Source organism: Melospiza melodia, chromosome 2, assembly GCF_035770615.1.
Source record: "Melospiza melodia melodia isolate bMelMel2 chromosome 2, bMelMel2.pri, whole genome shotgun sequence".
NCBI classification, from domain to species: Eukaryota; Metazoa; Chordata; class Aves; order Passeriformes; family Passerellidae; genus Melospiza; species Melospiza melodia.
This window is the reverse complement of record NC_086195.1, coordinates 7,778,839-7,923,017: the sequence shown is the minus strand read 5'-3', so window position 1 is coordinate 7,923,017 and position 144,179 is coordinate 7,778,839. Positions and strand designations below refer to the sequence as shown.

The window sequence follows — 144,179 nt, the reverse complement described above, 5'->3', positions numbered from 1 at the left end:
GAGAGGCAGTGAGCACCAGGCTGCACCCTGAGACCAGAGAGGCTGGTGAAACATGAGGCATAGTCATATTATTCCAGGCACAGTCATACTATTTAAGCAGGTGTTAGTGGAGCCTGAGATCCTGATTATAACATTCCAGTGATGAATTAATTCTTCATGACCAGAGGTGAAGATGAAAAGAGCCTCCAGGAGGCCAGACAAGCCCCGTGCAGCCTCTGTGGTGAGAGGCAGGAGCTGTTTCAGAGCGATAAACAGCTGCACGCTGTGCTGGCCTTAATGCAGCTGCCCAGAGAGCCTCTCCCAGGGTAACCTATGGATTTCACAGCCCAACACTCCATTACTTAGTCACTCATTTATAGTTCCCCCCCTTCCTTTCCCCCCAGGCATCTGGCTGCTGTATGTGAAGCTCATGGTGGCAATTAAAAAATATCTCCTGAGAAGCCATCCCCATCCCTGCGGCACTGCGGGGGAGCAGCAGCCAGGACCTAGCATGGTGTGTGCTGGATGGGCACCTGCTGGCTCAGGAGCACCTGCTGAGCACCCAGGCCCACCCCAAACTCTGGTTCGAGTTGTACCAGAGCTGGGACCAGTTTCTGCACCATGGTTGCATGATGTGACCCATGGGCAGGGACCATTTCCTCTGGCAGCAGTGACAGAGGTCTCTGTTACATCACGCAGCTGGCTTTGGTCCTCGCTAGTGCTCAGGTCAGAATAGAAATAGATCAGCTAATATATTTTGTGTCTGATGCTTCATTTTCTCCCCTGTGCAGTTTTTTGTTCCTCACTGGAGCAATGGTCCCACACGTGGCCAATTTGCTTCTCTCGGGGCCTGTGCCTCGGGCTGCCTCTGGGCTGGGGCGGGATGGCAGCCCCAGGCACAGGCCCTGTGTGCTGTGCAGGGCCGTCTCTGGCATGATTCTCTGCATGCATCCCAAGGTTTTAATCCTCGCTGTGAGGTACATCTTGAGCTGGATGTTTCACTGGCTGCAGGAGCTGGGATCCTCTCTGGAGCCCTGAGGGAGGAAAGACAGCTCCTGGAGCATGGCCCATGCTGGAGTCTCTGCGGCTACCGGCGTTTCCAGACGTGTCCAGAGGAGCCAAAGCTCTGCTGTGCTGGGAGAGATTCAATGAGAGAAACAATATTTGGTGGATAAATGTGTTCCACATGCAGAAGGGGGGCAGCTGGCACCTCTAATAGCAGCCAGAAGGGATCAGACGGCGAGGAGAGAGCCCAGCCATGCTCGTGTGCCCCACAGCAGGTCACGCACATTATGCTCTCTGCCAGGAGAGATTTCTCTGCACGTTTCAAAGGTAGCCTGGAGAAAAACCTGTTTTTCAGCAGGCAAGATGTGAAGCTAAAAATGCAGAGAACAAAAACTGCACAGTCACTGGCAGAGGTCAGCATTCACTACCTGTTATCACGTTGTGCTTTCTAATGTGCCTCTGTTATTTCCACAGCGTGTGCCGTGCTGGAGCACAGAGATCTCGGTTGTGGCAGCTCCTTTCCTTGCAGTGCTGATGGAGGGTTCAAGGGCCTGACATCCAGCTGATCCCTGGGCCCTCAGTGTGAGTGTGGAGCCTTTAAGTGCAGCTGCCTCACAGGATTTTATTTTACCTTGCAAGTGCTTCAGCTGGGACGTGTTATCCTGCAAAGCTCTTTGTTGTTTTAGCACTTCTGCCTTATCTGCTCTTGTGTTCTCGTTGAATATATTTGTGGTGTCTAGGTGTGACTGCTGGCACCTTTGTGTTTTTCTGAAGCTGAAGGATACCACTTGGACCTGTAGATAGATCCCATTTTCTCCCATATGTTTGTAATGGTTCATTTTAAAAGATATCACACTTAAAGATTATTGCATAACTGTTCTGATGCTGTGTACAAAATTGGTGTAGAATATTCTTCTATGGCTCTGTGAGTGCTTCATATTACTTGTAAAAAATCATGTTCTATTTAAGTGAATTTGATTTTTTGTTGTCCATTACCTTCCCAAGTATTTTTATATAATTGTTTCACTTTCAGAATAATTAAAAGAATATTAAAAAAAATTCTTTTTTCTAGCCCTGGCACATTTACAAGTCTTAGTAGGAAATTCAATGGCAAGAGCTGAGTAAAATCTAGAATCTTTGTTTAGCAGCTTTAATGCTACTCTGAAAAGAACTACAGAGATAAAGAGCTCTCTGCACCTGTCAAAACCTCTGTCGTAGTCATCACCTTATTTATTTTACAGCATTATTCAAGTCCTTTGAATTCAAGTCTTCTGCACAGGAGAGCTGTATCTCAGCTGCCATGAGCTGAGTAGGTGAGATACATTCATTTTACTCTAAGGAGGTGTTTCAGAAGGAGAAATAATCAGTGGAGGAAGAGAATAATTTCCTAAGTTTTGATGCTTTTGTTGCACAACTGGCATCTTTCAAATTCAAGAGTTCCATCTAGAGGAATCCCATTTCATGAGCTTGGTTTTGCGGGCCTCTTGAAATGTGTCATGTTCTGTGGCTGAAAATAGATTAATTTAGTCCCCTTTCCCAGTCTTCTGTGTTGAATACCTGTGATTTTTTTGTTTCTTCCTAGCAGTTTTTGAAACACTTTAACATGAGTATTATTTAAAATAAAATGTCCACGTTTCTGTTTATTGAGGTGATGAAGAGATACAGAAATTTTGTTTGTGTCTGACTGTCACTTATGAATTTGTAGCCCAGGAAGTCACAAGCCTCAGATCTTCCCATCAAGAGATATAAAATATATACTTGAGCAAAAGAAATTTAGAGTAAGCAAGCAGACTCTGGCAACACTGAAAATATGTAATAATATAGAAACTGCTGAATGCAGACAGACCCACTGAGAACTAATACTTCTGCAAATAGATATAAATCTTTGTTCAGTTTGTTTTAGGAGTGACTGTTTCCAAGTCTTTTTTTCTTAACCTGTAGAGAAATCTGAAAAAAATCCATCTGAAATGCCAACAGAAGCAATTTGCTATTATCCTTTTGGGTTAGGAGCTAAATTCCTGTTGTTTTTTATCTAATGAACCTTTTGAGACCCTCCTGTGGGTCAGTCACTCCAGTTTATCTTTTTTAATATTGTTTGTCAAACAGAAATTAAATACCTCAGTAATGTTTAATAATGAAGTCTCATATCTAATACTGGAATGATCTTTGTATTCAGATGTGTGGAATTTGTCTAAGACAGGAGGCAGTCAGAAAGGAAATTTTTGGCTTTTAAAATCACATTAGAAAGAGTGTGGCATGGTGCAATGGACGGGAATGAGCTGAAGAAATCCCCCCTTGTTTGTGCTGTGCAACTTCAACTTTGCTGTTGCAGCTTAACTTGATTAAAGCAAAGCAAAATAAATCAAAACAAAATCACTGGGAATTTCCCCGTGGCTCTACTTTCTGGAGCAAAATGAACCAGATCCTGCAGATCCTACCTGTGCTGAGAGTGCAGCAGCATCCCTGGGCTGCAGCATCTCTGCTGGGGTGGCTGAGTTAGCAGAGCTTTGCTCTGATCACTATTTGAAGAAAACCCTTTGGAGAAAACCCCTTGAAAAGCAGTGACAGAGCTTACCCTGACCATGCCTGGATGGCTCAGTGGAAGGAGACCAAGAGGACTCTGCAGCTGAGTTCTGTGGAAGGGCCTGAATTTATAAAATGCTAAGAGTGTGTTCCTCAGCAGCAATTCCAAGTGTTGGAAATGCCTGGCTGGGACAGCCCAAAACTGATCTTGTGAGGCAATGTCCCAGGAGTTAACTGGGCTGAATGATCAGGAGTGATCAGTGATTGCACTGGATCAGTGGGTTCCTTCTTCTAAAAGTACAGATTTCCCTTTGCTGACATGGTTCACGTAAAAAACATAAATACCTTTGAACAGAATGAGCAACATGAACTCAGCTGAGCACAGCAGATAAAATGCATTTCTTCACTTAGTTATGGTTTTTTTTCCTTTCAACTCAAAGTAGCATAAATTAACTTTTACCTAATTACATGATTTTACCCAATTAATTAGAAACCAGACCTTATTTCTGATTTTCAACCTAAAGGCTTATTTCAATTTTGACTATATACTGACAAAAAAAAAATAGATCTTCTTTACAGTTGTCTTTAGCTTTTTTCTGCCAACATTTTCTGAAAGTTTTAGGTGTTGTTATGAAGACAAATTAAAGTAAATTCCATAACCTCAGGCTTAAATTTGTTTGCGCCTTTAATGAAGTCACATTGTGGTATGCAATCACAAGTTGTTTTATCTAATCTGACACCTGCCACCTTTTTCTGTCAGTGTTGACTTCAGAGTTTATTGCAGTTTTCTATAACTTTCTCTCTCTTCATTTCATAACTAGCTTTGCAATTGGGTAAGTTTAGGAATTCAGCAGATGCAAAAATGGAAGTTTTTATGATTTTTATTACCTGTTAGACTTATGGGATGATAACCACATGGATGTTTCTGAACAATTGCAGTCTATGGTGAGACGTTTGCTTAGAAAGTATTTCAGGTTCTGATTAAAAATGTGGGTGATTTTAGAAGGTTGCCTAAGGACTGCTGAAGCCTTCTGCTCCTCAGTGTCCAGAACTGGGGTGGTGAAATTATTGTTCACTGCCTGCAGAAGGACAAATTCATCGACATGTCCAAAACTATTCAGAAATAAGTTGCTCACTGAAGAATGTCTATTTATTTGTGCATCTATTTGGTTTACTCACTAAGCTTAATTTCATCTCAAAAGTAATAGTATTTGCACAGTGTAATTTCCGGAAACACTGTGATCCATAAAAAAAGTTCCCAAACAAGACAACAGTAAAGAAGATTTAATAGGAACAATTTATTGTTCTTCAAAATAATGAGGTTGTTCAATGAAGATGAAAAAAGCATTAGAAATCCCAGAAGCAGGCAGTGCAAAGTCTGCAATGTCCTTAATTTTACCCCATGTCCATCATCTATCAGCTGAAGTTCCTAATTAGCTGTCACATGAAATGTCACTCCAGAGTGTGCCTTTGATTTTTGCACAATGGCATTTCTACCCAAACCTGCTGTCCATTGAATGTTGTGGTCCAAACTGAGAACTCCAACCTGGAGAAGCATTTAAATATACTTTAGCAATGAAATTAGGCACAGTAAAGTGTTCCCTTGGTTGGGACCAAGGAACTGATCTTTGGATTTCCAGGGCCTGGTGACTCATCCTATGGAAGCCCAATTTTTTAAAGAGCTGATTGGTGCAAAGTGCAAACTTCCCCTGTCTGAGCTGCAGAGAAACCTCAGGAAGGTGGACTGATGCTTCCATAAATAGAGAGTGGAAAATGGATTTTTTTTTTCCAGTGGGAAGTGTGTAATTTAATCAAGGTGGAAACATCGCATAGGAATGTGCTGTTTTCAGGATAATTTTTTTTTTTTAGAAAACAAAATCAGCAATTCAAGTATTTTCACTGCTGAGTCTTAGAGTCTCAATGTTTAAAGGGGAAGTTTTACATGAACATTCATACATCAGGCTATAGCTGGCATTTGAAAGAGAATGAATGAATGAATTAGTAGATGCTACCAAATATAATTTGTAAAGGATTCCCTTCCTGAGAAAGTAGCAGAATTTAAATGACTGCTTGAGTGTATTCATTGCCAGCATCTGCCAAGAATATTCATAAAAAAGAGATAGGCAAGAAGTGAATTTCAGGACGATCTTTGGAGGCTGAGGCCTTCACTTTCCATTAGAGAGATACAAGGGCAGAGCTAGGGGACTTTTATGGAAATTTGATTAATATAATCCCCCAGACATATATAAAATATAATGTATCTCCAGCAATCAAAGTAGGATAGAATTAGAAACAGGACAGGTGATTTACTTTTACCCTTTTACTAAACTTCTCATGGGGTTATACTGGGTGAGATCACTTTTATACCTATTTGTCCCCCAGGTTCTTGGCAGAAAATATTCCATATCTTCATTTTCAGCATGACCAGTGAGAAATCTTCTGTTCAGTTTTGCCTATTTTGAATTATGAACGCACCAAACTTTTAGTATGGAAAGTCACAAACTGCTGATTCTGTGTCCTGAAAGAGCAGCTCCTCCTAAAACCTGCAACTTGCAAACATTTTCCTGTGATTGGGATCCAACCACGGAGCAGTGCAGAGAGGAATGTGCTGAAGCATTCTAATGAAATGAACTTTAAGACCAAAATTGTTCTGAAACCTCAAATAAGAGGTAGCTCCTGTGACTGTATTATTATTTACTCACAGGTCAGATGACTCTTTATTTTTGCATTGGCATCGTGTGGCTAAACTTAACTGCAAAAGCAAAACGTTGATGAGTCAGGTAGCTCAAACAAGATGCAGCATATAGGATGCTTCTAGTATTGCCAAACATTTTCTGTAAGATCCATCTAATTAGAAGTTAGTTCCCTATTTAGCAGCAGACAACAGATGTCTCCAGAAGTGAAGTGGGCTTTCTTTCACCATTTTTGTCTGCACAGGCTGGATCAGGATTCTGACCATGTAAATGTAGTTTCTGTAGTTATACATAAATATGTTTTATATACTTGGGTGAGTTTCCCTTCTTTTAATCAAACTAATTATGAACTCCTACTTATTTCCTTACCATTTTCACTTCAAAATGAAAAATATAATAACAATAGTAGTAACAGTTAGAACAAAGAGCTTTGTGTTAATGGTCCATACAGACTTTATAATGTGGACAGAAACCCAATCATTTTCATTTTTTCTGCATTTGGCTTTGTTTCAGCTTCAGAAATTAGCTGTGGGATTACAGATAAACATACACCATGCAGAAAGTTGCATTCCACCAAGTGAACCTCACCCTGAATGACCCTGATGTTGTGTCTTTCAGAAGCAAACACTTCCAGAGCAGGAGGGTGATGCGGACCAGCTGGGAGCTCTGTGAAAATCCCCAGGGAACATCTCCATCTCCAGATCTGAAGGCAGAGAGTGGTGCTTGCCTGCTGTGAGTGGAGGGAGTGGGGATCCTGTGGGTGCTCTGATATATTCAATAGTGTAGCCAGCTGCAATGGTCTTTTGTTTGACATCCTTGGTTACTCATTGCCAATTTTCAAAGGTGGGCTTTAAAATGTAGAACAATTCCTCGAAAAATTACCCATTCCAAAGGATCTCAGGACATGTTGATACAAATCTTTAGCTCCTTGCCCTTGTGTTTGTACAAATATCTCATTGCAGGTCCCTCACTGCAACTGAAATAGTAGAAGGTGATCCTTCTCCTGTTCTCAGTGCAAGATTTAAAGGGCAACATGCAGCTTTATTTCTCTCCCAAAATATGTGGGAATTTTTCCTCCCTTCTGATAGTAATTTCTACTTCTTGAGTCATCTTCTCTGAAGTATTTAAAAAATTAATCCCAAGGATATTCAAAGCTAACAGCAGCGAAAAGGTGCAGAATACTGCTAAAGCTTTAAATGCTCTACACCAGGTCCTTGTGGCATTAACCAATGAATCCCCACAGCACCTCAAGAACTGCAGCTTGCAGTAAGCATTTTGTTGTCTGCACCCCATCATAATTAGTAAAAATCAACACACAGACATTCAAAGTAACTGCACCTGTGTCATGTTCAGGAGCAGCCAGCTGGTGACTGGGCACCAGGATGAAAGCTTAGGAAGCAGGGATCTGATTTCAGCCCCGTGTGGGAATTGTTAAGGCTTTTCTGCTTCCTAATGCCTGAAGTGCTTTCTGATTATGCATGCACATGTCAGAGCAGAACATGGACAGGCATCAGCCTCTCTAGCATTTCAGTTCTTTGTAAAAAAACCCCAGGGCTGGCAGGCTGGGCAGAGTGGTGGCGGGCTGTAGATCAGCAGAGAATGAGGATTACAGGGCTCATATCCTGGCTGTTAAATCAGTAGCACCTGTCTAGTAAGCCTTGACAAGGCTAATTACTGCAGGGCCAGTCCTTTTCCCTCTGTTTTACTTCCCCTTTTTAATCACCTAGTATTTTTTATTGTAGTCTCTGAAGGACAGGGAGAACAAATGTTGCTTAACAGTGTGACCAGGAGTTTAGCATGACTAGTTGTTGCAAAGCCTGGAGAGACTTGGTAGAACTTCCCAAGAGACAATCACTACCACTTAAGGCAAGGCAGCACTGCTCTGTATCCTCTATAAATCCTACTCTGCCACACTCCTTAGATATTTTAAATATACCTTAGAGATGCTCAAGCAGTGTATTAGCTCTGTGCTTTCCTTGTATACATCAATATGTAAGTGAGGAAGTTCCTGAGTTACCATGGAGCTGAACTGAACAGATCTTGGGAGACAGTGAAAACCAATAAAGCAGAATGAGAGAAAAACTCCCTGGGAACTGGATTTCCAAAGAGCAAATAACTGAATGCTGCATCAAATATACTTTTACCCCTTTCTTAAAAGACAGCAGATGTGGATGAACTTTGCCAGTCCGATTCCTTTGTCAGACACATCCGTGATGTAAAGCTTAGGTTTTTTTTTCCAGAGAAAATACAACCTAGGATTTCCCCGGAGGTGAATTTCTGATGCCTTTGTGTCTCTGTTGGACTCTGATAGAAACTCTTTACTTGGACACGTGCAATTTCTTTCTCCTTTAATCCTGGCAAGCACTTCCCCAGCGCTCCCCATCAGAGGCACTGCTCTTTCCAAACAAAGTTTGAGCACCCAGGCTCCTCTTGGGCAGCTGCAAGTGCAGCAGAAAGGGAAGTGTGTTCCATCCTGAGCAATTCAGGGAATGCAAGCAGCCTTAGGAGAGGGTGGGATTTGTACTAAGTGTGGATGCTTTCATGTGAGCAAGAGGTCCAAGTCATTGGAGAGAAACACCTGCATTTAAGCTTCTATTTTTGCCTGAGACCACCAGCACTGCATTGATCACCTTGCCATTGATTATCAGACCTTCAGATCCCACTTCTGCTCTCCCCCAGAAGCCCCTGGAGTGCCTGTCTGGCTGCACTGAGCATTTTATCCTGGATGTTCATGTGGCCATGGACTTGTTCCTTGATTGACAGTATCCCCTCTTGCCACCATCACCTCTTCTCATTAAAACATTTAATTCTGCTCCTTCAATTCTGAATCTGGGGAGGGAAGATAAAGCTTGAAGGATGGGAGCAGGGACTCGAAGATCCCTGGAGACAAGAATGTTTCATTCTCTCTTCACAGAAGGAAAATGTAGAAAAGCTGTTATTCTTCTGTTTCTTCTGGGCATTTCATATATGACTGGGTGGATTAATTTGTTTTCCAACCCATGCAGCTTTGTTATCCAATTTAGCATAAATTCCTACGTGTATTGGGAGAAAGCAGCTATACTCCAATGGATTTTGTCAAAATGCCTCAGAAAACCTACAAGTAAATTCAACAGAAATGTTGAAAATTTTTAACAAGGCTAGAATGACTTCATAATCATAAGTAAATATTATGAATGCTTGTCAGTCATGTATTGCAGGAGAATTAACTAGCAAATCAGATTTTAACTAGTTTTTTCTTATGAACAATAGAAAAAATCAGAAATACTGAAATATTCCTACCCCAGAAGAGCTGACACCAAGCTTCTGGTTAAATTACTGTCTGCATTGGACCTCTTGATCATATACAAGGAACAACCAAAACTCCACAAGAAAGCTGTTTGAAAACCCTGCAAATCAATCGATTCTACCTTGGTAGGGTTTGTTGTCCTGGCAATCACAGGGGATATTTGAGAATGGAACAGATATAATTTAATTTTTTTTTTTACAAGAACGGGACAAAAAGGAATCTATTTGGAAGAAAACAGCAAGAAAAACATGAAGTTTTTGCCCAGAGGTCTGCATGATAAACCTGCTCACAGGAAGTTGGATGTCTCAGAGCAAGAAAAGGGAAAAAAGCACCCAGGTAAAGTCTACTGGCACTGACTTCTCATGCACTGGCTCATCTTAAAAACCCATGGAGGCTCTCTTGCTTTCTTGGGAAGCATCTAACCCTCATTACTCTGAAAAAGGATCCTTCTAGTCTCCCTTAACCCAGTGAAGTGGAGGATTGTGTCAGTGCAGTGGGGAAGTTCTGCTCCATCTCTGCCAGGAGGAGGAGGAGGAGGAGGGAGGAAACACGAGGCCATTTCTGAACTTCAGAAATCTTCCCCATAATCCATCATGAAAATTGGTGGATCATGAGGGATATCAGTTAATTTAGCTAGAGTTCAGCTGAGTTTGTTTTTCCTAGAGAAGAATTTTTATATAGCATCCATTTGGGATTTTTAAATTATTTTCAGCGAAGGAGATCGCGGAGGTTCCCGTTCCCTTCTCGAGAGCCAGCAAAACAAACAAACAGCAAAATTCACTTTGCCTCAAACAATTTGCAAACTATAAACAAGTGCAGAAATCAGCAAACAGATTCAGCAAACAGGCTGGGGAAGCATAAAGTAACAGCCAGACAGTTATGGCCAGCATGAGATTATTATGATCAACAATCTAAATTATTATTGTACATCCCTAAGTAGCCTATTCTGGCAGCCCCATAATGTATGTAACACACAGTACCTTCTGCAGCTCCATATCTTCATAATTGGTTGCCAGTAATTTCTGTTTTCATCACAGTATTTGGTGCATTTTTGATTGTTTCTTCTGCTGAATGCAGGCAACAGATAAAATTTACATTCACAGCACTTGCAGTTGCCTGGCTTCTGCAGAATTTTTAAATTACAGCAGTTGAAAAATAATCTTGATTTAAGTTTAAAATAAGTAAGATACAATTAAAATAATTTAATTGACTGTCAAAAAGCTTAACTTCAAAGGAATTAAAACCCTCTCTAAGATATATTGGCACCTCACAGTCCATTTGCTATAATTTGAGCACTTTTATCAACAGGGAATCTTACCAAAGGCTTCGTGGACATGAGAGATGATTAAAAATAGAAGATCAAAGCCTGCAAACAAATCCTGTTAATATACTCTAACAAACAGGGATTGTTTTATAACTAAATATGAAGCCAACTCAAACAAATATTTGGAAACACTGAAGACAGATCCCATTGTAGCTTTTGGCAGGGTGTGCTTTATATATTATGAAGACATTTTTGTCCTGTTGCCACTGCTCTGACCAGAAGCCACATGTGTGGACCATCATTGCACCTCCCTTCTCTCCCACCAGCATTTTCCTTTCTCAATGCTCTGTTTCAAGACAATCAGGAGCTAAATTCAATAAAGAAGCAGTGAGCTTATTTGAAAATATTGCATTAAACCCCTCAGCTCAGCATCAATACATGGAGTGCCTGCTGGGAAGAAGGACAACTTGATCATCTCCATATTCCACAGTGGAGTACCAGTCATCTGGGGGGTTTAACTAAGTTTCTCATGCCTTCCAGAAAAGGTTCAAGAAGCAGAATTTGCACTATGGGGTTTTGCAAATCTTTTTTCCACTAATAGTACTACTATTAAACAAACATTTTGAGGTAATATGTGAAGGCTGTGACTAATTTGCCTTTGCCCATGGTTAAGCAATACAAACTGCTTTCCTGGACTCAAAATAATAGACTGAAATATTCCCATTTCCTGCAGATGAGTGAAAATAAACAGATCCAATCTGAGTTGAAAGAATGTAAGTAGAACAGGCCTTCGTTTGTAGGGGAAAATAAACTTTGCGGATCCCGTAGGCCTGGAACTATAAACAGCATCCTTTTTCTCCCAGGGCAGTGTATAATGTGAGTGCATGGTTTGAACATCCTCAAAATAAACAGCTAATCACCCTTTCTGGCCTAATTAGGTTATGCTCTGGCCGCTGGCTCTGGGTCTCATGCGAAGTGGCACTGAGGGAAGCCCTGCTCCTCTCCCAGGAACGAGAGCCTGTCCAACTCTCTCTTTGTTAGTTAACATTTGCTCCTTGAGGATATCCAGCTCCGGGATCTTCCTTGAAAGCTTGACAGATCCAAGGGCAAGAATATTCTTGTCACTTTCCACTGAGAACAAGGGTAGCCTTTTCTTCCTCTCTCTGCTTTTGCAAGCACAGTTGCAATGGCAGGATGAGCAAATAATATTTTTTGTTCTTTTAATTTTTTTTTTTTTATTTCTGGATTTGGATTGTCTGCCTGTTCAGTGTGTATCAGCAAGTTGTAACTGGTTAGATTTTTTTGCATGGACATTTAACTCACTCTTTGCAAAAAGGTGATTTGTCCTCAACACAGCTGTGACCATCCACTGCAAATGGTAGCTAAACAATCCATAAGGATTGCATAGGATCCACTGTTGTTATTACTGCAGCATTGCAGACAAGGGACTGCAGCACAGATGTGCTGTAAGGCCTGCCCAAGCTGACACTTTGCAAGGAAAGACCCAAGAGCTCAGAAGCTGCTGACTGAAGCTCCCAGGCTGGATCCTGCACTGCTGGGTCCTCAATGGGGCTCCTGAGAGTGCTGGTGCACTTCAGCTGCTGCCTGTGTGTCTTGAACAGACAGGCGTCTGCTGAGGAAGGAAGGAGCCTCCCCTGAAATGGAAAATGTAAACCCCCTCCCTCTGAATTATTATAATTTTGAAATTAAGGGGCTCTCAGGTAAAGATATGGGAATAGGAATAACAGTTATTTACTAGGAAAAATAAAAATGCAAATGTAATAGTACAAACAACAACAACAACAAAAAAGCCTACTGACAGAGTCAGAACATGCCCTGCCCTCTGTGTGTCAGGGCGGTGTCCCAGCCCCATCCCAGGGGGGCTCAGCCCTCCTGCAGTGCCAGCTGTGGTTCTGCTGCAGCAGGGATCCTGCACAAGGGGGGAGTTTTCCTCTGCAGCTCCAGGGCTGCTGGAGATGGGCCTGGGCTCCCTCTGGCCATGCAGGGCAGCAGAAAGCTGCTCCTCTGGGAATGCAGGGGGCAAAGGCTGCTGTGGTGTCCCAAACCTCAGATTGTACCCAGGTAGGAATGCTTGGCTCCTCCCCTGGGTGGAGCATCTCCCCATGGGATGATGGAATTTTATCAGCCATGCAGGGACACTCACTGGCCATGAACAGAAGAGATCTTCTGAAGGGAGGGTTGGGTGTGGAAGAGATAAAGGAAAAACTGCCCAATTAACAGAGATTACTGCCCCACCTCTGACAGATGGCAATAGAATACACACATCATCTTTCAATCCAGGATGCTGTGATTCATAGCAAACAAATAATACTGGGAGAAATCAGTAGCAAAGGCCAAGTGGACTTTTAGGCTCTGATTTATCAAGGCCTTCTGGGCTGCAGCATAGGGCCTGTAAGAGGAGAAAGATCTGACCAGATTCAGAACATTTCCATATTTGCACTTTTCTAGATTCCTCTGAATGTATGCTTAGATCCTGAAATATGTTCCCACTTTTCATTGCTCTTTTAAAATCATTGTTCTTCTGTATCAAAACCAGACCATCCTACCTTTAATCCCTTTTCAAAGTTTCTTTTCATCTTCAGAACAGCTAAAGGTGCTCTGAGGACTGTTTAAACTGTAATTCTTGAGGTGCTAATTTCCTTTTTTCTCCTTTCTGGTGAGACTTGCAGAGCTGCTGAGGATGCCAGCAGGGCCCATCTTCCCCAAGCTGTCCATGGGTGGGGACCAGCCTGGCCATGGCCATTTTCCTTCCCTGGCCCCACTTCAATGTCCAGTGAGTGCAGGAAGCAGCTCCTGCATCCCGTGGATGTTCTAAAGGCACAGACCCATTTTCAGTGCCCTTTCTCCAAACTGAGAAGTGCTTAGCACAAACTGCTCTTTTCAGCCTCTCTGATCTAAATCCTCACATTTTTTCTTGCTTATGACTTCCTTTTAGGAAGTGCAAACCGAGGAAAAGGAAAACAGCTGAGCAAAGGCATTTCTGAGCCACAGGCATTGAACTCTCCAGGACTGCCAGGTAAAACACTGATGCTGTCCTGCTCCTTGCTCCCAAAAAGCGTTTCCCCACTTTCACCACAGAGCTGTGTCTCCACCTGCAGCTGGGACTTGCTGCCGGACCCTGTTTGTGGCTGAGGCAGTGGTGGGAAGGGAGGTGAGGCTGTGACAAGCCCGTGGTGAGGGCTCTGGTGGGAGGGGATGTGTGTGCTCAGCACAGGAGAGACAAGGATGCAGCAGCAGCAGCGTTATGAGTGGGAAAAGCTGCTCATTTTTTATTAAAAAGTTGCAGAATTCACAGGTTGGGCCAGTTGCTGTCAGGGTGGAGTTCAAACTGTTTGTTATTGTAATCACATGTCATTTTTGTTGATGGTTAAGAATTCCCCCTTTTGTCGAGTGGCACCCTGCTGCTTCCTGGAGGATGGCACCCAGATGGTGAAGAGGAGGGGACATTGGAGTTGACATGGAAATGACATCGGAGTCAGCAGGCAATGGGAGAGACCCCTCACCAAAGCTAGCCAAAAACCCCTAAAAAACAATGAGCCAACGCAGAATTGATGAATCAAAGCAATGTGTAGACGTGAGGAACAGAATCTAGTAGCCACCAAGACCCTTTTTACCCCCGACCCTAACCTAAAAAGACCTTGAATGTTGAACTAAAAATCAAGGGAAGCTCCTGATGCTCTCCTGAGGATGGAAGCCCCAGCTCTGCCCACAGACCAGTGGAAAAAGCTGTACTCTTTCTCTGAGTCACTCTTGGGAGCAATGGTGGTGTGAGTGCAACCCATCGGTTCTCCCGACCCGAGCTGATCACTTTTAATAAAGGCATTAAAAAGGAGAAAGATCTCCTGCCTGTGTTTATTTCAGCAAGAGTGTTCACAGTTTAATATTTCACATATTTCACACTGCCACAGCATCCTCTCAGCTCCCAGTGTAGGTATCTGAGCAAGTGACAGACTGCACGGAGGGGCTGTGACAGGGAGGCCTCTCCCCTCGAGCCGCGCTCTCGAAAATCTTGATGACGGATGCAAATCACTTGGAGCCAAATTAAGAAAAGTATATTTAGGAACCTAGAGCAGTAAAGAGACACTTAATAGGATTTTCAAAAGTGTATAAGCAGATTAGGCATCCAGCTCCTGTTGAAACCAATGCGGATGGAACCTTTAAAAATAAAATAAAAAAAATCTTGAGGTATCTCAGCACTGCTACAGCCTGGGTGCATTGCAGGGGGTGGTGAGTGGGCTCAGAGATAAGCCTTACAAATAACAGGGCTCTCTGGTGGTACCAAGCCTCCAAAACCACGGGAGCAAGTTCTTAAGGTCCACAAAGGCTGAATGACACAGGCCCGTGGGAATAAAAGAGCAAGGCCTGGAGGGAGAGGTAATGCTCTTCCTGTGCCTGCCAAAGGAGCAGCAGGACTTCTGCAGGGACAGAGGCAGAAAGTAACGCAAACCTAAGGAGACAGAGCAATCACCGTATCTCTGCTCAAGAAAAGGCCTTGCAACAGCTTTTTTTTGGTTACAGAATTGGCCAAGAGGGGCTAGGGGAAGAACATGCTGGTTGTTTGATTTTGACAAGGAAGCAGCACTTTTGCAGTCCTCGTAAATAAATGTATTTGACCCAAAGAAACATCTTCTGCAGCCAGTTTCTCTCTTGGGTAGAAAGTGCTTGTCAGGACCTGGGTTTTGCCTCGTCCTGTGATTTATACATGGAGTATAATACTGTAAAGTCAGTTCCCTGCCTTCTCTGAAATGCAGCTCCAAGTCTGTCGAGCTGAAATCAGTCCTTTTTTGCTTTACTGAGCAGCAGTGATGATACATGCATTAAGGACTGCAGGCTCTGTGGTAACTGGGGCCAATTAGCTGCTACCCGAGGGCAGTAGCTCCCAGATGTGGGATATCAGACAACTGAAAACCTACAGAACTGCTAACAGATCACTCATTATTCTCCTCCAGAGGCTTTTAATTGGGGGGATTAACACACAGTATTTTTAGTGAGCGTCCTCAGAACATTTATCTTCTTCTATGGCATGTCAGTCCCTCAGGGAGCACTATTTGGGAAGCAACCATTGCTGGAGGTGACAGGGAGGAGTTATCTCCTCTGAAATCCCTGTTGACAGGAGTGGCTGGTGCAGACAGTAGGCAGAAGATAGGCTTGCCATAGCTGCATTCCCAAACACAGGAATTACACTGAATAAATGCAGCAATCTCAGGTTCCTTATGGGCTGCTGACTCCAGCCTTGTGCCAGTGGTTTCTAAACTGAAATTGGCAACAAACTACAAAGAAGAGTAAAGGAAATGAGAAGCTGGATAATTCAGAACGGTCATTAATGGGAAACATACTAGAAGAGTCAGGAGAGGGAAGGAATCCAAGTTGTGGCCAAGAAACCTGAAGGTAGGGGAAGAAAACTTCTCTGTGTTACATCTTACCTGATCAACACCATTAAAAACCAGTAGGGACAAGTTGCTAGGTGCTGCTGGGAAAAAGGAATTTTTAGGGCTACTCTTCTTTCAGCTTCCTAGCCCCTTTCCTGTAAAAGTTAGACCCTTCTGAGCTGACTGTAGTGGTGAAATATCTGCAGTTCTTTGCCCACATGGAAAGAAAGCAGGAAGGAACCTTAGTAGGCACTGAATGCTTAGATTTATTTATAATATTTTCTCTGGGTTTGAAGTGCTGAATTATTAGTGTTATGCTAATAAAATCCATTTAAGCTCATGGAACAGTCTTTCATTTAAGGAGAAGTGATCCTGGCAATTTGCCAGCAGGCTAGCAGGATATTAATCAGACAATACCTAGGGACCAACACAACTATATTGCTTTTAATCTTTTGACCAGCAAGGAAAACAGGAAGAAATCCATTTCCCTCCTTTCTTTGCTCAATGGGATAACCAGCTGGTATAGACAAGCTGCAATCAGCCCAATTTGGGAGTAAATATTTGGGTTTTAGCTGGGTAAATGGAAGAACAGTGCTACTTTCATGCGGCCAGGTGCCTTTCATGGTCACGGTGGGGCCCTGCAGGGTTTTGGCTCCCAGAGTCACATATTAATAACAGAATGTCACCTTGCAAAGGAAAAATCCAGAGCTCTGTTCAGATGTGCCTGGAAAGGAAAAGTTTGTTTGAGTGTGCCAGACAGTCATTTAAGGTGATTGTGGGGGGTGCTCAGGGCTGGATTTTCAGCCTCTGCACTGACTGTGAGAGTGCAGCACCAGGGAGGAGAGGAGGAGGCTTCCAAAGCAAGGACCACACCATGGCAGGGACTTGGCACTGCAATGTCAGGATTATATTTTGTTTTGTTTGTCTCCAGATACCAAGAAATAGAGTAGAGCAAGAAATGTGTTATATTTTAGAGTCCTCACAGAGCTGCCCTTTAAAGGTGGTGGAGATGTCCTCTCTGAAGCTGCAGCCAGTCCTCCACTGTGTGTGTCCTGTGCAAACCTTCAGGGTTTCCCCATTTCTTCAAAGTCCCATTTCTTTGGTGGGGTTTAGGCCTGAGCTGGTCCTGCCTTGTTTCTGTGCTCTCAGATGAAGAACAAAAATTAATCACCCAGATCCTTAGGGCACATGTTGGAATGAATGGAATAGAAGCCTCTCTGAGTCCTTCAGAGAGACAAAGAAATGCAGGGTTTGAATTAGAGCCTTTAGAGAAGCTGAAGTACATTAAGCCATAGAGACATGAAATAGAAGTGTAAGTTTTAAGTAAACAGAAATATATTTTAAGTGCCTTAAGAAACTGTGTTAGGCAGGGGTCCAGAGCAAACTACTCCTCCTGAAGCCCTGAAAAAAAGAGCAAACCATCTAAAAAGAAAAGGCTTAATTTAATTTCCTATCCACATGGTCAGTTGAGAGGCTTCTACTTGGGGAAGAAAGGAAAAGTGGTTTTTCTGTTAGCTTCATCCAGAGAGGAAAAAAAATCTTCGAGGAATTTTCTGGCATGTGGCTCCTGTTAGGTTTCAGCCAGCTGAGCTGTTTTCAGAAGCACTGGAATGTAATTTCAGCAATAATTGATCAACAGAAAGAAAGGGGGTGAGGATGTTCTGTTGCAGAGAAGTCCTGGGTGAAAATCCATACATTGTGTCTAGCAACAGAGATTTAACAAATGTGAATCTGGAGAGTTGAATTTCTGGAATCTGGCTGTGCCCTCAACCATGGAAAACAGGAGCCATTGCTGGATGGGGAATGGTGCTTTTCAAGTCCAATTTCAGTCAGTTGACTCAAACGTCTGGAAACGTTTGGCACTGAAAAAAATTTAATTTCCCATGATTTTTAAAAATTTATTGCTCAGAATGCTTAAGTCCTAAATTAGACATAGAGATTTTGGTGTAAGCCAACATAATCCTTTTACCACAGAATCATTCTGTTATATAGTATTTTGACTGCTCTGTGCAGTTGTACTGGGATGAGGGAGCCACGTTGCTCTCAGTGAGCTGAGCTCTCCAGTCTGCTGAGGAGATTCCTTTTGCCTTTCAGCCTTTGCACCAGTCCATCTATGAAAGAATTACTTATTCCTGCCTCTGGTGGGAAAAGCATTGAGAATTCTGTGTGAGGGAACTTGGAGCCATTCTGCTGGCACTCATGGCTATGCACTTCTGGGAAGGGAAGTTCCTGTTCTCTGTTGTCTCCTAAGAGGAAAAAAAAACCCTAAAAGATCTGGTCCTCCATGTGATTTGCTTATACAGTAATTTTCTTCTCCTGAATGAAGCCAGGAAAGAGTTTCCCGTTACATTTCAGGGAAGTTAAGTGATGTGCAGAGCAGATATGTCAAATAACAGAGCTCCAGTGTGTAGAAACCAAGTCAACATTAATAAAAGTTTGCTGTCTTTCTAAGATGATCTTATACATTAGAGTGTCAAATGCTCTAGGACTTATAATGCAAGAAGACTGGGTGAATCCAAGGCAATGAAATGGAACTAATTAAAATGTCAGATAACACAACTATGGTTGTTTCAAACAGACCTTTATGTAAGGTAGTGAGATCTTCATTAGAGGGCCACAAACTTAACTTTTTAATAAGAAATAATAATTTTTTACATCAAGTCTGGCCTCTGCTGCCTACAAATTTGGATTGATATATCAAAGCACATATTGCCTTTAATGTTCCTGTCAAACCTGAGCTGTGATGCATGGAGTTATTCCCTACTTGGAGGGATGATTCTGTGAAACTTAGCTAATAAAAACGTGACACAGCTGGTGACTGATGTCTGTTCTCTCAGGGTGTGTTAGCGTGGGACAAACTCTGCATGCACATTCTCTTCTTGACACTGAAAAATGAGACACATCCAGTAAAAAACCATAATGGATGCTCTAATGGCCTTGCATTGACCTTCTCCTTGTCTTTCTGCCTCCTCATGCACCTTTCTTGCCTCTTGACTCTTTTCCTCCCTTCCCTTGCAGGCTGTGAGCCCACAATTTATCTTCCTGCTCTCTGATGCCTCTGAGTGCCCTGGCAGGGTCTGGGCTTCCTCTGTGGGACATCCCAGGCTGCTTTTTGCCAGCTTGGACCACGAGCAGACAAAGAAAAAAAGCTTTTCCTGGTAAAATAAAGATACACTTCAAAAATCAAAACAAACCTCAGCAGCCAATCCAAATCCCAGTCCCAGCAACCTGGTAATTTGTCAGTGCCAGGCGTCAGCCCACTATTAGTCTTTTTCTGGAGAGAGATGACAGAGCTCTGTTGACAAGCTGCAGGGCTTATTTTGGGAGCTGGCACCTGGCTCCTGGCACGTCCCCCTGTGACTGTGTCACACTCCTCAGAGCTGCCTTTGGCTCTGTAGGGGCTGGAGCTGGGGTGGGCTGGCACTCCCTGGGTGGGAGCCTCGTTTTTTGCTCCCATAATTACACGTCCCTGTTTCCCTCAGGGCTGGCAGGAAAGGTGTCCCAGGGCACACACACACAGAGCACAAGGCTCCTCACCCTTCCCCAGAGAGGCTGGAAGGTGCTTTGGCCCCTCTCTCCCAGCCTCCCTCTGCTCCCGCATCCCCCTGAGCTGCTCCCCTTGTCCTCGCTCAGTGCCACAATCAGGGCCACTGGATGTGTGTGCTTCCCCTCCTTCCCTTCCCGCAAAAAAAGACCACAGCATCTGATCTGGGGCCTTCCTGCTCCCACTGCAAGAAAATATTTAGCATTTTAATATATTTTTCCTCATTTTTAGAAGTAATTTATGTATGAATATACACAGTGCTTAGTAATCATTTCTCAGATGAATGTGGAATTTTTCTAAAATTAAACTATCATTCTTTTCTCTTCACACTTGGCTGTCATATCTTTCTTAATGCAAATCAGTCATTGACTAGAGACACCTACTGTAAGAAGCTATTTTAGCTGTCTGATCGGTTATAAATTGATTTTGGAAGTGAAGACCATTATGGGAAGATAAGCTGGGATTGGTAGGGAATGGAAAAAATAATTCAAAGGGGAAGTTTTTATTTGAATGTAAGTGACTGTTTACCTCTATGTCAGAGCAAAGGCTGTAATCCAGGGGTCCCATCTCTCTTTCCTCCCGCTTTAACTCTCAGACCACAAATCCTTCACCTGCCTTGGCCCTATACAATGCAGAGACCTTGAAGACGAGAGACAGGTGCTCCAAGGAAAAAATATTTCCCCTTTCAGTCTCCATTTGATACAAGAAACATTATCTCTGAAGGAGCCAGGCTACTCTTGTGCTCTGAAGCAAGTCCCTTAGTGCAAGAATGAAAAGGAATCCATTATGGTTAGTTTCAGAGAAACCTCTCTTCCCCGCAGTATTTCCTCCTGCTATGCTTCAAGTGCTCTTCAGAGGGAATATTCACATTTTGCAGGCAAAGAAAATGCCTTCACTATCACAGTAGTGGTCTGCACAAAGTGAGAGCAAAGCAAAGAGTGTTCACTGGATGCAAGTTGGGAAGTTGGGGAAAATGAGAGCTGTTTTCTTTTTTCCGCTCATTATTCTTCAGGGCCAGCTCTGATGTTGTCTGCTGGGGCTTGAAGAAGGAGCTTAATTTTTGAGGCACGACTTTTCTCTCCGCATTTTTTTTTAATTTTCTGTTACTTGCACTGCCAGTTCTTTGTATGTAATTAAAAGTATGCAAACAGTGGCAGAGTTTTTAAATTAATTCAGTTTGAGGGAACATGCTTACCAACTTCAAGGTTTGCATGCTGTGTCTATAGGAACAATTGTTATCCTGGCAGGAGTTTTGGGAGTCAGTTTTGAAACCACAAAAAGCAAACATTGAAAGCAGCTTTTACTACCTACCAATACTTCTGTGGTTTCCAGGTTTGTTAAAACATTTCTTTTTTCTTCTAGCAAATTACTAGTGCAGCACCATTCAGCTTTTGATTACTTATGATCAATCTACCTTGTCAAAGATTCTGAACACTGTTAGTCAAATGTATTTGAATAAACAAATGCATGTAACAGTTGCAGCAGGTTTATGGATATTCATAAAGCAGAAAAACAATCTAATAAATCACATCAATTACAAATTGCCTTTTCCTTGCACAGCTCTATTGTCCCCTGAACACTTGTAATTGAGAGCTCAAAGGTGAACATTCTTACTTCTGTAAGTTTTAAGGAAGCATGTTTTCTTAATGTCTAGGCTTGTGGTTTCTCAGATGTGTACAGGATTTTATAACATGCACCATTTCATACAAAATTCAGGGCAGTTAAATCCTCCTCTACTCCTGAGCTAGAAACAGAGTCCTGGATCACATTGCAGCTCTGGAGTGAGGCCAACTGCTGAAGGAAGCAAATCTCCTGCCCCTCACCTTCCCTGCATTAAGAGATACCCCTTGCTGGCTCCCAAGGAAGCTCCCTGGGAGCCCAGAGCTGCAGATGCACCAGTGGGAAGCTGTGATGCCTCTGGCAAGGATGTGCAGCATCTCCTGGAGCCACCCAGTCCCACCACCCTGAAAATGGAAAGCACTTCCCAGCTCCTTCTGACAGCTCTTCACATCAGCTGAGCTCAAAGCCTTCTGCCATCTGCTTGCATCTCAGCTGGAACCTATCAGAGTCTGTTTTATTGGGAATTCAGCACCAGTGCCCCAGCTACAAGTGAATGCAAGCACAGGGCTTTGCTGTAAAGGCACAGGAGCAGCAGGGCAGCCTGAGGGCAGTGTCCCCACTGTCCTGTTTTGTACCAGCAAACTGTGGGGTGAGAAGGGCTGGCCCTGCTGGCCCCCCCTAAATCAGGAGACAGATGTGCCACCACAGCCAGAGATGGAAGGACAGCCTCAGTTCATATCTGAGCACTGTCCTGCAAGGCAAGGGCTGAAAAATCACTGCAACGCCAACACACCCTTGGGACACAGCATGGCCCACCTGGCTGTGCCACTGCCAGGCTTTCCACCAGGCTGTCCCTGCTGTCCCTGGGCCGTACAATACTGCAAAGTGTTGCCATTATAGTGCAAGAGTTCTGTTGTCATTAGATTGCAAGGGTTCCATATTGCCAGAGTTTTGTACCTACTTAATGTTTCTTGTAGGCAGCTCCTCAAAGCACTAACTTTTCCTCATTCTCACAGCAGCCAACTGACTCCAGTCCCCTCAACCAACCAATCCACTCTTTTATAACACTCTTCTTATTGGCTACAGGTGTGGCCTGTTAAAGTCAGGCCTGCTCCTAATCTGTAATAATTGGCTCAGCTGCAACTCTTTAGGGGGTAAGATTACTTTCTATACTACCTTTATTTGCTTGTATTGTATCCCCCTACAGCAAAGCACTTGAGCTCCCACCCATGTCTTCCACCCTAGGGCTGCTCTTGCATGGCCATCTCTGCTTTGGGACCTTCTGATTTGGGACAGCAAGAATTGCACAGGCAGTTCTGTGTTCCCTGTTCTCTGGAGCTGTGACTGCCCCACCAGTGGAGCTCTGCCTGCAGCCTCCTGTGCCTGGCTGAGTGGGGAGCTTTGAGCTGATGGCTGGGCAGGGTGGGTGCCAGTCCCAGGGTCACACATGGCACCGTCCTGTGCTCTGCCCGCCTCTGCCAGGGATTTATTCTTGGCTGATCTTTTGGAGGCCAGGACATTGATGTGATTGCAGGGATGGGTCTGCAGCTCCAGCTCACACACACACACATATCTATCCCACACGGGTCCCTCTGTAACTTGTGCAGACCTATTGCCATGCCAAGATCTGACTGCCAGACCTTTGGTGTCTCTCTGGTATCCAGCCTCCCCCAGAGCTGCCTCCCACACCCCTTATCCTGCATGGGCACTCCCAGCACTGATGTTCCCTAGAGAAAAGCACACAAACACACACTGGTTTCTCCAGATGCTGGTGCCCAGACACACAGGCCCTCTGCTGCATGGTTTGACTCCAGCTGCTGCACACAAACACTCACACACATGCACACAGGACATGGTCCCTGACTCAGGCAAGCAGTCAGAAATGCAATTTAACAAGAAAATCAGGGCATGACCAAACAAGCATAATGACCAGCAGCCTGTTCACATGCAACTGGCTCTTTTTATCCATTTATCTCTGTATTTATAATGCTTGTTCCTTTGCAAGCAGCCTTCACCTTCCTCTTCTTGCCTTTGGACTTTACCCTTAAAAACCCCTAAGCCTCACACATTCCCAATAACTCCTTTAAGACATCCTGGAGTACATTTCACATCATTTCCCAAATGCCCATCCCACAGTGAGCCCTGAGCACCTGGAGGCAATGACCCTGGTCAGTCTGCAAGGCTGTCTGGTGGCAGCAGCTCCTGCAGACTTGTCCAACACCCAGACCATAGTTGGGTTGTGTGTGCTGAGGTCCCGGGGAGTACCCAGGACCAGGTGCTGTGGGGCTTCCTCTGCTTGGTACTGTGCTTGTGCTGATTAACTCTTCATCACATAACTAACAGTTCCCACCACTGTAAATGGGGATTGCTCTCAGAAGAGTAATCCCTGAATTTACAGCATTGTCAGCAGATCTGAAGTTTGATCTTCAGAAATCGTATGACTCCTGAGTCTCCATTGATAGACACTGACTTCTTCAGCCACTACAGTTTTTACAGTACCACGTGGAAAAACTCATCTCCTAAAGCACATTTACTGCTGCTTTTTAGGAAGTCTCAATTTGAGGTTAATGAGGAAGGTGAACAGCATTTAAACACTAAACAGACTGGGCCATCCTGTGCCTCATTCAGGAACAGGAGAGGAAGGCAACTTCTGCCATCAACTCTCATCAAGGCATTTGTGCTGCTGCTTCCTTCTGTGCCAGAACTGTGTGTGTGAGAATTCTGTAGCCTTCAGGAGGTGACTGGGAGAATTCCTGATACTATGTAAGGGGAGTTCTTTTTCTGTTGCTCTTTTAAAGACTCTATCCAGAAAATTTCACACTCTATGCAGAAAACTTGCAATTTATTGCTGTAAGATGTAAAGAGGGGACACAACGTCAGAGACAACTAGCAGGGTTGGGGATGGGATGGGCCCTCTCAGATTACAGAGCTCATCAGGGATGTAGTGCATACAGGAGGGGACCTGGCAAAGACATTATTTTGTTGTCATATTAAAAGCAACCCAGCAATAAATCACAATAAATCAACATTTTGCTGACCACCTGCCCTGTGCCATCTCCTCTGGAAGAGGCAGGGATGTTAAGTACCAACATGTCTGGAAATACTGAATCTGCCAATATAAATGTTTTGGATTAAACTCTGTGCAGAGGCCACGTGCTTGGGATACAACCTCATATATAACCTCATGGGATACATGGAAGCATTACCAGGGTGGTGACTTCAAAATCACATTTGCAATCTTGTGTTTACTATTGGCAAACGTTTCCAGGAGATGTTTGTGAGGAGTATGTGTAGAATTTGGCACCATAGCTGGAGGCTTTATCCAGCAGCTGCTGAAGGGATGGCATAATACCTGTGTTGTCAGGCTTGACACAGTTAGAGTTGAAGTGCTTCTTTAGATTAGCATGGAATTAATTCCTTTCTTGGCTACAGAATAGTTATATTTGATGTTGCTTGGAAGTGATGCTTGAATGGATCAACAATGTTTTTGATATTATCTGCCAAGACCATTTTGACTGAGTCTTTTACTCACTTTTACTCATTTTTATAAATCATGCATCAGTTTAGAGTATAATGCAGATAATGAAAAGGTGTTGAAACTCAAAACCTAATAGTGTTTTGCATTTCTTACATTCATGTCATAGACTTTATTTTGGAATGAATGAAGTTGTCTGGAGAAGCAGGCCAGATGTGATTTTAAAACCCCATCACTACTTTGATTATCTGGACTCTTTTGTATAATAAACTATTTTGGAAGACAGATCTACTCATTAGCCAGTCAGTTAGCAAAACCATTTCAAAAATGACCGATAGCATGAGGAGCACAGAGGCTGCTGAGGAATACCTTGATGTGCAAACACAGTCTGTGGTTGCAGATATGGGCTGCGAGACTCAGTAGTGGAGAAAAATTGAATCAGTCACTTCTCATCCAATTCTTTTTCAAAGACAGAGGGAAAATTGGCATTTGGAAGATAAAAGAGATGACATCACTCTCTAGAGCTCAGGCACATGTCTCTGCTCCCAGCCAAGCAGCAATCACTGTGACAAACCCAACTTCTCCAACCTTGCAGTGAGGAGGCAGGTGAGAAAATTTCTGTGCTTGTCCTCCAGCTCTGGGATGGTGGATTTAAACAGTTATAGTCACTGCTGAAAACAGTGATCTATTTTGGGGCTCACCAAATCTATTTCTTGCCAGTGCACTGGAAAACCAGAAGGTAGACCTGGGAAAGATTCCCTTAGAATAATAAAGTATATTTTGGCTTGGTACTTGCACACAGACAAGCCACTGGTTGTCTGTGTGCCTTTTAGAGAGGTAACACTGTTGATATTTTTGAAGCCAGAGGAATTCTGGCAATTTAAAGCCCATGCAAAGGGATTATATTTAATAGAATTTTGCTGATCTCGAGCAAACACAGGAGCTTTTGGCACAGCTTTCAAGATCTACAGGGATTCTTGAGTCATCTGTGCACCCCTGAAGCTGCACCAGCAGACACCAACCACTGCTGATTGCAGCTGCTGTGACAAATGGGGTGGAAAAGGCCCTGATAATCTTCTGCCATATGAAGGAAATTTAATGCAGCTTACACTGATAATTCTCTCCCAAGCACGAGGTTGGAAACTCCAATTCCTTTGGTTGGAAATGGTGCTTGCAACAGGTGAGCTACTCTCACCTATCCTAGCCCTGAATGGCTGGATAAATGATGCCAGGGAGAATTCCCAGCCAGGGAATGCCTGGGCTACAGCATCCACAGCTACTGTGACTCCTAACAAATGCAGGTGCACCCCTGGCTGCCAAGACAAGGACTTTTTGTACCTTCTTTATGAAGAAAAGTGAAAAAAAAAATACAGAAGCTACAAACTGGAGGATGCAACTGAAATACGAATTATCAAGAGCGAGATGGAGCTCAGAATAACTTCACTGAAGATGCAGAAGGAAAAAAAGTAGAGCGGAAATTAAGTGAAATATGTGGAGTTTTTCTGAATATGTAAGCAGTGAATTTTATGGGGTACTCATGTCTTTTAAGAATTTCTTTTGAGCTACATATTTGAAAACTAAAAAAAAAAAAACATTATCAAATTAAGGGCTTGCTGCCATTAGGTATATTCTCATCATGAGTAAACCATCTCTTAGAAAAGGTTATATCTAGATGAAATCTGCTAAGAAACTTACCACCAAAGCACATCTTTCTTATTTTTCATGACAAACAGTGACAATGGCTAAAGTTTCTCACCTTACTTCACAACTAAATAGTGAACATCCTTTCTGTTATCAAAAGCTGAATTTGCTGACCTTTTAGGGAGGCCTGAATGCACACTCTTTAGCCATTAGTTTTGTTTTGTGGTGGGCCTGTTTGAAGGTTTTGATATGTTTTATGTATTTTGGAGTTATTTGCCTTATTTTTGTTAGGCTGTTACATGGCATTTTTGGTTATAATCCATTGCAAATATGCCCACATGATATGTAATTGGCATATGTGAAATAGATGCAGAGCTGCTGAAAGTAGCTACTGAAAATACTGAAAGTAACAGTAATGTCAACAGCAAATATGTAAAAGGACAGCTACTACTGATTTACACTTTTACAGAATAACTGCATTTCCCAAATAGTCACCCAAATAAAATTGTGGTTGTACTTAGAAATATTTTTAAATATAAATTTTGTCTGTAGACTTTTCTGTTTCCTGCTGAAATAGTGCAACATGGAAGTTGATTAGAATTCTCTAACAGTGAACCTACAGGTTGAATCCTGCTGTTACATTCTATTTTATTGAATAGTGAGATGATGAACAGTGCAGGTAATGCTGGACACAGCAATATTCCTTTATTTAATTTTCCAATTTAAAGTTAGGAACATTTTGGTTAATGGAAAGTGAAGATAGTGTTAAGGAGGTTATTATTTATTGGTGATTTATACGGCAATGGGATTGTATTGTAAAGCACTGAGTTATAAAAACTGACATGTTAAGTCTCCTTAACTCTCAGGCACTGGAGAATTACCCTGGGTTCTAGTTGAAAAATACATATTGGCTGATAGAAACAAGACACAAACTGTGTCTAGATTCATTTAGAACTCCCAGGTGGGAAAATCTGAGTAGGTTTTCAATGAAGAATCTATTATTCCTTGGTAACTCAGAACATCACCTATGAAAACCATGGCATCTAAAATGAGAAATCCTAAATCCAGCCAGTGCTGGCTGACAATGTCATATTCCACTTGTTGAGCTAATCATTGCCTTTAATTACCAGAAATATTTTTGTAATGGTAACATTTCTCAGATGCACTAGTGAGCTGTTGGCCTAGTAGAAATGAAAATTTAGCAAATTCCTCTTAGTGATATGGTGATATCTTATTGCTAAAAAACAGAAACAAGAAAAAAACCAACCAAACCCTGCCTACTGGTTGTGTTATTTTATCATGTCTAAGATAACACATCTAGTAAACTGCAAATTCCCTGGGACAAAGACTTAATGTTTATATTTGTGATCTGCCATTCAGACCAATGGGACAATGCAGTCCATAAACAGTAACAGCATGCCAGGTAATTTCAGATTATAGGCTGTAGAAAGAAATTCAGTAGTTTGCTTTTTAGGCACAGTTATATGAGATTTTATGTGATGATTGTCATTAGAGCAGCAAAAATTTTCATGTGATATCATGCCAGCAGAATATCCACAGTCAGTCTAACCCAAATGCCTGTGAGGACTTGCTGGATCTTTTAAGTGTTGCTGTTTTAATCTGACAAACTTAATCAACATACTAATGTAATGACTAAAAAAAATATTCTTTTTCCTAAAATCTTATATAAAAGAAAAAGTTCTTATGAGGATGTGTGAGCAACACATATTATCTAGCATGGAGGCAATGCTGTTTAACAGAAGCTAAAGGCATATTGGTCTGATAGGAATTTCATCTACTTCTAAAACATATAAATGTAAAGGGTAGTAGAAGTCTGAAGATGAAGATAACAAGAGCTGCTGAATCACAGAATGGCAGAAAGATAAGCAACAGCCTCTTACTCTTCAGGTGTGTCACATGAGGCTGCCTGTCAGAATGAAACAAGTGAAAAGTCACATTTTCAATGCTGTTTTCTAATTTTTATTACTATTTCAAATACTCCTCTCTTTAATTATGGCAACAGCTGTTGGCAGCACTGTACAATATGTGTCTGCACAGTATGTGTTCTCTCACATTTTGTTCTGCAGAGAGTGGGGCTTGGATTTATTTTTATTTAAAGCTAAAGAAAGGATTTTATAGGCTGTTCAATAACTGGAATCCTTGAAAATTCACCTTACAAGGCGTGAGGAAAGCCCGCTGCTCAAATGCACCACACAATGCCAAGGGAAGTGTGGATTCCTCCTTCTCCTCTTCCTCTCCTCTCGGTGATGTAGGCATGTTTTTCAACAAATAATAAGTGACAATCTCATGTATTTTATAGCTTGCTCAAACATTAGTCAAACATCTGCTATACAGTAATACTGTGATGTGAACTGCAATCAACTAAGGCTTGTCCCTACCAGAAAAGTTGATATATTTATTGAAGACACCCACAGAAGGTGCAAACTTCAGTCTGATCCTGTCTGTTTTCCACCTTTGTTGCTCATTTTTTACATGAATATATATATGTATATATATACATATACATACATACACACACACACACACACATATATACACATATATATACATATACATGTATATACACATATATATATATACATATACATATATACACACACACACGCACACACACACACACATATATATATATATATAGTCTATGTGCTTCCAGGCCAAAAGCTGAAATGAAATGACAGTGATGTAGGGATATGGACTCTGGGCAATATTAAAGAAAAATCCTGTGTGCCTGTGAAATTCAGATCCCCATTTCTAGTGATATCTGGAGAATGCCAAGTGACTTAAAGGTAACATTTAGGCTTTGCTGGCCTGTGTGCCCTTGTCTGAGCATGATGCCATTTAAGCATCATTTCCACTCCTCCCCACTGACCCTCCTTTGTCTCTTCTGTCTCCCTGTCACCCTGTGTCTGGCTGCCAACAGAAATGCCTAATGATCTGAAAAATGCTGGGAACTTGCTGTTTCCATCTGGATCTGTTCCGTGATGTGTCCCCAGTGTGAGCACACACAGCTGTGCTGCCCTGGGCATGGCACTGGCAATGATTTTAGCTGGGTGAAGTTGATCTGTCACCACCCATGAGACCACAGCCTCAGCCATTTTCCTCCTGAGTTTTTTGATATCCACAGGGGCTCTGCTGGGAATTGGGAAGCAGAGGAAAAAGCAGAACCAGGCTGCTTCTTTCGGGGAAGAGCTTGCCTCACACCACAGTGGCAGAAAGATGCTCTTTGTCCCTCTCCAGGCTTGGTTGCTGCACTGGAGCTGGCCACTGAGCCCAGGTCTCGGGGTCTTTCGGGTCACTGTGACCCTGAGAATGTTAAAAGTCTCTTTTCCCAGCCCAGTGCTCGAAGGAGGAGTCAGAGCTCTTAATTTCTCGGTCTCAAGGTGGTTCATTGTTTCTTATCTATAAAAATTTTCTCCTGCCCTGCCAAGGGCCAATTTTCTCCATCCAGCAGGACAGTTCCAGGCACTCTGCCTGCCCCCAGGGAGGTGTTATCTTTTTATACTAAAAACTACGTGTACAATGTTTACAATTACTTTCCAATACCTATCACCTATGTTAGACAGTGAGCTTCTACTCTAAACCAATCCAAAAGTGCCAACACCACAGCAGAAGATGGAGGCCAAGAAGAAGAAGGAGAAAGGCAGGACACACCCAGATCCCTCCATCTTGCCTCCTGAACCCCCATACCAAAACCCCCAAAATCTACTTTTTTAACTTCACTATTATTCTACCTAAACTGTTGTGGCTTGCTGATCTCTATATAAGGTTGGTAATTTGCTCCACGGGTCATAACCAAACCCACAGGTGTTCTGGGCTCTGTGCCAGGGCTTCTGAGCCCCCTGGCAGGGGTCTTGGCTGTCCTGGACAGCCAGAGGGATGTTCTGGGTTCCCACACCCAGGCTGCATTTCACCTCCCAGAAACCCAACTGCAGCAAGAGCCCGGGCTGATCTGTCAGTCTGGAGTGAGCCAAGTCTGAGGTGACCCCAGAAAACTTCAGAACATCTTTGGGGACTTGCTGAATGGCAGCCTTGAACATTCTGTTAGCATATAAATGATAGTCTTAGGTGAGCAAAATGATCAATTGGTGTCAAAATATCTTTCAGGATATGTCCTCACTTCTTCCTGGTGGAAGCCAAGACTTGAAGGTGAAACTTGAGTCATGGGAGAAAAGACAGGGCCAGAGAGTGCCCACAGGGACAGCTACTGGCTCACAGAGGGACATAAAATTTATTTTTCCCACCCTCTCAGTTTCCTCCAAGCAAATGAAATGATAATCTGACCCTTTTAGTCTGATAATCCTTGAAAAGGAGTTAGGCTTGCCAAAAACCTCTGTTAATGCACCAAAGGAAAAGGAACCAAGTCATAACACATGTTTTGGATCAAACAGTAACATTCTGTTGCACACATCTCAAACTCAGTGGAGGGAACACAGTGCAGCTTTGGAGTGTGCCTGGGGACATGAATCACATATTAGCTCAATATTTGCCCAAAGTGTATAAATCACTAGGATTCAGGCAGCTAAACTTCGTTTGTAAGAGCAGCACCAGTAAATGTGCACACTGCAGCCTTGTTTGTCTTAACTGGGCATTTTGAGGCTTTACCTATACACCAAGTAATATTCAGTGTTTTTTTCCCTTCTTTTTGAACAAGGAAATTGTGTAAATAACACAACAATGAAAGAAATGCTCCACCTCAGAGACAGCATAACCAAGTTTGACATTCTTATGGATTTGGGTTGACAACTTTGACAATAATAACCAACAGATATATTAAATCTAAATTTACTACTAGACATCCAGAAAACAAAAAGGTGATTGGTGCCATGTAAAACTGCCTCAAGAAGAAAAGCAGTCAGTCTAGTGAAGATCAAGTTGGGTGAGTCAGTTGATTATTGACTGAAAAGCAGAGTTTGGGGTGAGTCTGCAAGTTTTTGGCTCTGTGGTACTGTGAGAAGAGGGTGAGGGTTTTCTGTCACCTGTCTGGTGGCCCTCTGGGAACTTGTGACCCTCGTGGGAACTTCAAACCAAACCTGGGAAGGGGGAGCTTTTCCAGCCATCCTAATTCATCAATCCCACCTGGCAGGTGAGTGAAGGACAGAGGTTTTCTTCATCTCTTGTCTGAACAAATTAGTGCTCTGTGTTGGGTTTGGTGGCCCCGCAGCTGGCCAGGTGGCAGATCAAATCTCCAAGCTGTTTTTCCACCCTAGTCCCACTGTCTCCTGCCCAAGTGTCAAGATGGAAAAGAGCAGCAAGGGCAGGAAGGAGAAATGAGTGGATGTCCTAGGGTGATGTTATGATGCTTGTATTCCCATTCATGTGCTCTGTTAATGCTGGATATTATGTTCTGTACCTTTAAGACTGGCTCTGAAGATGAAAGTTTTGTTTTGTTTTCTTATCAGCCTGGTGGGACACAGAGACTGCGGCTTTTGCTTTCGCTGCTTTTGCTTTTCGCTTTGCTCTCTCGCTCTTGCTCCTGCTTTGCTCCTGCTTGCTCTTGCTTCTGCTCATTAGCTAGTTTAGCTAAACAGTCCAAATTTCTTCCTGGTCTGTTTCTCCTTTCCTTTTTTTGGACCTACTCAAACCTGTTCCGGGCTGGGCCCTGGGAACACCGAGAGTTTGCACCCTGTGGCCCAGCGGGGCCTACTCTGGGCAGCAGCTGCCCCAGCGCCAGAGGGACTGAGAACAGAGTGACCACCCCCAAGAGAGACTTTCTGAATTTGTCATCTTTTTCCAGAGTGGTGAAAGAGTGGTGTCATCCTGTATTGTTCATTTTGTGTGCTGAGGGTGCTGTGCCTGTTAAATAAACAGGTTCTTTCCACTTCTCTCCGAGGAATTCTTCCTGAACCGGTTGGAGGGAGGGGCCCTGTGGGTTTGCTTTCTGGAGGGGCCCCCTTTGGAAATTCTCTACCAAATTTGCCCTAAATCAGGACAATGGAGTCACTAGAAAGTCTGGGAAATATGAAAGTAACTGGAGAAAACTGCAAGGCAAAATATTCCAGGGGCAAGGTCCAAGGGGGCATTTGGTGAACTTACAATGCTGGAAGCAGAGAGATGTTTGGGGTTAAAAAGGAAAGCTCTGGGACATTGAACTGCAGGAAATCAGGGTTCAGTAGTTCTGCTCCTCAGGGAGCAACTTGTCTTCAGAGCCTGACAGTATTGCATTGTGGTTAAACGTGTCTGGAAGGATTGGTTTATTGCTATCATGATATATGAATCTCCTCCAGATACTTATCTCAGAGGTTGTGGAGGGGTTCAGTAAGCAATGGCAGGCTATAAATGGGGGAGGAGAAGGATGTCAAGCTTAACATCAGGGAGGAAGGAAAGCTAAAATAATAAATATTGATTTGGAGTATGTCTCTTATTATCTCTGAGCGAACAGGAAAATGTTATAATAATGTGATATTTATGTGAACCATAAATTATCCACGTGGAGCTCTTCTGCATTGGTGTTGACTAACCAAGGAACCAGGCTGGGGGTGGCTGGCCATGCTGCTCATCCAACAGCTCGAGTTCATTGTTGTATTTCACTGTATTCCTGCAGGCTCTACATTTTTATTACTTTATAGCCATTTGTGGGATGCATCCCCAGACCCAAGGAGATCACTTTTGCCAAGTGGTTTGAGTCAGTGAGAGGCTTGTCCTGACTTTGGTGATCCTTTGGTGATCCTTTGGTCTGTTTCCTGCTTTACAGCTGAAGGGAGCTGAGTAAATCCTAATGACAACAAACATTTGACTGAGTTGAAATCTTCCATGTGGATTTTGACCATACAATGAAAGGAAGTTGTAAAGCCAAGCCAGGCACTGGACATGCACATTTAATGCTGCTTTAACCCTTTGGCAAGAGGTCTGTCAGAATTGGAGACATAATCTGAAATTTATTTGGACTTTAGCAGGGAGTCTCCACACTCCTGGACTCCACACATCTTGGGACTGCATTTCTTCACCTTCAGATGGAGGTGCTAAAGTTTCAGGATTACATGTTCAGACCCTTCATTGCTTCAAATCAAGTTAAAAAATTCACACAATATTTGCTTAGAAAGTGTTCTTCATGTGGAGCAACATGAAAAGGAAAGATTTATTGTCCAAAAAAGAATTCCCGAGTAGAAGCACTAATAACATGGCAACTTGTGATTCCTTAATACATAGATGAGATGGAGGAAATGTTAATGAAAAGATAGTATGAATATCAAGTTTTCCCCATGCCAAAGTCAAGGTGGAAAAGTCATCCAAAAGGGCAGTGCAGATGTTCCCCGTGTGCTCACATGCCTTTATTCTGTAGTCTGAACAGGTCAATACATGCAACAAAGGCATTGACATCTCATTAAGTCTGAAAGCACTGATATGGTGTCAATGCCTGCCTTAGTTACATCTATTGAAGAGGATATATTAAGGTTATTTGTGTCTCTTAGAGTGTCATTTTGTACTACTTGCAGAAACCATGGTGGGTTTAGGGTGCACCTCCGCGGGTATTTACTTCTGTGTAAGCCTCCCAGTTACACTTTTGTCCAATTTCCATTTTTTAAAAAAGCTTTGCTTAGATTCAAAAATTATAGTGCCATTCTGAGATGGACTAGGCCTGCTTAAATCTGGGATATTTTCTGATTTTGGTAACCTCTCTGTCCTACAGGCTTTGAGCTGCAGGCTGGCTGAAGAATGCACCTTCACCTGTGCACATGTGACACAAAGGAGGATTTTCTTTTACATTTTCCACTCTAAAATTCCCCTCTTTTGCTTATTCAGCACAGCTTGTGAGGCTCAGGCCATCTCCTGGCTGTGTGCAAAGGATGTGGAAGCTGAGAAAGTACATTCAGTCCTACCTGAGTTCTCTGAGCTGTGCAGGTGCAGTCCTTGTGCAGGGGCTGTTGTGACTCCTGCAGACCCATCCCAGGCAGGGTCTGGCAGCAGATCCATGATCAGGCACCAGCCCCAGCCTGAGGAGCCACGAGCCCTTCCCTCCCCTGTCTGCCACAGCAGAAATCAGCTGCTGTTTTTGTCTGCATAGGAGGGTGACACAGATCAAAGATCAGAGCCAATTTACTGGTGCAAAATCAGATTGCATCATTAACAATAAAAAAAGAGGATGCTTTGGTTCTACACCTTTTTTTTTTCTTTCTTATTTTTTTTTGTATCTCTGATATTCCATTTGTACAATTTCTTCTCTCAGTTTATGAATTTTTTTTTTCAGTGTACTGTGGAATTTTGTGCAGATATGTCTATATCATGGTGTAATTTCCATGTACTGTGTTTCATGGGCCAAGAAATGTGCTGTGTTCAAGGCTTTGAACTTGGAACACATTTAAGGGTCTGATTTTGCATGGTGAGTGAAAATCAGATCCCTGTAAAGTTTCATCTTAGATATCTAAAGATGAGTTCATGCAGGATCAGTGACCACTTACAAATGTTTTTCTCCTTGCCAGATCTCCTCATTTAGAAGACACTGTAAGAGACGAATTATAGGGTTTTTAAAAGTTATTTTATTTTATTGGAGCATTGCTGCTCTGAGTATTTGGGAAGAGCTGTTTCTACTGATGTTCTTTGGTATTGGGACTCCAATTCAAATTAGCAGCATGTGCCACCATCAGGGTTTTCTGTCTGAACATTGTTCTGTCTGACACTACACAGTTCTTCAAAAGGAATTCTTGTAAACCTTTGAAACACCAATGTCTGATTGCTTTGAAGTTTTAACAGTGTCAAATATTTCTTTGAAACTGGGGACAGTAAAATGAAAGCTGAACAGGCAGCTCTGCCCACACAAACAAGTTTTTTTTTTTTTTTTGCATTTTCAAATGTTTCTGCTGCTGGTTGCTATCGGAACTTTGAAAAGTCTTTCTAGTGCTTGAAATGTGACACAAACAAGGGACTCTTCCATTTTTCTTTTTCAAAGATGAGGAAATTTCAAAATTATTGAAGGCAATAAAAAGGAAAATGAAAAGCAAAAGCAGAACAATTTTGATATTATCGATTTTACAGTGTCAGTGTGAAAGGGAAACAGGAAAAAAGGGAGAAAGTCTCTCTCTGTGTATGTATCTTGAATTTGTCAGGTTTCACATTGTTTGCTTTTTGTTTCACAAAAAATTTTCCTGTTTTACAATAATAACAATTTTTCTTTGAAATACAAATTTTAATTTTCAGAGAGTTCTGAGGATAAGTCTGCCTTATTTTCAGGAAAAAAGAATCCCTTCTAGCTATGCAGTGAAGTGCCTTTTGATGTCTAAAGAATTTTACATTTGGACAGTTAAGTTAGAAATAACTAATGATATGATCATTGATTATATGTCTTTGATTCCAACAATCCTCCTTCCCTGAATTATGAGAGAAAATTAATTAAACCTTCTTGATAGAAAGAACTATCTCATGCCTCTTCCTCTAAGCTGTCCTCTGCAAATATGAATAAAGACTAATAATGTTACACACACTGAATTTCAAGGAAATTTCTTGCAATATGTAAAAGTAATCATGTGCAAATGTGTTTGCAGACTGGGATTGTATTCTCACCCAAATATATAATGCAGTTTCCAGGTGGTAGCTATCTGATATTATGTCTATTTTTGTTTTAACACAATGAATACTCAGAAGCAGAGTAATACTGCTCACTGCCTTTTCCTTCTAATATTGTTCATGGCAGAAATCCAATTTATACAGTGCAAATAATCATTATTTCCAATAGGTTGAGGATCTTTCCTGGCAAGAGCATAACCAATGCCTTCTACTCCTACTTGTGTAATTCATGGCATTTCAGTGATGTGAGTTAGCATATAAAATCCATTACCCATAGAAGGATTGTGGAAAGGGGAGGAAAAGAAAAAGAGAAAAGAAAACAGGGAGCATTCCTAACGTTTCCAGGCACAGGGAGTTAAAGCAAACAGCAAAGTTGGTGGGAAAAAATACAACAAGGAAGTTTAATACCCTGAAGAAGTACAGGGATCTTGTGGCCCTGGGAGAGTTTGGCTGTTTCTGAGCAGTTTATTACCAGGGGCTTGCCACAGGCCCCAGCCCTTTCCTGGATTGCTTTGGATGCACACAGAAAGGACTTGAGCAGCAATCCCTCTGTCACCTGGAAGGCTGTGGGGGCTCAGTGCCAGGCACTGAACTCCTCAATTGTCTTTTGCAAGAAGCCTCCAGCAGGATGCTAAAGCAGGAGCATGTTTTCATCGCCGGCGTCGCGAATGGGAGTGACTCATGTGCCATCTGTTTTGTCCCTCCACCCCATCATATGGGCTCCCTGTTTGTGCTGGATAATGCATTTGCCATCTATTAAAGGGAGAGGAAACTTTGGAACAGCCAAAACAAATATGCCTGAGAAAGGCTGAAGTTTTTGAAAGGGTCTGGCTGGAAAGCCACTCTCACTTTGCACTGAAATGGGACTCTGGCGTAGGGACGTGCCAGGTGACACCAGGTGACAGGGGAGCAATGCATGGAAAAGGGACAATTGGCAGGTTCAGAAAGGCTGAGGAGATTTTCAGCACCTCTCTGAGTGGTGGGACTTGCTGCAGGACGCTGAAATCTTATCTGGTGCTTGAAAGGTGCTTGAATAAATGAATGGAACAAAATTTCCATCAAGAGCACTAAAACACAATGACAGCACCTCAGGCTCGTTCTGCAGTGTAAACTCTGCGTGCTGCTGGCACTAAAACTGGGACTCTGAAATCACCAAGCCTTGTAACAGACTCGAAATACTGATGCCAGAATAAACTGGAGAGCTGGATTAGTGGTGCCTTGGCTGTTCACAGACTGAAATGCCACCAGATTTTTTGCCTCTGAGGTTGCAGTGCTCAGTTAAAGGGTCCAGCAAGGTGGCAATAGCCCCGTCTGAGAAAGACTATGCTGAGGAGTAACCAGAACATGGCACACTCCACCCATTTCCTAAAACACTGTCTAATACAGCTATAATGTGCTGTATTAGACAGTATTTTAGGTGTCTAAAACACTTTCTTTTAGAGAGGGTTTTAGGTGTTTTTAGTGCTTGCTAACATTCATGATGGCATCATTGCAGGAAAATCAGTGAAACTGTGGACTCTTCTTAAGCCCACATTAATTACTTCAAAACAATATGCAAAAAGCATAAGCAAGGCCAAGGAATGACTTACAGCACAAGGATCAGCCTTTCCTCAACAAACACCATCTTTCCCTCGCTGCCTTTCTGTTACATGCTTGTACACCATCCCTCCCAGGGTTAAAGATGTTATATTGATACAGAAGTGCAAGACGTGCTGCATAAATGTGTTAAAAATATATCTTGATTTTCCTGTCATTTCAGGTCTGCCTCAGTGGGCAGCCTGACCCCATCACATCTGATACCCCAGAAAGAGCTCACAGGATGGGTGACACAGTTTCAGCCTCCCAGCTCAAGCCCAGACACGAGCCAGGATGTGTCTCAGCCTTGCCCCAACTGGTTTGTGTTTCTCCCCTAATGAGTGAAAATGTTACCTAGCTAAATGAGTATGAGGAACAAACTGTACCTAACACCAGAAAAGCTCTCTTGAAAACAGTTTCCAAACATATGCATGAGGTAATGAGCCTGTTTCCCTGCCTGTGTGTCACAGCACTCTGTGCTATTCTGGTTGTGTTTCCTCAAGCTGGCGTAGCTTTTTTAATGCGCTCGCTCCTGGTCTGCTCTGAGTCAGTCTCTGCACAGTCTCAGGCTGCCTTTGGGAGGATGAGGAGCTGCTGGGCAGCCTCTGCCATCCCCAGCCTGCTCTGCAGCTCTCCTACCCCTCAGTTTTTACCTCTCCCATCTCCAGCCATGTCTTTTTCAGTGTGATGTGAGACTGAAAGGTGCAGGAACCATCCAGGGTTCTCTCTCCTCCCCCTTGCCAGGAACAGCAGAAGCAAACCCACAATGGTGTAATTCAGCACAAGTGCATTCAGAAAACAGGTGTGAGGTGTTTAGAAAGCTCAGCCTTCTGCTGATGAAATCTCCAAGAGCTTCTTGTGCATTACATCAGTTTTCTCACAGTTTGTAAATGGGTTTTTCCCCCCTCTGGAAATATTTGTCACAGTAGATTATTTTACCTTGTGCTGCTGTATGTAAAATGCAGAATGCTAATACTTTATTTGGCTAAACATGTGTAATTTGGAAGACAGGTGAAGTGATGGATTAATCATCAGGCTTTTAACTCTAAGTCTTGTTAGCTGCTGTTTTAAATGTTGTTTATTTGAATTACAGTGTGAGTATGATGTCTAAGTGGAAGCTCTTTACATATGTAAAATAAAGCTGCTTTTTCTCTTGGTAATAAGTGAGAGGATTTATTTAAAATCTGTCATTTCCCATCATACTGGCTGTTCAGATAGACTTATCACAAATAACTCACTAGCAAAGCTACAGCTACTAAAGTACAATAACATTTTCCTTCTTCTTTCTATGAATATCTCTAAGCCTTGACCTGCAGGACCTTTCCTACTTATTCTGGGAAGGTAATTTTACGGACAAAAAAATTACAGACATCTGGATAAGTGGCTATGAGTTGAATCCAATTCTGCTGCTCTCATTGAGTAGAAAATTGCCCTTTATACAACTCACAGCTGTCCCAAGTTACCTTCCTCACCATCTATTTATAGGTTTTTTGCTTAAGACATCTCAATTTCAAAAGAAATCCTTTTTAGGAGAGCATGAAGTATTGTCTGGAAGATAGGGGTACTCCTGCTTTGAATTTGTGCAGTGCAAGAGAGAGGTGAATATTAGTTTTGTCAGAATGGCAATTGAAGCAAAAGAATGGAACAAATGTTCATTGATGCTGAGCCAAGAATGGTATTTTAAAGGATTCTTTATTGAAACTCAAATGCTTTATTTAAACTAAAAGGAGATTTTCATTTTGGGAGTATTTAATCCTTTTAACCTTTTTCTGCTTTAGATTTTATTTAGATAAATAGTGTTGCAGAGAAGTTGTTTGCTTTGTTGTCATACAGAACATAGTTGGTATTTCTGAGATGAAACATTGATTAAGCAGCATCCAAACACTGTGTTTTGGTGTAATATTCCCAGCTCTGTTACACAACAACTTTTTAGTTCCCAGGGATGTTTTGCTTGTTTGAGCATGGGCTGGTGGCAGTCAGTCAAAGAAATGACAGAAAATCCTTCCTAAAAGAGAGACAAAAGAGTATTTGAGAAGCAGATTCTTCTTCCTTGACCAGTGCTGGAGGCAAGCAGCTGATGAAGCAGTTGATCATCTTTAGTGATGCTGGATGATGCTCTTCTACATTCTGCTCTCAGGAACTGGTATTCCTTACCTTTCAGCTCTGAGGGAAGGCACAAAATACCTGTGTTGCTGACTGGTACAGCAGCTGGCATTGAGCAATTTGTTTTCACAGACACTACTTTGCATTAAAGTGTTCTAATATTTCAATTTCATTTGTGGCTGCCCTGTATAGAGGTGAAAGCTGTGATGGCTCTGCTCAAGCCCAGCCTGTTCCTGACACTGGAGAGACATCTTGGGCTGCCAGAGTAGATTTTCCCATCCCTGGGAAATACAATTTTTTATCCCTGGGAAATACAATTACCCCGAACAAGAAAGGGAAGTGTGAGGAAATCATACTGAGCCTCACAGTGTCCTGGGGGCATGGTCCTGGAGCAGCCTTGCCACCACTAGCAGGGCACAGCTTGGCTTTGTGCTTCCACCCTAGCTCATGTCCACCTTAGCATAGCTTTGACAGAAGAAACTCTGGAAATCAACATTTCCAGGAAAAACAGGAGATGAGGGCTTGCCAGCATTTATCATCTGACAATAAGTAAGTAAACAGGCTGGCAGCCACATCTAAGATTATCTCCTCTCTGCTTGGGACTGTGTTATGTTTCAGTTGAGCTTAGGATGGAAAAGAAGGGCTTGTTGCTTATTTTTATCTTCAGCTTTCACATTCATAGTTGTCTGTGTTCCAAGACTCTGTGGTGCTTGTGGCTGGTCCAGGCTGGAAGGTGTTGGGGTCCAACAAAGGAATTCAGGGGAGTCACAGTGCAGTGAGGCCACAAGACAACTGTGCCACAATGTGAGATCATCACCTCCAAGGCAGCTCAGGCACACCCTTTTTCACAATGTGGTTAAATCCTGGCATCAGTTGCCTTCCTGGCAGGAATTTCTTCTAAACTGTCTGTTACCTGTTTTCCTCCTTTTAAATCACTGCTCATAGCTGGCTGTGTACTTATACAGCTTTCTTGCAATGAATAGCCAGTTTTTTCTTTCAATTATTGGAACACATTAAGAAAAAGAGTTGGGAGAAAAGGAATCAGCTGTGAAATTACTTCTTTTCATAGCATTGGTTTCCTGTATTTACCAACCATTTTTTTTTAATCCTACTCATTCCTGTTTGTTTTCTTTGCATCAGAATCCTTCCTTCCTTCTTCCTTCCTTCCTTCCTTCCTTCCTTCCTTCCTTCCTTCCTTCCTTCCTTCCTTCCTTCCTTCCTTCCTTCCTTCCTTCCTTCCTTCTTCCTTCCTTCCTTCCTTCCTTCCTTCCTTCTTCCTTCCTTCCTTCCTTCCTTCCTTCCTTCCTTCCTTCCTTCCTTCCTTCCTTCCTTTCCTTCCTTCCTTCCTTCCTTCCTTCCTTCCTTCCTTCCTTCCGCCACTTCCTTCCTTCCGCCACTTCCTTCCTTCCGCCACTTCCTTCCTTTCCGCCACTTCCTTCCTTCCTTCCGCCACTTCCTTCCGCCACTTCCTTCCGCCACTTCCTTCCGCCACTTCCTTCGCACTTCCTTCCTCCTTCCGCCACTTCCTTCCTTCCTTCCGCCACTTCCTTCCTTCCGCCACTTCCTTCTTCTTCCTTCTCTTCCTTCCTCCTTCCTTCCGCCACTTCCTTCGCCACTTCTCTTCCGCCACTTCCTTCCTTCCTTCCTTCCTTCCTTCCTTCCTTCCCTTCCTTCCTTCCTTCCTTCCTTCCTTCCTTCCTTCCTTCTTCCTTCCTTCTTCCTTCCTCTTCCTTCCTTCCTTCCTTCCTTCCTTCCTTCCTTCCTTCCTTCCTTCCTTCCTTCCTTCCTTCCTTCCTTCCTTCCTTCCTTCCTTCCTTCCTTCCTTCCTTCCTTCCTTCCTTCCTTCCTTCCTTCCTTCCTTCCTTCCTTCCTTCCTTCCTTCCTTCCTTCCTTCCTTCCTTCCTTCCTTCCTTCCTTCCTTCCTTCCTTCCTTCCTTCCTCCCTCCCTCCCTCCCTCCCTTCCTCCCTCCCTCCCTCCCTCCCTCCCTCCCTCCCTTCCCTCCCTTCCCTCCCTTCCCTCCCTCCCTTTGTACTTTTTGGAGGATGGGATTTTTTTGGTAAGTGGATTAACATCTTTCTTTGTGCTGTCCAGGGCTGCATCAAATTGCTACTAAAATCATGAGATAGAATCTCTGGCACTTAAAACTACATATTTTCAGGGCTGTTGCCCTCTGAATAACACACATTTGAGACCTCTAGGTGTTATCTGGAGTCTGAGAATTTTATCGGGTTTATTTTCAGATTTTAAATAAAGGGACGGACTCCATTTGGGAAGCAAGTTTATTATCACCCTCCATGGCCTGGCTGTCACTGTGCACAGGAGGATGTTAAATCTGCACTTTAGAAGATAAGAATGAATAGAAATTCTGCTGATTGTGCTCCCCTTGGCTCCAGGGTTGTGCCCAGACATCTGAGCTGTAGGAAAAGGGAGACAGAGCAGATTGACCGCGTTGTTTTAACAGTGGCTCCAATGTGCAGCATTTTGAGTAGAAAGCTTTGCCTCCCCTCTGCAATGCTCCTGCTCCACATCTGCTGCCCAGCCTCCCTCTCAGGCTGCCCTTAGCTCCGCTACAGGAAATACATAGCAGCAATGTTGATCACAAACACCACCACAGACTCTTTTATTGAGCCAAGAGCAATTGCAGAGTGGGACTGTGTCTGCCAGGCAAACACATGCTCCAGGTCAGAAATAGGTTAATTAAAAGGAGATAAGCAGGGCAGGAAGTCCTAAAATAGATAATATTAGTTGGCATGAACTTGACTTTTAAACTTGCTTAATAGTTTTCCTTTTCAGAGAGTTTGTTTATTTTCTAAAGCTTTTGGTCAAGGAGGAGAGGAAATGTGATAAAGGAGATTAAATGACTTTTAATTCACATTTTTTCCCTTTCCAGCTGTATGCCAGCTACTCCTTGTGTTGAAGTCACTGCTCTTGCATTCAGTGGGGATGGAACCAGAGCCTGAATAAATAATTGAATGCAGCTCAGTGAAAAGTGCTCCATGTGGAATTTCAGAATTGTGATGACACTGGATGCAGGAAACTCATTCAACACGGGTAAAAGACAGTGTGTGCTAAAGCAGAGGTCTGCTCATTTGCTTAATTAAGGTTCCTAGAGTCAAGGCAATGGGGAGGGGGGGAAGGAAGGGGAAGGAAGGGGAGGAAGGAGAGGAGGAAAGGAAGAAGAGGAGGAAAGGAAGGAAGGAAGGAAGGAGAGGAGGAAAGGAAGGAAGGAAGTGGCAGAAGGAAGTGGCGGAAGGAAGTGGCAGAAGTGGCGGAAGTGGCGGAAGTGGCGGAAGTGGCGGAAGGAAGGAAGGAAGGAAGGAAGGAAGGAAGGAAGGAAGGAAGGAAGGAAGGAAGGAAGGAAGGAAGGAAGGAAGGAAGGAAGGAAGCGGCGGAAGGAAGTGGCGGAAGGAAGTGGCGGAAGGAAGTGGCGGAAGGAAGGAAGTGGCGGAAGTGGCGGAAGTGGCAGAAGTGGCGGAAGGAAGTGGCGGAAGGAAGGAAGTGGCGGAAGGAAGGAAGTGGCGGAAGGAAGGAAGGAAGTGGCGGAAGGAAGTGGCGGAAGGAAGTGGCGGAAGGAAGTGGCGGAAGGAAGTGGCGGAAGGAAGTGGCGGAAGGAAGTGGCGGAAGTGGCGGAAGTGGCGGAAGTGGCGGAAGTGGCGGAAGTGGCGGAAGGAAGGAAGGAGGGAAGTGGCGGAAGGAAGGAAGTGGCGGAAGGAAGTGGCGGAAGGAAGTGGCGGAAGGAAGTGGCGGAAGGAAGTGGCGGAAGGAAGGAAGTGGCGGAAGGAAGGAAGTGGCGGAAGGAAGGAAGTGGCGGAAGGAAGTGGCGGAAGGAAGTGGCGGAAGGAAGTGGCGGAAGGAAGTGGCGGAAGGAAGTGGCGGAAGGAAGTGGCGGAAGGAAGTGGCGGAAGGAAGGAAGGAAGGAAGGAAGGAAGGAAGGAAGGAAGGAAGGAAGGAAGGAAGGAAGGAAGGAAGGAAGGAAGGAAGGAAGGAAGGAAGGAAGGAAGGAAGGAAGGAAGGAAGGAAGGAAGGAAGGAAGGAAGGAAGGAAGGAAGGAAGGAAGGAAGGAAGGAAGGAAGGAAGTGGCGGAAGGAAGGAAGGAAGGAAGTGGCGGAAGGAAGTGGCGGAAGGAAGTGGCGGAAGGAAGTGGCGGAAGGAAGTGGCGGAAGGAAGTGGCGGAAGGAAGGAAGGAAGGAAGGAAGGAAGGAAGGAAGGAAGGAAGGAAGGAAGGAAGGAAGGAAGGAAGGAAGGAAGGAAGGAAGGAAGGAAGGAAGGAAGGAAGGAAGGAAGGAAGGAAGGAAGGAAGGAAGGAAGGAAGGAAGGAAGGAAGGAAGGAAGGAAGGAAGGAAGGAAGGAAGGAAGGAAGGAAGGAAGGAAATGTGTGGCAGCTGAAAACATTTTGCAGAGAAGGACAGGAGGCAGCATCAAATCTCTCCCAAGTCCTGTCACTTTTTCATGGGCAGGATTTATTTGTGTAAATCTACAGTCAGAGCTACCTCGCAATTTATGCAGGCACCCCCATACAAATGTAAGGTCTGGTTTACCTTGTGCACACTTAAACTCATTTCTTCCAGTGAAAACAAGTTCTTTTCATCTCTCTCATTGTGCAGAGAGAACATTTTTGCTCTTCTCCAAGGGGGAAGTGCCCTTTGGTGACACAAATAACTGCTTGGAGGTGCAGATGACCTATAGAGGTGGCTCGAAAATCATTAGAGAAAGCTATTAATGAAAATAATTTTCAAAATGTCCTTCCAGGGGGATGAAAACAGGAAAGCAAGAGGTGCATCTGCACCAGGGTATCAGACACCAACCCACAGCCTTGTCACACCTGACAGAGCCTTGTCAGGACGTGGCTATCCTGACTGGGATGTACTTTCTGAATTCCATAGGCTGAGTTAGTTGCTCCTGAGACATTCCCTGGCTGGCAAATTCCATGTTCCCTGCATTGTAGGTATCTCAGATCCAAAGTTTAGACTGGAAAGATGTAATTCCTTCAGTCACACACAAATGAGGAAAAGAATTTATGTTCTTTAAAAGTCAGATCCTCCATGAAATGAACTTCCCAGGCTTTTTGGCAGTAAGAGGTGTGTTTTTCTCTGAGTTGCATTCTTCACATATTGACTGTGCTTCCCGTGAAATTACAAATACATTTCACATGCAATTGGCCAAATTCCCATATCAATTTTCTGATTTTCACCTTCAGAGAAGGATCTCACAATGCTTAGTGATTGGGCAATAAAATGATGGAAGAAATTCAATGCCAATAGATGCAAAGTGATGCATATGGGGGGAAAAAGCCACTCCAGGATGACACAGAATGACAGCTTCTAAATTAGCTTCTGATGTTCAGGAAAGAGATTTGGGAGTCATTACTGACAAGTCCCTGTGAAAATCAGTTCATTGCTCAGCGGTGGTCAAAAAAGATTGTTAGGAATTGTTAGGGAAAGAATAGAGAACAAACAGAAAAAATTAGTTATTCTACCACATAAATTCATGATGTGTCTTTATCCTGAATATTGTGCAGTGAACTCATCACCACAGCTTGGAATGGAGAGCTGAAAGTGCCCCAGAGAAAGGAAGAAGCAGGCTCAGTGAATGGAGTTTTGTGCGAGGAAAAGAAAAATATACTGGGTATTTTCAGCGTGGGGAAGAGATGGAGCCTGATAACGTCATGAGTGGTAATGGGTAGTTGAGGAAAGAGACTAATTATCATTCCTGACAATATAAGGGCTGATGAAATCAGCTGGGCTTTTAAAAAGGGAACACTTCACCACCCAGCATGTGCTGAAGTTGTGCAAGTCATGGCCACAGGATATTATGGAGACCAAAATAACAAATGGGCTCAAAAAATGGTGGGGCAATTTGGCAGAGGATGGGACCATCGGTTTCTGCTCAAAATTGTGTCCAGGGTGAAACCCCAGAAGTTCCCATGTCACCAGAAGCTGTGAGAGAGGGGAGGTCACTCAGTGCCTGCTTCTTGTTTCTTGTGTGCTTCCCTTGAGTGTTCCTGTCTTACCACACTCAGGGCATGGAGCCAGGTGAGGCTTTGCTCTCTGGTGTGACAACTCTGTTCATCTGTTATGCTTTTAAAATGTATGACTGACATTTTTATTTTTATTTTTCCCACATCTTCCATCACTGTCCCAAGTGGGAGGCCTAGATGCATCCGTGTGTTTGTCGCTTGCAGCTCATCCCAATGGCAGAGAAGCACTCCCCATTCATAAAGGGATTTTTGACCCAGGAAGAGTCTGCTGGCTCTTCATGGGTCAACAATCCCTTTGTGAATGGGTCTGGAAAGGCCCTGAGGGACTGACAGCCACCTTCCTCCTCCTCCCCACACTCTGTGTGGTTCCCCACAGAAAGGGCCATGAAGACCCTGCCATGCCAGCACTTCCCAACCAGCCCTGGGCTGCATCCAGTTCTTATGAGTAAGGCACAGAGAGAGAGGAAAATAAAACCCCTCAGTGCAGCAAAGCCCTCAAGTCCTCAGTCAACACTGAAGTGAAGCCTACGTGGTTTGGTCAAAATCCAGCAGTACATCTGTGGAAGAGGTGGGAGCTGGATCCAGCCCTTTTCTGGCTTGGATAGTAACCTGTAATTAGACTTGTCAGACTGCAAGACACCTAATATATCCTTCTGCAGTATTTTTGCTCTTGGTGTAACTTTTTCTTATATCCAGTGTGCTGTAATTCTGGGTTTTTCTCTTTATAGCAGCCAGTTTCTCAGCATAGTCCCTGGCCACAAATACTTTTGAGTGGAACATCTGGTTCTAATGTGTGCTCTAGAAATGTTACTTTCTGCAATATTCCATTTGTCTCCCAAACAATATTTTTCCTCTTGTGTTTGCCCAGAGAATCTTGTAAGCTGATCAATATCTGAAGCAGCAAAGGATGCATTTGAGAACAAAGGCTCCGAAAGCCACATAAACAATTTCCCAGAACTCGAGGCAGTCGAGGAGGGGTGGTTTGCAGGGCAGCCATGCACTGGGAGCTCTGCAGGGCTGCCTTCCTCATCTTTCTCCACGCTGCCTTTCGCCACTGCTCCTACCAGTTACCACCACTGCAGGAGCAATCCAGCTTGATTTCATGCTGGTGATCCCATAAAACTTTTTGGTTTTTAGTTCTCCTTCACTTCTAGCCAAACCCTTTCAAATGTTCAAAGGAAGAAATGCTGCTATTGCCTGGTTCCTTCTGTTGTTTCTCACTGTCATTACAGTTGCTTTATGTGAGTAAACAAACTTTCACCTACACAGAGGGGGAGCACTGCCCCTGCATAAAACAGGCTGTGGACCCAGTAAAGCAGAGGTACAAGAGGAAGTAGGAATGTTTATTATACTTGGGGAACAAGAAAAGGCTGCTGAACTCCAGAGAAAACTTCAGTGCTCTTCTGGTATGTTTGCAATATAGATGATGTAAATAATATATAACTCCTGGAAAGAGTGGAGGAATATATAAAGTTTTATGTAGGGGAGCACTGCACACATGTGGGAGATTCAGATGCAAATCACAGGCTGGATGCCAAGCCCTGCATGCCCACTGTAAACGAGGCTTGGGGACTGAATTACTGAAGTAATTAAAGTGGATTGTGACTCACATGCTGAAAGGGTAAATTGTGTACTGCCACAATCCACCAAGTTATTTAATTCTGGAAAACTGAAGCTCCTCAGGGAGGAGGATTTATTGTTACATTATTTTACCTCTGCAAGCCAAACTGCAGGCAAACATGATCGTGGCTTTTAAGAGTTTGCCTGGGCAGGGTTTTGCTGCTGGCCAGCCACCTCATCATTAACATAAGGCATGGAGACATAGTGCATGATTCAAACATGTGAAAAAATGCAGCTTGACCATTTGAAATCCTTCAGGGCCTTTGCTGTAGGTGAACAGAGCTGAGCATGCTCTGAGGAGCCTGCTGCCCAGATGTGCTGCAGCTGTGCCAGGTGGAGCTTCCTCTGCTGAGATGTTCCCACCCAGCCCAGGGTGGGCACAGGAGCACCAAATGGAGCACCTGGGGGTTTCAGCCTTCAAGGAGCTGAGGCTGGAGCCCCACTCAGCTCCCAGGAGCCTGACTCACAGACTTCTGTGTCCTGAAAATAGATTAGTTTGCTTTCTGGAAATGCAGACTTGCTTTTCCAGCTCTTTGTTTCGGGGCACACATGGGATTCAGCTGCCCTGTCTCTGCACAGCTCCTTTCCCATATCCACCTCTTTCTCATTAAAAAACAGAAAGCAGAAGAGAAGGTCCCAGCTCAGCTCCTGCCTCCCATTCCAGTGGAAGGTGTCCCTGGCCATGGCAGGCAAGTTGGAAGTAGATGACCTTTGATGTCCCTTCCACCCCAGGCCATCCAATGATTTTATGAGTCCCAATTCACCATTCTCATCATGCTCCTCCCTCCTCTCAAACCAGAAAATATGCCCAATGTCCTTTTCAGTGTTAGAATCTGCAGCTCTTCTCTTTCCCTCTGCTCATCCAGCCATTTAATGCTTAGCATAACCATGAATGTTTGCCATATGGGCCTGTCTCTTGATATTTTAATCTGCCCTGAGTTTTGGGTCAGTAATAAGCAGTAGGAACAATTATAAAAAAATAAATTGTCACACTTGAAATAAAACAGAACCATTTATTTTATTCCTCTGAGGCTGTATTCCTAATATAGCTTTTTGGACACCTGAGCAAATGCTTACCTTGAGATTTTGTTCTGACTCTGTTGAAGTGATGCCAATAGGACAGAGATTCCTGCTGTGATTCAGTTATTAAAAGGTGCCTCTGTCCAAATCAAGGTGTAAATGAGACCACAGGCTGAAGTCAATGGTAGAGATTTTATTTAACAGTAAATGTGAGGTAGAAAGAGAGAAAGAAATAGGAAAGGGGTCAAAGAGAGGGAGAGACAGATTAAGCAGAAAGTTATCACCATCCCATGGATCCTGTGGTGTTCCACTGGTCCTTCTTCAGCCTGCTTTTTGGTGGTGGGGGTCCCAGAGTTGTTTTTCTGGGCTATCACCTTTATACAGTCCAAATTCTGGTTATCTACAGGGCATGGGTGTCATAACTTGGGATGACATGAGTGTAAGCAGTTGTTTTCTTTCCCACAGTTTGCCATAGGGTATTTTTGTCCAGGTGCAATATCTGGGAGGTTCCCCAGATTTGCTTCACCAGGCCTGGAATCAGTGCCCTCCTGCAAATTCCTTTCTTCTGTGCTTATCTCAAGTTCTTGCTGTGGTGGCTTTTCTTGTGGCAAGGCCCCTCTGTGGCCTTGACAGTGTTTTGAGCCAGGAAACTGCATTCCTTAAGTCCTTACAACTCCCTCTCTAATCATTTGCATGTTGTTCATGCCATCCAGCACAGGGTAAACATGATAAAACAGAGGAAAATTATTTGTGTTGCTGGAGGTCAATAGAAATAGTGATTTTACAAAACATGTCTGGGAAAACAGCTGGCTGAAATTATTGCACCAGAGACACCTTGGTCACTTTGCACAGCAGCCTCTGTGAAACCTCCCCAGAAATATCTCAGCTTGGAGCCTGGCTTTGGTGGTTGCAGCACAGGTATTGCAGCTGCTCTGGGGCAAAACTGCTGCTGGTGCTTCCCCCAGCAGCTCCAGGAGCTCTGAGACTGGGGGAGAGCCTCCTTTGTGATGGAGAAAAATGAGGGGAATTGTCTGAGAGAGCTCTGGAGGAGCAAGGATGCCACATTTTGGTGTTCTCTGAAGCTGCATGACCTTTGATATCAATAACTCAACAGAGAGGCACAAAGCAGGCACTGACTTCATCTGCTGCCTTTTCTGGTGATCACAGCCCTGGGTCAGCCCCTGAGTGCTGCTGGTGGTGCTGATGGGATCAGACCTGGAGGTGCTGCACAGCACAGAAACCCCACAAGGGATGGGCTGCTGCCAGCACCTGCCCAGGAAATGCTTCCCATAAGGCAGAGGTTAGAAACTGGATAAGTTTAATCACTGTCTTTAGTAAGAAACGCTCCCACCGATGTCCTCGTTTATTAAAACTATTCTTTGATCTGAAAAGGAAAAAAAACCTCGTTTTATAGGAATAGTGATTTCTGGAAAAGGTATTTTGAACTCGTTTAGGCATAGCTGGCAAATTTTAATTATAAATGAGCTCTTACTTTAGCACTTTTTCAGTTGTATTTTACTCCTCTGGAAACGTGGCAGGTCTGAGTCAGCAGGATGCACAGCTGACTCCAGCCTGGGGAGGAGGCAGGGCAGGGCAGCTCAGCAGCCTCCAGATGTTGTGCTCTATTTCCTTTCCAGTGGTCTCTTCCAGCCCTCTCAGAGAAGGAGGTGGCATGCAGATGAAGAGTGTTATTTTTCCAAGGCAGACTCTAGATAGCAGAAATGACTGGGAAGAGTACAATTTCTGCAGGTCTGACTCAACAGCATCTGCTTCACTGGAAGCACTGAGAGATTATTGAAATAAGGCAGGTGTCCAGGTTTCATTGAGGAAAATATTTTAAGCTGTTTTCATAAGGAGGACTGTCTGGAACAGCAAAGTTGGCTTATTTTGAGGGAAATGGAACAAATCAAAACAAACACAAAAAATGGAAGGAAGTGGGATTTTGACAAAAGCTTTTAACTCTGCTTTTTTGGAGCAGATTAGAAGGTTGGTGTTTTGGACACTCACCTAAAAGATTGACATTTTGTAAGGCAAGGAAGTGAAAAGAAGAAGGAAACCTGCATCCTGGGTACAGAAACGGGATTTTATCATGCTTTGGAGGGGTGGAAGTGAATTTGTCTCTCTCCAGACCCCTTCCAAAACAAAATGTATGTATATCTGCATGCTATATCAACATGCTCTTAAAAGACTGGAGGTGCATCTATTTTTGACAAAAGTTCAGTTATTTTACCTGTCATTCTGATTTCTGTTTCTTAGGAAACATAGAGCTGCAGTTGGAAGAAAAGAGAAAAGCCATATGGCAGACAATTCCCAAACAAACAAACACATACAGTAAAGGTGCCAAACAGCTTTTATACAAACAAAAAGAGCAGAAAAACAGCCTTGCCCCCCTTTGATGCATCTACATATTCTATGAAAGAATATCTACCTGGCTTTTAACCCATGTTCAGTCCTTCTGGAGAGACTGTCTCTTTTACCATGTGTGCTCAAAGTATTTCCTAAAGCAGTCAGGTTTTAATAAGATCTCAATTTACATAAATAAATATGCCTAACCCTGTGAATAACTCTGGAACTGGCATTAATTTTAAGTGTTATCACATATTTGGCATAGCTGAAATGCTGTGGGATGGAAAGCAGCTGGGCTGGGACTGTCATGGCTCAGAAATGGCCCCTTGTGAAGTTGATCAGGACTGAAACCCCAAATCTTGCTCATGCAGCACCTCCTGGTTCCTCAGGAAAACCTCCGGAGCAACCCTTGCTCAGGCCAGCAGGACCTCATTGTTTGGGGTCTGCTGGGTGGTGGATGTGAGGAGCTCCTCAGGAACTTGAAATCAGAGTAAATGTTACTTATTTAAGATGCTAACTGTGATATGATTATAAAAGCCCTAGAGCACCATCTCTGTGTCTTTTTGAAAGAGTAGGTGAGGAGAGAAATAAAATTCTCAATGTTTCATCAGAGGGGGAGGAACCAATTTTGCCTATTTTGGAATTATTTGACCTGGTGCAGGCTGCTGCACTGCACAGTGTGGGCAATGTGCACTCACACTCACACTCACACACTCACACTCACACTCACACTCACGCTGCTGGGCACTACAGGCAGCACAGGAGAAGCTGAGATGGGGCTGGCAGCTCCTCAGGGCAGCAGTGGCTGGATGAGAACAAAAGGACAGCCAGGACTGGGAAGAGAGGAGCAGAACTGGTGCTGAGAGCAGGGGTGACAGCACAGCCAGGGTTTGAGGGAATAGAATGGAAAAAAGGATGGGACGACGGGGAAGTGCAAAGGGCCAGGGACTGAGAGCAGTCAGTAAAGTGTCTGGGGCTGCTTCTTGTCATTCCCAAATTCCTCTGCTCCCCTGTTTCCCTGTGCCAGAGAAGGTCTGTGAATGGCTTATCCAAGTGTTTTTTTAGTTCTCTCTGGAATATGTGAAAGTTGAAGAAAACAATATTTACTGTCCCTGCAGCCCCTGGAGGCAGAGCTCCATCCAACTCTGGGTGCTCCACTCTCAATGCTTGTTGATGCTGGGGTTCATGTATATTTGAAATAGAAAATGGAATGTTTCTTGTTCCCCATCCTACCTTTTCCCCCCTCACAAACATGCAGGATGCTCAGTGTGCACAGACAGACTTCTCCAGGTCTGGGAATGTGAGTACCTGAGCTGCTGCTGGTCCTGTCACAGGGCAAATCAGCTCCCTTGCCTGCCAGAGCACTTGGCCAAGCTCAGGGGCACCAGGCCCAGCGTGGCTCTGCACATTTTCACTGGTGTCTCCTGAACATCTGCTACAAAAAGGGCCTGAGATGGGTTATCTCTATGTTCATCCACGATAAAATTAGTAACTTAATGAGAATTTACCATGGATGTGGTAGGTCTCATTCCACACAGGAGAACTTGGGTTAATTGATTGTGTTAATCACATCCTCCCCTACTCATCTTAATCCCTACATTTAATTTTATTTGGGTTGCACAGGTCCCTTGAGGAGCTGTGCTTGATCCAAGCACAGTCAGACTCAGTTAAGTTTCTTGTCAGGCCGAGAGGAGTGGAAGGATGCAGCTAAATGCAAAGCAGAAAGGACAGGAGGGAGAAAAATGAAAGGAACTTCAGAAACAAGATCCAAAATGAAAGGTGCTAACTGTCACCTAATGGGCCTATCATTCTTATAATCATTTTAAAATTACTAAATAGATATGACTGCTTTGAGAAAGAAAACAGACAGCAGCAAGCTCTTTCTCACTGCCTGCTCCCACACTGATGTGATTTCTTTTCCCAGGGAGGGGAATCCTCTCCCATTTAGCCTAACAAGGGCAGCCAGGGTTCAGTGCTGCTCCTGGACCATGCACAGATGCTCTGTGGCAGAATCAAGAATTTAATTTAAGGTGTAAACTCTGTGGATACTCACAGGTGGAGTTTCAGCCCAGCCCAGCCCAGTTTGGTTTCCCAGTATGGACAGATCCATGGGTCTCCAATCTACAGGCAGTACACTCCAACTGTGTAAAGTCTGTGGGCTTAAGGATGCAGTAAGGAGAGGCTGCTCAGTGGGAATTTCAGCTCCATCTTTGAAATTCATCGCTATTGCAACTTCATTTCAGATTCTTAGTGTTACTTTAATATAGGTTTTTGTGATCTAATTTCCCTTAGCCTCAATTAGGGGTTGAGGACATTAGCCCAGGAAAATCCTGGAGGAACAAAAAAAACCCCACCTAGATCTTTTTCTTCATCATTTTTTTTTTGTAAGTAAAGTAGTTAGCAGGGATTTAGAGTAGGTAATTTTAGCCTTGACAATAAATGGGCAATCATTTGTGATGAGGCAAATAGACATTCAAGCTGGGCAGAGAACAGCTGAAGTAGAACCTCAAGAGATTATAAAAGAAACCTGCTGATGTGCAGGTTTCTGACTTTCTGGTGTCAGCATTAAGTGACACTATTCAGGTTAAACAAACCTTTTTTCTGTGTGAATAAAGCTTTCTTGCTCTTGGTGAGCAAGGAACGAGTATTTGAGTAGATGAATACAAAGCCATGTGGCTCATCAGCATGCTTGAATATTAGCCATCCCCAGCCCCCCAGGTTTAGCTGGTTGTAGGAATCAATCAGTTTATAGTGCAGTTATAAAAGCACAAAATGCAGAGTATATAGACCAGGCTCACATTATTGTCACAGATAAACAGAGGGGAAGAAGGGCAGCCTGAGGAAATGCGGATTACAGCCATACCCTGGGATCTGGAATCCAAACAAGGGTGGTCACAAAAAGCCAAGCAGCATCTGGGGGGGTCAGACAACAGAGCAGGGAAGACTTAAGACAGTGTAAAGAACTTTTTAAGCCATGGAGATCTTTATATCCACACAACTCTGGTGGAAATCCCCTTGCAGGACCTCCACGGAGCAATCCTGTTTGATTTCTTGCCTCCAAACCCCAGAACAGCCCAGAGATCAACAGGACCCAGCCTGAGCTCTCTGCTGGGCCTGCCAGGCTCCCTCTCACACCCTCCCATGCAGGGGGATGCTCCAGCCCAGCTGAGCAGGTTCGCTGCAGGTGCCCTGTGCTCTCATCCCACAGAGAATTCCACTTGGGAAGCCACTGTAGAGATACATTTTCCCTCTTCAGAGGCACACGATGCTGAGAGCCAGTTGATATACTCTGCAACAGATTTTAGAAACTCAACAATTTTCAGCTTTAGCAAGGTTGCCTTTGTTGATGATGCATTTACCCTTGTTCTCTCCAGGCAAGTCTATTAATGCACTGATAACACTTAATCCTTGACCTGTTCGCAGACAGATAAGCAGGCTGGTACCAGGTCTAGTCTCTCTGGCATAAATTACAGCACAATACAGGAAATTCCTAAGGACCTGAGCAGTTCATATAATCCCAGTGGAATTAATAAATATGCTTCAAGATATTCCTGGTATTGTAGCAGATTAATTTGTTTTTATTAACGTATCACATCTTTGAATGTTGTAATCTCATCCTAGCTCCAGGAAATTGCTGTGATCCCTGCTCTAAAGCTCTTGAAATGTTATATTAGTCACATTGTCTATTGCTGAAATTAAAGAACTAAGAGAGTAAAGGGCACAACATGAGTGTGGTGAAGAGGAAGTTTACAGCTACAAGATTGACTGTTTTCCCAGGGGAATCACAATTGCATCATGAGATTTAAGATTTTTTTTTCTTTTTTCCTCCTGCTAACATTAGATTAGAAGACACTCCCGTGCTGGCAAGCAATGTGTGAACTTCAAAGGGAAAGTGTTCTGAGTGAGGAAAGAGTGACAAGAGTTTTCCAAGACAAGTGCCCATCCCATGAGCACCGCAGGCACTTTTTTTGAAGGAGACATTTACACATTTCATCTATTTTAGGCAACACTTGAGCACTTGCCAGCTTCTAACAGGCTGCCCAGGGAAGTGGCTGAGGCACCATCCCTGGAGGTATTTAAATAAAAGTGAAGATGTGGTGCTTAGGGACATGGTTTAGTGGTGGGCTTGGCAGTGCTGGGTCAATGGTTGGACTTGATGATCTTAGAGGGTTTTTCCAGCCTGAATGATTCTGTGATTCTCTAGGCTGTGGGTTGGAGTGAGAGACAACCAGCAGTGTTCCTCAGCATGGCACATCCCCATCCAGTGCTCCTGCAGGCTCCCTGGGACAGCAATCCCTGCTGCCCTCCCACCCTGAGCTCACCATCAGCCCAGGAACTGTCAGGAAACATCTTTTACCCAAAGCCATCCATCTCTGCCAGTGGTGCAGCTTCTTGCTCTGATGACTGTCCTGACAGCAGAACCTGTCCTGACTGCACATTCTTCCTACAAAAGACTGGATGAGGAATTATTCATAATTTTAAATGCTTTGGTTACAGGTTTCCTCAGAGCGTCCCTTTTGTGCAGTGAATTTTGGTCACTGCTCAGAGCTGACCGTTCATGCCTGTGTTGTGAAGAGGTCTAGGAAAGGTCAAGGCTCTCCATTCATGTATTTTACAAAAATTGAAATCATTGCTTTGCTGACATGGCTTTGGGAATAATGGGGTTAGTGTGAGGAAGAGCAAGAAAGGGAGGCTTTTGCTAGAAATCTGGTCAACTGTAAGGAGGATATTTTGGTCCAAAGAAAAGAGGTATTAAAACAGACACACTTTTCTGGATCTTCTCTTTGAGTTTTTGGCACCTGAAAAGCAGTCTGCTAGTTACAGGAAAAAATGCAAGAAGAGAAGGAAGTTCTGACTGATCCTAGTGTTGAATACAGATATGTTGGCTGTCTGTAACAAAACACCTTTTCTCCTTCCCAGCCTATCTCCTCTATTCTCCCCCTTTTCCTCTTTCCATCCATCCTGAGCACTGATGTACCCACAGTTTTTGTAACTGTGCAAATTCTCCAGCAACAGTTTCAAACAAACCCAACCAGATCACACATTAATGTTAAAACAGTGACCTCTAAATTTTAGCTGAGCGGATAAAAGAAACTTTTTACTTTTAAAACGTTAGGAGATTCAGCCTAGCCAACAACACAACAAACAGCATTTTTTATTTACTTAGTTCTTTTCTTTTTTAACAATTTTTCCATTGAAATGGTTGCTTATTTCAAGCAGGAAATTCACCAGCTATGCCAGTATAATTTGCATCAATTAGTAACCCAGAAGTGGGTGCAATTCTATTTTGAGGATACAAAAAAGCAGTAGCCTAAGGGTCTCTCTAAAGAGGGACTAACACACAGCCATAAAGCATTGCTGAGAAAACCTCACAGGTGATACATCTGCACAGGCCACAGAGTGCTCCTTCTCCCTGAGGAAAATGATAAACAGATATCTCAATGAGTAAATTTTTTGGGGGTGGGAGAGAGGAAATGCTTCATTGGTTATTTTAATAGAAACCAAAGAGGAATTTAAAATGGGGATATTCTTGTCTAAAATATAAAAGGGAGAAGGACAACAAGAACAAAAATAATAATCAAGTATAAGCAAACATTACAATTATCAATTTTTCTGCCTAACATTTCCCCAGTTACAAATGAAGATGTTGTTCTGATAAAGACACAGTAACATCTATTCAAGGCAAATTTCAGGACTGTAAGAGACACTGTTTGTAGCTCATGGGAGGAAAGAAAGCAGTGTGCATCTCCTTGTTCCTTGGGAACATTTTGCCCTTCTCTTGGTTATTTGCCATGTGGAGAAGGAACCAGCAGTTTTCTGCTACAGACATAATTGCAATTTCGGTTCTGATTTGTATTACCTGGAAATCAAACTGGAGCCTCCAAAGAGCAGGAGGGCCCCCATGGCAACTCTCCAGAGTCTCAGTGGCTACAGTGTGTCTGTCTATATGGAAAATATTTTTTAAAACATGCTTGCTATGAGGAGTAAATGGCAACATGGGCTGTCTGCCAATAACCTCAAATCTGTAGCGAGAAATAATTCAGTCTGCTTGCAAGCTGAGTTCTAGTCTTCCTCTCCTGTATAGACTGTTGATTTTGCCCTGATTTACTAAGAGTAGGTACAAAACATATTTTATTAAGGCAACATCTTCCACTCTAATCATGGCTCTTAAAGTAAAATGCCAACATTTTACTCACTGTCTCCCCAGCACCTTTCAGGCTCACTTCTAAACTTGATGCACTTTGCTGAGCACAGGTCTTCTCCACTGATGGCAGCTTTTGGCATCAGTCATTGCTGGATTTAGCTGCTGCTCTCCACATTTCATCAAGTAGCTTGAAACAAATTCATTACCAGAAGGCAGTGTGTGCCTTTGATGCATTTTTCCAGCTTATCTAAATTGTTGAAACAGTTGAGCAACAAGCACTTAAAAATGGAAGTCCTCAAGTATGAAGGTGAGTTCCAGCTGTCTGGTAGGTGAAGATTCAAGTGACATTTGCCAATACCCCCATAACAGAGATGACAGAAGAGCTCCTCAAGAAAGCCCTCACTGCTTTCACCAAAACCAAACGTGAAACTGCCAAAGCCAGGCATGGGAGTGGTTTCACAGCCTATTGTGACAGTGCCATGTGTGAGCTTACAAACCTGTAGACTGAAATATTTATGAGTATTGCTTCTGACTGTGTGTGGAGCAGAGCTGTGGAGGCTGCAGCTTTGGGATGTGTTGAGTGATGATGTGGCACCATGATGTGATGGAAAGATGAGACTCAAAGGAGCTGCAGAATTGCACAACTCAATATTCAGTGTGGGAAGTGAATAAATATTCAACCTAAGCACATGCTGAATGTGACGGCGTTCACAGAGGTCTCAGGTTGAGGGAAGAGATGAGGATCTGACTCCATGTTTCAGAAGGCTGATTTATTATTTTATGATATATATTATATTAAAACTATACTAAAAGAATAAAGAATTTCATCAGAAGGTTAGCTAAGAATAGAAAAAGAAGGGATGATAACAAAGGTTTGTGGCTCAGACACAGAGTCTGAGCCAGCTGACTGTGATTGGCCATTAATTAGAAACAACCACATGAGGTCAATCACAGATCCACCTGTTGCATTCCACAGCAGCAGATAATAATTTTTTTACATTTTGTTTCTGAGGCCTCTCACCTTCTCAGGAGAAAAATTCCTAAGGAAAGGATTTTTCAGAAAATACCATGGCTACAGCTAAAGGTTTGCATTGCTGAAGGTTTAGTGCTGGCATGCCACGTCCTTGGACTCAGCAATGAAGGTGTGGAGCCTGGCATCAGAACTGGTCAGTCAAATCAGGAATTTGCCCTCCCCTCTCCTCCTGTTAGTCCCCACTGTCACCTGTGTCTCTAACCCCATCCTTTGTACAGCACATGGCAGTGACTCCATGTGTTTGTTCAGCTGAAAGGACTGGGCATGAAGTGGGTAGTCAAGCTGACCTGACCACAGGCTGCTCCTGAAATCAGTGGCCCCACTCCCCTTCCCCTTGTCCACAGGGACCTCCAGCTGCCTCCTCAGCACAGGCACTGCTGTGTGTTCAACCCCTCAATGTGCTGGCCCAGGGACGCCAGCAAGCGAAGCCCAGAATGCAGAGCAGCTTGGCCTGAGCTGGCTGCCCACAGGGCAAGTTGCTGGGGAGAGTGAGGGTAAGCACACCCTGTTTTGGCAGGAGGGATGTTTCATCATTGTGGGTTTAGGATGAAATGTCACCTGCTGGGGTGCAGATAACATCTCATCCACAGAGAGAACATGCAGGGAGCCTTGCTAACCCAGTGGTTATTCCCTGTGTTTATGGTCAGGAAAGGTTTGAGTGCGCTGGGCACACAAATGGAGATACCAGGATGTGTCTGGCCTATGCCAAGGGAGACCCACATCCCTAAAGGCAACAATACCACAGTTTGTGTGGTAAAAATGCATCTCTTGATCAAAGGTTGAGTTTATCAGCTGCAGGTAACACTCTGCCTGATGTCTGCATGTGTACAGCCTGCAAAGAGAGAAGGGGTCTGTGGGAATGGAGCATCCCCAGGGCAGCACCCCTGTTCTGGGCCTTGCCTGAGGAGCTGGGAGGTAATGAAGGTGTTTGAGTTCAGCATGGACTGCTCAGGCTTTCCAGGCTCTGACTGTGGCTCTTGGAGCTGAGACAGGCCCCGACAGCACTTCAGCTGGATGAAATAAAGAGAGCAGCAACTGGAGCCCAGCCAGCATGCAGTTAGCTCAGAGAGAGAGTGCTTCCTTTTCATTTCTATAAATTTGTTCCAAGACTGTTTTATTAAGCTTATTCTTTCTTTGCAGAACACTGGTCTAGTTTTTAAAAGAGTTTCAGGCTGACTGGCAAACCCTTCCACTTGTGAGGAATGCTGATCCCAAATTCCTGCCTGTAGGGGGATACAGGATGGGTAAATGAAGGTGGTATAGAATGGAATCTTATCCCCCAGTGAGTTGCAGCTGGACCAATTACTAAAAATTAGGAGCAGGCCTGATGTTAACAGGCCACAGCTGTAGCCAGTAAGAACAGTGGTATAAAAGAGTGGATTGGTGGGATGTGGAGTTAAACAACTGCTGCAAGGACCAGGAACAGTCAGTGCTCAGAGGAGCTGCCTATGAGAAACATTGAGGCAGTATGAAACTCTGGAGATATGGAACCTTTGCATAGAGCTCTTGATATATAAAGACAACACCTGCCTGCTCCTGTGAAGTCCAGCAGCTAGATGTAAGGCTGGGGTGCTGAGGAGATGGGGGATATCCCCTTTTGGAGGCACAGAGACCAGCTCATCCCCTGGAAACAAGCACCCCCTGTGATTTGGTGAGGTATGGGGTGTACTTCACACAGGCTCATCCTCAAATATGTAACAGCAGGGAAGAACAAGGCAGGATGTAGCAAAGACCAAGCAGATTTAGACCTGGGGTACTGTAGCAGCAGCGTTGCTGCAGAGGTTGAGATCCCTGGAATTGAAAAAGGAAGGCTTCCTTGAAGCCCTTTTGTGGAAATAATCTTTCTTAGGTGTTCCTGTGGCTGATTTGGGCTGCAGAAACACTTCCCCAGGCACACCTGAATGCAGGAATACCCAGGAAGTTTTGGGTCATTCATCAGCACAGACAGAAACCGTGGGGCTGGAGAACACCTGCAGCCTCCCAAGAGCCAGACTGAGGGAGGAAGGAATATCCTGGTGGAACAGCAGCAGCTGTTCCTAGAGAGAGCTGCACAGAAAATAAAGTTGCTGTGATGAGAAAAGCAGAGGCTAGAGTGAGGGTGCAAAAGAGTATCGGTGTCAAGGTGCTACAGTCTGAAAAAATAAGAGTTTGATAAAAAATGTCAGAGATCCAACTGGAGGGGTATTCAAAGGAGGACTAACAAGACATTCCTGCGTGCTGGATCCCAGCAAGCAAGTGAAGCTTTGATTTTAGGCATACAGGAAGGGAAAAGTGTAACTTCAGGGAATGAGTTGTAGGCATACACTGAAGATATGAGGAATATTTTCTTAGAGGTCCACCTTCTGAGGCCAGGAGAAGCACTGGTCAGCATGGGACTGTGGTGCTGTTGATGGGAGTGGGTCTCTGTATCCACCATAATCAGGGCTTTGGAGGCTGATCCTTCAAGCTGCTCTTCTCCCAGTCACAGACATCACAGCCATGAGATCCAAGAGAATTGCATAGCAGGTCCAGGATCAGGCACAGCAAAAGCAGGAATAAGGACTTCTGGGGGCCTCACAGTGAAGCACAGAACACTTATGCTGGTGAACAAGAGGCTGTTTAAATCTGCATTGAGGTCATAGGCAAAATACCCAAGCTTCGGATATAGAGTAAGGTACAAGTGAGGAAACTTAAGTAAATTGTATTGATGTAACTGGAATCAATTTGTATTTGATCTGGTCAACAAGCCCAAAGGTTGTGTAGGTATTTGTATTTCAGAGGGATAATGGATTATTCAGGCTTAGGTCGAGTGAGGAAGGAATTGAATTCAGCCAAGATCAGACAGGTGCTCACATTTGGGCTGGATTGTTTGTGGAGCTGCTGCCCCTTTGGGCTCCAAGGACTGAGTGTGGGTGCTAATTCCTGCACCTCAGCTGCTGGGCTGTGACCTCAGGCTGAGGACAAACCTTGTAACAGGCGTGCAAGCTCTTTTCTCCTCTCAGGCTAAATCAGCATGAGCTACTCCTAACCCAGCTGAAATACCTTCTTGGAAAGAAGTTTCAAAACGTCTTATATTTTCCTGTTGCTTGATTGCATCAACTTAAAATTCACCTTTCAATCAAACTGGTGGGAATTTGCCTGCAGTCTGCTCTTAAAGCAATACGGTTCTTGAAAATTAAACTGGCCTCATACTGCAGAGAAAATGAACAGGAGAGGAAAAAAGCTTTATCCTAGACAGGAATCTTAAGAGTGACTCTGATCTTCAAGTTTAAGCTAATACAGTGCCACTGATATCAAAGCAGACATTCTTCCTTTACACAGAAATAAATTTGATCAGTGGCTGGGCTGTTAAGTCAGTATTATTCAACTAGATGTAAGATTTTTATAACATTACCAGTTTATTAATAGTCAGAACACGAAACTTTACATTAGTGTCAGGGATGTGGGGGAGAAGCAGAATGAAGAATGGAAAAAGATGATATTATTTGCCCAGGGCAGACAATTAAAGAGCAATCTACTTTAGCAGTGTCACCTTTATATAATTTCTCCTGTCTACCATTGCCACAGTTTTCCACACCTCAGGGGAAGAGCTGGCATTCTTAGCAGAGCTCCTAAATGGGTTCTTGTTTCTGTGAGATACTCTTATTAATATATTTTTTATTTTTATTTTTTCTTCTTCAGGAAAAACAGCAATGGAAATCACCCCCAGACTCTGCAGAACTGCACAATGAAGTTATTTCTGTTGCTGCCATGGGGGAGCTGAATTTTGGGACACAGCCACAGCCTTTGTGCTCTTGGGCAGCAGAGTGGGTACATTACTTTGCCAAATAAAAACTCTTACTTTGATTTTTCATATATCTTAATGTATTACATGGGTTTCCTTACAGATACCATCAGCTTCTCTTTCCTGCTTATTTATTCAGCAAATGTTTCTACATCTGGGAAAAAAACCTTTTAATTCTCAGGAATCTGTTCTCTCTAAGTTAATGTCTGTTACTATATAATTTTACATTTAAAAAGCCTAAGCCCCTCACAGTTGTTTATACAAACACTTCCCATAAAGACATGTCTGAAATTAAATATCTGCTCTTGGGAGTGCAATTTCTTCTGTCTTTCAGTGTTAGCCCTGATTTCTGGCATTCAACATGACTGTGCTCTCCTGCCAGCCTTGCTGAACTTTGGAGAGTGACAAGATTCCCTCACATTAACATCATGCCACCACTGCAGTGACAGTGAAGGGTTATTTCATGGACACTGAGGCCTTTACTGCTGTTATCACATAAATTTCCACATTATGGAAAATATTTAAAATAGGAACCCTTTTTTTCTGGGGATAAAAATTTAGGTGCAACAATTTACTTAAGGACTGAGCTTCTCTAAAGCTGTGCTCACTTTGTGTATTTAGGATTTTATGACCCCAGCCTGTGGCAGGTGCCTGTCTGTCAAAGGCACTGCAGATGTAGGGCTGGATGTAGGACAGAATTTCAGGTTTGTTGTACCCACAAAACAGAATAATTTAAGGTGATCTCTTGAAGTGTCTCACTTAAAACATACAGAACAAATAACTTCATGGGCATTTTAAAGGAAGGTAGCCTTAAACTGCTGTGTTTCATTCCTAAACTTTGTTTTGCATTTTGTAACAAGTGAACAGTAATGAACTTTTCACTCCTGCAGGTTGTTGTGACCAGGATAAATGATGTCCCAAAGATTCATGTTGACACATTTCTGTTTTTAGCTTCTGCTTCTCTTGTCTGCCCAACTGGACATTTTGCAAGAGTGCCCATTGCCTTTAAGCTGTTCTCTTTTGCCTCTGGTATTAACCTTTGAGTTAGAGACACATCTTTGATAAATATAAAGCTATTTTACTCAAGGCGTATGTATCAGTCCATGCCTCCTCTTTCTGAGGCTTAGACAGAGGTGTCATTCATATGGGATGAATCCATCTGGCAGTTGTTAATGTTGATTTGACCATTTCTTGCTTTTTAAAAAGTTTTTTGTTTATCGCACAAAAATTAATTGTGCAGAATTTGTCTTAAAGGAAATTATTTTTAAGAATATTTAGGATACCACTCCTAGATCTAAGCTGTCAAACTTAGACCCGAATTCTAAGACTAAACATTTATAATGTAAGCTCTGGATAGGAAATTCTGAGTTACTAATAAAAACTCAAAGATAAAATGCTGCTTTTTAGCCTGCCTTCTAATGTCAATGTTTTCCAACTAGCCTAATGGCTCTGGTAATGGAAAATGGTCTTTCTGTTCTCAAGCCTACCTTAAGGCCTTGAATTCAGACCAGGTTAATGTGACTAAAAGTCATCACCCTTTCACTGCTCTGTGATCAGCTACAAAATTTAGAGCTGCAGAGGTCGAGTGTTTGGCTGTCTCTCATAATTGGCATCTGTGCTGGCAGTCTGGACAGCCACCCAGAGCAGGAGCTGTGGGTGCTGGATGCAAACACTCCCTCAGCTCCAGAGCCATCACTCATGGCCATAGAGCTGCCTGTCAGTCTCTGGACATATATCAACATTTCACAGTGGTTGTGGGACACCTGGCTGCCTAATTTGGGGTTGGGCAGAGCCAGAAGATCACACAGGAGGTGCAGAAGAGCCACAAACAGCGCATGATAAACAGTTTGGGAAAGACAGACTTTTTACTGGTGACCTGAAATAGTGCAAAAATGGCCAAAATGTTCCATAAGGCTTTGAAAATTATTTCTTAGGAGGTATCATGGAAAAAAAATAGGCTTATTTTACGATTTTTTTAATGGAGTATGGGATAAAGTCAAATCCTTTAGTGTCTCATATTGCACTAGAAACAAAAGAAGGACCTGTCAAGAGTTACTCTCTATTTTCTCTATTCCCATTATTATTGGTCATAAGCAAATTTTGAAACCCACTATGTTGACAGAATGGACAGGAGCAGATTTTGAACATCATGATTTAGAACTTTTTCCTTGAATGCTCCTCTTACCAAAAAAAAAAAAACAAAAAAAAAAAAAAAAAAGAAAACGATCAAGTAGTATAAAAGTTTTCAAAATGTGAAAAATATGCAATTTAGTAGATGAAATGTAGAAGAATCTTTTCATGCTTTGAGGATCAGGAATTTCTCTTTGAAAAAGGAATAAATAATACTTTCATATTTTCTTCAACTTGATTCAGTATGAGATTTAGAAAATATGCCTTGAAAAGCTATAATGTTAGAAAACTGATGCTTGAGGTGTTTAATTGTATTTCACCCTGGAATGCTCCTTTTGTGTATAGGAGATCTGAACAGAAACTCTTTCATTAAAATACTCCTGGAATCCAAAATGCAGCCTGCTGAGTAAAAAGACCCTTCTGGCATGTGCAGAACTTCTGAAGATCCTTTTGCACGCACTTTGGGCACGTTTGGACCTTTCCTCTGAACACAGTGAACAAATAAGTAGCATTGTCAGTGAGGGGAAGTGAAAGACTTAAAATGAATTGTGTGGAGCTACCACAGTTACTTCTTAACGAGACCTGTGGGAAGTTTTCTCTCTGAAGCAGCATTCACCAAGGGAGAGAAAAGGGGCAAAGCTTGTAATGTTTGGCATCACTTTAAAAATGAAACTTGCTTTTTTTTTTTCATTGCCATTGAATCCCTTTCATACTCTGTCAATTAACAATATCTTTGTAGTAAAAAGGAAAAATCCATCCAAGAAACAAAGGAAGGTGATCCTTTTCCAAAATATTTCAGGTGATTTTGACACATATGGGGGTGGTGAAGAACCAAACTCTATTGCTGGATTGATGGGCCAGACTATGACAACCCCAGTTGGAAAAAACTGGCTTTCTTTTCAGATCTCCAAGAATATTTATCTTAGAAATACAACCTGTTGCATTTGCTTTGCCTAAACATTGATATAGAATGACCAGAAGAGCTTGAAAACAAAGCCACAAGGCAGGACAATCTTGTCTGTTTTCTCAGAGAAGATATCACAGCTCAGTCACAAAATCAAGGCTAATGTTGAAAAATAGCTCAACAAAGAATCCTCAGCTCTGAGTTTCTAATCCAAATACAGTGCCCAGGACATCGGAGGAATTAACCCCTTCCTTGACTCTTTCTCTACCTCTGAGCTCTCTGATATTGGTTCCTGTTAACCTCTGTGCAGCTGAATTGTGGCCAGTTGTGTTTTCTAAGGGAGATCACAGACTGCACCTTTCTGCTGTCCGAACTTGGTATTTTAAGAGTAGGATTGGGCTAACCTCTGCTTCTGTACAAGGCCAGGCTGGGCAAGATGCTCGAATTTCCTCCCATTTTCCCTGGAGAAGATAAAACTCTTGTTCTGACAGGGACAACAAAAGATCAAGCAATTTCAGTGCCTGCCTTCTGCTCTCTGGCCCGCAGTGAGTGCCCTTAATGGTTCATCTGGCAGTGATGGTTCATCCACTTCTTCACAATAGGTACCCCACCCAGTGGCAAAGGTGTTTGTGAGCTTTGTGTTCACTTCTTGAAATAAATAAAATTTTGTTTTCTTCAGCTTGCAGAGGATTTGCCAGCAAGCAAAGCCTGGTGAAGTTTCTGCCCATTGGAGTAGGAAGTCTGATTTCTCTTAGCAGAAATGGTTGGAAGTGTGCTGCTCTTTTTAACAGAGGGAAGAATAATATTTTTCTTTCAGAAATTGAACCGGACTTTTGATTTTTCCTAATGGAGAAACACATTGCTTCTCTTCTGGCAACTGAGGTATTCCCCACAACAATTTAGTAAAACAAAATGTGTTTGTGACAAGGACAGGGCAGCTGGGAGTGCTGGTTCTGCTCCTGAGAGCACGCTCCACGTAGGCTCTGCCATTCTCCTCCAAATGTGGGCACCCCATAGTGGAGAGGAGGGCGTGGGCTGAGCTGCAGCTCTCCTGCTGCCTCATTGTTCCTCCGAGGGGGCAAAGAAAAGGCTCAGCAGGCAGCTTGCTAAGCTCAGGAGCAATGGACCAAGTGCTTCTGCATCTAATAAAGAGCAGAAGTCAATTACAGCACCATGCAGGAGCGAGGTTAATTGGGGCAGGAGGTTCGGTGGCAGGGCTTTGCCAGCTCTCCCCTTTGTTCAGCACAGTTATACACCCAGCTGTATGTGCAGTTATATATTCAATATCCTGAATGTGGGCCATGCTGTGGCAGAAAACTACCTTGAGCTTGAGGCTTAAAAGCAAACTCCCATTTGAATAATTCAGATACAAAAGGCCTCCTAATTTTTTATTGGGGATGTATTTTTGTTTCTTTCCATGGTGGTGTAACACAGAGGAATGTGAGGGAGCTCTTTGTTCTCTCCCTCTCGGGTGCTGTACATCTGCACAATGCAGAGCTACCTTGGCTCGCTGTGCTGACATTAAGAAAACCAAGCTTTGTCTGCAGACTGAGTGTGAGGAGTGTTGTCTGCCAAGAGCCATCAGAGTCAGGTCATGAGGGCAGAAAAGTAAAGTTTTAACGTGGGCTATTGGTTTTCCTGACTGAATTAGTTATAACTCTAATTTGCCTTCTAAAGAAACCAAGGCAGCACAATAAATATCCCAGGCCTATAATGATCAATACTGCAAAGTGACAAAGCAACTCCTGAAGCTGGGAGATGGGAGCACTCAAATCTTTCAGCCTTGCTCCTTACAGGAAGACATTGATATCTCTATGAAATCTTTCCACCTTTGGAAAGATATGAATCCTTATTATTATCAACATTGCCTTGTCAGGTGCTGCAGAAACCCAGCAGAAAAACTTGCCTGCTTTCTCAGGTAATGTTGGGTATCAGAATCAGAGGCAGTCAGGAGTTGAAGAAACACAAAGGAAAAGACTATTTATTGACAGGAGAAATGGTGATCTCAGCATACCGGGAATTTTTGAACCATTGACTTTCATAGCTGGTGATGAAAAAGATGATTTTTCACTGCTGGGTTGCAAAATCCCATTGACTGCAGAAGGACATAACTTGTGCTGTTAATGACCAGGTGAGGAGCTACAGAGAGCTCCTAAAAGTGCACTGAAGGTGCTACTTGCTTTGTTTATTGCTTATTTATTTATGTAAGGACAACAGTCAGTTTCAGAGGTCTCAGACACAGTCACACATCACACATTAGGCCAATGAAGGAAAACTGCTGAGAGTGTGTGTACGCTTACTGGAAGGTTGTGTCAAACCAAAAGATGGTTGACCTTTGCAGTCAAAGGTGAATCTGAGGCTCCACCAGCCTGTGCTCCCACTGGTTGCTTGCAGAAGTCAACATTAACCAGACAGAAGCCCAGAGTATAATTTATTACTGCAGTAAATCCATTTGTACCCAAGCACATGCCCACACTTGGGAGAGGCAGCCAGGGCAGCTGGAAGGTGCCAGGCATGAACCTTAGGGTACAGTGAGCAGACATTTGTATGCCAGACAAGGAACATAGTTTGGTGTTGGGTTGGGTTTCGCATAATTTGTCTGTGTCACACTGTTGTCATTGGCCTCTGCCTCAGTGACCTTCACTATAAAGCAACCTGGAGGCACAGGCAGTTCTTGGTGACAAGACCTCTCAAGTTTTTAGAAGTCACCTCTGAACAAGGCAAAGCTGTTCCTGTCTCTGTAGACTGTGAAGGAATGTCACTAACAAGCTCCAGCGTGGGTATCAGCAATGTACATGCACATTTACATACTTGGTTTGATGATTTCCACATTAGATCTTGCCAGTGTGCTCACAAAAGCCTTGGTGAGCAGCCTGAGTGAGGAGAACTGGCCAAAGTCGTTCATCCACATGTCACAGGGAAAACTTGGCCTCATGACTGAGACATTGACTCTCCATTGTTATGAGGGTGGGGGTCAGGAAGGAAGAGCCATCTGGATGTCTTTTGATGGCTTTTGTCATGGTCAAAATGTATTTCTTGTTCCTTTTAGTTTTTCCTGTCATAGTCTTAAACTGTAATTGACTGAGGTTGAAAAAACATTGAACTTGCTGGGGGATGCTGACTTCTACAAAGGGGAGAAATTGTCACATCCAAAGGACACAGTCTGGATACTCCCCAGTGTGAAAAATGCCAGTCACTTGTTTTTAAAATTTTAAAAGTTTAATAGTAATAAGATGGTTATAAAAATAGTAATACAATTAGAGTAATAATAATTTGGACAATTTGAATTAGGACAATGTGAGACAATAGAGACAAAGTTATGGACGTCTGGGTACCTTTTTCTTGTTAGCATGAGCCTCAAAAAGGACACATGTTAACAGAGGATTAACCCTTAAAAACAATAACCTGTTGCATATTCATACACTTCATACATGATGCATAAATTCCATTCAAATACAGGATTCTGTCTAGTCATCAGCAACTTCTTCCTCTGAATCCTAACAATGCCTTCGAGGTGGGAAGAAGTTCGTTTCTTCTGATAAAGGGGCCATAAGTTCTTTTTCTCTGAAAGATTCTCAGAGTAGTCCTGTGGCTGCTATCTTGCTGCGAGTCCTGTCTTTAAAGAAAAGTATCATACACAGCATGGTTTCTATTTTAACATTTTCTATAACCTAAAACTATATTTAACACACTACTTAAGAGAATTAATACAGCATTACTTTCTAACACAACACATATAATATTCATTTTAATATTTACGGAAAGCCAATCATAAAATACACATTTTTTACACCACGATCCCAACCAGGTCTTAAACACTTCCAGGGATGGAGCACCCACAACTTCTGCGGGCAGCATGTCCCACTGCCTCACCACCCTCACAGTAAAGAATTTCTTCCTAATATGTGATCTGAATTTCCTCTTTCAGTTTCCAGACAACCCTTAGCAGGAATGATGAAGAGTGGCACGGGGAGCCTCTGCACATCCCGTGTGCCCCTGCAGCCTTGTCTCCTTGAAGCTGTCAAGCTGAGGCTTGGCTGGTTTGTGTGCTGCTCCACTGCTCTTTGCTGAAGAGTGGCCTCCTCCCATGAGCTATCACTCACTGCTAAATGATAAGGGAAGGCCGCTGAGGCTTCACTAACTGCGTTCATTACAAACGTTGTAATTGTAAAGATTTGCTATAATTCAGTTAGCTGCCCTAAAACCCTTGGCAAGCCACATTATTGAAATGATTATTGTTACAAGATTGTTGTAAATTGGAGTCAATCATCCAGACGTGAAATTGTCTTTTTTATATCTGTGTGGCTGGGAACAGTCTTCCTCCTTTCATTTCTTTAAATTAACATCTCCTTGTTTTGTACCTCTAGTACCTTATTGGACAATGGGATTCCTTCCCAAAAAATGCAATTAAATCTTCTCATCTCCTCCACAGAGGCGCCCTGAGCCGTCCTAGTCTGACAGCTCACAGTTACTCCCAGCAGGCTTTTTGGTGCAGCTGTCAAGGATCACACAGGTACAGCTGATTCCCTTTTCCAGTTCAGCTGCATTGGACCAGAGCTTCTCCACCTGTGCCCTGTGGGAATGGCTGCAAACTGGACAATGGAGGATATACGTGGGCATTTGCACACATATGCCAAATGAACACAACACAGAAGAGTAATTAGCAAGTATTCAAAATTTCAGTGGATCTATTCGTTATAAATGGATGAGTTGCTGTGAACACATCACAGAAGAGCAACTAACAAATATTCAAAGTTTCAGTGGATCTATTGGTTATAAATTGATCAGCCCTGTGCAAATGGCCTGCTAATTATTTTCAGAAGAGGATTCCCAGGTTTGAAGCAGTGAAGAAGCACTGGACTAGCCCACCTGTTGAACCTCTGAAAATCTTGATTCCTGCCTGGTGTTCAGGCCTGGTGTTTGTTGCAGTCTGAGGAAATATGTGATCCTTGCTGCTGCTGCTCCGTGTCCTTCTGTTGCTTGAAATGTCCTGACTGTCAAGAAGGGAATTTTCTGCATATTCAGGACATGTCACCTCTCATGGACAAAGGCAGTTGGATGGCTTTTGCCAATTGTACTGGCATTTGTAATGGCCAAGATTATCCTGGCTATTACAAATGCCAGTACAGGGATGGATGAGAGTTGCTGTGCCTCCTAAAGAGATAATAATTTTAACGCTACGTGATATAGCCAAGAGATGGAACTTTTTCTGAGGACTAGGTCAGTAGCTGTGATAGACTTGGTATGAGTACTCCATGGAAGAAGCCCTTCTTACTTGACCAGAGGTGTAGATGTGGCAGTTAAATATAGTCCTGCACAGTTGTTGGCAGTAGGTAATTTGGTATTTATGAGTCTTCCCTGAGGTAAATTTCCATCTCAGAGAAAAGCTTTGTCTATGCTTTGGTTGAGCTGTACCCTTCACAGGACCAGGGGCCTGGGAAGGAAATTGAACTTTATATCAGTGGCTACTTCTTTAGGTTGCATGACCAGTTTCTTGTCCAAGTAAGAACAAGTGTCTTTATGTCCTGGATTTGTAACAAAAACAAACAAACAAACAAAAAGACTAGAAAGAATCTGCCCTTATGTCTCTTGTGAACCCCTTGTCAAGTGATAGCACCTGGTGCTCCTGTGGAAACTGTGGGAACAGCACTTCAGTTATTCACAACTCTTAAAATGATTCATCTGATAAGTGAAAGGTCTTGTTGTGCTGAAAACACTGATCCCAGCAACTGTGAAGAAAACAGTGAGAAAAGGGGCCAAACAGGACTGTATTCTGCTTGCAGAAGCAGACGGATGTTCTTGCTGTTCCCTGGCCTCTTTGGAAGCAAAACTACTCAGAGTCTTCTTTTCTCTCAGCCTTGTGCAGAGAAACCATGAAGGATGGGGTGGGAGAAGGGAAAACTCCAGTGCTTCTGCTCTGCACAAAAGTGGTGTGCCATCCTTGGTGGCACTGCAGGATGTCTCCTCTGCTCTTTCCAAGAAGAATACCTCTAGGTGGAATGGCACAGGGGAAACAGGCTTTGCACATTTCTCTTCCCTGTGGAGCAAAGGGAAAATATTTTGGGGGACAGAAAGCACAGATTGCCCATGAAAGTTCTTTCCAGACACCACCAGTTAAAGCATAATTGGTTGTGACATACACCCCATGGACTGGTTTTGGCTTTTTTTTTTTTTTTCCCTTTACTGTTCTTGACTGTCACCATGTGGCATGCTATGCTGGGTTACACACAACATACCAACCTAAATTGTTTAAATTTGATGCTTCCCTGCTCTCAGAAAATTTTGATGGTTTGTGATTGTCATGGGTCCTTCATACCAGTACAGCTTTCATGAGCAGCCCTCCAGCCCTCTAGCACTGCCTGCCACACCTCTCCCATCTCACACAGAAGAAGCAGGTGGCTCAGTTGTGGGAGCAATGAAAGCTATTGGAAGGAAATTCACTGGAAAAGAAATTATTTTCTACCCAAATAGAAAAATTGTCATAACTTCAGGCGGAAAATACCAGATCAGGTTTATGGAAGGTACTCCTACCTAGAAGGCAGGAGCTATTCGTGGAATTTTAATCATATGAGCCCACACAATAACAACCGCATTTTTCATATTCTTTCTCCCCAATTTATGTATTCAGCTGAAACTAAACTTATTATTTTATCAGTGATCAAATACCTTATGTCCAACCCACTACCTCTCTCAGGGAGAAGGAAACATAAATGCCTTGCAAAAGAATCTGGGCTAAAGCTGAAAATGAAAAGTTGATGATTTCAGAGGGCAGTTAAAATGCTGGTCCAATTGAGAGCTTAATGCATTACTGAGGTGAATATAAAGTTCTTTTGCTGTGTTTTTTTTTTTACCCCTTCTGAATCAAAATGTTTCAAAGGCATTTAAATAAAATGGAATTGATATAATTAGTACAAGCCCACGAGAAGTGATTGAATTACTAAATATGGTCACTGCTATGGCTACATAATGGAAGCCTTCAGTTTTTATTAATTCCACGTTTGAAAATCTAGATTAAACACCGAAACTAATAAGTCAAAACACTGATGTAAGATCCAAAGGACAACAGCATTGTCACTCTGTATAGCAGGGCACCAATTCAGTGCTTAATTGGTACAAGAGCTGTAATAATATGGCTCATGTTTAATTATTAAGAGTTCTAACTAGTCATGAAACTTTTAAGAGCTCTTGGTGCTGTGAAATTGTTGTTGTTTACATCCAGTGTGCTGCAAAGCTTTTCCTCTCTGACATCTCACTCTGATAGGGCAGTTTCACTGGATACAAGCAGCACGTGTTTATCAACATATCACAAAAACAAAATTGTATTTGAAGGAGATTTACCATCCATCTCATTAAAAAGACTGGAATTCATTTTGGGTTTTGCTTTCCCCTAAGAGGAGCAGGGAAAAAATGTGGCAAACCTGGGCAGTTAAAATAAAGTGGTCAAAATAGTTGGTGATGTGTTGATTAGCTCTCACTGTCCTCCTTGCTGACTCCTATAAGCACTCCCAGACTGTCTTGAGAAAGGGCTCTCTTGGCATTTTATAGATTATCCAGGTAGAATTTTTTTCTATATTAAAGGAACAGTGTTCAGTTTAATGTTCCAGCCATATGTCAGAATTTATAATCCTTCCACTTAAAGCAGTTCATCTAAATTTGATCCCAGTCCCATGCAATAAAAAAATATAATTAAAGGTGAATGTAAAAATTATTGAACAAATATAATAAAAGGGCAATTAAAGTGTTCAGTTATAAAAATGCAAGAAACTAAGGCGAGCCCTAACCTCTTAAATTATTCTTAAAGCAAATATACTTAATCATGTAGAGTCCATTCTTTTTTTTAGCCTTTGCCCAGACCTGCATGAAATACTGTTAAAGCAGGAATACATTCTAATTATTTTTTTCCCTAATACCTACTAAGATTCATGGGAAGGATAACTTGCTATTAACATAGGCTTCTCTTCTTTTTTTCCTTAGAATCAGCATACTCATGGTACCAATGCAGTCTGTGAGAACATCTTGTTTGACATTTCTTTATGGATTTTTTCCCCCAGTGAATATATCTAATACCTTTTTGTAAAGCTTATGTAAGTTTTAGTCACTCTCAATGTCCCATTAAAAAAAACTTAATTCTGTGAGCTACCAGCTCTGGTTTCCTGTAAGAACCTGCTATCTGCAAGTTTCACTTGGTGCCCTCACCAGTGTTAATTGTGGCAATTGTTCTCTTCTTTCTTCTTCCTGCCTGTTCACAAAAAATGTTTGCAAAAGACACATCAAGTCAAATTGAGTACTCTGCAGGAGATAGCCCTTTGCCATAAGATTAGTGGGAATAAGGTTCTGATTATCTGTAGGGCTAATCCTACAGACAGATATTAAATGGTGATCAGGAGACTGCAGAGGAGTGGGAGTTAGGCACCTCATTCTTGGAAAAGAGTTAACTCAAACCGCAAAGACATTGAAAAGAGTAGTGAAGGCCTCTATAATGTTAGTGAAGTTGGAAGCTATACTGATCATAAAGTAGTTTAGCAATTAATTTGACAAATTAAAATATCTGTTTTCCATAGTTCATGAACTTTAAAATACCACTTGCATTATGTTGTGAGTCTTGAGAGCAACTTTAAATTTGGGGTATATTTTTCTTTACACCAGATTGCTAAGGTGAAATGCAGTTCATTGGCAGGTGTGTTGTTGTGAATCTTCTGAGTCTTGTGGCTGTGATCAAAGGTGGAGTGGGCTGTCAATGGTGATTAATGAAGATACTGACCCTATTTTTTCACTGAGCTAAAACAAGAATTTGTTTTTAATCCTTTATAAAAACAAAACCAAGCAGAATCTAAGCCAGGCAACGAATAAGCAGACACTTCTTTATGTGTATGAGATACAGGAAATCGGATAAAAGCTATTTGTGGATTTAGTGGGTTATTGTTTAACACGTACATGTTCTCTAATGGCACTTGCTGCTGCTCCTAAGTTAATGCACTTGCCTGGTTTGGTTCTCTGGCTCATGGCTTTGCTTTGTGGGAACATTCAAAAGCTTGCTGAGTAAAGCTGAAGATGGGCTAGAAGTTTTGAAGCCAAATCAAACATCTCCTAAAGTCTAAAGTCTCTGAGTTTTGAGAGTTTTTTTCCTGCCCCACTGTACAGGTGCTTAATAGTTTGAAGCCCTTTGGGAGGTTTGTGACGGTCAGTGGTTACATCCAGCATGAAAACCACTGCTCTGTCTTCATGGTGAGGAAGATTGTGATCAATCTTCCATGAGGAAGATTGTGCTCAGCTGCAGTGGTTCCTGGGACCTGCAGATATTCCTGCTGCTGTGATCCCTGAGAGCCAGAGTCATGGGGTCAGTTTTGCCTGGCAAGAAGAGAAGCAGGAGTGGTTCAAGGTGCTGGCTGGAGGCTGCCAGGGATGGGGAGGGCTGCAGAGCTGTCCATGTCCCAGGCCCTGAAACAGCTCCTGGTGGCCCCACCAGGCTTGAGCTGTGATTCAGTCAGCTCTGAGGTCAGGGGCCTTCCTGGATAACAACCTTGGAAAAGCAGGAATTTCCCTCCTGTCATTTGTTCAAGAAGGGACTACGGTTGAGGGAAGAGCAGGTCCCTCCTTTTGATTTTTCTCCATAATGCCCATGTTAAAGATGTGACACAAAAGTTGATTTTGGAGGAGAGCTCTGGCTAAAATGCTGGCCCCACTGAAGTCAGTGGCATCATTCTCACAGACTTTAGAGATGCCAGAGTCTTGTCCTTTATCCTTCTATTCAGAGCCTCTTCATCCTGGAGAGGATGTTTGCTCAACCAACAAATGAGATATATGTATGACCCTGATGGGGGAAAAAACTCCCCAAAGTTAAGAAAGATTGCAGTGGTTTGGGAGTGCCTGGAGATGTGAGGAATGGGTCTCCTCTCAGGAGCAGGGCCAGCTGGCTTCCAGACACAGACTATTGGGGCAACTCTGCTGATAGTGTGATGACAAATGCAGAGAAATAACAAAGATAAATGTCCCAAAGCTTGGAATATTAGAAAATGCAATAACAAGCTCGACTTTTGTCTGCCAGAAGTCAAACTGACACAATTTAATAGGAAATATGCTGGCATCCTGTCCCTCTGCTCCCTTTCCCTCTCCTGACTCCCAACCTCCTTTTTTTTATCTTCTTTGTTTTTTCCATCTGGCTCATCTAGTTGAAATTTGAACTGAGTCTGAATTCAAGTTCCTTTCAGGGTTTTGTGGGATAGTTTGCATGGTAATCTGTCAGTCTGACATTACTGCAAGATTGTGAAATCACTAAACTGTGGTTTCTCCTTGTTGCCACAATGAAAACATGTATTATAACAGTGCCCCATTACCCTTTTGGTGGTTGCAGCACAACTCCCACTTATGGTCTCCGTGACTTGGGAAAGAATTATGCTTGGCTGAATTTTTTAGCAGATATTAAACCATATTTGGGAGTATAAGGGGAGGGAAGCATCATACAAAACTAAACAGGACTAACAACTAAAAAATGCACTGTGCTTGCAAATTTTAATAAGCTCTTAATAGACATGGATGTGAACCAAAACCTTGACTTCAATACAGCATAAGTATGGTGGGAGTTGGAAGTCCAGGCCCATATCAGACATCATGTCAACATATCTCTCTGTAAAAGATTGAACCAAACCCAAAAATCTCAAGGTCCATCAATTAAGAGGCTAATCAGACATAGAGACCAAAACAGTGTAAACTGCATGAAAAACATTTCCTTTGTTTAGAAGCATGTACAGACAAAGACAGTCAAGAAAATGAATGTATAGCAGAGGTGTTTTATTGCCTTTTGAGATGATTTCTGTGGAGGTATTTTATGAGCTTTGGCCACATTTTCACATCACTGGTGAATAAAGCTCTCATTGTTCAAAGGGTGTCACCTGGTGACTCATGAATTTCTTTAAATGCTGCTTCAAAAACCTCTCATGTGAAATTGAGAGTGCTGCTCTGTATGTACCTATGGGTCTACAGAAAAATGAGCCACTTCTGAGCCTGATAAGTTCCTGGACTGGGGAGCCTCAGACAATTTGAGATTGATAGACACAGGGAAGAAGTGAAAATACAGCATCATCTCTACTCCTCATGGAAAATAAATCTCCTTGATTTTGTGTCACAAGTGCTGATTCTGTATTTCCAACTCAGGACTTCACTCTGGAAGTATGAGTTGAATTTAAAGTGAGTCTAAGTTATTTTTTAATGAATGTCTGCCTTCTCCCTCCTTGAGTCAATGCCAGCGCAGACATGCCTTGCACAGAGCTAACAGATAGTAGGGAGGTCAAAAGGATGCTTAGCTGAGCAAACAGCTGAGCTAATTTTCTAGGTCAATCTGAATGAAACAAGTCTTTCAAACCAATCTTCCCCAGCAGCTTCACAGGGGTATGCTCAGATTCTGGGTGTACTGTGTCCCTGCAGCCCAGCCAGAACTCTGCTGTTGAGAGAAACACCTTTCCCAGCCAGGTGAGTGTCTATATTCTCTAGAGTGAGTGTCTATAGTCTCTTCAGTTGGTTATTTTCAGAAAGTTGATCCTAATACAGAATCCCATCAAAGCACTTATAAACCAGCTGTGGCTTAACTGGCATTCTTTTGATATTTCCATTGTACCACTGAACCTATGTATTGGCAAAACCATTAAAACATCCCAAACAGTCCAAGCCCTCTCCAGAGTGTTTGGTCATCTTAGAGATCAGATTTTTCTGTATCTAATCAAAATTGCCTAGTTCACACCTGTGGCAGAATTATCTGTATGTAAGCTCTGAGATCTCTCTGTTTTTCTTCCTCTATCTTGATGTTTCATCATCAGTATTGTATGAGCATTTTAGAAATACAGTACATAATCCTCTGATTAAAACAGGTTGAAGCAAGAGGAGCAGAGATCCATGTCAATATCTACAAAAAGAGGTTGGTAAAGACATGTTCATAAAATGTTTTCAGCTCTTAAGGAATACCTTAACATAAACAGCTGAGAAATGCATCCTGCCTGGGGAAGGAAACAATGGGCTGCTTTGGGGAAATCTGGATGCATGTGTGTTATTGAGATCTTGAGAATGGGTTTATACCTATTTATACATGAGAATTCAAGGGGACAAATTACTTTGGCTATTTTGACAGACTCACTGGGGACAAGGCCTTTTACTCCCATCACTGGGAGGCTTTGCTGCATTTCCAGTTTGCATTGTACACGTTTGCTGCTGTAGGGCTGCATTCTGGCAGATGGTTACTGCATGCCTGGAAGCACAAGTGAGGAACTGGAAAGGAGAATTTATCCTATCTCAGATAAAAAAAAATGCATCCTCTCTGGCAGCAGGGCCTGCTGGAGAACTTGGCATTGAAGATCTTTTCCCTTTTCTGCAAAACACTGAAATATTAGGAGGAAAAAGTGAGGGCGGGCAATCTCATTGTAATCCTCTTTGTCTCAGAGATAGGGAGGCAGGAGACACCTCTAAGTGGTTCCCCTGGGAGAGGGATAAGGTTTGTGTACACTGACCACAAAGGCCTAAATAGCTGATTAAAATGTAGATGCAGACATTCAGGATGAACAGATTTTCAGAGGTGCAGAGAACTCATAAAAGCTTTTGTAGCCATTGTGACACTGCAGTACCTTTGGAAGTTCAGCATTATAAAAATGAGCCATGCCTTCATATAAAGGACAAAAAATATGCAAAATTCCCATTTCATAACCTCAAGCAATTTTGAGCAATTTTAAATGCAATGTACTAAAAAAAAGATAAAAATGAACACAATGCACAGTAACTTAGAATTTTTAGTGAACATGTTGATGTTTTTGTTCTAAACACTGCAACTCTAATTAGGACACCAAACTATGAGCAATTTACATCCAAATCAATGCATTGACCAGACAGCGAATCTCCAAATTACTTAACAACTCAAAGTTAGTGTATTTTTCCATGCAACCTTTCATATTATTAGCAGCAAACAGAGTTCTAGTTACTCATGTGAATGCAGCAACTAACCAGTCAATAGCTAAATATCCCTATAGGTCTGCCTATGCTCTATTACAATATGTCTGATTGATAATCCTGCAAAGCTTTTCTAGTTTAAAAGGCCAACATGTTATTAGTTCCCAGAATTTCCTTTTTAAGGTGTGAAAATTGAGTGTTCTCTTAAAATTTAACTTTCCCCCTGTTGTGCACACTAGAGGCAGCTGAAATGACACCTTAACCATTTTATTTCAAAGAAATCACAGGAAGCATCAGGTGGCAGTGACCTTCCACGGCTGAAGATATGAGCTACATTTTTCATTAATGTAACTCTTGGCCCCAAATGCTAGAGAGGAAACAACAGACTTCAAATCATTCTAGAGAGTACAGGGGATTACACAGTGGTAACACGGGGAAATCAAAACAAACTCACTCTTTATGCAGCTCAAATCCTGCTACAGTTCAGCTACAGATTTCACCGTTCTGCCTAATGGGATTAAGGCGCACAACAAGGGGCTCCATTCTCCTGTATTGCTGACTTGTTCCTTTAAGTGCTGCCCAAATTCAGAGCCAGGAAGATTCATGAAAGAGTGCAAATACCAAATGACAAATACTTTCTGGCTTTGATGATTGACTCTTAAGAAGCTTGACTTGGATACTTTTGCTAATGAGGTGAAGTCATCTACCCTGGAAGTCAGTGCTCTGGGAAGCTTGCAGATGAGCTCCATGCTTGGCAGCATTCCCCTTTTAAGTTCCAGTTTGTGGGGTTTTTTTCACTCTCCTTACTTTAGGGTTCTGTGTGACTTCATTCAACCGCAAAAGCAATTCTGCTTTTTATTTACTAGCCGAGGAAATACTGGTGCTCTGCTTCAGAAAGGGATGATGTTCATGTACAGCAAGGGCCAGCAGCTTCCTGGAAGCAGAGAACCACAGGGGTCTCCTCAGGGTCTCACCATTCAAGGCCCATCTCATCACCACCTGCAAGGGAGCAGAGGAGGTCATGAGATCACAGGTTCAACCAAGTTTCCAGACCACCCTGCAAGGCCATGGTGATAGGGCAGGGTCGAGGTCAAACCAGGAGGTCAATCACAGGTCTGATCCAGTGAGTGTCAGGCAGGTCCACAAAGACAGAGGAAGGCCAAGGTCAACATGGAAGGAGTTCCTGGAGCAGGGCTGGCTGGCAAAGACACATTCAAGGCTACATATTAGAGCTTTTATGAATTGTAGATTTTAAAATCATACAAGGAAACAGTCAATACTGCTTGAAAACTTAATATTATATTTCTTCCCCATTGGTGCATCCAGGTTTCACCATGGCATTGCTTGAGAGTTCTTGGTTGAGCTTTGCTGTTCTAGTCACAATGATAGCATGGGCCAAAGAGATGCCCTTGCCCCAGAGACCTCAGGTAGGGGCCAGTGTTTTTGTCTGCAGTTTCATGGGGCAGGTACAAGGCTACCAGTGCCCTGATTTCCCTGAAATGCTCAGCAGTGCATGATACTGCCAGAGACAGAAAATTGCACTATCAAATTTAGCTGGGACATGTACAATCTTTTCAATGAAGAGATTGAGTCTATTAGATTCATCTGTAGTTTTGCTCCAGCCACTCAATTGTAAGGGGGTTAAGCTGGAGACAAACAGTGATTCAATTTTATGAGCAGACTGAAAACATAAATAAATCTACTGCTCCTGTGTGCTAACTGTCCTGTGTGCCCAAGGGCAGGATGCTTTAATTGGGTGTAATAGCTCCAGGTCTGGGCTTATGTATGTGCACATCAAACTCTCCTTTTAAACCATGAACAAGTGCTATTGAAATAATTATTGTATTATCATCATCATCTTCCTATATGGAAATGTGGAGCATATGGCAAGCTCAACAGATGCCTATAGCCACCATCCAGATAACATTAAAAAAAAAAAAAAAAAAGAAAAGCCATTATATTTTTGGCATATTGGCTGAGAACACTCAGGAGGCTGAACTGGAGGCTGCTGTCATATTTGTCATCCTGCTGATTGCCTAATGTAAAACACAGAAGGCCAGTGAAGTGTGAGAAAAGCAAGACATTGTAGAGGACCAAAGCCTGAGCACTGGGAATAGGAAATTACAAGCAGTGACCTACAGTAAATATGCAGCAAAAGTGCAGAAACTCAGCTTCTTGCTGCCAGGGCACAGGCTGTTGTCTGGAACAAAGCTTCAGATTTCTCTGAGAGATTAGGAATTTGCAGTGCTGTGGATGCCATGTCCTAAAAGTCCTGGAGGAGGAATATGGGCACAGTGGCTGCCAGCTGATTCATGGGGAGCAGCTGCAAAGAAAATGCCTCTTCCTGCCCTCCCAGATGGAGGAAAACTGTCATGAAAGGGCGCCTACAGGGAAGGGTTGGACTTCAGCCTTCAAGCAGATTTGTGTAAGTCCCCAGATGGGAAAAAAAACCACTCCTCAAACTTCCTGAATATCCTGTCCAAAGGAAAGGCCTCTTGTCCTCCCTGTGAGGATTTTTCGGGGTAATGTAGGGCACAGGGAATAAAGGCTCTGCTCTCCTAGACCAGGAACTGGTGCCTGCACCTGCTGGTTTCAAATGGCTGTGAGTTAAGGCTCTTCTGAGTGAGAAAGTTTCCTCCTGTTCCAAAGGTGGGGAGAGGGCTGGGAAAAGAGGCTGCAAGGAGGAGCTGAAGATGGGGAATCCCATGTGAATGATAGTGTTTGAGAAAGCAAAGCTGATGCTTGAGCTGGATGCTTTTTTATTTATTTATTTTTATGGACATTCTAGAACAAGGACATTCTTGATTAGTTTTAATGTTCCTTAATACCACTTAGAAGTGCTTTCTGACAAATGGAGGAACTACAGGGAAATACCTTTCTTGCTATGGAAACACCAAGGTGATTTACATCAGCTGCTTAAGGAGTTCTGCTTCTGTAAGTCCTTTGAAGCAATGAGGTAATTTTCGTGGTTGTTTTTTAACAGGGAATGCTCCTGATACATAACACAGTGCTTCAGAAATTTCCCTCCCTTTCCAGGGTTTCTGTGTAGTTTGCTGGATATTCAATGGTAACACACAGGTAGCTGGGACAGAGATGGGGCAGGTGACTTCAGTTTTGAAATGTGACTGGATTTTGTGCATTCAATTCAATTTTAGCTGCAAACAAAATTAAGAAGAGTTATGAAGAGGGCCTTAATTTCTCTTTCTCAGGAGAGCCATGTGAGTAAGAGGAAGGAGTATGTGTGTCTGTGTGAGAGAGAACACAGTAACTGTTATGGTAAGTGACGGGTGAAAGAGATTTATTCATTGTTAATTTGCCTTTCCTCTGTTTCATTGCCCATATAACGTGCAGTTTAAAAATATACACGAGCTAATTAGGAGACATTTTCTGCAAGGGAGTCACAGCTGCATGATGTGAAATTTCTGCAATCAGTGAAAAAATGTAAGGGGCTTGTTTGCACCGTTCAGACATCCAACTTCAGCTACACTGCCACGAATGGCTGAACTTGTGATATTCCTTTCTTCTTTCATAGTTAAGCATTTCTTCAAGAACTTGTAATGCTTCATGTAATACTACTCATTAGGCTGCTCTTGAAGTATGGTTTGTGCACACAAAAGCTTGACCATTTTTTCTGACAGTAGCTGTTGTTTGAATAAAACATGTTTTTACACATCCTCTGCAAGATTTTCTTCTTGTCCTTAATATTTTCTCCCAGGGATATTGCCAGTGTAATTTCTAGAGCTTCTTTAGGTTTCCACAGGTTTTCACACCCTTAGATGAGGAATGATTTGTTTTCCACTGCCTCAAATCTGTCATTATTTTTGGTGCATGCTCCCTTCCTACCTTACAATACTTAAATCTCCAAGAATATTTTAAGGAGTTTTCTAGTTGTTTATCTCTATGTTATTCATTATCAGCAATTTATCACCGTATGTTACCTTCTTCCCACTTCTAGATGTGTAAAAGCCACAAATAACTAGTATTATTTTGAGTATACAATAAATTCATATTACAGTGACAATCAGAATCATAGAAGTGTTTATGGCACATATTCATTATTGCATTATATATAATGTTAGTGTGTGCAATAATATACAGATGTACATTATGCAGCTGTGTTCTGTGCAGCACATGGGACTTGCAATCTAACAAAACCAGAAAAATACCTTCAGTGAACTGTATGAAAACCATACTTTCAACCTAATTTTTCCCTTTTGATGCTTGAATTTGTGAAATTGAGATCCTGGAAAGCCACAAAAATGTCTTCATCATGAAAGGTGACCTTTTCTAAGATACCACATCCTGTGTGGTTAAATGGCTTATGCATTTATTAGCACCTTTAGATTCAGAGCCTGCCCACTTGGTGCTAGCAGAGGAATATTTTGCTTTCTCTGATGTCAGTGTGTGCTATAAAACATTCCAGAAAATTCCAGAAAACCTGTGAACAAAATGCATCATAGGCTTAAGATTCATGAACCTTAAATGGTTTGGAAAGCCTTCAGATAAAGTTTGAGAAGGGCAGGCTTACACCTTACAAATATTGACTAGTTAAAGGACAAGGCTCAGCAAATAAGACTTGATAGGGTGAATTGAACACTTCTTATTATGTGTAGATTAAGTGCTGCTTCCCACTTTAAAGAGTTTTATTTTGCACCTACTCTCTTCATCAAGCAGGTTTCTGAGACTCTCTGGGATACTGGAGAGAAATTTCCTTGCAGCAGGGAGATGATAATTTTTAGGCTGTCACAGAAAGCCGTGCTCTGGTGGGACAGAGATTAGAAATAAAGGATTCAATAAACTTCCACAAACAGGTCAGAAACTGGCCTGGAAATCTGAAGGGCCAGATTGAACTTTACTTGAATTCCAAAGTTTACAGGAAGTAATTATAGTCTGAAGATGGAGATTTCACTAAGGCTGATGCAAAACTAAGCTCTGAAACAGATATGTTTGAATAATTGTGTGAGTTCTTAAAGCTATTCAAGAAACAGAAGGTGGATCTTAATATCCATATTTAAGGATTAATCATCTGCAGCTGGTGTGAAACATTCACAAGTGAGAATAAAAGTAAGCCTTCAGGCCTTCTGGTGAGGAGAGAATTGGGTGGTGATGACACTGCAGTGACAGCCCTGAGGCTTCCTGCTCTTTAGGGCCTCTGTAGATGGCACAGCCATACCAGCAGGAGAGTGCTGTGCATGATGTGTAGGGGATTCTGCCTTTGCCAGGACATTATGTCCTACTGATCTTTCCCAGACAGTTTTCACTGAGATGGATTCCAAGATAGTAGCTCCTTTTTTCCCTAATAAGAGAAGTCAGAAGGTAATTTGTTTTTAGTAAATAGCACAATACAATGTGACTGTTAGCTGACTGTCAAAAAAGCCCCCAACAAGAACAAAGCAGCAAACAAAACTCAGTAGACCAGTGATTCCACAAAATATAAATATAGGCCGGAAAATATGTGCTAATACCAAGAAAGCACAGGATAATAGCATCTATAAAGTTTCTCAGGCCTGGCCTAGTCACTAAATCTACCCTGATATACACCATCTGAGTGCCTGGTCCATGATTATATATATATCTGTGGTTGTTGCTGCTAGTTCTGTGAGTGAAGATGAAATTCAGTTCAGGGTGATCAGGAAAAACTTGTAAATGTCAGCAAAATGAAAAAAAAATTGTAGTAGAGATCAGTGTAATTTTAGAAATAATGGAACCATTCTGCAAATATATATATCTTCATCTCTTTCCAGTACCTTCTAACTGTGATGAAATCAGCTCTGGGAATTCCACTTTGGTTCATCTTGACTTTTTGAAGACTATGTAGTTATTTTATACTCTGCACCAGAAGTACATGTGTACATGGACATTTGCATCCTTCTTGTGGTTATTATATAGGAGGTGTGTGTGTAGAGGATATAAATATATTTTAGCTTGGATGGGAGTACAGTTTGCTGGGTAAAAAACTGGGTGAGTGGTGATGCAGGAAGTGAAATCCAGCTGGTGGACAGTTACCAGTGGAGTTCCCCAGGGCTCAGTATTGGGGTCAGTTCTGTTTAATATATTTATCAACAATCTGGAAAAGGGGATCAAGTGCACCCTCAGTCAGTTCGCAGATGACACCAAGTTGCACAGGACTGCTGATCTTCTCAGGGCAGGAAGGTTCTTCAGGGGGATCTGGATAGGCTGGATCAATGGGCTGAGGCTGAGGAACATGAGCCAGACATGCCCAGATGGCCAAGAAGACCAGTGGCACCTGGCATGTATCTGCAATGGTGTGGCCAGCAGGGCCAGGGCAGTGACTGTCTCCCTGTACTGGGCACTGGTGAGGCCACACCTCCAATCCTGTGTCCAATTCTGGGCCCCTTGCTACAAGAAGGACATTGAGGGGCTGGAGTGTGCCCAGAGAAGGGCAGTGGAGCTGGGAAGGGTCTGAACACAAGTCTGGTGAGGAGCAGCTGAGGGAGCCAGGGGTGTTTAGCCTGGAGAAAAGGAGGCTCAGGTTGACCTTGTTGCTCTCCACAGCCACCTGAAAGGAGGTTGTAGCCAGGTGGGGGTCACTCTCTTCTCCCAGGTAATGGCCTGAAGTTGTACCAGGGGAGGTTTATATTGGATGTTAGGAGATATTTTTTCCCCAGAAAGGTTATAAATGTTGGGACAGGCTGCCAGGGAAGTGATGGAGCCAGCTTCCCTGAAGCTACTTAAAATATGTATAGATGTGGAGATTAGGGACACAATAGTGGACTTGGCAGCGCTGGGATAATGGTGACCTTAAACTTAATTTCCATCCTGAATGATTCTGTAGTTCTATGATTTTTTACCTGTGAAATTGCGGCATATTTTTGCCAGAAAATAAAAGGTGACTGTAATGCCCGTGAAATCTGCTGCTCTTTGTAAATGCAGGTATGTAAGTAAGACTCAGACTTGAGCTCACAGTGGATTTTCTGATCCCCAATAAAAGTTGAGTTAATTCTGTCTCCCCTTTTGGATCCCCTGTTTTTAAAACTTTGGGGATCTTTGTGTCAGTGAGAGCTATCCAGTTCTGTTGTGACTATGAAACAAGGGATCTAAAATTAAATGGGGACAAAGGAAGCAGACACACAGGCAGCATGCATGGTTACACAAGCTCAAAAATGAGGCTGGAAATAATTTGCTGCTACAACAGTGTGTGACTTCTCAGCATCCCAGAGCCATGTTCTACACAGTGGTGAGATCCTTGAGAAAGACAAGAATGAGATCCAAAAGGAGCTACAAAATCTCTCTGAAGTACTAATGAGATAAAGCAAAAATTATCTAATGCCTGGAGAACTTCTCTCTTCCTCCCCCTTCACATCTTGTTTTGGTTCCGTGGCAGTTTTGAGAAAAATGAATTTTTTAACAAATCAAGGTACTTGAAAAAGCAGCTAACTTTGCAGGAACATAGTTCATACAGGCAGCAGGCTCTAAAACTCAAGTTAATAAATTGCCAAGTAGTAAAAGTAGAGTTTTGTTGAAAAATCCCAGTCATCTGATATGTAGGTGTATAGAGTATGATAGTTTGTTGGCTTTCCCTGCTCACAAACCATGTGTTTTAAGTATTAAAAAAAAGAGAATTATTTATTCCTGGATGGCTTTTGACAGTTGATCTGACAATAGAGTACTCTGACGACTTTGTACCAACCACATTTTGGTGACAAGATACACTTCATACGCTAGGGAAATACAATCTTCTGTGTTACTTACACGTGGTGTTGGTAAAAAAACCATGCAGAAATCTCACTCTTTAATTGCTATTTAGTGTCAGAGCAGAACAGTAGCCCACAGTGGGCTTGCTAGGTTTGTTTTATGGAACATTCCCGCTCCTCTTTCAGTTTCCATGGTTCCAAAGGAATACTCAGTGTTTTGCTATGGGAAGCACTTTGACCTTGTTCATGCAAACTAATGTTTTTGATTGTTGCAGTTACAAATTTAAATGAAGATTTTGCACCTTCGTTAGAGATCTAATATCTAGCATGGGTTGATCATGGCTGTTGGATTGACAAAAAGTAATTGAACTATTTTTAATAGGGATCCTGCAATTCCATTTGGGTTGTTTCAAAATGTATATGCCATTTGGCAACAGCTCATTTTTCAGCATAAAGCGCTGTAGAATTGTAAATATTTTGGTTTGACCCTGGAGATAAAGAGGAAAATTATAGGTCAAAAGTGGGGGCTGATCTGCTACTGATCTGCTTCCTAGATAAAGGTGTGACAGCCATTGGACATTGTCCACCTCTTTGTTTTCATAGAATTACTGAATGGTTTGAGTTGGAAGAGACCTTTAAGAGCACCCAGCTCCAGCCCCATGCCAGTGGCAGGGACACCTTCCACTAGACCAGGTTGCTCAGAACCCCATCCAACCTGGCCATGAACACTTCCAGTGGTGGGGCATCCACAGCTTCTCTGGGAAACCTGTGCCAGTGCTTCACAACCCTCACAGTAAAGTTTCTTCCATATATGATGTAAATTTATCCTCTCTCAGTTTAAAACCATTACTCCTTGTCCTATCACTGCAACTTCTGTTTGCTTTTATCTGATGATGTCCTTCAGTGGTTGCTCATCTTCAGATTCAGGGAAGGACTGCTTTTCCTCTTTGAAATGTCCAGGGTTCCCATGTGGTCTGTACAGACAGAGAACCAGATTTTCTTTCCAGAATTTAGTAGCCACATAGCAAACCTGTAAATGTTGATGTTCATGGCTTCTTTTGCCAGATACAAATTGCAGTGGGAGCATTGTCAAAGGAAGAATGTTTAGCTCTCAAGTGACAGAGCTGTGTCAAAATATCTGCACTGCAGATCCTGGAAGGCATTGTGACACTCACTGTATTTGTTTCCATTGTCTTGCTATACCTAAATATATATGAAAGACCATCTGGGAATGACTCTCGCAGCTCCTGAAGCAAGACTCTGTAATGGCAAGGTTAGCAATGCCTATGGTTATACAGCCTGTCCAGGAGCTGGTCCCTCTTCTCTCTTTAGTTCACTTCAGGTACTCAGTTTCCAATGGAATTTAATAGGCTGACTTTCTTAGAATTTTTAAGATCTACACTTAAAATGACTCATGTTATTACAATAGTTCACTAACATGGCAACGGTCTCCTGAATGAGGAATAATTAACTTTGACTCCATGATTGCAGAAGGCTGATCAATTGCTTTATTAAGCTATACTATATTGTACTAAACTATTAAGAAACCTTTAACCCTTCCAGACTGTCTGATTCAGCTTTAACCTAATTGGTCAATCCATCCAAACACCATCCAGTGTCTAATTAAGAAACCACCCTTTGGTAAACAATCTCCCTAACACATTCCACTTGTGCACAACAACAGGTGCAGCAAATGGAGATAAGAATTGTTATCATTCTCTTCTCTGAACTTTCTCACAGATTCTCACAGCTTCCCAGGAAAATCCTGGGAGACAACTATGTCTCTCTCTGTTCAGAGGATATGTGATTACCAAAGTTCACTGGCTTGATGTGGCTGCTATGACTTAATGCAAAGGGCAGGCTGATCTCATTGATACCTCTTTTAAAGTGATCAGCAATCCTTGATCTGTTCTACACTTACAATACGAATATTTAGGAACAGCTGAACAGAGACACAAAAGTATAAGCATGCAGATCAAACTCAGCAGTCCCACCACTATGTCTTTCAGTATAGCTGAGCAGTCTGCAGATAATTCAAGCCTTCACAGAGTGTCTCCTGCCTTGAATAAAGTGATTGCAAGGGGTCTCAATGTACTTCCCAAGTCCTGCTGGCCTCACTATTCCTGATATGAGCCAGTGTGGCAGTGGCTTTTGGACACCTGGGCACACCAGGCTCTTGTTCAGCTCCTGTTGACCATCACCCCCAGGTCCTTTTCCACCAGGCAGCTTTCCAGCCATTTTGCTCCAAGCCTGGTGCTTTACCTAAAGTTGCTGTGACCCAAGTGTAGGACCTGGTACTTCATCTTACTGATCTCCATGCCTTTGGCCTCAACCCATCAATCCAGCCTGTCCAGATCCCCCTGCAGAACCTTCCTGAAGCAGACCAGCATTCCTGCCAGTTTGGTGTCATCAGCAAACTGACAGATCTATCCCTTACCCCCTTTTCCAGATTGTTTGATACAGATATCAAACAGAACAGGTCATTACTAAGATCTGGGGAACGCCACCCATGACTGGCTGCCAGCCGGACGTAATTCCATTCCCCATCTCTGGGCCCAGCCCCACAACCAGTGCTGTACCCAAAGAGTGCCACATCCAAGCCAAGAGCAGCTGCTTTCTCCAGGAGAATGCTGTGGGAAATAGCATCAAAGGCTTTAATAAACTCCTGGGAAATGAGCCACAGCCTCTCCCTCATGTACTAAGTGGGTTATCTTGTCATGGGAGGAGGTCATATCTGTCAAACAGGCCTTACATTAAGTACCTCAGCCTCTTCCTCTTCTTTGTCATTGTGTTACCCCCCCCCGCAATCCAGTAAAGGCTGGAGATTGTCCTGAGCCCTCCTTTCATTGCTAATGTACCCATGGAAACATTTTTTTATTGTCTTTTACAGCACTGGCTAAATTAACTTCCAGTCAGGCTTTGACCTTTCGGATTTTCTCCCTGCATAACCCCTTGAAAGCTGTGTAGGCCTCCTGCCCCTTCTTCCAAAGGTCCTAAACACTCTGGTTTCATGAGAGTTCCATGAGAGTTCCACCTGGGTTCCATGCAGGGCCCAGCTGGGGGGCAGGGTGTGGCCATGGAGCCCGGGTGTCTGTGACATCAGGGGGACACGTCCCCAGACACCGTGGGCTGCAGGGCCGTGCTGCAGTGCGGCTCCGGGCAGTGGTGAGGGCGGTAGGCAGGGCAGGGCTGGGCTGGGCCAGGGCCAGGCCAGGAGCACCCGCACCTGGGGAGAGCCCAGGGGACAGGGGACAGGGCTGTGGAGAACACCTTGGGCAGGGACAGGGCCACCTCTGGGCCAAGTGCCCTGTCCCTGGGCCCTGCGCTTCCTGATCCCACTGCCCCAGCCACCCTCTCCCTGCTTCCCAACCCCGCTGAGTCCCTTCTCTCCCTCCTCCTGTTGCAGGCCATGGCTGGAAAGATCACCAAAATCCTGCTGGTGCTGGCCATCCTCCAGTACAGGCTGAGGGTGGATGCCCAGGCGATGCAGACCAGAGCAGGGGTTCTGAGTCTGCATGAGGAGCAGCAGAGCCAGATGAGTTGGCTGGTGAGAAACACTCAGTGACTGGGCAGTTGGGAGTAACTCCTGGTTATGTAACTCCTGGTTAGTCTGCGAACAGCAGGGCAGTGATCCTTTAGCATGGGCTGAGTTTAACAGTGCCTCTGCCCAGGTTGTTTCCTGCCTGTTCCTCATCTCTGTTTTCCAGTTCAGGGGCCTAGGTACATGGAGAACGACTGGCCCTACTCCAAAGACTAAAGCAAAGAAGGCATTAAATATATCACTCAATTCCTAATTCTATCTCACTATATTTCACCCCCATCCAGTAAAGGATGGAGATTGTTCTGAGCCCTCCTTTTGTTGCTAATTTTTTAATTCTCTTATATGGCATTTAATATATAACCAGATTAAATTCTGTTCAGGCTTTGGCCCTTCTGATTTTCTCCCTGCACAACCCCACCACAGCTGTGCAGTGCTCCTGAAAGGCTAACTGTTCTCCCAAAGGTCATAAACTCTGGTTCCACCTGAATTCCATCTGGTTTCTTTCCAGAGCCCAACCTGGCTGGGTAGGGTGTCGCTGTAGGGCTCCAATGTCTCTGACACGAGAGGGGACAGGTCCCCAGATGCCCTGTGTGGCAGTGTCACTGCTGCAGTGTGGCTTGAAGCAGCAGTGAGTGGGGCAGGCAGGGGGAAGGATGAGGGACAGACAAGAAACACCCAGCTTCCAGAGGAACTCCTAAGGTTCCTCTGGGGAGAGGGTGCAGGGGCTGTGGGGAGTGTCTTGGGCAGGGCAAGTTCCACTCCTGAGGCAAGTGGGGATGGCTGCCCCCATCCCTGGGCCCTACCCCAGCTGCCCCAGCCGCCATCTCCCCATCACCCAACCCTGCTGAGCTGCTTTTTCCCTCCTCCTCCTCTTCCAGACCAGGGCTGGAAAGATCACCAAAATCCTGGTGCTGCTGGGCATCCTCCAGTATGCAGTGTGGATGGATAATTCATCAGTGAAGGTCACAGAAGAACTCCTGAGGCAGCATGAGAAGGAGCGCATTGTGGAGATGGCCCAGCTGCTGGTGATGGAGAAGCAGCGTGGACTCACCCCGGGAAGAATGCTCATCCTGGCTTGCCAGGAATGGTGGTTCTGGGTTGGTGCTGAAATCCTCCTCCTGCTCTTTGGGATCTACTGGCTGCCCAGGCAGAGCAGCTCCGACTGGGATGATGGCAGCCAGTGGGAAACCTCCACCAGTGCCCAGGAGCAGACAGAGGAGAAGGAGGAGGACCGTGAGGACAATCCTGACACGCCAGAGAAGCCCCCAGATAAGGTAGGGATCTCTGGTGCACTTGCCAAGCCCTTCCTAAGAACAACTTTCTGAGGCTGCATCCAGCCATGAGTGCTGGCATTATTAACCTCCTGCTGCTTCTGCCCCTGAGACCTCTCATTCTGCATTTTTTCCAGCAGAGATGGGCACCGTGGAGGATCTTCTGTCGAGACACCCCTGTGGCCGTGGAGAGCAGCGACCAGGAAGTGTGCTCTGCTACCTCTCCTCCCAGCTGAGGAGACAAACAAGAGTTCAGATCCCTGCTTCCTGTGCAGCCCCTGCAAATAGTCCCAGTTGTGATATTCCCCCTTCCAGGAAGTGTGGAACCCTTTGTAAATATGTTAGTAAAATCGTTTATCTGTTTTAATAAATCCTGTTTGAGCAAGAGTGTTGGAGGATGATGCTCTTTGTCTCCTGAACTACAAAGTGGGTTACTTGTCATTGAGGAGATAGGTTGGTCAGGCAGGACCTGTCTTTCACAAACCCATCCTGGCTGGGCCTGATGCCCTGGCTGTCCTGTGTGAGCCACATGATGGCTCTTGAGCTGCTCCATGACCTTCCCTGGCACCAAATTCAGGCTGACAGGGCTGTATTTCTTCTCACTGTCCAGTTTTGAATACCAGAGACTCTTCAATGTCCTTCTCCTCCTCAGTCCAGCTCTGAACAGTGCCTACAGAGGTGCAGGGAGTTGCTCTGCACCTGTGACAGGTGGCTTCCATTTCCTACCTCTCACATGGTTATTTCTGTAAGATATTTTGTTTTCTTTATATTAACAGAAGAGCTGGACTGCATACCCAGCATCCAATTTATATTTCAGCTGGAGGGATGGGTACAGGCCTTCATTTCAAAATATGCAGTAGTGTTTGGGGCTGAAGATCATATGGACCACTAAGTCTGAACTGTAAGGATTTAAAAATATTCAGGCACTTTTTTATTGTTCAAATGTAATTACTGACAGCACCTTTCCAACTTCTTCCCTTGAAAAATTCTGTCCGGTCACCTTGCAGGGCGTCATTTTACACATCCAGCGCTGACTTTGAATATTTGTTTTGCACTACAAGCCCTTTTTTTAAACAGTCAGTCTGTCTAAATTTAATGTGTTTGATGTAAGGACAGGGTACCAATTGTACCAATCTGTTAACTCTCTTACTCTCTTTATTCACCAAGTCAGAGGCCATATTAGGCAAATCTTTTTTCTTGATTCATGGTCTCTGAACCCAACATTAGGTGTGGTTTCCACCCTACCAATCTTTTCCCAATGAGTAAAGGAGGGGGGGAAGTAAATACCATTTAGCTAATATGCTTTGTGATCTTGTCAATCCTTGTGACAAGATAACTAACACTGTGCTATTTTGTACATCTATATTATATATTACCTGTCAAATAAAGCTAAATTGGCTTGAAAAATCTAATTTGAATGTCCTAGCATCAGAAAATTCAGCATGGAGACTGAATGCTCTCCTTTCAAGAGTACACTGGATTTTAGTTGCCATCCCTATTCAAAATATGTGAAATAACATCCAGTAGACCTCATCACACTGGCAGTGAAAACAGGTGAAATTGTGCCCCACCTGACAGGCTTGGTGGATATAAAACCTCACAAGTTTTATCATACATAGCAGACTGTCTTCTAATAATTCTTAGGAATCAGAGAATTAAAAATTATTAGAAAGATTAGAGGTTTTTTGTTGTTGTTTTAACTAATTTAAATTCACTGTATTATACAAAAGAGATTTGAGTGCCTTCATGCCATTAATTAAAAATGTTGGTAACTTCAGAGAGACTGAACTTCAGAAAGCTCTGCTTTCTGCTTTGAAAGATTCTATCAGTGTAAAAACAAATCCTTTATACTTAAAATGGAGAGCATAATAAAATCCAAAAGGGTATTGCCTTGCCTAAAGGCAATTGTGAGTGGTAATCTGTTGATTCTGTTGGTGCCAGTTTTTCACCCGGGGACTCAATGATAGGGAGTGGGAAGGAAATTATTTGTTTTATCCCAGAGGAAGTTTTGAGATATTTATTTTTTTCCCTGTGTAGCGCAGAGAAATAAAACTGATATCCTGAAAGTTTTCAAGGACTGGTAATCTGAAAATTATGGATAATTTAATTTTCAAGTACCTTATTAAAGGAAATTAGTAGGAATTATTGATTAGAAGTATGGCAAACTGGAAAAGCTCCCAAAGTCCACATTTTGATTTTTTGTTTTCGAAAACCTATGAAAGGGAGATCTCCTATTGAAAAAAGTGAGTTGTAAAAAATTCTCAATAAAAATTTAGGCTCACAAAATTTATCACAGAATGATCATTGTTGAAGGGACCTTTGAGTCCAGCCCCTCTGTTTAAGAAAGGCATTTTAAGCATGTTGTCCAGGTGCATGGAAATATACGTCCAGGTATTTTTTTGGCTACCTCAAAGGATGGAGACTCCACTGCCTCCTTAGGCAACCTGTGCCAGTTCCAAGTCACATCCACAGTGAAAAGATATTTTATGATATTCAGAGAACCTCCTGTGTTTCAATGTGTGCCCAATGTCTCTGTTCCTGTAGCTGAGCACCACTGAGAAGAGCCTGGCCCTGTTCCTCTTTGCACCTCCCTTCAGGTATCTGTGCACATCAATGAGATCCCTCCTGAGCCTTTGCCTCTCTGCCTGAGCAGTGTCTAAAGCCTGACTGAAGTCTAGACAGACAAGATCTACTGTTCTCATCTACCAAGGCACCTAATTTTGATTTCTGAAAGCAGAGATGAGACAAGGGTGAAAGGATTGCAAAGGCTGAAATTGCATAATGAAAATTGAGAGGTGTGTGGAGGGTATTTCTGAAGTCCAATAGTAGCTTTTAATATGCTTCTATGCACAGCGGATATATTGTGTAAATATATATATGAAGGTTATATGCTAATCTTGTCTTATCTTAGTAATCTTGTCTGAATATAAAAAAAGAAAAAATAAATGAGATCAATGAAATAAATTTCAGACTGACTAACACAAATGTTTTTGAGCTGTTCTTCACTGGGTTTCTGCTCCTTTCCAGTCCTACTCTTTTCCTATCCTATCTAAGCCTTCAGGTCAGTTATTCCAGTAATTCCATGTTGCAGCTGGAGATCTGTAAAGCAGAGGTGATGCTTCTTCCTTTGCCTGTCCCTGTTGTTGGGATTGCAGATTACTCCATGTAGACTCCAAGTCCTTCTGCTTCACTTCTGCAAGTTCCATGTTTAATAATCCCAATGACTCTTCATCGAATGCCAGATCCCTGCCCTATGATCAGAAATGGGGAACTCCAAGATTTAAAACGGTGTTTGAAGGAAAAACTGAGTTGAATGGTATGAAATGAGAAGGCGAGAGACACAGAAGATTCTGAGTGTGCTTTGAGATGTTCTATATCCTCAGGTAGCTGCTTCTGGGGTTGTGGATGGTTCCCAGAAATCCTCTGAGGAATGTCAGGGTGGCAGTTGCTCTAGACAGGGAAAGATAGAGGAATCATGGACTCCTGGCAAGCCCTGGCAGCCTCTCATGGGCTCTGCCAGTTGCTCCTGATAAAGAGATACTTTAAGGTTTTGGACTGAGCAGACTCCTGACAAAGCAGAGGAAAGGAGCCCCTGTGAAGGGAAAGCCTATGTAAAGGCCCACCTCAGGGCACAAAACTCTGTCCATTATTGTCTTTCACTGAGCCAGTAATGGCCGTTGCTTGTTATGTAAGCTGAAATATTTTTCTCCATTTTTTGCCTTCACAATGACGTATGAAAACTGCTTACAAAACACATCTTTTAGTTAGCATTGCAAAGAGATAACTTTGTTCTTTTTGTTATTAAATATACTCTGTATTTGTATTTGATATTAGTAATTACAAACTCCTCCATGTTCAACAGATTTAGTTTATTTGTCACAAATATATCTCTTTCAGGGTTGTTCCACACAACCCACTCAAGGAGTTGAGATGTTTAAAAGTGAGCGTGCTCTCTCCCATGAAAGAAAGAGTAGGTTTTTGTCTACACACCTTCCTAGCAGACCACTGCCCTCCACTCCTGCTGCACTTATTTCTGCTGTTTCACTGTCCCCTGCCTGTGTTGCTCTTCTGAAGGGTTTTAGCAGCTGAGTTGAGATCAGTCAGCAAGAATCTCCCAAGTTCATGGAGGAAACCTGAATGTAAATCTACACCCCATGAAAATGTAGATGTTGAATCTTTGTAAGGAAGTACAGGCCTGCCTGTTGGTGACAGAGGGTTTTATACCCATCACTGCCTGCCATAGGAACCCCTTTGTCCCTTCCAATATGTCTGTTTACATGGATCTGATTTGGTATGTCCTTCTACCTTTCTGTTTAGATGCAGAACTCAAACCTGAGAGAATGACAACAGCCAAAGAGCTTCCAGCCTGATATCACAGCTGCTGTGCAAGGAGTTCATTAATTTCTTTTTCTTTAATTAAATAATTTGTATTCGATAGGGATCTAGCCATATCCATCCGCTCGATCTCATGACAAATGATAAGCAATCCCTTCCTTCTAAGTAACCTTAACTTCTGTTACACCCTCAGGTTTCAAATATTCACCATTCAGCAGTTATGCCTCCCCAGGAAGGAAAGGGACTGGGGATCACTGCGCCTCAACCCTAATTCTGCACAGGCTCCTATTATCAGATTCCTCTTCCTGTTTTGGGTCCTAATCCCTCCTCTCTAAACCACAGACTACCTGTGACAATAATCTTCCAGACAGCTCCCCCTGAGCCAGCTGAAAACCAAAGGGTCTTGGTGAATTTTCATGTGCAAGGTCATTCTTGGAGTTTGGGAAGAGCCAAGTGTAAAGTGAAAAATAACTTTGTCAATCACAGAATAATTTGTTTGCCTAAATATAAATGTAAGGTCACTTTAGGCACCCTCATGTCTGCAGATATTTGCAGAGGGCAGGGAGACATGCTACAGGGCTTCTTCCAAGCCATCCCTTCTGGAGATACAGCTAATGGACTGATGGCGCATCCAAGCAGCAAATACAATCTCAGACACACTTGTGCAGCTGGCTCCTTCCCTCAGAAGCAAAGAGGAACCAGAATAGGAGAAAAGCCTCAACTCTGATGTGCTAAGTAGGAGCAGCAAATCATTCCAGAACATAGCAGAGGGTGGCTGCATCTGGCAGGCTGGCAGGAGAAAAGGCTGAAGTGCTGCACCTTCCCAGACCTTGCTCATTTCCAGAAGGACAATAAAGTCTAATGTTCACTCCAATTGTCAGTCTGACCAATAAGCCTCCCTGTCCCAGAAATAATGGTGATGAGAAAAAGTGCTGGTTTAGGTACATCAATCATTTTTAATAGGATTTGTCACACAAGTATTCACCAGTGAGAACAGAGACTGGATTATATGTTCCTACATTTGTTCTTGTGCCTAGGTAGAGAAATGACTGTGTGGAAAAGATCACATTGGAAATTGCTTATGGTTTGGGTTTCAGCAGCATGAGCTCAATATTTTCTGATCAAAGTAAGGCCTGAGGAGATGGCAAAACTCCCAGAGACCTTAATAAAAGCAGGAACACACCCCTTGACTCTGCTACAAGAATAAAATAAAGGGAAAGCAGAGGGGCGAGGGACATCGGTCACTGTCTGAGCAGATGTCACTCTGGAAATCACCAGACATACTGAAAAATGTTAACATTACCATGGGACTGCATGCAGGATGAATAGATTTTATATAATACTATTTTTTAAAATAAATTTTCTATGTATTTGCTCAACTTTCTGTTTATATAGTGTTCACACACCTATTCCAACCCCTAGGTGAACAGGATAACTTTTTTTTAAGTCCACAAGCTTATTAACCTGATGAAAAGTCAACCCAAAATTAAAAAAGCAGACTTCCAAACTGATTTTTTTTTATGCTTTTCTTTTTCTGAATTAAATATGTATTCTAAGAATGTTGACACTTCTTCTTCCAAAAAGAAGCTTTTATGTTTGGTTCTCTTTTAATGTCACTTGATCCTCTGTTGTTTTTAACAATTCAAGAGGAACCACTAATTCATCCATTATTTATTTCCTTTTTTGCTTTGCTATGTTTTGTTTTGTTCTTTTCAGTCACAGTGTTTTAACGTACTTTTTTCCAGGTATTTCAATTTTTATTTCTCCTATGTCTTTGACACTGTAGTAAATGGGGTTCTTATTAATATTTAATATTTTTTGTTTTGTTTTGTTTTATGCAATACTCAAAAGTCTCAGCATATGTAATAATATAATAAATTCTCTATAACGCATAAAGTCCTGCTGAAGTGTCTTGGGAGCTTGGGATCACACCTTTATACCCTGAAGTCATATTGCAGGTTCCACTGTGCACGTGTTTGCTTTTTCTGGCATATGTTAATGAAAATAATTTACATTAGAAATGCCAGATCCTGCAAAAAAGTATGCTGAGAATCAGGAAAAAAAGTTTGAATGTATTCAAGTCAGTCTTTGGTTTGAATACGAGCAATCTTCATCTTTTGACCAAATCCTGTTCTGAGCCTGGCTATAACTTTCAAAAGTGTTTAATATCTAAGTTCTACTTTCAAAAGGTGTTTAGAAATGTCTTTGTCTTCAGAGAATTAGGAGCCAAACCTATAAATTAGTTTTTAAGAACTGTTTTATATATATCTGTCCATCTATATATCTATATCTATATCTATATCTATATCTATATCATCTATATCCATGTCATATATCTATATCTATATCTATATCTATATCTATATCTATATCTATATCTATATCTATATCTATATCTATATCTATATATCTATATCTATATCTATATCTATATCATCTATATCATCTATATCATCTATATCTATATCTATCCTGTGATAACAAATTATACCAAAAAGGTTTTAATTTAAAAATACAGTTCAATACCTTAATAGTGAAGGATGAAATTAATGTTGTGAGCTTTCCCTAAAGAAATATCCTTATTAATAAATTAAGAATTTAGAAAATGCTAAAGAAAAATTAAACATATCCTAATGTGTCTGGTCCAAATGCCATATAAATAGCCTTAACTCTACCCTACAATTTTGCTATGAAACCAGCTTTGACATTAAGTATGTATTAACTCCAATTTTTAACTACAAACACTAGTTGTGTGTACATCACACAGCTGAAGCACTATATGCTTAAAAGAAGGCAATCCAGAAAACAGACCAGAAAAATTACTATGTGCTACTTATAATAAATAAACTTAATCCATCTGCTGCATGCCCATTAACAGCAACAAGGCAAATAAGATTTTGCAAACAACTTTATTCCAGCAGTTACTGCAAGCTTAGTTCTACTTTACAGTGCACTTATTTCAAAGTATTAAAGGGTTACATTTTCTGAATTTTATTTTGAAAAGAATGACTATTTGCAGTTATGACTATATAAAACAAGTACTTTAAAGGAGCTAATGAGCAATCATACTTCATATTTCTATTGTTTAAAAGTATAAAATATGAGAATAATTCCTGTGATGCTACAGGAACAATAATTGATGAGTGTCTGTCCAGCTGAATGAAGAAATTAATTTACCACCACTCTCACACAGAAATAAATGCACACTGATGAATAACACGTATTGAGACATGTTTTATCATTGCAAAATACAAATACTTTTCTGTTCTTGGGTTTACTACAGCACCAAGTATTTTCTGTGGCATGAGCACCTCCCACAGCGGGATTGGGAGAGGAACTGGAAAAAGACAAAAGTTTTGGCTTGAGATACAAACAGGTCCATAATTGAAATAATATCACTAATAGTAATTGTAATGAAAAGGGGCACAATTAAAAGAGAAATAAAATTAAGAAATAACCAAGCAAGTAAAGCACAATAGAATTGCTCACCACCTGCTGATGTGTTTGCCAGCTTGCTGAAGGAACACTCCCATTGTCTGGACCATTAATGCAGATAAACAATGTTGGCCCTACTGTAGATCTGTGGGGCACACCACTAGTGACTCAGCTCCAGCTGAATTCATGCTGCTGGTTATAACCCTCTGAGCCTGGCAGTGTGGCCAGTTTTCAGTCCACCTCTTTGCCCACTTCCCTAGACCACACATAATCAGTTTGGAGAAGGGGATGTTACAGGAGTCAATGTTGAAAGCCTTACCCAACTCAAGATACCCAATACCCAATGCTCTCCCTACATCCACTGAGCCATTCAAGGCTATCAAGTTGGTCAGTTGTGATTTTCTCTTCAGGAACCCTCGCTGAGTACTTCTGATCACCTAATTTTTGGAAAAAATTGTGTTTGGAAACAGTTATCACATTTCCACAGCAGCCATGTCAGTCACCAAACTCCCTGTCTCAGCTTCCTTTGGGTCAGGACCAATAAAATGTCTCTACAGCATCTGGAAATACTATTTTCCATAAAAATCAATGTATATATATTTTGCTAATTTAAAGTGTCTTAACTTTATCAACCATGTTGCCAGCCAGCAGTCCTTCATCTAGGGACGAAAAGGAGGCTGTAGCCCTAATAACTTTGTAGGTTTTGATTTTTGCCAGGCAGCTATCCAACCATTTCAATGTTGTTTGTTTCTCAAGATAGAGATGAGCCCTTTAGATACATGTGCCACCAGTTACCAAGTGCTATACTTTGTCCTTTTAGCAACCCACATCAGTAGGATGCTGTTTGTCATTTAAAAATTAATGCTGCATTGCCAATTAGTCAGTCACACCTCTGGTAACCTTATTCAATGCTACAGGGCTAATCACTTCTGGAAGGCCTTGACATATTTTATAATTGAACTGCCAGGTTTGCATTTGGCTGCAGTTCATTCATATCTAAGTGTGACTTGTTAGCCACATTAAGTTTATTTCCTTTGAAGACTAGTAGGAAGCATGGAGTCCTGATTCCCATTTTTGTATGTGATTATGGTACTCCTGCAGAGTACTGGTAGGGAAAAGGATTTTGCTTTCTTTTTGTGAGCTAGATAAAAAGCTGAGGTGGCTCATCTGTGGGTGCTCTGCTAGCAGACTAACTGGTATTTACTGCCTTTTTCCTTTTGCTTTCATATAGCCATGGATTCATGGAATGGTTGGGTTGGGAGGCACCTTTAGAGTTCATATAGTCCAGCTGCCTTGCAATGAGTCGGGGCCTCTTGTAGTAAATCAGGTTACTCAGAGCCCTGTCCGACCTGGCCTAGAATGTCTCCAGGGATGGGGCATTTGCCACCTTTTTGGGCAACCTGTTCCACCATTTCACCATTCTCATCACAAAGAACTTCTCCCTGTCTGTCTGTAACCACATGTGCCTTCCCTCTTGTCTAAACCTCTAGTCTTGCCTCTTTCAGGAAGGGATCCTATTCAATGTCATTAACAAGCCTTTAGTTCTAAGCCAGATAGTGAATAAATCAGTGCCCTCATGTCTTCCCCTTCATTTCCTTCCCTACTCATTAGTTTAACAGCCTGGGCAGCTACAAGAATGGGATGTAATTCCTCATGTCGATTATGGGGTAGCTTGAAACCTGCTTCAAGAAACCTTCTTTGCATCAGCAGCGTGGAATTCACAGCATATCCCTGTGAAGCAAAATCTTCATGTGGAATTGCATGTCACTAGAACAGGCTTATATCAAAATGCAAAGAGAAGTATCCTCACTTTTGGCAGCTCTCTGCCATGCTTGCCTGGACTTACTTTCTAAAATGAGATTAAGCTGCTTGAATTGAAATCCATGCGTCATGCGTGGAACTGAATAGAGTTAGAAGGAGGGTCTAAATGCAGCTGAGACAAAACAGTTTAAGGAGATACTGTTTTCACGGTGCTTTATGTCCAAAACTCTTAGGTACCTAAAGCAGCATTGTCTGTAAGCTTTGCAGGAGATTAAGAGAGGGGAAAACCCCACCCAATTCAATTGTGTGACCTTTAAATACAGCCATCAGGCTGGGAGGTGCCTGTCCTTCATCTATTGCTCTCTACTTCCAGCTCTCAGTAGAAACAATCTGTTGTTTTTCCTTGCTGGACACATTTGAAATCTGCCACATTTGGAATTTTAATGCTCTGAATTTCAAGGAGCCAGGTAGCATTAACTGCTTCCATTTCTCTGTGCAGATTGTGTGAGCCATGAATAAACAGTCATCCCTGCAACCAGGCTGCAGCTGATTCCCATCAATTTCAGTACATCAAGCCAGATTTGTACTGAGCTAGGAGGGTCAGAGGAGAGGCACTTAGGTTGAATTTGACCTGCTGCACCTTTGTATCATACATTATTGACACTCTACTTTCTTCTATAGACCTATTTAAATTCAAACTTCTGCTGCTTAGTGGTTACTTTAAATTAAGTTGGACTCAATGATCTCAGAGGTCTTTTCCAGCTTAATTTATTCTGTGATTCTGTAAATGAAGATGGTCAGCAGTTCTCTGCAGTGAACAGAGTAAGTATGTTCTTATTCCAGCCCACTGGAATAAGCATCCACTTTATGAAGAGAAAATTGACTACTCTTGTTGGTGCATTAGAGCACAAACCCAAGATTTATTGTGCAAAATGAATTCTCAGAGTTGATCTTTGGAAGAACATAATTAATCTCCGAGTCTTGATAATTCAATATTTATCCCCAGTCAGGGACCTGCCTTTCAAAAGGGCCATGATATCACTGGGGTCTAAAATACTTTCTAACATATTTAAATACTATTCTTCAGAAGCCACCTCAAAATGGTTTTATTTTTTTCCCATCAGATGTCCCAGACAGGTAGCTGTTCATTAAAACTACAGAGCTCTTTTTCAACCTTCAGAACATCTGTCCTGTATTTCATTTGCCACTTTTGCAGGGTGCAAATAACAGCAGGCACACAGACAGGCCTATTAAAAATGTAAGAGGTATTCCAGTAAATCAGTTACTTTGCAGTAAATCAGTTAGTTTACCATTATTGAAGTTCTGTATGAAGCAAGTCTTGCTGTTGGCAGATGAGGATTTTGTAATAAATAATACAAAATATTCTCTGTTTTTTAAAAGGGATTTTGTAGAGAGACTTCAACAATAAATGATTTAATGGGTTATGTGATGATCAATGGAGATGCCTCGTTACATCTCCGAACACTAAAACTCCTGGTGCACACAGAATCCTTGGAGGACCTCTGCCTTTTAAAAGCTTGTTACTAGCAGCTGACACTTTTTTTACTTTTTTTTTGTTGCCTTTTTTTTTTTTTTTTTCTTTTAAAGGGTAAAAATCTGAACTTCTAAAGCTTGTAAAGAGTTCAGGATAGTGAATTATCCCTCCATGCAGAAATGATTCTCCTCTGGAAAGGAAGACCACTGCAGAGAGGGAAGTGGGCACACAGGAGACAGAAACTCACAAACAGATGGGCTCAACAGAATTCCAAACAGAATTCTTGCTTTGCAGACAGGGACAGAAGCAAATGTGCATAAAGACTTGAGAAAGCTGGGCAAGGTAAAAAGAAAAAAGACCAAGTGTTACTCCATGGCCAAACCCATCCTCTGTCACAGGCTGGTGTCACCAGCAGGCACAGTATGCCAAAATCTCAGAGCTGTGGCTCTGCATTCCTCTCAAATACTGAAGCTCCATGTCCCAGAGCTTGGCTCTACCCTGAATCGGTCACAAAAAGATAAAAACTCACAGTTCTGTATAATTCCTGTAAATTGTCAGATTTTCCTACATTCATCTACTTTCATTATATTGTCTAACACAACTATTCAGTAGCAATTTCATCAGTGTCAGATATAAATTTAATATAAATTCCCTACATTTATTCTGCTTATACATCTAAGGACTACAGTAATTCTATCAGGTTATTTCCTCTTCCTTTTTTACTATGATTTCACTTTCCCTTGAGCTGCAGGTTTTGAAGATCAAGGTATTCTTTCATTCTAGACTGAAAAAAACTACACAAAACCCTGAGTCCTAAGACCAGTCCTTGCAGTAACTCTTTAGAAACATCTCCACTGTATTCTCCTGTTTACAGAAATGAAAAAACAAAAATTGTGACTTATATGCAAAGTAAGGGTAAAAAGAAGTAGTTCTTGGAAGCCCATGGTTAGATAATCACTGAAGAAAGGTCAGTAGAAAAAGAAAATCCTGCAGGAATAGAGGAAGGTAGTAATCTCCAAAGGAAACTATATCTCAATGATCACAAAAGTATCAGCAAACAGCATCTGGGAATATCAAAACCAATTAAGGGAATAGCAAATGGGGTCATTTTCCCAGGAGGATCTTATGGTCCTGCACCTAAATGAATACATCATCTTTCAGAAAGAAAATTACTTCCATTTCAGTAAGTCTGGGAACAGATGCTGTTGGTGGAACCACAGATTGCTGGAATGAGTGTAAGGAAATGAAACTTGCTCTTCTCAAAGTGACATCAAAACTCATGGAGGTTGATGAACATGGGTCAAATGGACTGACTATCATTCATCTTAGACATGGAAGCTGAAGAACTTTTCAAAAGGAACTGACAAGTTGAGAGCTTGTGCTATATGAGCACCAAATAGTAAATGTACTTCCAAAATGTCTGAGCTGCCAGAAGGGGAAAAAGTGACTTAAGGAACTACAGGCCCATTGGTCTGAACTCAGTGGCATAAAATATTAGGGAACAGATTTTACAGGAATAGAATCATAGAATCATTTAGGTTAGAAAGCACCTTTAAAGTCATCTAGTCCAACAGGTAACCCGGCACAGCCAATTACACTTCTAAATTATGTCCTTAAGTGCCACACCTGCAAATCTTTTAAATACCTCCAGATATGGTGACTCCACCACTTCCCTGAGAAACCTGGTTCAGTGCTTGACAACCCTTTGGGTGAAGAAATGTTTCAAATTTCCAATCTGAACCTCCCCTGGCACAACCTGAGGCCATTTTCTCATGTCCTATCTCTTGTTATCTGAGAGAAGAGACCAGTCCCCACCTGGCTACAACATCCTGTTGGTGACACGGGCCAGGTGCCATTGGCCTCCTTGGCCAATGCTTACATACATGAAGATGAAATGATAAAATTCAATTTACTTTCACAGAAAATAGTTCACATCTGACTTGCCTCATTTTTTGCTCTGATCAAATAATTGAACTTTTAGACAACTAAAAATGTAGATGTAATTTGTCTTTTTTTTTTTTTTTTTTTTTTTTTTCAAATGGTACCACATAAGCAGTTATTATTTGTGCTGATGGTTATGTGCCACACTTGCAATTGAATAAAGCAGATACTGGAAGGCATATAGCAGCCTTGTAATTGAAGAATTCAGGTTGACTGGGATTGTTACTGCATAGTTCAAAGGCTGCTCTTGTGATGGGTACTCAACTTTCTCTGTTAAAATAGCCAGAATAATTAATCCCATATTCCTTGCATTTTGATTCTGTGTAGTAGTCCCAGTGGGGATTTCCTTTATCTGATCAAATAAATTATTGGATATTTTTGGGCTGGGGCAAATCAGCTCTCAAGGACTCTTTTAGGAAGCAAAGTTCAGTGTCTTGTATAGGTTACCTTGGTACCATATTTGTTAAGGAAATTAGAAGACTTTGTTGATGCATAGATAAAGATATTTCATAGAAGAACAAGGCAATCTGATAGACTAGAGTGATGGAAATACAAAAAAATGTGATAGTGCACATTAAAGAGCCTTGCCTTTAGGGTTTCATATGTAGTCTGCTTCCTGTACAAAGGAATCTCATCTAGAAAAAAAACAGATGAGAAGGAGAAAATCCCAGGTGACAACCTCAAAATAAATCTTGTTGACTGTATATGACCTGGAGTGATTTGAGGAAAAAATGTAAGTCTTTAACCTGAGTTGACTTGTTTTTTCAGATTATCCTCTTAGGTCAACTCCTTTGAATTAGAGTCTGCCCTTTTGTTGGGGCATTAATCTCTTGCTGAGATCCCTCCGCTCTGACCTGAGGTTCTGTCAGGACAACGGCAGCAAACCCAGCTGCTCTGAGGGGGAGATCCCACACCTGACAACCCCATAGCAGAGGATTGCAGTGTATTCCACTGTGGATTACTCAGAGGAGTGATAAACTGCCATTGAATCATAAAACACAAGAGATTGCAGAAACAGCATCTCTGAGGAGTTTACTCAGACAGCAGGAAACTGTGCTGGAGGCAAAAAGAAAAATCTGACTATCCAGGAAATATTAGTGAAAATCCCAGGTGCACACCATGCCTCTGAATGTTCAGAGTGTTGGCAAATATTGACTCCAGCTCTAGCTGCTTATTACAACTGCATTGCCAACTCATAATGATGGAGGGGGATAATTTGCTTTTCCTTTTTTTTTTTTTCTTTTTTTCTTTTTTACATCTTTCCTTGTTATAGATGGTTAATTTTGCTGTGGGAAAAAAAAAGAAAAAACCCTCAACAAGTTCTAGGAATACAGCTCTGCTATTCTGTAGGCTACAGAGAGTAATCTGGGAGTAAATTTTCTTTAGCAAGACTCCAGCAAAGGACTGATTGGTAAGAAATGAGCATTATATCATACTTTCCAGACTATTCACAGGATTAAACCAACTGTGCACACAGTAAGCTCTCTTTACAGATCTGAGAGCAGCACAGGCAGCAAGACCCATTTGTTTTGGATGGTTTTCAAGACACAGTTATTGTTTATATTGTGCAGTGGCCCAGGGCAGCGGAAGAGGAAACTGTAAATGGTAACGAGCAAGCTGGAGTGTGCACAGTGCTGTGCTTCAGGAAACATCAGCTCTCCAGCTGGAAAAGGAGGCTCTGGGGGACAGGGATGTTGATGTTGGAAGTGGGGTTTTAATGTTATAAGGAAAATATCCAAAAGAGAAAGAAAATGCTTCAATGTGATATGGTTGGCTGAGTCTGGTGTTGACTCTGCCTCCAGGTGTGATAATCAGCCCAGTTCAGTTGTCAGTAGTGGTGAAAATCTCATGAAAACAAGATAATTATATTTTGGCAGTAAATATCTAAGTTTGGTTTGGGTTTGGTTTTTTTTTTTTTTTCCTTTTTTGTTTTTAGGATTAAGTTTTTATTCAGAAAATTACATTCTGAGGACTTGGTGAAATGCACGATCATTATATAAGTATTAGGGAGGGGTGTTCAGAGATTGTCTGCAGGCTGTGGGCAGGTTGTTGGGGAGGGAATCATGAGATTACAAGAGCTGTGACGAACACCTGCTCTTGCATTCTGCCAGCTAAATGTACCAGTTGCTTCCCACTTGAGCATCTTATGGATCTACTGCCCTGAGGTAGCCCAGTTATCAAGTGGGGAGCAGGAGAGAGGAGAGGGGTTTAAGAAATTCCTCTTCTCTAAAACACTAGAGAAATGTTGGTAGTGAGGAGGAATGAATGCATGGTCTGGGGATGGTCTGGCATGTGGCTGGTGTTACCAGGAGGCAGCAGCTCCTCCTCAGCTTAAAAAGATATTTTTGATCAGTTCAGGAGGGGAGACACAAAGTGGAGAAATTTGATACTTGTCCAGATGAGTAAAATCCTCAGAAAAGGTGTAGTGCGCAAAAAGAAGGCAGTGAATAAAACACATGTGCCACGTCTGCTGTGGCCTGGCACGATGGCAGAGCTGGAGGCTGGAGAAGGAGGCAGAAGCTGGAGTGGAGGCAGAAGCTGGAGATGGAGGCAAATTCTGGCATTGATGCCACCCTCTCCCCAAGGAGACCACCAAGGGTGGGTGTCTGGAAAAGGATGGTGACAGCCTAGGTCTCAGCTCTGCTTGCTCCTCTAACAGGAGGTAGTATAATTTTCTGAAATACTTTCCATTATTAAACAAACCCCAAAAGAGTAAAAGAGTAGATGGGCCCACTGGTCTGGGCACAAAAGTGAGCAGCAATGAGGTCAGTCTGCCCATCTGGCCTGGACCCAGGCCCCCCAAAACTCCTGCCTAACCCTCCCAAACTCCCAAAACTCTGTAAAAATGTGTCAAGCAGTGGGATGGTTTCCTACTAGGAACCATTTTAAGCAGAGACCAGGGGTAGGACACTAGATTGAGATAGCTGAGTAGTATTTTAGTCATAATTGTGTCTTGCTCTCAGTGTTGTGCTAAATCTCCCTTCCTCCCAGTCCCTGTTGGGCAGGATTTGTATCTGAACGCTGCCTTGCAATACTTCAACAGGAGAAAAACTTAAAGAAACCTAAAAAGGGGGTGTGAGTGTCATGAGCAGTTGTTAAGCTGATGCACTTGGGAATAGAGGTTTAGAGACTGTTGGGGTTTAGAGACTGCCACCTCTGTTTTTACAGTCATGTTATGTTACTGTTATGTTGTTTCAGTTTGGATTGGGAAAGTGAAAGCTGAAAAATTTGACATAAACAATATGAGGGAACAGTGGTGTGACTGGACCCAAACAGGCAGTTGTAGATAGGTCTGGCCTTTGCAGCAGTATTTAAGTGGGGAGATTTCAGATCTGCCTGAATATTGCTCCTTTTGCTGTGTAAAACATCACTGGTTTTAGCCAGCCTAGAGGACAGAAGTAGTGCAAAGACCATGTTCCATCTGTTTGGAAAGACATTTAACAACACTTCTGACCAAGCCTAAATGAAAGTTAACTGGGCTGCCCTCTCTGCCCTGTGAGCAAGATGTTCTTCCCCCTCCCTCAGCCTGTGAGGAAGACTTCTCATATTATCCAACAAGAAATAAGTGTTCAGGAGATGAAGTAGCATAAATCTCTGCATCTTTGTGGGTCCTAATGGAGCAGCCTTTCTCTGTACACAGCTGATGTGTCTGGCCTCTTACCCTCTGAGACCTGGAGGGCAGAGATTGTTTGTACCTGAAGTGCTGACCTTCACCTCTGCTTCTGTTCTCAGTCACCTCTGAAGAAAACAAATGGGAGTGTGTGAGTGACTGCTTACTGCACAGATATGGCAAGTCTGAGATTTTGAGTGTGAGAGTCTCTTTTGTGCTCTTAATTCACGCTCTGCTGCCTCTTCCCTGCTCTGATATCCCACATCCCTGCCAAGCTCTTTCTCTGTGTCTTCTCCCAGAGAGAAATGCCCTCACTGCCTGCTCCTGACCCATGTGGACCTTTGCCTCCATCACAGCTTGGGGTGGGAATTGCTCATGCTGGGAGCTGGAGCAGCCTGAGCAGCTCCCATGTGAGTTTTGTTAATAGCAAACACAGAGAACATCATTGCTGCATTCACACACAGACTGCTAATAAACACCCACACTCTGCTCCTCCAAGAAAGGATGTCATCACTTGTTCCATCATTTTCACTCTTGAATGTTGCCTATTTATGGGGAAAAGCTCAGGTTGGCACAGGGAAGGCACCAGTCTGAAGACTGTTTACTTTAAGCACGATGAAATTATTGTCATATCAAAAGCAGGGCTGGCTGAATATCTTTCTTTTTTAAAACTTTCTTATGGTAAATAGATTTTTTAAAAAAAATATATATGAACAGCCAAACTTCTTGCAAAAAGCATTCATGAATTGTGGAGAATTAAGAGAGAAGTATGCTTGGAAATTCATATTTCAAAATGGTAATTTCTACTGCAAACCAGAAAACAGATTGTTGTAGTGACTTTGGGAATTATAGAGTGCTCATCATACCCTCAGAACTCTGCTGCCAGTTTATCTCCCATCATTTAGTTTCAGAATCATTAGTTATCAATTCACTTTGCTTAATCTCCAGAAAGTTGGGATCTGGTAAAATCCAGATCTGATGGAAACCCAGCCTGGCCCGAGACCCCAGCCCACAGGGATGAATGAGATCAAAGTCCTGATTGTACAGCTCCTACAAGACATTGTGGAAACTCTTCTCATACCAGGTTTGGAGTCCTTGAAAAGAGAAATCTTGGGATTCCTTCTTGATAAGATTTGAAACATACCTAAAATATCCATAAAAAGTCAGAAGGGTCTTACAGTCTTCAATTACTTTTTACTTACTTTAAAAATCAATATTTTTTTTGCTATAGCCAAAATCCTCCTGTTGCTGAGTGAGTTCCACAGGATGTGTATTGGTCAAACCCAGGGCTCTTTTTAAGAAAAGGCAACTTCAAGTCTTCAAATAGCTTCATATAGCTTTTCTGTTTCCTGTATGGTAGAGATTCTGCACAACTTTTCTGTTTAGCACTCAGCTGAAAAATAATGGATGACAATGAAAAAACAAGTTTTTCCTAAACAATAACTTTCAGCTAAAAACACTGTAGAGAATAAAACTAAGGGTTAAGAGCTAAAATTCTTGACTGCTGCAGGGAGAGCCTCCTGTGTTGTTCTGTGCTACCAGTCACTAAAATTTTTTGTTAGATTTATTGATGGGGATTTTCCATTAAATGTTTGTCCTTTTGCTGTCAAAAAGAAAAAAAAAGGGTTTTACAAAAATGTGAAAGTATCCAAAGGGAATTTTCTACTTAGACCTAAACATTTGCTCTTTCTTTAAGCCATCAAAGTGAAATATTGCATTGCTGTTCATACCAAATCAATGTGTTTCACTTTTCTTTTAAAGAAAGGGAACCATTTCATTTTGTGCTTGGCACTGAAGTCCAGATGCCTCAAAGGAGGTGTAATTCATGTTCCCAGCTTTTCTTATGGGTGTCTACAACTTCCCTAAGACACTTGGTTCCCTCCTAATATTACACCACCTGATATTTCCCCAAAACTGAATAATTCAGCTGCACTCTCTGAAATTATGGTCGAACTTAGAAGCATTTTTTATCCCACAGAAAGTTATGTTACTAACATGTCCTTTGATTGGAAATTAGAAAACACCAAAATATTGGAATGTCCCACAAGAACAGAAGTTGTGATTTTTTTTTTCTTAGCTCAGCAGCCTCTCTGGCCATTGCTTACTCACTCTTGTGAATAAAAGGAAAGAGAAATTGCCCCAAACAAAAGATTTTTAGGGTGGTCACTACTTCAATCTGAATTCAATTGCATTTAAGAGTAAGCCTGGGAGAGAGTTTGGCAGATATGTAGTGTGTTAAATGACTCAAAAATGTAATTATTACATTATGGCATGCATTAACTGAGAATTTCTGATGTAGGTAAAAAAAAGCAGGAGTCCTGAGAAATGGATATTCTCCAAGAGTAAATGGTAGGCAAGTGCCAGGAAAGTGAGATATCTCTTTTAAATGGTTAACTTTGGCTCTAAAAATAAAAATGCTGATTAATTACCTTTCTAAAGCACTTTAATAAAGGCTCTATTTAACCTTTACAGCAACCTGGTGGAGCAGACGAGTTTTAGTACTGCCGATTGAGAGATAATTAAGTAGAGATTTGTTAAAACGTCTTCATTTTTGATGCCTTCTACTCTTTTAATGCTCACCTCCAGACATCCAGTGGCTGAGGAGCTTCTGCAGCTTCTGTTGGTCTCTGTTTGAGCTGTGGCCCCCCAGACATTTCCCCCTGAGGCCCCAATGTGGAATACCTGGGTATTCCTTCATCCACAGGCATTTCCAGTGATGAGCTGCTCCCCAAACCCTTTGTGCCCATGCTGCTCCACACAGGATCAGGCAGATGGTTGTCAGAGCACTGAGGAGAGGCAGGGTACAGCCATTTATCCCAGCTTCCCACCCAAAATTGTCCAAGTGTTTCCAGGGGCAAGTTTAAATTAGTCCCAGTATTGTCAGGCAGTGATTGGAGGCAGGACAGTTCCTGGTTCCAAAGAAGCAAAAAAGGAGGGTCAGGAGGGACACAAAGCAGGCAAAGAGAATATTAGTGTTTAAAAATGCTTTATCAGGGCTTCTATTCTTACGAACCACCCAGCAGGGCTGGAGAAAGCTTGAAACATACAGAAAAAGGAGCAAGCATGGGAAGAGATGTGCACTTCCCTGCCAGAGATTAATAAAGAAGTCACATACTCGAAGTCAATGGATAAAGCACTTCCTTGTCTGAATGGCAGCAGTTTAGTTCTGGAAGAAAACCAACCATTTGTGAAATCCACATATTTCTTCACTTAATTAATAAATAAAACAAACTGTTTGAATAGGAGCACAAAAACTTTCCTGTCTATGCAATCTGGATACCTGCCTCTGATGGTGACCAGCACCAAATGCCTCAAATAAATCTGCAGGAAGCAGGTCAGTACTGGGTTATGGAACAAAGTGCAAGTCCAGTTTCCTTCTAAACGTCCCTGGTCAGAAGTTGGCTTGTGCCTTGATGTAAAAGGTTTGTTCCCTGTTTCTCTGGTGTTTCCAGTTCTCACAGTACATGGAGTCCTTGAAGCCCTGACTATTCACTTCCCTTATTAGATCTCAAATTTCCTTAAAACAATTGAGCACATAAACAGAACAAAAAGGAGAAAAAAGAAGGAAAAGAAAAAATTAGAAAGCCTTCTTATTTGTTGGGGATAACTTAACAAGATATTTCAAAGGCTTACGCTGGTTCAAGGCAAGACTGGACAAATGCATATGAAATAAATTCACTGTGTGTAACTAATTTAACAGAAACCACTTCCAACAGAGCAACTGTCTCTACTTGAAAACAGTTGGAGACTGGAAGAATATGAGAGGAGAGTATCACATGTCCTTGTCCTGCTCTTCCACTTCCCTTGGGAAAAGCAGCTGTTGGAGACAGAACTAAATGGACTTCTGGTCTGATGCAGATTGGCCTTTCGTACAGCAGACATCACTGACATTTTGAAAAATCCTACCAAAATTCATATGGCTAAAGCAACAATCTGAAATTATTTATCTTTCACCCCCAAGCTAGTTTCAGTGTATTATCTGGATAAGCTAGGGATTTTTTTTCCTAACATTGAGGATTGAGCACGTCTTAGGATGTCCATGTATCACGATAGTCAGTGTTGGAATGCTGGATGCTTTAGCTTTGGAATGGTAGCATAAATTATTTATAATATTTTCTTTAATAATAGTAAGAACATGCTGCACCTTCCCAGAAAATTAACATACAGGGTTCTTTTTAAATGTGAGAGCCTAGGAGGACAGTTTTATTTTAGCAGCAGTTCTAAATAACAGTTTTGGTGCCTTTGTTTTTTAATAGGGGGGAATAAAACCTCCTCAAGTATTATCAGTGATTGCTTTCACTGCAAAACTGACTCTACAGCATTAAGTTATATTCTCCCCCAGGAAACCACCTTCTTCCAGGGGTTCATTGGGAGAAGCACTTGAGGAGCTGAGTGGGTGTTCAGTGCTGCAGCAAGGTCCTGGCTGAGGGGAGCCACAGTGTGTTAAACAGCCCTGGGCTCCTGCAGGGATGCAAATCTGGGGGAAGGTGAGAACTGTGAGAGAGAAAATGAGCCTGGTGGCTACTCTTGATAAAAAAGGGAGAAATTGTGCATGCCAGCACAAATAATGTTTTTAAGGGCATAGATAGCATCTTTGGGGATGTTTTATTTTTAGCTCGAAAACTTTAGTACGGTTAATTAACTTCAAATGGGATGTATGGCATAAACAGGCAGAAACCTGCTGGTGAAATTAATTATTCACCCTAGGAAGGGACAAGGTACATATGAGGATGCTCAGATTGGGAAAGGGGAATTTACTGCATGGGAAAAGTCTAAAATAAAGGCATAACCTGAGTTAAGTGTGTAAAGTTAGAGGTTTATATTTGTGTGATGATTACATGGGACTGAAGTGAAGAAGACTTGTGAGGACTTCACTGAATTTCTGTGTGAAGGTACAGGAGTTTCAGCACCTGAGAAGGTCTTGGTTCGTGGAGTCTGCACTGGAGGAAGAAGTTTGTGTGTGGTGTCATCTAGTGTAGCATTCTTCAGCAGGGGCTGAGCCCAGCTCTGCATCATGGTAGAAACAACATCAAAAGATGTTAACTAGAAAGGAGAGAGAAAAACACTTCAAAATCCTCTGCAGGATCTGATTAGCCTAAACTTTCTGTTTTGGAGGCGTAAGAAAAATACTGAGCCTGGCTCACTTGTGTTGAGAAAGAGGTGATTCTCCTCATCTAGAAAAAACTCAGTCCCTCCAGTGATAACACCTACAGTCACTTCCCAGACACACTTTGAGCACCTCACAGGTGAAACAGTGGAATTTTTAAGGGCAAGGATGCTGAATTTTAGAGTTTGGTGCACCCTTGCTGCCAAAGTTTGGTCTGATGTGCCCTGTGGAAATGCAGTCCTGCTGCCATGTGGCTCTGGGAAACTCCACTGACTCTGAGTCAGGGAGAATCACAAGTGAGGCTGCCCACAGGTACATTCTCCCTCCCTGGAGCTGGTGTATCCTTCAGGTCAGGAGAAGTGCTGCATCATCCATTTCTGGGCTTTCTCTGTGTGTCTGTGTGTGTATGCACAAGAAAGAGTGGGAGGGAGAGACTGCTCATTTTTTGTGTCCCTTAATTAGGAGCGTTGTTACCATGGCTCTGAGAAGAACTCAGCTATCATGAAGATGGCTGTCATCACTCCCCCATGATGCAGTTTGCAGGAGGCTGATATAGTCAGCTTTCTGACTCAGTTGGAGACCAGAGTGGGAGGCAGAGGACCTACAGATCATCTCTGCCCGTTCGAGGAGACAAAGCAAATCGCTTGTGAGTCATTGCTCCACATGTGCCTCTGCACTTTTATGGGTTCTCCACCTCAGATTGAATCCAGCCAGGACTCAAGGCCACTGCTGCTGGCTGGGCTGGCCTCCCAGGGCTGCATCCTTCTCCTGGGCAATCAGGCATGCAGGGCTTCATTTCATGTCTGGGCTGTTTCTTGACTGAGATGGAAGAGAGGGAGATGGTCTTCTCCCAGGCACATCTGCCATCTGCATCAGCACAAGGCAGTGCTCACACCCAGAGCAGGAGTGCAGGCATTATTGGGGATGAGCCACCTCCACAGCTTCTGACGTGGCCAGGGATGCTGAGGCTTCACTGATGCTGCAGAGGGGTCCATCCCTGCAATCCATGATTCACTGGTAACCTCCACCCTGTTTTCTCTCTCTCTGTGCACCTTGGGATTCACAAGCAATGCAGAGAGATGGACAGGTGGCAAACCAAGCTAAGCTGCCACAAAGGTATAGACTCTATGAAACTTACTCAGGAATTAGTCTTGAAGACACAAAGAGAAAGATGAAGACACAGCAGGGAGGAAGAGACAGCAGGAACTTCATGACACCTCTACGAGCCAGCATCCTTCCCCAGCATGTGTGTGTGTGTGAGCACTCAGGATGACAATTTATAAACACCAATAATTAATCCTGAGCTGGATCACTGAACCACCTTCCCTTCCCTGTGGGTGACTGAATTCTGCAGGGGCTGCTTGTGCATTCTGGGTGGGTCCCCATCTTAGCAAACACAGGAGGCACAGCCCTTTCATGTGCTGCTGCCTCGCTCACCATCTGTGAGGATGCTCTTTGTCCACAGCCTGAGCCCCCCTCCTCCTCATTACAGACTAGATATGACCCATTGCAAGGGATGTTAGGCAAGAAAAAGGCCATAATTGGCTTTGTTTTGTGTCATTTTGTTAATAAGCCAGCTGCACTGGGAGATGCTATTTAGGCCACACGTTTGAGACAAAGAATACATTCCTGTCTAATTTAAAGCATTAAAATCTGCCAAATCTAGCCATTAAAACTCTACATGTAAATTTAAGCCATATAGTTACTCAAACACTTAAAAACTTAGGTAAATTTGCAGTAAGATGTGCACAGATTTATTCCACATATGCCTCCCCCATGGGAGTCTCACGGGTAAATCTCTTTGCATCTTTTATCTTATTGTAAATACATGCACTAACGATGCATAGAAATGGCTTTCACAACCTTGATTCACCAGTAATTTTTGTTTGCATTACTTTTTATATTGCATTATAAAAAATCAGCAGTGATTTAACATTGAGGAATTCCTACCACTTTGTTATGGCCCTCTACCGAGGAGAAAGCAGCACAGAGATCTGCAAACAATGATTTAATTTGTGCAGCCACTGTATCTCACCTACTTGCATATCAGTAATAGTCCATCTGCTGCTGACAGCCTGTTCCAAACATAGTAATATAACAAGTAATGGTGCTACAGTAATGCAACACACCACAGCAAATCATCCCATAAAGGACACAAAATGTTTGCCAGTGTAGATTTGAAAATACTTGGTTTGTGTGCTATCTATTTCTTGCCAGTGTCATTAGGTTAGAAATGAGGCTTGTGTGAATAACTGGTTGATGCTTGAGCAGAAAAGTTAATATTTATTCAGGGGAATGGTCTGTGTGGAGAGCTATTGATGCAACTGGACACAAGTCTGTCATCAAAAGAGGTTTTTAGTATTTTGATGTGGTAAATGAGTGCTGTGACTGAATTTGCTCTGCTTTTTCTTCTGAAATCAAGGATGAAAATCAGCATTATAAAGCTGGGCTTAGGAGTGGAATACTTATCAGTGTGATGAGAAGGGACATGTCTGTGCCTTCCCAAACCACTACTGCAGTTCTCATTTCAACATGCACAGAGAAACTTTTGCTCTCAATCATGTTTGAGACGTGTTTTCTCTAATGGGGAGCGAGCCAGAAAGGGCAGCAGCAGCTGGCAGAGAGGAAAATACCAGTGTCACTAAGGAGGAGAAGAACTGCAGGACCCCTGAAGAAGACAAGGAGATCTGCTGAACCCTGTTTAGATCTGTATTTTCTCTCTGATTAAATAATTAATCAGGAACACGAAGCCTTTAGGTGCAGAGTTATGTGTCCGTGTTAGTGCTTAAGGGTTTTTTTTTATTGTACAAAGAGTTGCATCTGAAGAACTATGCATATCTTATGATTTGTTTAGGGTTTGGCCTTTTTATTCCTTTGATTAGTGTTAGTGGTTTTATTCCTTCAGGAATTTATGCTAATGTTTCTCTGAATATAAGACAATTTCATCTCTAAAATGAAAGCACTGAAATATGTGCTTGTGGTTACTGTTATTTCTGTGTAGCAGTCAAAAACCTTATGTAAGTGATAAATCTTTCAATATTTGTAAATGTCCTCCAGTTACCATTCCAGTGATCCCCTGTCTGTGTTTTAATCAAAGTGAAAATGATCAGAAGTGTTTGATTTCACTTGTCTTTTTTTTCTCATGGATTCCCTTCAGGCAGTGTGAGAGGTGGCCAGAGAGACAGCAAACCTCACCATCTAATGGGGAAAGAGGGGCTTGATTTAAATAAATAAATACAGGGGGAAAGAAATGAAATGGGGAGAGGGGAGAAGGGAGAAGGGAGAAGGGAGAAGGGAGAAGGGAGAAGGGAGAAGGGAGAAGGGAGAAGAAGAAGAAGAAGAGAGGAGAGGAGAGGAGAGGAGAGGAGAGGAGAGGAGAGGAGAGGAGAGGAGAGGAGAGGAGAGGAGAGGAGAGGAGAGGAGAGGAGAGGAGAGGAGAGGAGAGGAGAGGAGAGGAGAGGAGAGGAGAGGAGAGGAGAGGAGAGGAGAGGAGAGGAGAGGAGAGGTCTCTGCTGGTTTCCTGCTGGCTCTGGCAGGGCTGATGAGACATGCTCAGGAGAGTGGGGTGAATACACAGTAGGGAATGAAGCCTGCCTGTATGAACATAACCTCTTGATATTGTTTCAGCAGATTTGAGCTGGCAGAGTGAATTTATACTGGACCAATGCTTGGTGTTATGTGGCTGCAGCATTTCTGCTCCTGTGTTAGCAGCCCTGGAGCCAGATCTGCTGCACAGTCAAACCCTGGCTTGAATTGGCATGGAAAGAAAAGCTATTTAAGGTCATGGTTGTGGCAGGCTGCTGGCTCTGCCTGGAGCAGCTTGTGTAACTGCTCCACGAGCTCTGCTGGCTCTGAGCACTGTGGTGTCTGTCTGTCACAGTATTTATTGCTGAAAAGGGGAAAAGAGCTGCAGAGCCACAAACGGAACATGTTTCCACAGGTCGCCCTTGCTGTACCAAAGCGTCATCCAGCCAAAGCCTGTGGTGAGCTTGTGGCTCAAATGGGTTCTGCTCTCCAAGGCCACATTTTATAAAGCCAAGACCTCTCTTGCAGACACACATCACTCTTTAAAGAGAAAGCATTATTCATTAAAATCAAATTCTCTGCTGGTGAGATGGAGCTTTCCTGGGACTTAATTATATCAGGTTTAGAAGAACAACAGGCAAGGATGTTAAAATTCCTCTCCCATGAGGAAAAGTTCCATTTCCATAATTTTAAACTCCCTTTAAAAATAAGGGCTGAGAGGAAGGCTTTGGAATAATTATTTCTCTAGTTGGGAATTAGAAATTAATAGATCTGAATACTTGTATGAATACAGGTGTAAAATGGATCACAAATTCCATGAACTGCTCTACTGTCTAGTAAGGACAGAGGACAGCAGCTCTTCAGATTTTATCAAAATGCTTCAGAGCAGAGGTGTTTCATTCTAGACAGACACTATTGCTTCTGTGCAGAATGGAAAACTTTATGGCAATGAGGGAGAATAATTGCTCAAATATTTAAAGTTAATTAATGAAATATTTAAGGTTAGACTAATATATTAGACATGCTATAATAGGCATGATTTTGATAACATCTTTTCCACTCAGAGATTTTATTCCAGTTAATGGCAGTGGCTTCATTGCTCCCCCTCTGTCAGGACATTGCATCTACCAAAGATCCAAGGCTCAGACAGAGTTGCCTGACACCCTTTCTCCCCCACACAGCAGGAAAGGAGGCCCCTATTTTGACAAGTACCTTGCATATGTACAGCTGTGCAATAGTTGATATCTGGTGTAAAAAAATACCCTGAAGGATTCAAAAAATACAGATTCTTTATTATTCTTTATTATTCTTTATTATTCTTTATTATTCTTTATTATTCTTTATTATTCTTTATTATTCTTTATTTATTATGGAAGAAAGATGACTAAAATGAATTTTCAGAGTAGTGGGACCAGTCTAGCAGATATCTGCAAGCCATGCACAATGTTTGAGGTCAGACCCTTGCACCACATGGGAGATACATCTGGGAGGTGCTGGGGGCAGAAAGAAAAGGCTGGGACAGCACAATGAGGCAGAACTTCTCCAGGTTGGGGCTGGGGATGCAACTGAGGCTGGAGATCTTCTGACCAAAGTGAATAGTTATCACCTGTAAGAGGATCAAACACCAAGACCCATTGCCTTTGGTGAAAAACCCATTGTGAATTCTTTCAGGATGGCATGAATCTCCTGCTCTTACAGCTAACTACCAGCCAGTCTAATGCCATTTCAAAATGCAGCAAGGTCTCAGGACTAGGGAATGCTAGTTGAAGACTCATTAATTAAGCCAGGTTCCTTTAATGCAGGCAAGGACACCTTTAGTATCTTTCTCTGAATGTCCATTTTGAAAAGAACTGACTTAAAAAAATCTACATACAAAAAAAGTACAGCCCTCCCTTGTCACTTTCTGGAATAAAATGACAGCAAAAGCCCAGACTTTTGATTTAAAATGCAAATAAGAAATGTGTTCTGCAGGACTTATGACCTCCTCTGTGTAGTCACAGGTAGAACTTAGAGATTTCTTCCACTTTTAGGTTGACATTTAAAAAAACTACTTTAGTTTGTCACTTGGTAAATCTTTGTCACAAGATAAAGCCTTGATGGTTTTTTTTTTTTCCTCAAACAGGAAGGGAATGAAAAAAAAAAAAAAAAAAAAGAAGTGCCACTAAATACATCTGGTAATAGCAAAATTCAATAATATATAGAAATACACATTTACACAATAAGAGCATTCTGAAATGAGAAATAAACAATTGCTCTCATGTAGCACAATGTCGTGCTTTGGCATGATCACATTCCTGAACACTATTTTCCTCTTTGGCTGTGGACAGACATATGGCTCAACATTCCATGTTGAACCCTGCTGGACAAGGACGCTCCTCAGTTTCTGGAGGCTGCTGCTCTGTCAGCACAGGGGCTCATGAGAACACTCCCCAGCTCAGCCCAAATGGGAAGGGCCAGCTCAAAGCAATCCAGTGGCAGGTGTTTGTTCACAGAGGTCATTCTAACTCAATTGCTTAGGGAGCAATCAGAAAAGCAGTCTGGTTTTTGCTAACAGGTAGCAAAAAATGGGACAGGAGCTGTGGTGGTAACCTTACCACCAGCACAGCTGCTTGAAAACAAATGTTTGTCTGTCCTGTGTGGGCAGATGGCAAGTCACATTACCTGGCTGCAATATAAATTGGGTGTGAAACTGTGCAAACAGGAGTAGGAGAAATGCTTGTTGTTATGGGCTAACTAATATAAATCATCCACGAGTATTCACTCAAGTGTTTCTTCTTGGAACCTTTAGAGATTTGTCTTTTTACAACATACCTTTGATTAAGCAATCCATCAGGATATAACACGTTTCAGTGTTTTCTAACAGGTGTCATTTAACATATCTTCCCACCTATAAATGGCAAATGCCTTCCTGATAAAGAGTATTTGTGATTAGATGTGGTGGAGAAACTTCCCATAGACCAAAACTCCATTCAGTGAAACTTCAGTGATGCTTGGGATCCCACCTGTTTGTGCGATAAAATGACACAAGCAAAACCTAGAATTGAAGGATGGGCATAAAAATGTTACCTGGAAGAGAAATGGGGCTGGTTTTCAGAGCCATAGCCATAAATGATTATTATGTGTGCCTTGTTATTTGCTGTATGGAATCTCAGCACAACACAAACTCTTTAAAGGAAAGATTTTGCATACTTTCTCCTTTTCTCTAGCAGGAGGGTCAGAAAGCCCCTGGGGCTGCAATGTGATATCAGAGTACTTCCCTGTATTGTCCTTTTGTTGTTTATACCTTGAAGGACTTAGGAACTGTAAGCAAACTGCAGCCTCCCTTTGAAATAAATATTATTGGGGTATTTTAGATATTAATGACCCTAAGCACCTCACTGACCTCTGCCAAAGCTTCCTCTGTGCCACCACACTTCACAAACATTTTGATTTCCCCAAATAGAGAGGCAACTGATAAATGCCAGCTGTGGAGAAGCCTCAGAGAGGGATAACTGCTGCCAGAGGACCCACACAAGGTGTCAGGGTTTCACCTCCTGATAATCCAGAAAGACTTAAGAAACTGGCATGGATCAATTCTGCCATCATTTGTCATCTTTTTTGAAGCTGCGATTTCTGTTATCTCAAACAGGCTGCAGGAGATAGAAAATTATCTGTTCCATTTTATCCCTCAGTTTGGAAAATCAAAAGATAAAGAAGATGTAGATCTGATGCTTAAATAGGATCAGGTACTTCAAAGACAAAACTATTTTCCTCCTCAGATGTTCCAGAAATTTCTTCTCAAAAAAACTCTCTTCTTTGTTCCTGTGTTTTAGAACATAGCAAATATGCAGTGCTATGGCTTCCCCCACTTTATTCACACAATTTTCATCTTGCCAGAAATCAAAGTATTACAGAGGAGGTGGAAGTTTAAAACTGTCTATTCTCCTACCATTAAAAGATGCCTTTTGTATTCGATTTCAGCAGCTTTAAATGTGAAAGACAAAAGAATCTATTTCTAAAAATATATTCCCTAGCAAATGCAATTATAAAAGAATTAAAAATTCCAGAACTTTCTTTTTACCTGATGAGCACATGTGTGGTATTTTTGGGGTCTCCTGTGGCAGGAAGCAAATGATGAATCTGACTCCATGTTCTTAGAAGGCTGATATTATATTATATTATATTATATTATATTATATTATATTATATTATATTATATTATATTATATTATATTATATTATATTATATTATATTATATTATATTATATTATATTATATTATATTATATTATATTTCATTATATTATATTATATTATATTATATTATATTATATTTCATTATATTATATTATTATGTTATGTTATATATTATGCTATACTAAAACTATTTTAAATAATAGAGAAAATATTCTTACAGAAGGCTTAACAACATACTAATGAAAAACCCGTGACTCTCCAGAGTCCTGACAGAGCCAGACTGTGATTGGTCATTAAGTAAAAATAATTCACATGTTGGATAAACAATCTCCAACCACATTCCAAAGCAGCAAAACACAGGAGAAGCAATCAGATAAGTATTGTTTTCATTTTTCTCTGAGGGTTCTCAGTTTCCCAGGAGAAGAAATCCTAGTGAAGGGATTTTTCCAGAAAATATGACAGTGACACATATGTCATGTGTCATGACTGTGGTCATGCCACCTTTTGCTTCAGAAAATTCCTCCAACTGGGCATTTTCTACAGTTAAATAAAATCTGGTTTTCATGGGGGTAGGGTGATGTTGTCACTCATCACATACTTATTTACCTGTTCATTTGTGTCCAGCCACTGCAAAAAGACTAAGGGGTATTCCCAAATTCCCTGCATGTTTCCACCCGGTCAGCGTCAGGTGCCACCACCAGCCGTTCTCATCCTTCCAGCTACTGCTCCAGGAATGGAGCAGCAAAGCCTTTCCCACAGGCACACACAGAGCTCCCCAGCTGATTTTGATGGCACTTGCACGGGCACATTCCAGTGGCACTGGGATGACACCTCAGAGATGCATATCTTCATTTCTGCCTGAACTTGCCAAGGGCTGAGCACCTTCCTAGCGCTGCTCTGTGGCGGGTTAGAAATGGGACGCTGAAAGTGAGGGAAGGGTTTCCATGCAGTGGTTCTTGCAAGCACCTCCCTCAGTGTGCAGAGCTCATCAGATGGGCAGTGCATGAAAGGAGGGAGGTGCTGCAGCTGCCAGGTGGGTCCAGACCGTGCCCATCTTACCTCTGCACTGCTGATGCAGCAATGGCCAACATCTGCTGCCTCTGTGCTTGTCATTTTTGTTGTTTGTACTCCTCTGTATGGCTGGGTAGGTGAGGAAAGGTTTGGGAACCTCACCTCCTCCACTTTCAACATCAAAGCCAGCTGATGATTCACTTTGACAAATAGGTTGTAGGATTTCCCCAACTGCTGGCTTCCTTTGGGAGGTAACGTGGTAAAAAGTCCTGGAGGAATTTTTTAATAGACTATCTTTTGGGAGTTATTATTGTTCACATCTGCTCTTTTACTGACTCTGGGGATTATCTTCATTGCTGGAAATGTAGTCAGAGGGGCAATTCAAGACATAATACTTTTTTAATTTTACTATTCCTGCTTATTACCCCTGGTTCTTCTTGGGCATTGGGATACTGCATGGGATGTTGTTTGTTACTAAGGGATTTCTTCCACATTCTGTGGGTTATGGCTTTATCTTTCTCTTGACTTGGCATTTCCTATTAATCTTCTGTGGAATATTTTTTTTTGTTTTTCACTCTGGCCTGGATGCATTTTTGGCTACATTTTTTTACTTTTATGAGAACAGAAACCAATCCTGCTGCTCCACACCCACCTTATACTGGGTGAGATCACAGTCCCACAGATCCATATTAGGTGAATGCATTTTCCCAAAGATTACACAGCAGATAAATCTCTCCATTTCAGCACATGGTTTATTGCTGAATATATTGTCTGCCTACACATGCAGGAACAGATAACCAGTGATTTATATTTTCATAATGACTGCTGCAGTGATTCATTTACTCCATGGTATATTGGTGTCAGGGCAAATCATTTATGTAAAAAGGGGGAGACATCGAAGAATGAATGGCAATATAAAATGACACAGAAAGGAAAAGAGGGTAAAAAAAAGCCTGGACAAATTAAAATGCTTTCAATGGCCTGAGGAAAGCTGTGGGAAAGGAGTTTTTGTTTCCTGCTATTTTTTTTTTTTCCAGGAATGGAGTATCCACCATTTCTGTGGGCAGCATATGCCAGTGCCTCACCTCCCTCACAATAAAAATTTTTTTCCTAATACCTAACCTAAATTTCCCCTCTTTCTATTTGAACCCTTATTCCTTTCCTATCACTACTGTTCCTGATAAAGGGATTAGACGCATGATAAATTTAGTCTTTTCATGTCTTACTTGGAGGTAATCCTGTAACTGGATATGCTGAAATACCTTTAAAAAATCTCTGCACTATTAACATGTTGAAGACATCACATAAAAGAGCCAGATCACCATCACCTGTGCTACAAAATCTTGCTGGTAAGAACTGCTACAGCCAAATCTGTCAGAAGTGCTGTTTACAGGAGTGCCTAATTTGGTGCTGATCAGCTGTTAGCTGATAATTTCATATCTGTGAATCTTCCTTCACTAGTTCACACAAAGAAATGATGCCATAAATTCTTTTGCAAGGGGAAGTGCTGCATGGGTTAAGAAGTCAGACTTACGCAGATGAAGAAAATGACATAACAAAAGCTCAGAATTTAAATCCTGTGAATACTTGCTATGCACACTGAAGGATTAATTGAAAAATTCTTGGCAATAACCACATTTGTGAATATTAAATGTATTCACTGGTACTTTGCAAATGAAAAATGAGGCTAAGGTTATGAATAAATTGTTCAAGGTTTCTACTTTTAACTCTGGAATATTTGCTGACAGCATTGTTGAAATCAGAGAGGGAATTTATGTGGTAATATTGAATAGGTTAAAGAAGAGATAACATCAAGACATAGAATATTCTGAAAGAACTTTCCATAGTTAGGAGGTGGTTTTCTCCCCATAACTTCTTTCATAACTGCCTTTCAGCAGTACCAAGCAAATCAGGTTTTTTTGTTGGTTACACATGAGCTGAAACTTGCTATATCTACTGATTTAGAAATATTTAGTAGCACAAAGCAAGTCGCAGCTGGACTTCAGCAATTTTTATTTCAAGCAAAACCACAGCTTTCAGTTAACACAAAGTTATTCATTAATGGCAAAACACTTGGTAAGTGATTTCTGGTCAAAGTGAAATATTTCACAAAAACCTTTTCATTTCCTTGCATTTTCTCATTTCATGTGGCCATTTGAAATGTGCCTTGCCTACATCATATTAAACTGTTGCAAAGCATAATTCTCCTGCATTTGCCGAGTCTCCCATCACATCGACCAAAGCCAGTTTGTCACTGTGATATTTTCTGAAAATTCCCTTTGCCAGAATTTCTTGTCCTGAGACGTGGAGAACCCTCAGAGAAAAATGTGAATAATAATTATCTGATTCTCTTCTCCTGTGTTTGCTGCTTTGGAATGTGGCCTGGAGGTTGTTTACCAACAGGTGCATGTTTGATTGGTTCCATGTGAATTGTTTTAATTTAATGACCAATCACCATCAGCTGTGTCAGACACTGAGGAATCAGTCACGAGTTTTTATTATCATTTTTGTTAAACCTTGTGTCTGTATCCTTCTCTTTCTTTATATAGAAAGAGTTTTAGTATAGCATAATATATGATATAATAAAATAAACATAATAAAATAAATACAATATAATAAATAAACACAATAGAATAAATATAATACAATAAATTTGGTATAGTATAGTAGAGTGTAGTATAATATAATGCAATATAATGCAATATAATGCAATATAATGCAATATAATGCAATATAATGCAATATAATGCAATATAATGCAATATAATATAATATAATATAATATAATATAATATAATATAATATAATATAATATAATATAATATAATATAATATAATATAATATAATATAATATAATATAATATAATATAATATAATATAATATAATTTGTTCAATATTTTTATTGACGATATGGATGAGGGCTTAGAGTCTTTTATTAGTAGTTTCGCTGACGATACTAAATTGGGAATGAGTGTAGATCAACTAGAGGGGTGTAGGGCTCTTCAGAGAGACTTGGAACGGCTGGACGTATGGACAGAATCAAACGGGATGAACTTCAATAAGTCCAAGTGCCGAGTATTGCACTTCGGCCATAATAACCCCCTGTACCGATACAAGCTGGGGATGGAGTGGCTGGATAGTGCCCAGGTGGAAAGGGACCTGGGGGTGCTGGCTGACAGTCGATTGAATATGAGCCAGCAGTGTGCCCAGGTGGCCAAGAAGGCCAATGGCATCCTGGCCAGTATCAGAAATGGAGTGGCCAGCAGGAGCAGGGAGGTCATTCTTCCCCTGTACTCGGCACTGGTGAGGCCTCACTTAGAGTATTGCATCCGGTTCTGGGCCCCTCACTTTAGGAGGGACGTCGAGTTACTTGAGCGTGTCCAGAGGAGAGCAACGAAACTAATAAAGGGCTTGGAACACAAGCCATATGAAGAGCGACTGAGGGAGTTGGGGTTGTTCAGCCTGGAGAAAAGGAGACTAAGGGGTGACCTTATCACTCTCTTCAGCTTCCTGAAGGGTGGCTGTAGTGAGCTGGGGGTCGGCCTCTTTCCCCGGGCGACAACAGACAGAACAAGAGGACACAGTCTCAAGTTGCGTCAAGCTAGATGTAAGTTAGAAGTAAGAAGGAAATACTTCACAGAAAGAGTGGTCAGAAACTGGAATCATTTACCCAGTGAGGTGGTAGAGGCATCATCCCTTGAAGAATTCAAAAAAAGACTGGATGTGGCACTTGCTGCCATGATCTAGTTGAACAGTTAGAACATCAGCTGGACTAGATGATCTTATAGGTCTTTTCCAGTCTTGAAAATTCTGTGATTCTGTGATAATATAATATAATATAATATAATATAATATAATATAATATAATATAATATAATATAATAGCCTTCTGAGAACATGGAGTTAGATTCTCTTCTCTCACCTCATCCTGGGGACCTCACAAACACCATACCAGTTAAATTTGTTTTGACTTGCAAAGCACCTTATCTGTTATTGGTCCCTCCTTAGTCACCTCAGTGGCGAGGCTGCTCTTTGCCTTTCAAATCCCTGGGCTTGTTCTACATCCACTGCCAAGGCGGTGGGACAGGTCCTGTTCTGCCCCTGGCAGCAGAGCCATTCCCCAGGGCAGCCTGGGGAAGGTTTTTCACCACCACCATCTCCTCTCCTTGGGGAATTCCTTTGGGAGGGATGAGCTCCGCTCCTCACCAAAGCTCTCCCTGCCAGCCCTGGTATTCCCCGGGCTTGCATCACAGGTGCCTAGGGGCTGGGCTGTTCCAGCTCTCTGGCATCCAGGGAATAATCCAGCTCTTCCCTGCATCCAGCTCTCCTCAGGTTTTCCATAGCTGAGCTCTGCAGCTTGCTGCCCACTCAGAGGACAAACTATAATTCACAGGTTCAGGCTACTGTGTGTTAATGCAGCTGAGAGGAATAGCAGATTTGTCTTTACAAACGAGCTGTGGGTCTGTTGGGAGATAAAACCAGCACTGGGAGATAAAAGAAACAGTGGGAAGGGTTCCACTGATTGGTGAATTAAAAAAGATATTTGCTTTTACAAATAAACTTAAGGTTTTCTGACAAATGGAATTAGACATTGAAAGATGAAAGAAACAATAGGGAACAAAAACCCCTAAATTCTGTAAGAATAAAGAATTAAAAGGGAGGGTTATACATTAGAGGGAAATCTCTGGTATCAGGCATTCTGGGCCTCTCAAGTACCTCACCCAATGGGGAAAGAGAGAAGGGAAAAGCAGCCAGAAAATTGGGATAAAAAGGAGGCTGCATCCTGCAAAAATCTGAGAGATCCCAGGGGAATGCCCCATGGCATTTCCCTTTATTTGAATAAAGCCAGAAAGGACTCCTCTCTCTCCTTTTTGGACATAAACCTCTGGTGTCTGTGGATTAATTTTCCTAGCACAGGTGACTGTGAGCTGTGTCTGTTGTACCTGGCCAATCACTCATTTTCTGCACTAAAACCGGAAAGCTTTCCTTATCTTTATCCCATCTGATGTGCTACAGGATACAGGAAAGAGATAGGAGGTGTTCCAGTGAAACTGTACAGGAGGGATCATTTGTCAGCTCTCAGAGCAGGAAGGCACAAGAAAGAAGATAGCAGTGGGAAGAGCTGAGCAGTGACTTTAGGACTTCCAGAAATAAAAACCAAAAAACAAACAAAAACAAAAAAACCCAACAAAAACAAACAAACAAAAACCCCCAAAAAACCCAAACCAAACCAAAAAACCCCCGAAAACAACAAAAAAACTAAAAACCCACAAAAAAAAACCAAACCAAAACCAAAAAACTAACCAAACAAAAACCCCAACCAAACAACCAAAAAAACCAAAAAAACAAACAAAAACCAACACCCCAAAAAACCCCACAAACAAACAAAACAAAACCCAAAACAAAACAAACCCCCCAAAAACCAACAATCACTCAGCCCAAACTAAAACACCGGGAATAGTATGGATACTTTTAAAACCTGAATATTGTCTTTACATTCCCAAATACACTTTCACTTGAGGGTAAGAATAAAGCATGGCATTGTTCCTGTCAGAAAGTGGTTAAATGTGGTGTAAATGGCTCGCAGATAAGAGCAAATAAAGTCCCGGGCCTCCTGAGGAACCGCTGATGCAGGGAATTGGAACCCCTGTAATCACACTCTGCTCACATTTCTCACCTCCAGTAATGGGAGAACGGGGAGGGGAAGGCACAGACGGATCTGGCTCAGCCCTGAACCTCCGTGAGCAAGGAGAAATGAGTCGGTGGAGCTGGGTAATGCTGTGAGAAATCCCAAAGCACGAAATGGGATCCCTCCAATATGCTGGTTTCTTGAACATTGCCTCCTTCCCCCTCCAATCAGCAGCTGATGAGGGCCAATAAATGCCAGTGTAACAGCTCTTTGGAGAGATGTATTGACATCATTTTGCCAGTGGGAGCGAGATGGAATTGCAGCATATCTGGACTGTTTATTTTCCCTACTTTTAAATATTCATATGAATACTTCTGAAGTTTTCTTTTTCCCATTGCCTTGAATGAAAAATAGGAAAAGGCATTTTGTGTTAATACTTTTGCCAAGAACAAAAATAATAGTTTCATTTTAGCCAGGAAGTGCTTGTTTACAAACTGCTTGGTGGAGGAGCAGAACCATCTGTGTAATGCAGACAATGGCCATCTCCATTCTTAAGGGTATTTTCACCTCTCTGGAATAAGTGCTGCAGGAAAACAGCAGCTGCAGGCAAAACGAGGGAGATCTAAGTCAAAACAGTGCTATCCCCCTCATCTCCCCTGAAATAAAGACAAGATGTCATTTGTAGGCACTGGGGATCTTCACTTTTGTGTGTTTGCAATGTTTTCTAATCTGAGCTTTCACTACTCCCTGCTTTGTTTCATGGAATCTTTTTCCCTCCTCCTTCCTCTCTCTTGTGTCCCTCCAGTGGCTCCATTTGCATCCCCTTCATGTCCTTACAATTCAAACACCTGGGGAGTTTCTCATGAGATCTTTCTGCTCCTTTAACCTTCCAATCTCTTCCCTTCTTCCACCAGATAACCCATGGTTCACATCCACACCTTTTTAGCGTGTGCCTGGCTTTGCCCATTTCTCCCACCTTTGGCCTCCTTCCAGTCCATCCTTTGATGTCTCCTGTTCCTCTTCTGCCTGTCACTGCATCCTCCCTCTGACTGATGCTGCTCTTGCCCCCTTGCTGCTTCTTGCCTGTCCATTATTGCTGCAGGGCAACCCCCAGCCAGGGAATAATGTGCAGAGACTCCATGACTTCAGAAGGCTGAACAAATGCTTTATTTAGCTATACTATATTATACTACATACTATACTATACTAATACTAGACAAAAACCTGTGACCCCTTACCAGTCACGACACAGCTTTGACCTAATTGGTCAATCAATCCAAAACAGCCATCACCAGTGTCCAATTAAAAAATCCCTTTGGGTAAACAATCTCTATAACACATTCCACGTGTGCCAAACAACAGATGCAGCAAGCAGAGATAAGAATTGTTTTTCTTCTTCTCTGAGCTTTCTCACTGCCTTCCCCAGGAAAAATCCCGGGGAAGTTGTGCCTGCTGCTCTCTGTGAGGAGAGCTGTGGCTGCAGTCCATGTCACATCTGAAAATTGTAGACCCAACCTAAATGTCTGAGTGATTTGCTTGACCTTTACTCCTTAGGGATTCATATCCCTGTGCCTGAAGTTTCCTCTGCAGAAGTCCTTATCTTCCTTCCCATTCCCCACCGTGGTGCCAAGTGTTGTGGCCTGATGCTCCCCTCTTCATCATTTTTTTAAAAAACAGTGGCTCCTCTTCTCTCCTGCCATACTGATGGTTCTTATCCCTGTCCTTTGATCTGTCTCCTCCAATTTAGCCCTCTTGCCAAAATGTAAATCTGGCTCTGGCCCTTCCCCTTGTGATCTTCCTTCATGCTCAGCTTACATAACTTCAGTGGAGAACTGGAGCACCCTTCTGACCCTTTATCCATGCTCAGCTGCCTTCTGCTTGGGGTTTGAATCTCTTTTCAAAGCAAGAATAAATCTCTTTGCAGAGAGAGGCCTTCACCCATTGCTGTTTCTGGTCGCACTGACCATGGCTTGTCCTTTTCTCTAACTGAAGCTGGATCCATGTTGATGTGTTAAGCTTGGTGCAGTTGTTGTGATTTTACAGCCCTGCCTCCAAGCAGCCAGCCCTCATTTGGAGTCATAAAGTCAAATTTACATGCCAGCTACACTGCTGTGCCAGGTTTTGTTGTCCTCCTGGCAGCTTGTTTCTGTATTGCCCACTTCCCCTGGGAGAAGTTCCCAGCAATTTCAGATGTGGTTGAAATTCTCCTTGGCTGTGGGTGCCTGTCAGGCAGAACAACATCGGGGCTGCACTGTTTGTTAGAGTTTCATTGCTATTTCTTCCTGGCCCATCTGTTTGCATCTGACCTCTGTCACTCCTGTTGAGTTTCTCCAGTAAAGAGCATCCCTGGAAGTGTTCAAGGCCAGGTTGGATGTGGCTCTGAGCAACCTGGTCTTGTGGAAATTGTCCCTGCCCATGGCAGGGGGTTGGAACTACATGATCTTGATGGCCCCTTCCAACCCAAGCCATTCTATGCATCTTCAAACAGGTTTGAAACACCAGGAATTATCAAAAGAAATTTCTTCTGTCAGTACTGCTATAATCAGATTAAATTCAAGTATGACCAGGCAGAAGAAAAACTCATTTTAATTGGTTGCTTGAATTAAGAGCACTCTAAAGAACTAAATATTAATCAACAGTATGGAGAAATGTGATAATTTTTTTCTTTAGAAACTAATATGATAAAATGCATCTTGTTCTGTAAGTTATTTGAACATAAATGCCATCACCCCCATTCTAAAAATGAAACTCTTAATATTTTTTTTCTGGAGTGTTTATATACCTCAGATTTTTATTTTCTCCTAATCAGAAATGTTTTCTCCTAATCAGAAATGAGCTCTATATATTGATTTAAAAATAGCTGAAAACAATGAATAAGAAATTCTGATTTTGATCAGCTTTAGATAGAACACTCTGAAGATCTAATTACCTTCACCCACCCTTGTATCCCTTACTTCCCATTGCAGAGTGATCATGGCTTTAAATGTGCCATCAGCAGGAGGAGTGGAAGGACCCTCTAAAGGGAGAAACTTGTCTAAATGTCTGCAGAGTGGAGAACATAATACAGAACAGCAGAAAATACGGAAATGCCTCCTTGTGCCTCTCAATTGCCTCCTTTTAGCCTCGAGGGGCCCAGCAGGTTTGGGAGCCTTTGGAAGCCTTTGAGCTGAGCCCCATCTGCCTGGCAATTGTGAGTGCCACGTGCCTCTCAGAGGATGGTTCCTGAAGCCTGTGCAACCCCTCAGATTTCACTTCTGTGCAAGAGCCTAAAATGGCAATAAAACCTCCCAAAAAATGCCATGGAGACAAGTATTTCCTAAAGTGCAATCAGTGAGCAGCACTGGAACAGGTTTTTTTGTTCTTTTCTTCACCTCACAAAGACTTAGTCCTATCCTGTCTGAAGTTTCAGTGAGATTATGTAACTTAATGGTTATTTAGGCAATGTTCAAGCATTTACAGAAAGAATCTGAAGCGAAATATGCACTCTCTTTGTTAATCCATATGGTTAACCATGCTTGGTTTCAAACCTGTGTAACTATCCAAGGAAATGTCTGGATATTCCATTCAGAATTCAATACTGGTGGGTGTTTCTTCAGTTTGCCAAGTGAATACATGCACTGGATTGCATCTCCATTTCTCCTGCTCAGAGGTGTCTTTGTCTACAGCTAAGAGTGCTCTCAGGAGCCTGCCTGCTCACTTTCCTGTCCCCCTGCTGTGTTGTGGCAGTCAGAGCTGGGTGCTGTGAATGTCTAAAGGACACTCAGGGCTCAGGCAGTCAGCTCTCATGGTCAGATCTCCTGTGGTGCAGAGGAACCGGAGCTCAGCTCACCTGGCCAGGGCTGGGCTTGGCAGCTGAAGGGAAATGCCAAATGTTCAGTGAGATCCCAAAATAAGGTAGATGAGGGGGCTTGGGGATCACCCGTCAGACTGGGGCTCACATTGTCAGAATCTGTAAAAGACAGAAGAAAGGCCTGGGCAGATCCCATAAAGGCTTCCAGCTGCCTCAGCTGAGTGCTCCTCTCTGCGTTAGCACCAGTTTTGAATTGAGGTTTTGGGCTCCAAAAGCTTAGTTGGCCTCTTTTCCCTTCCCTTCCCTTCCCTTCCCTTCCCTTCCCTTCCCTTCCCTTCCCTTCCCTTCCCTTCCCTTCCCTTCCCTTCCCTTCCCTTCCCTTCCCTTCCCTTCCCTTCCCTTCCCTTCCCTTCCCTTCCCTTCCCTTCCCTTCCCTCTCATTCCATAGTTATCCATTATGCTACTTAGACCTTATGATAAAGAGCAAATAATTCACTACAGCCAGCTTAAGAGACTAAGCAAGGTGTATGAGGGGCTGCTGTAGAGGAAATGTTAAATGAGAAAACCTATTCTTAATACATATCTGTTCTGTTTTTCCTTGCTTGAGATAGCCTCTATCAAAATCCTGCAACTGAAAAGCTCTCTAGCAGTTTCCACATTTGTCAGATAGGAACTGATTCTCTGGCAAGATCTGTCTAAAGAATGGCTTTTCCCTAAAAGGATTCTGAGCTGGAGAAAGTCTCTTCCCCCATACTCTTCTTCTTCTTCTCCCTCAGCTTCCTCCAGACTCAAATGCCCCCTTGAGGATTTGTTGCAATTCATTCATTTGATACTTAATGAAGATGTCAAGTTTTAATGCTTGCCACAAATGATCACTGGTTTCTACAGATGCTCTGGAAATGCTCACACCCCTCAGGCATGGTGATACAGGTTGCTGCTTGTCATACATTAAACAGTCCAAGGTCACCTTTACCAAGGTGAAAGCAACACCTGGTACCTGACTGTAGCATAAAGACACCACCTATCCATTACGAATGAAGTTCTCCTTGCAAATAGATAATATTTTAGATTTCCATGGCAATTGATGCACCTTTATAGCACACATAATTAAAACACAGACCCACAGGAGAGAATTAGAAATGCAGCTTCTTGCTAAGTCCTGGTGGAGATGGGACATGGTATTAAATATGTAAAACCTTGTGTGGGAGTTTGTCTGAGTCCAGTGACTTCTGAAACATCTTCCTGGATAGAAGAGCACTGAGCTGAACTGCATTAGCACATCCTCAGTGTTTGCTCCCAAAGGCAACAATCTCAAAGGACTAAAATTGATTTGAAATGGCAGAGTTAGGAGACCTTTAAAATGAATAGTATTGTTTTTGTTATTTAGTAGCTCTTCAGAACACGTGTGACTTTTTCAATGGCCAGCAGTAGTAACTGTGTTGTGTAGAAGTTGCTGAGACCGTGAGATCAATCAGCAAAACCAGTCTGCAACCTTAGTGCTTATTGATTCAGCTGTGTTTTCCCAGCAAAACCAATTACAAACTGTTACTCTGTTACAAACCCCATTTTCTGCTGTTTGTTATGTCCACAGTTTTTTACTATTCACAAAATAGTTGATTTGATGAAGAATTTCAATCTCTTTTCATCACTTTGGGTGTCACTTTTTTTCAAATAAAATGTGTATCTATACTTTCTCATCACTTTTGGGCAAATGGTTAGGGATGGAGTTCCTGAGATTAAGTTATGAGTAAAAGACCACCTTTGAAGAAAAGCATGGGCAAGATTAAATGAATGCTGATATTAAATGATAGTGGAAAATCTGGAAATCTGAAAGTTTGTGCAAACAGTTAGAAATGTCTGCTTAGAGAAACTTTTCATCCCTCCTGACCTGGCCTGCAGAGTGTATTTCTTGCACTCTATACTCATGTTTTATTTTGGTTTCATGTGCTGTACTTTCTGGGTCTAAAACCTTTGAGCTGTCTCTATGATGAAGAATGAAAAGGGAGACACACTCCAAAGCCCAAATAAACTTGCATAGATATATATTAAACCAAAAATTACAGCTCTCCTGAGCAACAGGGCAGAGTAGAGAGCCCGACCATGTTGGGGTGCACCTTGCCAAAACCATTAATCATTAAGTACATTGAACTAGAAGAATTACATTTTAAAAAGAAAAAAAAATATATATTACATATTTATGGCTAAGTCAGTTCTTTTAGGTCCAGTTCTTTTAGACGAGGAAAGATTTCCATAGAATTATAGAATGGTTTGGGTGGGAAGGGATCTCAAAGATAATCCGGTTCCATCCCCCTGCCAGAGACACCCCAGGTTGCTCTGAGCCCCACCCAGCCTGGCCTTGGACACTTCAGGGATGCTCTTTATCATGTTTTATACCTCTTCACATCCCTTCTACTCTGGATTGGTACAAGGAAAGACCAATTAAAGTTAAAATAATATTGCAAGCATGCCAGTAATTATTTTTTGGGTTTTTTCCCAGCTCAACAAATAGACACAGACCATTTTTTACTCCTTCCCATCCACTTTGTATAGAGAAGTAACACGAGAGGATTAAGCCCTTATTCACAACACATGGACAACAGAATCCCAGCTACATTCCTACAGAACTGCATCATTCACTTATCAAAACCAGTGCTAGCAAGCAGGTTTTACAGTGTGTAAATTATGGAACAAATAGGTCATTTGTATTTTTGAGGCCTGATTAATATATTACGTCATAAATAAATCTGTAAAAATAATTGATTTTTTATGAACTTAACTGGGGAAGGAAGTAGAGTTCTAATTTACCTACAGTTTTTGTGCTTCAGCAAAAATATATTCCAAATCCAATTAGATATTTGCTTTTGAATCAGAAAAATTGGTTTTGTTTCTTTGCCCTACATTTTTTCACCCTTTTGAGTGCTATTTGAGGGTAAATTTCAAAATGAAATGTCATTGCAAATTGCTGGATCAATATTAAACAAGTATTTCAATATTTCCCCTTAAAAAAAAAGAAACCAAACTCAATTATTTTAGCCAAAGCACTTGGAGAATTTGACAACTCACATATGTATATTTTGGGTCAGGAAAGTTGCACCATTCTGCTGTCTTCATAGATTGATGGAAATGCATGGTGAGAAAATTTCCTTGTTTCATATTCTTTAAGCTTTGTCATTTATTATTGCTGCTGACTTTCAAAATTAGAGCAAGGTAGTTTATGAATTAATGCCCTTCCCTACCAGAAGTATTCCCAGTTTGTTCTTTGCCATCTCATCTTCCCCCCAGACAATTCCTGAAACATTTCAAGGCAGAAATAAGTGTCCACCAGGACTATGGGCAGGGCTCCCTCTGTTAAGCAAGCAGTGATTGCTGGAGAAAAAATAACACAGGCCCAGCTGATGTCATTGCAGTTGATACCAGTAAGTCTGTCCCTGCAAAGCCTCCCAAATTTTTGATGTCATGTCTATATATCAGTCTAAGAATCAATTTGAGTTTGACTGCAGAGATGGACATGAAGATGGAGAGGATTGTTGTTCTTCAGCTATTAACACAGAAGGACACAACTTCTGTAGTAGTCAACTCTGTATTTTTGTTTGATTTATTTGATTTTATTTTGACAGCTTTTTCATATATTAAACTTCTGAGAGGCTGACTTTTGGTAAATGTGATCATCCTGCGCTTGAGACTAATAAAAAGGGATTTTCAGGCCTCTTAGTTTATTTCTATCACTCCAAAGAAAAATCTTTTCATAAGGCAGTAAGTACATCAGCAGCCAGTACTTTTCTAAGAATGCTAATTATATTCTCTCTGTATGAATTAATTATAATTCCTTTTGACTATAGTGATATTGTTTAGAGGAATTATCTCTCAGGTCAGACAAAAAGGTTTGACTTTGTGTGACACACTGGAGTGATTTCCTCTCCATCGTGGTATTCAGTATTCCTTAGCAGGAACTTTGTGACAAATTAAAATCCAAATTAAACTGAGAAAGGGGGCCCCTCCACTGATTTCCTCTTTTAAAACATTATATAGAGAAGCTCCTCCATGGACTGTCATGCACAGACAGACAATGAACCAGACATTTTCTCCTTCACAGAGCACCTTTGGAGCAGCATCACGACACGTGTCCCCAGGAGCACTTTGCTGTGATAGGGTTACAGCAGAGACAAGTGGAGATTAGGGCGCAGGTGGAAGTTATCAGTAGCTTCACACCTGCTCAGCCTGGTTCTGAATTTCCCTCTGATGTGTGAGAGTCTGAAGCACAGCCTCCCTATGCTGAGGTATTTATGGAAACTCTGTAATCTACAGGGAAAAGCGTGGGGTGCAAACCTCTCCTGAGCTCTTCCCTGCTGCCTTGGGTGAGAGATTTTTGGGCACTGAGGGATTCACACGGTCCCCAGTTCTGCAGAATCTCCTAGGTTACACCTCCCCTGCTCCTGAGTTTCCCAGGACATGGAGCACTTTGAAGCTGGAGAAGCATCTTAAATCCTTTTCCTGTGGGCTGGATCCAGGGCTTAGGCTGCTCATAAATGCTCTGTGGCTTTGTGGTGTTTGACTTCAGAGCCTTGAAGGAAGGCCCTGAGCCCCCTGGTGTGAGTGATGTTGGTCATGTGGACTCATGGAAAAGCAGATGGGATGTGTGGAGGAAACTGGGCTGGACAAAGAGGCCTAACTCCTAAATTATTCTATGATTCAGAACAAGGTCATCCACAAGAGCTTCTTAAAGCTTTCAGGAAGATTTTGACAACCAGGGAGGTCAAAAGAGATGCTCTGGCAGTTTATTCATAGGACAGTTTAGTAAATTCAGCCTTAAAACTTTTGCTTATGTGTCTTGTTACTGCTCAGCTGGCATCTCACATGGAAAACAATAAACACTTCACTCTTAGTTATTTCTTTGTCCTCCCACCATTATTTCAGAAATTATTAAATAAAAGCCAAACTGCCAAACACATAAGATCTGTTAGTGAGACTCTGCATTAACCCAGCACACTCTGTGAATGGGATTTCTTCAGGACACAGCATCCCACTGCTTCTCATGGCCCTGGTTCAGGGTTTGGCCACCAAACCCCATCTCCACTGCCTCCCCCACTTCTCCTTCACAGGCTGTTTAGTCACTGACAAGCTGGCAAGAAGTGCAAGACTCATGATGAAGCTACAGGGATGTCAAGCAAGAAGTTTTTCTGCCCATACCCCAAGTTTAGCAGTCCTGGGAAGGCCTCAGGATGACAATGAACTCATCAACTTCAAAACAAAATGCAAAGCTCATTTGGTCTGATTCAGCTTCCCTGTGAAAAAGTATTCAAAGTAAAATTAGGGAGAAAATTGAGACAAAAAATGCTAGTAGGAAAGAATTGCTTTTCAAGTTGGAAGGTACAGAGTGTGAACAGGGAAATCTGGCTGTGTGCATCTCTGCCAGGAGACAGGAGCGGGGAAACGGAGCCCTAAAGCTTTGAGCACAGTGACTCTGGCTGGGAGATGCTGCACATAAAATGCAGCTGTGCATGATTGCAGCACCCAGAGGAATCAGCTGTTTTGATCTCCTTCAGCTGTGACATTGTTTAAATCATAGAAATAAGAGGAAGGAAAAGATGCACTCCTGTGGCGTCCTTTCTCTCTGAGATGTAGGAGGAGATGTGCCTGGGGTGGAGATAAAGGCTGCAGTGTCTCCTTTCAGCTACAACCTCCCCATAAATGGCAGCAGAACCCCTCCTCAGCAACACCCAGTGATTTTTGGTGTGAATTTCCCCCTCTCCAGTGGGAGGTGGATGTGGAGGAGAGTGCTCCATGACACAGCAGTTACTGTGCTCCTCCTCTCTGGGTGTTGATCATGGCCAAATCAAGAAGGGTGAGAGTGCCCATGGTGTCCCTGCAACCATCCTCAGTCACACTCTGCAGATGACAAGGAAAATCTTTCTTTTCTTTCCAAAGGAAAGAAAATATTCTCATTAAACTCATGTTCTGGCCCCCTCTTTTTTATTTCTTGCCATATTAAAAGCAGTCTCTGTTCTCCTCAGTCTGGAACTCAGGATCTTTTAGTGTTGATGATTTCCAGTTTCAATAGCTCAATTTTAGTTTCACCTTCTAATTTGTATTCCTGGTATCAGCTGCTAAAGGAGCGAGTTAAATTATTTGAATTCTTACTGATTTAACATTACTAATTGCACTGCCAAATGCTTTCCAGCCTTGCTGTTTTTTTTTTTTTTTTTTCAAGAGACATCAAAACCTCTGATAGGTTTAAGATCCTTCATACTTAGAAGAAGGGAGAGAAAGAAACAGCAAATAAGGCAATAAACCTGAGTGGAGCAAATTATCAATTACAATCAGTTAACTGTGTTATCTAACACTGTGCCTGCCACAAAGAGGAAAATCAGCCTTTTCACTCTCTGTAGGTGGCTACACATGTGTTGCAATAAAAGTATTTATGCTACTGTCTCCACCAGCTCAAAGAACAACTGAACAGAGGCAAAGGCAAAACCTGGGGGAGAGGGGAAAGCCCTTGTTCCCATAGCTACAACAAGCCATTAGGAAGACACACACCTCCAAAAGCTGAATTAGAAAAGTGCTTTTAACTCAACATATTCTATTTAATTTCAGCAATTTCCCCCTAACTATTACACTGCTGTGTGGGCTGTGTTGACAGCTGCTGAAGCTCTGCAGTGCTCACCCCCAGCAGCTGCCACAAAGCAGCCAAGCACACACTTTGGAGTTAAACCACTAATAAACAGCTTGTCAGCAGAACCAAATCTCTCTCCTGTGGCTGGGCTGACCACCCTGCAGCCTTATGACAATTTAAGAGCTCAGAGGAGAAAGAACCTTAAAAAAAGGGAGTTGTGGAGGTGGGGGGAAGATAGCCTTGCTCTACATGTGCTGTTTGTACCAGTTTGAATGTGTGTATAAGGGGTGCAAACGTCTGAGATTAATTGTTATAATTTCTATTCTATATCATTATTATTACTACCATCATCATCATCATCAACAACAAGAACAAGAACAAGAACAACAACAACAATAATAATAATAATAATATCATGGATGTATGGTGCACAGGTTTAGTACCATCACATCTCTTTCCTCTGTCTGTAATAAAGCAAGCTGTGCCCATATGAGCACTGATATAACTCCATTTACTCTGTGCATTGGTATGTGTGTGGGGGGTTTGTACTCCTGTAATTATATTACTGTGTGTAGCAGTCTGTGTAAAGATAAGTTCTTAAAATTATTTTCAGGGCTCACATTTTCCCCTTGAAGCCTCCTGCCTTTGTTTGCTGTTATATAACCACATTTTGTTTTGCTTTGAAATATTTTCCCTTCTCTGTTGCTGTTGGAAATACCCACGCAAACCAAGAGGAGAAATGGGCTATAAAGGGAACAAACAAAACTGAGTATTGACTTAAATTCCTTTTGGTCTGGCTCCAAATGTTGCCAAACACACAAGATAAATAGATGGAGAGTGGAGAAAAACTGTCCCCCTCTCTCGCTTGCTTATGGTGCCACTTGCAAATACCATAAATAAAAAAAAAGGCTAGCAAGGATACACATAATAATAAAACATGCAGACTCTTTATGGGCAAGATCCAGATTCTCAAAAAATTTTAATATAAACATCCTTGAGGACCCTAAGGGAGTCAAAAGTACATGTAGGTAAAGAGAAGTCAACACTATTCATTATATTTATCTCAAAGACATTCTCTATTTTCTATTTTTGTAATCTATTTTTCCTTTTTACTGTTGACAGTCTTATAATTTTCATGTCTTTCAGGCCTACAATTTTACAATCATGCTTTATTGATAAACTGAACTTGGTTTACAGTATTTTCTAGAGGCTCAGCTAAAAATTGGACTGTCTTATTAAAACCTGCATCCACACATGCATATGCACATGTCCAAAGGCTATCACCCAGCAAATTTACATCTGGGCACTTAAAACCAAGACAAGCATTAGAAATGAAATATGACTAGCACTTCATAAATGGAGCACTGGGAGAGAGAACTTGTGTCACATCCAAAATGATGAGACCCTCCTCCCTCATCCTGGGCCGTGCCTTCTTGGCACCACAGCTACATGAAAGATTCCCCATTTCCTTTCAGAGTAATTTATTTTATGGCATTTTAGGCATCCCAACTCAAACTCTCATCTCTAAGCCTTCCTTTCCTCAGTCTCTGAGGAACACAGATCTCCTCGTGCCATTCCTTGCTCCAAGTTATCCTTCTGCTCCTCCCTGCCCACAGGAGCCCCAAACCACTGCTGGTAGCATGAAGTTACCTTCTTTATCATTAACAGTCTTTAAATTAGAATGTCTTATAAACCCCAGTGTCCCCACACTGTGTCCTGCCCCTTCTGCCTTGCTGGATGAGACTTCCTGGGTGCCTCCTTTATGCCAGGCTGTCTGTGGTGCACATAAATCAGGTGCTGCTGCTGCTGCTGTGAAGAGATTTAAGAGAGAAAGGAGCAAATCCTGGTGCCAGCATTGCTTCCAGACTTCACAATTACTGGAGAAAAGGGGCTACAATGAGTAAATGACACGTTTATGGCAAGCTCAAGAGAGATCTTTATACTATCCTCAACCTTGACTTTATGGGTGGATTGTCTGAGAAAAACTGAATCACAAGGTCATTTCCTCCTTCATGAGCCTTCTTGGCAACCATTTTTACTGGAGTACCTGAAGGAAATTAGCCATTATACAATAGAAATGGCAAAGGGTCACTAGCCAAGCTTAGTCTGAAGGGAGAATTTCCATGAACCCTCCCTGTATTGTCTGTAAATTGGGAGATCTCAAGGCAGGGCAAGTCCACAGGTCTGTTGGGGAGCATTCTTTGTGACTGCTACTGGAATATTACCACTACAGAAAAATAACAGCAACAATATTTGGGCCTTCATTAAAAAAATCCATATGGATGATATGTATCAAATAGGCAATTGATACCATCCTATGCCATGAGGGGCTCATAAAGGAGCCTAAAAATGCCCAGGATTGCCAAAATGCATTGGCGAGTTTGGACTCCAGTCTACATTTTGGCACTTAATGTGCATTCTAGAACTATTTCCCTACAATGTTTAATGAATCTGGGAGCAAATTAATTTAGAAAAATAAATTCAAATAGACTTTTCTGAATCAATATTGCTGCATTTCACATTCTTGATAACTTGAATCATAGTGCTGAAGCAATATTCAGCTGCTGTAAATTGCCACAGCTCCACTGAAGCCAATAAAGTTACAGTAATTTATTTCATCTGAGGATGTGATTTTTTACAGAATAGTTCTGACCTTATTTAATTGTGTGGTTTGTTCATTTATTTGTTTCAATAAATGGAGGAAAAAGGGCACACTCTTGCATTTGCAGGCAGAATGAAGTGATTATTTCTGCAAATAAACTGGGGGGTACCTGTGGCAAAACCAGAATTGTCAGCAACTGCTGTTTTGTAAGGAAAAGAGCTCAACCCAAGGACAGAAACAGGGATACATGCTTCTTCTTTTCTCTTTCTGTATTTCTATAATAGAAAAATGTGGGTTATGGAAACTTACTGGAGACATTTCAAGATTTTGTATGAATTAATTTCATTAAAGTGCACGAAAATTGCAAATACATGCGTGTCCCAGGGAGGTTTTCTGGTGGCCTCTAGAACCTGGCATTAATGCTGATTAGAAAGAGAAAAAGAAGGAACAGATACACAGAGATTTTTCTTACGGCATAAACTGGGAACTTTGGGAACTGCTCATTGAGGATGTTTTTGACATGGATTGGATGCTTCTAGGCCAGAGGTGTGAGCAGCCCTGCATTCAGTGACTCCCACTACTCTTGGCAGCAAATTTATTCTGTAGCTTCCACAGGATCCTGTGAGAATTAATTCCCTGGCCTTGTGTGAAAAGATCTTTTTTTTTCTCTCTGCTCTGGAGCTGATGGTTGATAATTTCATTATCAGCCTACCCGCTGTTGTATTGTGAGAAACAGTGAATAAATCACTTCCCATTCTTCATATCTACCTCAGCCATATTCCATCTCTGTCCTCTATTATCTAGTCTATTATTAGGTATTATCTATCACCTTGTCTATCCACTCTCCATGTAACAAAACTGAGGAGTAAATTTGGTCTTCCCATCCCTGTATTAGCTCCAGTACATCCCTTTGAGATGGGGTGAAATGAATAATAAGTACATAATGTAGAGCAATAAGATACAGTAGCATAATGTTATTTGATTTTTCTTCTCTTTGCCTTTCCTAATCATTCTTAATATTCTTTGTTTCCGAGCTCCTGAGCATTGATGTGTCAGGTATTCAAAGTGTTCAGTGAGTCCTGAAGGACTCCAAGTGCTCTTCTTAAATGACAAGAGGTAAATTACCACCTAAGTAATGGCTGTATGTAATGTCTGTACATCTCTGCACACATGTACATGCAGATGTATGTCGGCACTGCCTGTTTCTGCATCATCCCTCACCATACTGCAGTTACTAATATGGAATTAAATACCAACATTCATGATCTTCTGAAATACTTCACAGTCAGCTTTAGATTAGACTTTTACAAATATTTTTGTAGGAGCCAATGTTTCAGTGCCCTTTTTCTCTGCTTCCTGCAATGTTTATGAATGTGTTGAGGAGCCCTGGGCCCAGGTCCAATCCATTAGTAGCACCATAAGTGACAGTATTACACTGTGAAGAATCTAATTATTCTTGTCTTTTCCTTTTAAAATTTTTCTATTTTTAAGCATCTACTAATTGATCATTGTCATTTATGCTGTGAATATTTAGTTTTCGTAAGGGCTGTTGACTCATGGCAATGGCAATGACTCATTGCCATTTTTTGGGCAATACAAAAGGACTCTATTAGCTCTAATGTCTTTTTGCTCCTCACCTCTTCTGAGAACTGTGTGATATGTGAGGCTGTGTGATATATGACTGCCCTTTGCAAAACCCATGCTGTCTTTTGGGCATTTCTTACACATATTTTTTTTCTTTATTATTATAGTTTCTAATGTTTGCAGTCCAGAAATCAAATTATTGGTCGGTAGTACCCATGATAACTCTTCAAAAAATTTTTGCTACCACTTCATCCTGTTGCTCTAAATCCTTATTTCAGGATGCTTTAATTTGAAACAGAGTCTTCTTTGCTCTTCCAGGGCCTCCATGCAGAAGGTAGTGAGTAAAGTTGATGATAAGCATGTACACAAAAGATCCTCCCTTTTCTGAGACCTCAAATGTTTGGCCATATTTTTCTTCCTTTAAAGATGTTTTTCTCGATGTGATGCAGTTCTCTGGGGAAAATAAAATATGGCCTTTTCCAAATTGATTGTTTATTCCCTACCTTCCCACTTGTCATTCCATCTCTTGCTTTGTGTATGAGCACTAATGTCCTCTGGTAATGGCAGCCCTGCCATGCACTGCTGCCTTTAGCCTTTCTGGAAGCTGCATCAATTTTCTACCTTGCCCTGACTTGCCCTGACAGCTATCTTCAGATTTTTCTATTGTCTATTTTCTATTTTGAATGTTTATCCATTATTTCCAAGTTGATTTCAGTGAGAAAACAGATATTCCTGATTCTGCCTCATTTCTTCCCTCTCTCACACACACGAGCATGCACACAGCCCTGCCTCCTTAAGGGTGGATAAAATCACTGAAGAAAAATCAAAGAAATAGGGACATGTCTTGAGCTGGAAAAAAATTGATTTCTTCAAGGACTACCTTGGAAGGGACATGGTTTATTTTGCACAACAAGTGGGACTGTACTCATCTGACTTGCTGATGGCACATCCCAGGCACAGACAGGGCACTCAAATATTTCACAGGCAGAATTTGAGAGCCATTTAAACTGGAGGCATTTTAAACTGGATTAGTTTCACAGTACAGAGTACAAAATCATTTATGGACATAAGAGTTATAGGAATACCTGCAGCCATTAGATGCTTGCTATTAGAAGCCCTTCTGCTGGAATGGCAGAGCAAAGACAAGATAAAGACACGTAACCTTGCACAGAGGCTGTCAACATGACAGGAAAACTCAAAGACCCTGGAAACCCAGGATGGATTAGGTGAGTTATTTCCTGCAGAGTGAGGGGTGTACACATCCACACTGGCAGGTGCAGCATAATTTGGTCACCTGGGATCAGAAGTGATTACTTTAAAGTGGAATGCAGGATTGACAAGGGCTATTAAGATGGTCAGAAAAATGAAGAACATAATAGATGAAGGGGTACTAGAAGAGCCTGGCTTGATTAATTTACTGGAATGGGGGTGACAGCAAGCATGGTTTCTGCTGATAGACACCTCAGTGGGGTGAATGCTAAACAGGCAGGAAGGAGCTGTGGCCAGGGAGTAAAGCTGGAGAACAAACAAGGCACCCAACATGTGGGAGAAAAGAAGCCTGGATCTCTGGAGAAGGCCCCAAGCTGATGGGCAGGGGAGATTTTGGAGGCTTGGAGCACCCTGGCAAAGAAATAAATCCTTTCTGGGAGGATGCACAATGTCCTCACCACCTGCAGGGGATGACTTGGAGCTCCTCCTGCTTTTCCTACCAGCTCACTGTGCATCTTTAGACACAACTTGCTGCTCCCTGGCCCTGTTCTCCACACAGGTAAAATCCAGGTAATTATGCTGATGGCTTCTGCAAAAAAAGGTTGAGAGCTGCCAGCAAGGAGGGCCAAGCAGCATAAAGGTGTTGTTATTCTCATTTCCAGCTGCTTCAAAGGAAAGCAGGATCTGCCTTTCCAGCCATCAGGTGTGTGAGGGGGTGAGAACAAGGGCTGAGAGAAAAATGACTGTGTTACCTGCACAGCTGCAGGCAAAACCCCAAGTGTTTTATACAGAGAATACAACCTAAAGAGAATCTTTATTTACTTTTTCATAATTCACCTCTCCATGTACCACCAATGATGCTTTGAAATTAATAAATTTCCTGACAGCAGGGACTGCAACTCTCTGCATCCTTTTCCCCAGTATTTTCTTTTGATCATTGCCTTTTCCACAAGAAGTATCTATACTGAAAGTAGCTGCCTCTTGCTCATAAACGAATAGCTGCCTTCAAGGTCTGTGCCACATTTATTTTAACTTGGTCAGACTGGCTAAAATTAGATGACTGCCACTGAAATCTAAAATTCAAAGGAGGTCAAAGTTAGCCAGATTAGTGTGTTGTCAGCTGCATTTTAAAATCTTAAAAGAAAGTCCTGAAATACTGGTGTATTCCCCACCATCTAGGGAACATTAATTATATATGAGGTGAAAAAATGCAGCTGATCCCACAAATATTTCCAAAGCTAAATTTATGGAACCACTGCTCACCCACAGATACATTCCTTCATCTGTGTTGTCAACAAAGATGAAGGAACAACAAAATCCCTATTTTAACAGGGATTCTTCAGGTATCTCTGCTCTTTGGCCATACCTCCATCCCCTGCAGGCTTTCTAAAGCTGAGAAGCACCAACAGACTGGCACTGACAGGGTTATCTGGGATTTCACCTGGGGCACAAGGGTGTCAGGCTGGGGTCCATGCGGTTTGTTCAAAGCATCTTCAGCTCCAGTTTGACAGATGTGGAAAATTCTTGACTATGTGCTGGTGCTTCTGCAGCACTGGGAGCACTGGGGAATCTCGTTTTCCTTTGTGAAAAATGTTTCTTTCTCACTCTGTCATGAGATGTTTAAATAAACAAGTAACACAAATGTTGTTTTGTAGCAATATTTCTCCTGTGTAGACTCAGAGAAATGCAGTGTTTAGTCACTCTTTTCCATACAAAGGTGGAAATATCAGTTTTCTGATAGAAAGATAGAAGTTATTGCACGTGGCAGGAAAAACTCTCTATTTAAGGGCAGATGCCTCCAAATGCAACAGGACATGATTCTCCATTACTTGTACTGTTAAATTTCCCAGGCTATTCAGATGCACACTTGACTACACTGACAAATCCTAATAAAATCAGATTGCCAAACAGAAAGAGGAAAAAACGTTCTACAAGATAAAAGGGCTGTAAGCTCAAAAGTTCATTGAGACTGTTACAGAGCATGATCAGATTTACACTCTGAGCTACTAAAAGGACGATGAGTGTTTGACAGTGCCAAATGTGGTCTTTAGCTTTTTGTCTAGAGGTAGCTCCTCTTGGTAAGTACAAGCATCTGTCTCTATCAGGAAATTCACTGATCCAAGGCAGCACAAAACTTTTGCCTTCAGCATGACTTTCATGGCTTCTCTCTCAGTTTGCTTCATCCTAAGGTACTTTCTCCCTGGTGCCTTCAGTCCAAAATATGCCAGTGGTACTTCAGTGGTAGCCCTTGTTTGCTCAGAACAGCTGTGGAAATAATAAGGCATTTTTATTTTGAGGTTAAAATTGAAGGCAGCACTGTGCACCCGTGGATGTTCAAAAACCTAAATGTGGGCTCATCGTAGCAATGACAAATCAGGGATATCATCAGTTCCTTTGCAAAAATGAGACTGGACTTCATCTCATGCTGCTTGATGTAACTCCAGCATTTAGGGCAAGTCTCTGATGT

At 42.3% G+C, this 144,179-nt stretch overlaps 1 protein-coding gene across 1 annotated transcript; it reads left to right on the top strand.

Moving 5' to 3' along the window:
- Nucleotides 1-88,487: 88,487 nt before the first annotated feature.
- LOC134431538 (uncharacterized) lies at nucleotides 88,488-90,269 on the top strand. The gene is made up of 3 exons (XM_063179535.1): nucleotides 88,488-88,625; nucleotides 89,498-89,893; nucleotides 90,031-90,269. Exons 1-3 carry the CDS (start codon nucleotides 88,488-88,490, stop codon nucleotides 90,124-90,126), a joined length of 630 nt encoding a protein of 209 aa, XP_063035605.1. The 3' UTR covers nucleotides 90,127-90,269.
- Nucleotides 90,270-144,179: the final 53,910 nt, after the last annotated feature.

What these genes read in the sequence shown, in the direction of transcription:
- LOC134431538 (XM_063179535.1), top strand. Translation starts at nt 88,488, where the DNA reads ATGGCTGGAAAGATCACCAAAATCCTGCTGGTGCTGGCCATCCTCCAG. An exon ending in AGAGCCAGATGAGTTGGCTG is followed by an intron (nt 88,626 to 89,497) that starts GTGAGAAACACT and finishes CTCCTCTTCCAG; the next exon opens with ACCAGGGCTGGAAAGATCAC. An exon ending in CAGAGAAGCCCCCAGATAAG is followed by an intron (nt 89,894 to 90,030) that starts GTAGGGATCTCT and finishes TTTTTCCAGCAG; the next exon opens with AGATGGGCACCGTGGAGGAT.